This window comes from Lotus japonicus, chromosome 6, assembly GCF_012489685.1.
Source record: "Lotus japonicus ecotype B-129 chromosome 6, LjGifu_v1.2".
In the NCBI taxonomy this organism is placed as follows: domain Eukaryota; kingdom Viridiplantae; phylum Streptophyta; class Magnoliopsida; order Fabales; family Fabaceae; genus Lotus; species Lotus japonicus.
Window position 1 is genome coordinate 57,931,455 of NC_080046.1, and position 118,995 is coordinate 58,050,449.

Below are 118,995 nucleotides of genomic sequence, written 5' to 3' on the forward strand. Positions count from 1 at the left end.
GGTCTATCATAAAGTGCATTCCTTAAGGACGGAATCTCAGAGATCGAAAGAGTTAATTTAACCATTGTAATAGACATTCATTAGTTGAACGATTTGTGTTTTCAAATTGTCTTACGAGGTTCTATAATTTTTTACTTTCTATAAAACTATAAAAATTTATCGAATAATTTAAATTATTATCTAATTCATAATTAAGTTAAAAAATATATGTTCTTACAAATTACAAACTGCATATTAACTAATTAAATACTCATATGCAATAAATAGTATAATTTTTATATGTGTCACTAAGAATATGTTTCGACATTAAATTTTTATTAGCACACTTACCATAGAGTTTCAACTGAAAACACAACTTTCTTGGCCAAAACATGAAAGCAAGATATAAATACCACTTTATAAAAGTCTTTTTACTTTTATAGATGATTTTACACAAACACGGACTAAATTATTCAGCTCTAATTATATATTTTCATCATTTTACTTAATATTGAGAGTGCATTACTATTTAAACATATAATCACCAAATAAATTGAAAATAATTTTTATTAAATAAACATAAAATATTAAATATGTGTTTTAATATACTAAAAAATTAACCCAAGAGGGGTAGCTCAGTTGGCAACGCAGGCTGAGTGTGAATGAAGAGCTCTCGGTTTCAATCCCCACACAGTACACTCTGGGGAAGGGATGATGAGTTGTGACTAAATCTCGAATCTGTGGTATATCCAAATGGTGACAGTACCAAATTCTTATACCAAAAAAAAAAACAAAAAAATTAGTGTACAATAATTTTTTTTTTAGCTTCATTAATGTTATTACATTACATATGTTTATCATATTCTTAATTATCTATTATTCAATAATTTTTCATATTCAAAAATTATTTTTACAAATAATAGACACATAATTTAAAAACAAACTCGTGCAACGCACGAGTTTAATTTCTAGTACCAGAGTAATCTTATATATGTACTTTCAAATCGAATTTAATAGGCAGTTAATTTTAATCAAAATAAATATTTTTTTTGGAAAAATAAATTAGTATTGATATAAGAACTCCAGGAGATGAAAGACTCCAAGGAGAGGAAATATTACTACAAGCTGGGCACAGCCCAGGAAACTAAAATAAAAGAACAGACAAAAGGAACAAAAGATAGAAAAGGATACAGAGCAAAGTTGATGGCACACAAGGCACCGCCAAAAGCCATGAATCCAGCAAGCAATCATAGGAAATTAGCAAAGGCATGAATCTCACAGCACACTAATCAAAATAAATATTTACTCTAAATATATGTATAGAAGTTTATCATACCGTTTCTCAATCTCTATTTTTGTTTTTAGTAAAAGTGCTTGCTATTAGATCTAATTTGCCAACAAAATATGTCATATAAAGTTACTTTAGACACATGATCAATGGTGATGTGATCATTTATTTGCTACATCGTTAGTTAACCGTGGAATATTATAAAGTAGGTTTGAAACGATAGTTATTTATAAAAATAAGGATTAAAAGTTAAAACCATGAAATATGATAATGATCAAAACCGAATTTAATTTGAGTGTGAAATGAGAACTAAAAACTTATTTAAACCTTAATATACATCAAATATGTGTAATATTATATTCTATATTTATAAACAAGTGTTTTTATTTTAAGAAATATGTATTCCTTTGCTTGTCACCCTGACCCCTGTGATCAAAATCACATGGCTAGATGAATAGATGCTTTAACATATAAATTAAAAACAACAAAGGGTACCTTAGAAAAAAACATACAGAGGGTCCTGGCAACTTATACCATAAGAAATACAGAATAAAAAATATTCATTGAAGAATTGGACTCCTCCAATGGATTAAAATAGAGGATCAAATAAATCATTAAAGTAATGATTTGAGTTGTTTTTTTAAGTGGCAAATTTAATTAAGAAGAAATAAGCCAGTGCATTAAATTGGACTAAGTCAACAAAATTCTGAAGAACCTAACTCCTTAATCTACACAAACTCATCCAAACTAAAAGACAAATTAGTTAAAGTGTCAAGTGTAGGAATGACAACATTGCGTCTCGAATCCATTTGGTACTCGCTAAAAATACCTACAATCGGTAAGTAAAAATTCGCTAAATGGGTATGAAGTTGGGGATAAGTAAATACTCGTAAAAATAGTGGGTACGAATGCGGACAAAAGTACTATACTATCCAACCGGCCCATCCTGCAAAAACTGTATTATTATTATTATTATTATTATTATTATTATTATTATTATTATTATTATTATTATTATTATTATTATATATATACACGCACACACTTGGTAGTATTTTAACGAACTTAATTAAAGTTATCTTTCCACTTGTCACAAAAAAAATTAATTAAAGTTGTAATTTTCTAACTTACTGTTTTTTTTAAATATGTGAATGAGTTTTTTTTTTATCAGCAATGTGAAAAATACGAAACGGGGAAACAAAAACACCCATACCAATTTGAAATTGAGATTATGAAGTGTGAAGTTTCATTGTTGATCACCTCAAGTATGATGACACCTCACTTTGTTTGTCAATGATCTATTTATAAAGTTATGGACGAACTGGAATATACAAGGCCTTGATGTTTGGGAACCCAAGTGTGATTGTGACAACCCCTGAAGCATGCAAGAGTGTTCTGACAGATGACACTAAATTTGAACCTGGTTGGCCTCGCTCTGCAATAGAACTCATTGGAAAGAAGTCATTCATTTCAATTGAGTATGAAGAACACAAGCGTCTTCGGCGCTTGACATCATCCTCAATCAATGGCATGGAAGCACTTTCTCTGTACTTGATATAAATTGAAGAAAATGTTAAAAGTTCCTTGGAGAAATGGTCCAACATGGGAGAAATTGAATTCTTAACTCAGATGCGGAAGCTTACTTTTAAAATCATCATGCATATTTTCATTAGCTCAGAGAGTGAACATGTCATGGAGGCTTTGGAAAGAGAATACACACAACTTAACCAAGGAGTTAGAGCCATGCGGATTAATATTCCTGGATTTGCATACCACAAGGCATTCAAGGTAACATCTCAACATCATTTTACGTTGTTAAGCATTTTGTTAGAAGTCTCACTTTGACTAGAGATATGATCAAGATAGTCCTTAGAAAGAGTAAAACAACCCTAAATTTTGTGGTAGAGTTAAGTATCCCAAATTCTAATACTCAATATGAAAACCAAAAAGTTTATTAGAATTTGTTTGCTTCTAATTCTTCTTAAGTTTATTAGAATACAACCTAAAAAACCTTGTTGTTTCTAAGTTACAAAAGTTAATTGTTATGCGCTAGTGAATGTATGATCATGTTAGGATGACGCTATGCTAGCCGTAGGAGATTGAATGTTTTTATTATTATTATTAGTATTGGGCTTAATTTATAATATTAAGGGGAGAGGTTGGGTTATGACACTCTTAACTGTTCATCAGTCATGATCTCATAGCTTGGCGTTAAAAAGCCATGAGACCTTTGTAAAAAAAACAATGAGTCATGGGGAAGTTGGTTAACAGTTGGAGAGACTCTTGCAGATAAAGAAAGTCCGCCCGAAGGCGAGACTCATGTTCACTTGAGTGAAACAAGCTGAGTTTATAATTATCTCTTCGTTGTTCTGAACGTAATCATCTCGGGTTCACTTCATTAACACTTACCATTTATTTTTTCCTTAGTGAACACTTACCATTTATTTATTTATTTGAATTTTAGGCGAGGAAAAAACTACTTGTCATATTCCAATCTATTGTAGACGAGAGAAGAGAGCAAAGGAAGACATTTGTACCAAAAAAAGCCAAAGATATGATGGATGCTCTGATTGATGTCGAAGATGATAAAGGGAGAAAGTTGAGTGATGAGGAAATCATTGATATCATGTTGATGTACTTGAATGCTGGTCATGAATCTTCAGGACATATCACCATGTGGGCAACCTATTTCCTGCAAAAGCACCCAGAATATCTCCAAAAGGCTAAGGTATATATCATCAAGTTATTCAATTATCATTCACAGTCCATCTATATTTACAATTACTCATGAACAAGAAACATGAACTCTAATCACTTCATTAAAATGTCTCTACATCTTACTCTGTAATACAAGAATTTAACGTTAATATTGTTTAACCATTGAATAGGCAGAACAAGAAGAAATAATAAAGAAAAGGCCTCCAACACAGAAAGGGTTGACTCTTAAAGAAATTCGACGGATGGAATTTCTTTATAAGGTATATATACGTTGATCATGTTAGTAACAAATGATATTAGACCAATTATCAACTATGAGTTACATTTGTTTTCAATTTTCTATATTTCCATAGGTGATTGATGAAACATTGCGTGTGATTACATTCTCACTTGTGGTATTTCGAGAGGCAAAGTCTGATGTCAATATAAATGGTTAGTGTTCTGCATCTTTGGTGAATTGAGTTATCTGATGTCTTCTTCTCCTTTCTTCTAAACATAATTTTGTGTAAGATACAAATGATGGCGATTGGCTTGCACAATTGATGTTCATTACATCAATGGTTTGAAAACATCCTAATGTGACAAAATATAGATTTGAAAATGCAATATGCTCTTAATTCATCTTACAAATTACTAGTAGCATGTGTGGATCAAATTTTATATCATCAATTCTAACCTAGAAATCAAAATTTATTTATATTAAGAATCAATTGTAGAAATACTTACAGATATTCACTAAATGTACATGGGTGATACAGGTTACATCATTCCAAAAGGTTGGAAAGTGTTGGTGTGGTTTAGGTTGGTTCATCTTGATCCTGAAATATATCATGATCCAATGCAATTTAATCCTAATAGATGGAACGTAAGTTGCAAGGTTTTATTTTTAAACACGCGCGCGCGTGCGCACACATACACACACACATATATATAACTTATACTTGTGATTTATGATTTAATTTTCAATTTGGTGATGTGCATTTATAGAAGGAACACAAGGCTGGGGAATTCCTTCCCTTTAATTTGGAGCAGGAATTAGATTGTGTCCAGGCAATGATCTAGCCAAGATGGAAATTGCAGTTTTTCTTCACCATTTCATCATGAATTACCAGTGAGTAATTCATCATAAACCTATTCTCCCATTTTTTACCTTTTATTTCATAAAAAAATAATTTATTGGTTGTAATAAGCATTTCTTTAACAACTTTATGTGATTTATTGATTACACAGGCTTGAACAAGTTAATCCTGAATGCCGAGTGAGATACTTACCGCATACAAGGCTCATGGACAATTGCTTGGCAAGGATCAGGAAATGCTCACCTACATCAACCTAAGATGGATGAAAGGGGATTTGCAATATGAAATTCTATCAATAAATGTACAAACCCAAAGCTAGTTTAAGTTATTTTATAATGATCAAATAAAAAGTTTATGAAAAAAAATGTAGGATAACACTGGTGAACTGTCACAATTTATCATTTATATGTCATGATAATATACCATTTTGATTGTTGTGATTTCATGTATTTCATTAAAAAGAGAAAACTATCCCAATATATACTCGCTTTTGAGGATAAGACAATGATCGACAAGTGTCTATTTTTTTTTATAAGCAATAAGAATTATATTGAAATGAAGTATAAGGGGTACTTCAACCCAATACATGTAAGAAAAGAAGGGAGAAAAATAGCTAATTGTAATAGCATTTACAGAGACAATGATCCTTCTACTACCAAAGTTAACCCACTACTTCCTTGGAAAAAGACTTTAGAAAAAAGATCTCATTAAAACTTTACTAGGAAAACCCCTCTTGAGAAAAACCTAGTGAAGGAAAAGAGTACCATTTTCAAAAATCAAAAGGTAATTTCCAAGAAGAACCACATAGTAACTATAAAATCAACCTCATTCCAAATTCTCCAAAGCGGAACCGCAAATAAGTGTCTCCAGCAGAATATACCCATTGAGATATACAATTCAAAGCCTCCCTTCCAATAAATTAGACTCCCTCATCATGCAGTTAGGTGACAAAGCAATTCCTTCCCTCATAAAATCTCTGAAGTCATAGCAAGTAGCATAAATGGAATGCCTTAATTTGGCCCAAAACCACATCAATTCCTTCATTTAAGCGTTGGTGAACTTTGATGCCCACATAATTCCTGCATAAACCACAAAAGAAGAAGCAATACCCCAGAACATAACCAGAAACAGCAGTACTCCACCTTAGCATCACAAAACCAACATAATCTCAACTACATACCCTCTACTTTATTCACATGAATATCATGATGGACTACCACTCATGATCTAAATTAACCAATGTAATTATTTCGAATTTATTTGGTTAATTGGTTTACTTAATATTTCTTAAAGTAATAAGTGTGAATGGAATGAAATAAGTCGCACGTTGGATGGAGAAATAAGAGTTAAACAGTTTATAAGTGAAATGACTCACTCAACGATTACCTTAAGGTTTCGTGGTGAATGTGTGTGGATGATGTCCAAATTACTTATGCTCTTAGATCAATGTGAATGGTGAACTCTCAACTCCCTCATGAGCCATCAGACAATGAGAGTCTCGTATTCATACGGAAAAGAGGGAACAAAAAAAATCAATGTTTTAAAAACCGGACCGATTGAGGCACCAGTTAAAGTTTCAATGGTTCAACTGCGGTCAAACTATGGTTCAACTTATAGTAGTTAAATGATATTTTTAATTTATTTACTATTTTTTTTATTTATAAGCAAATTAAAAATTTGAGTCATCAGACTTCGAATTTCGAATTTATTTGCGGTAATATTTATAAATAATAAATGGTTAAAATATATTTATTTAAAACTAAAAAAATCACAAAAAAAGACCGATTCAACCTAGTTTTAGCTACTTTGAAGATAAAGAAGAAGAGGAAAGGGGGAATTTGAGAAATGAATTGATGCTTGACGGAATCGGTGCGGAGATGACGTGGTGGAAGACTATCCGGCGACGGCGAGCTTGACGGCGCGGCGAGAGAACCTGGTATAGAGTGTTTCCCGTTGCTTCCTTAGGTTTTTTTTTTATAAGCAAATTTTGCATTAATGGGAGTACAAGGGGTACTCAACCCTTAATACATAGAAGAGTCAAGAACAAATAAAAACAAAGAAGCTATCCAAAACAGATAGCTAAAAAAATAACAAAATCCCTTTGAAACCCAACCTCACCACATTAAGCTATTAAATTGTATAACAGTACCCAACCCAACCAAGAAGACGAAACAGCAACACAATGCAGGACCAGCTACAAGTAATTAATCCAGCACCACCACATATCAGATAAAATTCCACAGATGCCAAAAAAAATCAACTTGGACTTCAGACATGTTGAATGCATAGTAAAGGTTCAGCATACCACTCAGCCATGGAATAAGTAAAACTCTGAATAAGTGCCTTCACCCATTGCCAAGACCTCCACTTAATTAGTTCTAATGCTGTCGGAATACAAACGACACCAGCTCTAAAAATTAGCTCATTCCTCAGAAGCCAAATGGTCCATACTGTTGCCAACCATATGGGAAACATTCCCCTGTAGTTAGCATTACTCCAACCTTGCTGAAATTGAAGAATGTGACTCTTAGCATCTTTTGGAAGCACAGTAGAGACTCCAAGCCACTTATACACTTCCTTCCACACATCCATGGAAACCGGGCATGAAAACAAAAGATGAGAACAAGATTCTGCTTCAATGGAACAAAATTTACAGACCGCATCTTCTCGAGAAGTCAGCACCCCCCTCTTAAGCAAATTGTCTGATGTGGCCAATCTATTTAACAAACACCTCCAAGCAAATGCCTTCACATTAGATGGCGCAAGTGCCCGCCAAACAATTGAAAACACAGTATCTGGCTCCGGTAACATTGGTCCCTGCAAAAATAAATAAGCTGAATTAACTGAATAAACACCCTCCGTGTTTGGCAACCACAACCATTTATCAGGTACCCCTTCTGTTAGTTGGGCCAAGGATAGCTCTTGGCGCAACTCCTCTAGCCACCCCATCGCTCTCCCTACCAATGGTCTGCGCCATATGAACTCCCATTGCCATATCCCTTGGTTCCATCGTCCGCAGTCTGAAATACAACAGTGTTTACCTTTGGACAGGTTATACAACCTATAATACTTCTCACGAAAGCTACCTCCCCCCGTCCAATCCTAACTCCAGAACCGTGTTGCATCCCCACACCGGACCTGTTTTGACATGCCATCATGGAACCAACCCAAATCATCATCCCCACAAGCTTCTTTTACCCCTTTCCACCATGGTGAATCCTGCATACTGAATTCAGTAGAATACTTAGCACTCAGCACACGACACCATAAATTATCCTTTTCAGTTCTCATCCTCCACATCCATTTTCCCAACAGTGCCTTATTAAAAACAGATAAATCCTTTATGCCTAACCCACCTATGTCCTTAGGCTTACAAATATCCATCCACTTTACCCAAGCAATTTTGCTGCTGTCATTTTTGTTTTTGGGCCAACAAGCCGAGCCCAATCCTTTTTGTTGTTGTTGTTGTTGTTGTTGTTGTTGTTGTTGTTGTTGTTGTTGATTTTTAGTTAAATTTTTAAATAATAATAATAATAATAATAATAATAATAATAATAATAATAATAATAAATAGTTTGAGTTTTCATCCTAACTTTTTTTTACATGACCGAGAAAAACACTAAGCACCCAACTCAAGAGGTCAGGAGGGACAACTCCCTCCTATATCATCCTAATCAAACGATGACGATCACCAAAGGGAGAAAGGAACACATAAACCCTAAGTAGAAAGTGAAAGATGCGCTCGTGAGCCAGTCGGCGACTAAATTGAAATTCTTGGAGACATTATCAAAATTTGAGAGGTTTAACTCAACCAAAAAACTAGCACAATAGTTGAGGGTTGCTCTCTACCCTTTATAAAGACTATTTATGTTATATCTTTAGTCAATGTGAGACTTCTAATATACGTGCTCAAACACAATTCCTGCATGAATAGCCAGACCTCGTCGAATAGAGCCAACAACCTCTCCATAGGATTGGTCTTGCCCGCAAACTACATAGAATAAAGTTGAATGGCTTCCTTGGAGTCACTTTCGATGATAACTTATAGGAAGTGATAATTCAGAATGATATTCACTATTGTCTCAATCCCACATAACTCAACGAGAAGAGGGTTAGAGGTACCAAGGTTGTTACAAACACTCATAATCCAACAACCATTATCATCCCAAATAACTTCACCGCAATTTATTGTATTATCAGACTTCACCGCCCCATCAGCGTTGCACTTAGGTGAAATCAATAACAACACATAACAGGCTTATTAACAGGGATAGATGATGATTTTAATAGGTTTTCTTTTGATTTGAATTTCATTTAAAATTTTAAAAACTACCACATCTGTGTAGTTTGTTTGTCGTGCATTATCCTAGTCATGTCTAACAGCACTAATGATATACGTTTAGGTGCTCACTAGGGTGGATAACTTTTTTTTTGTCCACTAGTGCACCAGGGATATTACAAACTTTGTACAAGGGATGTTCTAGACTTTGTCCCTTTCTCACCCTCTCCATCCCACTCTCTCATGCCTCTCAACCATGAACATCTGAAGCGAGATCAATCAGTGGTGCATACATATCTCTCTCAAGCTGCAAGATTTCAAACTCATTCCCCCCCTCTCTCTCTCCCCTTATTTCTGCCTATGATGTGTTTGTTGTAATGCCTGAATCAATTTTGGGAACAAGCTTCTCTTAATAGCTTATAAGTTGTTGGTACATGTTGTCTTGCATTTTGTTAAAACAACTGATTGTCGAAGCAGATGCTGTGGCATCTGACTCTGTGAAGCTAGGGCATCAGTCCTCAGCTTGAATTTCTGTTGTGGGCCCTCTGAAGATTAGTTGAAGATATATTTTCGTGTTACTTGAGGAACAAGTAGTTATTCCATAAGGGTTTTATTTATGGGTTGTTATTTGTTGAAACAATCTTTGTTAAAAGATTGATTTCTATCTTTACTTGTGCAATAAGTAAACAAAATCTATCAAGATTGCGTTTTGAATTGCTGTTGCTGCAATCTGTTACTTCAGCCCATGCTAACCCTAGAGCCCATGTTACCGCTGCTGAAGTCTATAAAAGGATGAAGACCTAAAACGTGAAGACTACCGAAGCTATAGAGAGAGATCAAGTGTTTTAGGATTTGTGATTGTGCTTTGTCCTTTGTTAGTTGTGAATCCTCTTTGCTCACTGATTCTATAAAGCAAAGAAGGGTTCTGTGTGTTTGATTGTGTTCAAACTCTGATTGCTTATTGTGTTCACCAATCACTGTGGCAGTGATTGAGAGAAAGTGAGAGGGACTCTCATACTTAGGTTGAGATTCTAAGTAGAAATACACTGGGTAGATTAGGAAGTGAACTATGAACTGTTGCGTTCATGAGTGTCTGTAATTTCTGAATCTTGAGATAGTGAATTTCCTTTCTTTGGGTGCAAACCCTCCTGACGTAGGTGAATTTTTTTCACTGAATTGGGTTAACAATTCTTGTGTTTTGTTGTTTCTGGTTTAAGTTCTGTTTTACTGTTAAGCAATTGTCGAACCTATTGTCCCAGCATCGTGCATGACATTCGTACTACAGGGAACCTGAATTACATAAGTTTTGGAATTGATTCTGACCAAAGAGAAATTGATCCCCTTCTCTGTAATCCGAACCAAACATGCAAGTAATCTGAACCTTCCTTGCTCTTTTATACGATCTCTCTCTATCTCTGTATAGATACATGAAAATGAAATCTTGCCCTATTTTTCAACAATTCTGACTTGGATTAAATTTAAGTACCATTGTTGTTCAATGTTTGCAGAACGAATGTTTTTAACGACGAAGCTGACGACGGATCTCCACCCGCGGAGAGCTTCCCTATACAGATTCTTGTGCTCGAGTTTGAAGTCCTTCAGGAGGCTCTCCATGTCGGAATCGGAAGGTCACATCTTGTGAATCAAACCCATATCTGAAAATTGGTTATGTCAATCGAACCTAGATCTAAAAAATTGCCTTCTTTCTCCTTGCCAGGTGTAGGCTCACCGGAGCTCTGCCATCATGTGAGGACTAAAACCAAAATGATTGCAACTATAGGGAGAGATCGGCAAGTATTTTCCGGGGAGGGACTAAAATCAAAATTCGATACAAACACAAGGACCAATTTGACCATTAACCCTTAAAATAAATATTTTTTCTATACTAATATTGAACCTGTGTCATGCACATATGAAATACGTCGGGTACGACTTTATAATTTAAAGATACAAAAACATTCCAAATTAATTGATCAAATTATAGTAAAAACATATTTGTAAACTAAATTCGTTATTGTTGAACATGTCTTTCTTTCATCATCAACTGCAAGAATCTTTAACCTTTGTTTGCATGTAACTCTTGAAAGCGTCACATACAATTGGTAATGAGTAAATACTGGTTTTCAAAGGTATATGTAAACATGAGAAAGAGATTGTCATTGACTCTTGTTTATAGTCATTGCAAAATAATAATAAATAACTAATTTTTTTTGAAAATGAAAGATATATATAATATAAGGATAGAGTTAAGAAATAACCCCCCTCTCTCAACATGGGTATAGTAACCCGTCAAGAAAAACCGACAACAAGCTCAGCTACCGTGGCTAAAACCTCCCATAAACCTCTAAAAAACCCACCAACATAATCATCAAAACCCTACCAATAACCTCTAAACACCCCCCACACCAACAAAAACCAACCAACGCCACAGAGCTAGAGCTAAGCCCAGATCCTAAGAAACCAAAAAACATACAGTAAAAAGCACAAAGGAAGCACAAATAACACGGATCAAGCGAACAAACTCCAGAACAACGACAACACAACCTCTCGATCACACGCAACATCCTTCAAGTAGAAACCCATCAACACCAGCAAGAAGCAAAAAACGCGAGGCCAGAAGGCGACCGTAGCCTCAACGATCTCGTCAACGCCAATGGAAAATTAGGAGAGGATGCAACAACACCAGCAGGAAGCGATAAACATCGAGGCCGGAAGGCGACCGTAGCCTCAAAGAGCTCGCCAACGCCAAAGAAAGAAAGTTGTGCCCACAAGCCTAGGAAGACACCCACCATCGCTCCAAGAAGCTTCATCATCACAGCCTGGAAAAAACACAACCACCCGCCTCGAACCAACTGAGCCTGGCCGAGGCACCACCTAGCTCGACCGCCACACCCAGCCACCATCAAAAGCTCCCTGACCAAAAACCCAAAACCCTTCATCAAAACAAAAACGACCCCAAAACACCTCAGTCGGGAAAACCCGTATTAAATGATCGACGATGCAGTGAAGTAGGGAGGAGAAGCAACGACGTGGGGAGCCAAGAGCCACACCCACACAGGACCATCACGGCGAGACCTCGACATAAACATCTGAAGCAGGATCACGAACAGAACACCTCAAGGAGAAAAGGGGGAGTGACACTATGACGAAGGGAGATCAGAACAGAGTCAAACCCGCGAACTGGAGGAAGAACACCATCACCGCGAACCAAACACACCTTAAAATTTAAATTAGACTTCATACGTGTGACAATATTGATTAAAATATTTGTTGGTAATCTACCGTAACAAAAATGTTGGTTAAGCAACACCTCATAACTATTATTTTTTTAACTATTTTTTACATTTAATACCAAAGCAAATAAAGCATTATTGTTTTGTTGGTTTTGATTTAAAAAATAAATATTAAAATTCAAATTAGACTCCATACATGTGACATTGATTATAATATAAGTATATAACCTTTGACTTTTTTAGTTTTTTTTTTTCATTTAATTGATATTAAAGTTAATAATTAAAATGCTCAGAAAATTTAATAATTTTCTATAATAGCAAAGATTTAGATCAATTATTTATGGGTTGTAACAATTTGTATCATAATTTAAGGAAAGTAATTTCAAATTTCATTATTAATTATGAGTGTAAATAATATATTTGAAAAGTTATAATTAATTTTATGAGATAAAAATTGAACTTTGAAATTATTAAAAATTCAGAAACATAATATGACATCATCTACCTATTAAGAATAGTATGAGATAAAAAAGAAAAAGTCAAGAAAGACATCATGAGGGGATAACACCTATAAGAGTTACTATTTTTTAGTTTCAAAAATAATATATAATATAAGACAGAGGTTTGTTACCTTGCTCCCACTTGTTTTATATAAGGAGCAAGTTAACAACCTACACCTTTTTGTTTTGGACAAAATTATCCTTTGTATTCTTCTTGAAAACAACTTAAGGGGCTGGGTAATAAGTAATTAAACATTCACTTTAAAAAAGATTCAATTTTTTTTAATATCTCCTTTCTCTTTCCACGACAAATGCTTGCCCTTCCCACTACCCCACTACCCCACTGTGTCTCCAACTTCTTTACCCAAAACCAACCCATTTTCATCAACATCAACCCAGGAAGCCATTTCCTTCAGCCATAGGTTTCATTTTCTTAACAATATATAACAATGTTTGCGTGGAGTAATGTATCTTTTGATGTGGTTAAAAAAATGCATCTTTGATAAATAAAGTGGATGATTCTAACTGAAAATTTTGAAGAAAACGTTCAAAAATTGAGATTTCAAACAAAAACATTGGGAGAAGTTATACAATTGAAGAGCCTGTAATTTTCAAATTTTCTTTGCAAATAGATTGGGTAGAAAGAAACATGAGAGCGGTCATGATCTTTGATGATGATTATGCTGTAGGCATGAGTGCGATTTTCTGTCGCGAACAAATGTTGGTTGGCAGTTGCAAATGAGTTTTTCCATGGTTGTTCCGGCTTGGATTTATTGTCTCAAGGTAGATGCAGATGGGGTTGAACCATAAAGGAGATTAAAGCACAGAGCCAAAGATCGGAGAGATGAGAGAGAAAATAAATTTTAAAATTAAAAATAAAAATAAAAGCCAAATTACATAACTGCCCTTACATTTAAGGTTTTTTTGCCTAAAGGATGTTGGGTTTTATGTCCAAAACAAAAGGTGTGGGTTGTTAACTTGTTCCTTCTAAAAAACAAGTGGGAGCAAGTTAACAAACCCCCGTAAGATATAAGATAAAATATAAGATAAGATAAGATATGGAGAAGTTTATGGTTTCCCAATCTCTAATTTTGTTTTTAGTAAAAGTGACTAGATCTAGATAATTTGCCAACAAAATATGTTATATAAGGTTACACATGATCAATGGTAATGTGATGTGATCATTTTGAAACCATGATTCCATGAAAATTATGACATAATGATCAAAACCGAAATTGAGTGTGAAATGTGAGCTAAAAACTTATTTAAACCTTAATATATAGGCTAAAAAACATTTTTGGCCCCTGATGTTTCAATTTTGTGAAAATTCTATCCCTACTCAATTTTTGTCGACGTTTCTACCCCTCATGTTTTCAAACAGTGCAGCGTCTACCCCTCCGTCAGTCAGGCTTTCTCATGAGAGGTTCCTGAGTGGATTGGAGAGATGAAGAGGAGTATATGAAGTTGATGATGATTAAGGAAATGATATAAATTAAATTTGTTTGATGTATATATCAATTATGTATGTAACTGAACTGGTTAAATGCATGTTTTGCTACTTACAGGTCTTGAGTTTGAATCTCTCATGCCCCATTTTTTCAATTTCACTTGTAATTTCCACGTGATAGGTCCAAAAAATATTTTAAAAAAAGCCAAATCAGTTCTTTCCATTAGTTTTTTAACGTCTGACTGACGGAGGGGTAGACGGTGCACTGTTTGAAAACATAAAGGGTAGAAACATCGACAAAAATAGAGTAGGGGCATAATTTGCACAAACTTGAAACATCAGGGGCCTAAAGTGTTTTTTAGCCTAATATATATCATATATCTATCTATCTATCTATAAACTATATAAAGGGAGAGTTTGAAAAGCTTTGGGGGCAAACCAGTCATTCAACAATTAATTTTAAAAACTATGAAAGTTGGGCATGGGTATTTTAGTAAAAAAGTAATTTATTTTACTTGGATTGAATTTCAGCCGTTGATTCACAAGCATTTGATTTACCAAAATGCCTAATAATGATTTGCAAAAAAAAAGTGCCTAATAGTGGATTATGAGAAGTTAAAAAATTTAAGGCAATTTAGGAGTTACATACATTTAAGAAATTAATTTATAAGAAGTTTAAACCATCTTCTCTCTACAATGGCGTCTTCAAGAGTGGCTGGGTTGGGGGCGGCTGCTGGGGATGGCGTTGATGTCGGTGATGAAGCTGCCGATGAAGAGGATGGATCGATTCCTAATCAAAAGTGCAGTGGAGTTTCTAGGGTTTGTGTATCTCTGTTTGTGGACGGCATTGCCGAGTCGGTGAGCTATCATCAAATCAGAGGGCTTTTCGCTCAATTTGGGAGGTTGGTGAACGTCTTTGTGCAACGTAAGAAAAAGCTTGGTCGACGTTTTCGATTCGGTTTTGTGCGCTTCACTTCATGGAAGGTTGCTGCTGTGGCAATCAAGTCTTTGGATGGCGTTAGGTTGGGTGGCGCATCGCTCTCTGTGGGGTTGGCAAAACCTCCCCAAAAGGTTGTTTCGAGGTCTGATGCTAAGGTTTCTAATGTATGTTCTGTTATAAAGAAGGTGGATGGTTCTTCTGGTCTGACAGGTAAGAGGAAGGAGTCTGTCTCTGGTCCTTTTATCTCTTCTTGGCGCGATGTTGTTGTAGGAAACACGAAGGGTTCGCGATTGGTGTCCTTTGCCGAAGATGTAAAGATGATGGCTTATGTCCCATGGTTAACAAATTTGGAGGGATTTGACGATTGCTGCAAGATGGAGTTGAGAATCCCTGACGAAGTCCGTTTTCCTGAGGTTTTTGGATCAATTCTGCAAGGTGGCTCGACCTTTGTTGGTGGATGCAGGGATGCTTTACTTTTCCCTGAAATTGGTCCTTCTAGAGAGGTAGAAGACGATGTGGTATTTGATGCTTCTCCTTTGGCAGAGTTTTTAGATGAGTCCCATTTTCCTCCTTCGTCAGCTGTGTGCAGGTTGGATGTTGACCCTTCGCAGGCCTTGTCGGTGTTTTCCCCTTGTATTCATCGGCTAGGTATTAGAGGAATCGTTTTTAACGATAACTCTCTGGGTGCTATTTTAGTATCCCTTGTGCGTAGCCTCGTCTTTAGAGATGGGAAGATTGTTTTGGCTTTGTCTGTTGACAGCAGGATCCCTTTGTCTTTTTTGAGATCTTCCCCTGATGTCTTCTTGATGGATGCTTTTCTTGGTCGTTCCCTCTTTGGTTTGCTTCACCTTCGTTCTCTTCCACCTCCCGTGGTTGATGGGGGAGCCTTTGAGTCTAACTCGTTTCCCCCGAGTGTGACTGATGATGTGCTTGGCTTTTTCCCCTCTGAGCCTGAGTGTCTGACCCCGTTTGATGTTGATGAGGTCCCTCGACATCAGCTCTCTGATGTGTCTGTTGGTTTGGTTGCACCGTCTTTGGTACCTTTGGCTTCTCTTCCTCGTAGGAGAGGACGCCCAAAAAAGGTCAAGAGAGGTCGCAAACCTCTCCAGGAGCCTCCGGAGGGTTGTGTGGGTTTGGTTCAGGTTGATGGTGGAGGTCCTTCCTCGAGTGCGTTCTTGCCCTCGGTTTGTTCTACTCCGCTGGTTTCAGAGAGCACTCATCGTGGCCGTTATTGGACGCGGGCCACGAAGGCGTGGATGCTTGGTAAGCTTGTGGGTTGTTCGTTTGACGGTGGGGACGAGGCCGCTATCCGTGGTCTGGCTGAAGAAATGGAGGAGTGGTGGCCGCCTTGAGCAATGTTATGCTCTTGATGTTGGCTTTTGGTTTTGGTTTAGGTCTTCGCTTTCGCATCCATTTGTTTTTCTCTTTTTGTTTAGGGAGGTTCTTGTTGTTTATATTTTTCAGGGATGGTTAAGTGATTGTGTATTCTTGTGGATGATTGAGGACTTTTGTTTTTGTATTCCTCTTTGTCCTATTCTCGAGCTTAGCCTCTCTATTATTATATATATTAATATATTTGAATTTTCAAAAAAAAAAGAAGTTTAAAAATATAAACCTTTAGCACCCCACTTTAAATTACCTAATGATGTTACAACAACCATTCATATTCTACAATCATATTCTCATATGCTTTCTATTATTGCATAGGAAATAAAAAATGTCTTAAATGTGCATATATGCTACATATTTTTATAAGCACAAAAAATTTTACAAAAATATTAATGCAATTTAGAAGTTACATATAAATTAAGAGAATAATTTAGAAGAAGTTTAAAAAAATTTAACCTTCAAAATTGGTTTAAAATCCTACATCAAAGTATCTAATCATGACACAAAAATAAATAATTAAATCTAAGAGAAAAAACCATTCCACTTCTATAACTCAATTCCCATTTGCTTACTATATAAATAACAAAAAAGTCTTCATCTCAACACACAATTTTCCACTCAAAAATCTTTATCTCTGAAACGATTTCTCACCCTTTCGCATTGTTGCATATGCCTCAGTCTCAAAAATAGATAACTTGGTTTGCAAAAGAACCATTGTTTATCGCCCTCTAAATGAGGCTGAAAGATGAAGATCACAAGCATAATTCATCAAATTATGGATCTTCGACCAACGACACAAGTAAGTTTCGTTCATATCAATTTTTTAATTCTTTCTTTTTTCTTATCCAATTTTTCTATAAGTTTAACATTCATGAATCCACGATTATCATATAATTCCTAATTCTAACATAGAATCAAATCAATCGAGCGAAGGAACTTCTGTGAGGTTTCAACAATCTAACATTTCTAATCGTAAAATAACTTTTATTTGATTTATGTTGTGTTGGTGGTTTGTTTATTAAATTATTTTTATATATTCTCTAAAAAATATTTTCAATGTAAATATTTGTATACCACAACAAAACACAACATTGTGAATCCCCCATGTAAAGGGTTTGGCACGAAGCATAAATTCACGGTTCAGATAAACCATGTCAACGACGAAGGAACTTCTGCAAGTATTCAACAACCTAACATTTCAAATGGTATGTTTCCAAAACAATAAAAAATTCAGTTATTTTGTGTCGTTGCTTGATTATCTAAATTGCTTTTATATATTCCCTAAAAAATCTTTTAAATGGAAATATTTGAACAAAACAATGCAGCAAATCAAAGCATAACAATATGTATCTCCCATGTAAAGGCCTCGACACGAAACCGAAATTACATTTAGCGTTGTGTCTCACTAAAACCATCCTAGGAAAAACCCAAATGGGATAAAAGCCTATGGTAGGAAAAAGAGTACACATAATTCAATAGGTGGTCTAACTCAAAATGATATCAGCGAAGATGAAACTCAATTGCATTGTTAAAAAATGGGTGGGGGACATTCCATGCATCTTTTAGATCTCGGTTAGGATATTGATTCTTCAAGTGTCTTGACTTTCCACTGACACGAAAATTTAAATTATAGCATATTTTTAATAAACTCCCCTTATAAATTGCTAAGCAGCTTCACACAATTTTGACCACGATCATGTTTTATCTGATGAAGACGAAGATGTAGACCATGATTGCTCATCAGGTGATTCACTTATGTTAATTTATTTTAATGCATTTTTCATATAATTTATATCGATATTTATTTTACCAAAAAAAAGTAACTTTCACAAACTGACATATTTGTTCAAGTATATTTAATTTAATTAAAAAATGGAATAATAATAATAATCATAATAATAATAATAATAATAACAATAATAATAATAATAAACATAACTCATTATGTTGCTATAAAAGTTTACCTCATTTAGAATTCCATGATATAATATTTTTTAAAGTTTATAAACCAAGCAAATATGTGCCAAAAAAGGATGATGATGATGAAAGATACACTTTTTCATCAGTTTTTTGTTTTTGTCTGTTAGCTCATAGGTTCCAGTTATGAATATCATGTTTTGAATGTGTCTATTCTAACTATTTTAGACTGATACAATCATTCTATATCAGAATGAACTCTTTTTTTTTTTTAAGTTAGTTATTTTGACCAATCCAATCTTCCAAGTTCTATTTCAAAACCTAAGGAAGATTGTGTTAATGAAAGTAGGCACTTCTCTTTGCTCAATTGAAAAATTATAAGGTTGATCTTTTTAATGACAACAACTTCTACTTATTTTTCTTTGGATATTTTGCTATAGACCTTGAATGGATGTTGTTTGTTTTGGTACATGTGTTCTTCTTTTCATTTATCATTTCCTTTATTTATGCACCCACAGACTACCATAATGAGTTCTTTTGGTTTGTTTGTTCATCCTGTTAAAAAACATAGAATTCCATGAAAGGTTATCCCCCAGCCCTCAATGACCCATATTGTATACCTCAGACACGGTGGTGCTTCTACCTGTAGGTTGTAGGAGTCATGCTGTGAAGGTTGTACCCGTGTCAAGTCTCTATAATGGCCAAATGGTATATGATGCTGCAACAGAGGATCTCATATCATAACATTCAATGTAGTAAACAAGAAGTGTTGGACTTCTTTCCTCTGCACCCCACTGGAACTTTGGAAGGAAAAACAACAATAGACAAGGGTTCAGTTTCTAAGAATAGTTCCAAGTATTCTTTATTTTTATTTTTTTTAATTCTTCTACCTTTATGTTAAATTTAATTTTGATGATTTTTGGAGAACATGTAGTGTTCATTTGATTTTTCCATTCTAAAACTCATGAAGGTTGTTAAGTTTTGTTAGGACATCACAAAACAAAACAAAAAACGTTAAATATTGATATAAAAACTAAATTAAATCATTCAATATTTAGAAAACAACCTCAAAGAAATATAAATATTACGCTTCTTAAAAAAGTCAAACGCATTTATTGAAAAACTAAAAAAAATTCAAATTTATATTTTCTTATACTTAAGTAAAATTAATTTTATTATGTTAATTTAGAAACTCTATTTTAATAATCATAACAAAAATAATATAAATTTTAAAAAATTTCATGCTAATACACAGAAAGACACGGGTCAAAAACTTTTCTACAAAATAGTTTTGATACATTAACAAATTAAATAATTTTTTATCCGTTAACTAATATTATATCTAAATTGAATTTTTAATGAATTTTGGTCATTCTTTAGATATAATAAAGAAGAAGTTTTCGCAACTTTGAGGGTAAAATAATAATTTAACAATTTATTATACTACATTGAAAATTTGACTATAATTATTTTGGTAAAAATGCAAATTATTCTTCTATATTCAATATGACCGTTCGTTTCATAACAATCTCATTGTCCTTTTGCATTCCAAATCTATTCACTAAACTTAAATATAAAAATCAATGCATTCACATAGGGGTCCTAAGAACCTTTGAAGAGACCTTCAATATTCTTCAGTTTCTTCAAACCTTCAATATTCTTCAGTTTTTTTAAACCTTCAATCTTCTGTAAAGCTTAAATTATAGGTATAAAAATACCTATTTGTCCATACTTTTTTGCCGGTTTTCGTATATGATTTCATAGATTTGTTGGTTCATTGATTTGTATGTGTTTCACTAAGAATTTTCTTTTTTTGCAATTATTATATGCTTTTGTTCTTTTTGGATTCTGAACCTTTTATACACTTTTAGGTGTTCTAAAACCATACAAATGTAGGTGTCCAATAGTGAATTATATTGTTTTTATGTACACCGATCTTTTTTATTCGGATTCTTTCCTTTCTTTTTGGTACATCGGAAAGATAAATTACACCCTCTCGGGATTGATCTCTAGACTTTCCTCTCCCCTACCCATATGCCCCCCACCTCTTACCACTTGAGCTATCATTAGAGACTCAGTTTCTTTCCTTAAATGTTAATCACTTCACATATTATAAAAAAACTTCACATTTTATTTTGAAACTCTTCACATTTTCAAACGTTAAGTGGATTAATTATATGAAAGACATAAAAAACATGAAAAATAAGATGGTTTTATGTTGTAAATCACCCCAATTTAATTAGTGTGATCAAAACAGTATCATGATTATGGAGTCATAAATATCTAATAAAAGAGTTATCTTTGTAACTTATATCCTACTCTATTTGCCTCATATCTTATAAATGTCCCAATTTCTTCTTCTTCTTTTTTTTTAAATATGCTTCGTGCCAAACCCTTTACATAAGAGATTCACATTGTTGTGTTTTTTTGTGGTATACAAATATTGATGAGGTTCATTTTGACAATAATCAAATATTCATACCGTAAATGAGATATTACTCAACTTACTATTCATATGTTTTTTCGTTGATTTCAAATACTCTAATTGGACACAATACTGTTTGAGCTGACAACATTAATATCATGGTGGCGTTAGGGCAAAAAATATGTTTAAAACTATGAGGGATCATCACATCATCACATTGGGTAAACAGCAAACACAAGTGTGTTGAACACCTCATTTTTCACCTAAAATCTTAAAACATTAGGTGTATGATTCATGTTACTTATAAACAGCTCAAAATTGTCATTTTATTTGTATGTTATACTTACTCACACTTGATAATGCCCTTTATAATTATTTGAATAAACAAAATAAAATTAACACAAGTTTTTTAAAAATTACAGACGACAAACAAAAATGAATATCCCCGTGCATCGCACGGGTAAAAAATACTAGTATATATATATATATATATATATATATATATATATATATATATATAGGGTGTATCAAGTGAGAACAATGTTTATTGTAAAATCGTGACCATACAATTCTAAATGGATGGTTGAGATTTAATGTCACTTAATGATTATGTAACTTTTAAAAAAATTATGTGATATTATGTTTTAATCTTGACCATTCATATTAAATTTAATGGTCACGATTTGACGCTCTCTTCTCTCACAATAAATATTGTTTTCACTTGTGTGTGTAATATTATGTTTTATATTTATACACATGTGTTTAAGAAATATGTAGTAATGCAAAAAGGCAAAGTGATCCTTTTGATTAGTGCAGTTAAGTTATTATTAATGCATTTTTCATTCAAAATGTTCTATTCTGTAATTTCTTAATCAACGCTTTATGAGCATGTATTGGTTAGAATTCTCAAATACTTCATTTGAGGTATAATTCTTACTCCTACTATAAAAACAATTAACAACTAACATTTGTCTATATATAAAAAAAACTAGACTAGAAATAATTTTAGAAAAATTAAAATAAATTAGGCTTAATCATCAAATTAGTCCATATCTTTGTCTCGATGTCTGAACTAACTCCCTCCCCGGAAAAATTTGTGGAAAAGGTCTTCTTCTTTGTAAAACGTCTGGAGCAAGTTCTCGCCAGAGTCCGGGAGCTCTGCAAGTGATGAAGTGGCACGCAAACTGGGTTAAGTGAGCTAACATGGCCTATGGTCGGTGTAAATTGTAAAATTCTTGGGGAGGTGATGACCTCTGCCAGCCCCTCCCTAGATAGATGATGTGATAGAAAAAGAAGAAAGATATAAATCAAAAATAGATGAAAATAAAATGGAACAGAAAATAAATTGTCAAATAATCAAAACTCAAGCATAATGTTTATATCGTTTTTATTTAAATTTATTAATATTATATATTTTCATATATGGATAGGGGACTAAGGTAAACTTAAGTGAAATTATATATTAGAAATAATATATATACGCAAGAGCTCATTTAAAAAAGAATCATTAAAAAGAAAAAATCAAACTAAGAAAATATTTGTGTAGGTAACGGTCTTTGAGTTGCATTTATCCTTGAGAGACAACCAAACCTAGTAACCGAGGGGAGGGATATTGAATCATCTAAATGCGATTAGATCACATAAGTAAAAGGGATTAAATTCATGCGTTTTAAGCCTCATCTTCAGGAAACGGGGTGAAAGAGGATATTAGAGGAGTCACGCTAATCAATGAGTACTCTACTTATTACAATATTAGAACTAACAATATAAAAAAAATGAGATGCCCATAGTCATCATTGTTAAACACAATTACCGTATTGGAGACTCTTGGCTCGGATTGATAGGTACGAGGAAGTTTGCATAATTTCTTGAATGACCTCTTTCTGGCATTCGATCGCCAAAGGGTTTATCACCATCTGCGAATCTGTTAGTGATTACCAACGTATCCACTCCAAGAGATATTTGACCATTTATAATTCTTATTTTCCCAAGTTTGATGACCGAGAACGAGAATGATGGGTGCTATGACACTTTTCGCCTCTTGTGGAACAAACACTGGAATTTACTTGCTCTTTGTGGATCGCATGGTTTGTTTGTTGCCTTCTTGACATATTCATTAGTCATAGTATAGATGAATGAAATACAGTTATTGGTTCCTCACAGCAGCGCCAAGGTTTGGGTAAGTGAATACCGAACATGAGTTTGGAATGTTGTACGCTTGTAATTAGATTGGTGAACAGGGACGTTCCTCCACATAAGAGCTTCCTTCTTCTAGTATCAAGTGATTAGGTGGGCATCAGAGGTGGGTACCTCCCTGACACTCTTACGCTCGAGTTAGAAAGGCGGGAGAGAAATAAGGATTGAGGTTGAACAATTAGTGTGTACCCGAAGCGTGTCTATATACGTAGGGTTACAAAAAACCATAAGAGAATCAAGTTGAAATATTATGTGATAGAAATTATCTCGTAATTAGATATGTTACATAGTAAGGAATATTTATTCTCATAACGCATACAACATCATCAATATTGTGTCAAAGCATTGTATATTGTTTTATTCCTTAACAATGATAATTCTTAATAAATTAAGTGTTAATATTATATAATGGTAGGCATTCAGATTTTTAAACGATCAAATTTATTTTTTATTTAATAAATTTTATTTAATTTTTTATTAAAGAAATTTAATTATGCATTTTCTTCTTTATAATATGTTTCCCATAATATCCTATTTGACTAAACTTAAATCTTAAAATTTTACCAAATGTATTATTCCTACAACGCATACCTCCCCTAATTTATTATAAATACAAAGAAACTGGGGGAGGGTCATTTGTGAGTTGGGAGATTTGGGGTGGAGTGACTTCAAGTTTGAGTGATGATGATGATGGAGATTGAATCCAAGTGGGTGGTCTTCATGGCCATTGCTGTTTTCATGTTGAGATACCTTCTCAAGAATGTAAATTGGTGGTTGTATGAATCTAAATTGGGTAAGAAGCAGTACTCACTTCCCCCTGGTGACATGGGCTGGCCCTTCATTGGCAACATGTGGTCTTTCCTTAGAGCTTTCAAGTCCAGGGACCCTGATTCCTTCATGTCCTCCATTGTCTCTAGGTACAATTCATTCATCACACTCAGTCTATTATATACAATTATACAGGTTCAAATAAGTTTTTAGTTATCTAAATTATTATTATAAGATTTCATTTTGATCACTAACATCTAATTTTTATATGATTTTTGTTTTACTTTTATGTATAATTTTCATATCACTTTATAATATCTCATTAAATAATTATGTGGCTAACAAAGAGTGATGCCGCTAATACCACATGTCAAAAGTAATCTTATGTGAATGACTTGTTTAGTGGTCAGGATAGAGAGTTGGATAAGATAAAAAAAATATAAGGACAAGATAGACTCTTATCTTATGTTGTGTTTATGGTTGACATGGTAATGATATGATATGTATTGAATAGAAAGTACATAATGTTTTTTAAAACTTAATTCTTTTTAAAATGAACTAAAATTAATTTGATTTTTATTAATTAGCTTATTTTAGTTTTCTTGAAGGTAGCCTATTTTAATTAAAATTATATATGTAACAGGCAAATTTTCTTTTGAGTAAAAAATACATAATATTTTTATAAAATAAACTTTCTAAATTAATTTTTTTAAAAAAAGTAATTATTATAATAAAATTAATTTTTAATATTTTTGTAAATGAGCCTATTTTTTAAAAATTAACTAGAATTTAATTAATTTTTATTAATTATCCTATTTAAATTTTTTCTCAAAGGGAGCATATTTTAATTAAAATTAAAATATATATTTAACCAATTGGTTTTAACTTAGTAGTGGCAAGTGATAGAAAATAAAAAAAATAACTAAATTTTTAAAAATATCATTAATTTTTTTCAAAACTACTTTATATTTAAATTATAAATTATTATATAAGTAGAGAAATAATTATACATAATATCAATTCTTTATTATTAATAATTATAAATAATTTTTTTTCACAAATAAATAATTGTTACACCGTACTATAAAAAATTAAAAACTAACATAAAAGTTAGTGTGTTGTTTTTTTAATAAGAATATTCTTATTTAATTGGAGACTCTATCTTTTATAATTCTCCAATGCATAATTGATGGGAAAAAAATCAAGAAAACGGGACTAGAAATAATTTTGGAAAAATAAATATAAATTGAGAATAAATAAAATGCTACCAAGTACCGACCACATACTATGTTTCTTAATTATTTTGATTTTATACATCTACCAAATGAAGAATTAAGTAGGGTTGGTTTGGTTTAAGAAACATTTTTCATTTTCATTTTATGAAATTAGTTTTCATTTGCAAATTGTTAAAATTTAAAAAACATGTTTGTTTTGACTTTTTATTTCCATTTTCACCCTGCCACCGCCTTTTACCAATACCGCCACCATCATCGCTGTCACCACAGCTGCCATTGTTGCCAATTGCCATTACCACTACCACTAACCTTAACAATCATTGTCACTGTTGTCACCACCATCTCCATCACCACCCACCACCCACCTCCACCACCACTGCCACCATTGTTGTCATCCCTAACCACCACCACCAACCATTGCCGTTGCCGCCACCATCAACCTCCACTAACAGTGCTTTTATCTCACTATTTCTATTGTTTTCTTTTATTTTTTGTTTTCAGTATATTTTAGAAAAATATTTCTTAAGAATACATTTTTCTGAATATCAAGGAAACCAAAAGACTCGTACCTATTTGAAATTGAGATTATGAAGTGTGAAGTTTCATTATTGATCATCGCAAGTATGATGACACATGACATTTTTTTAATGATCTAATTAATTATAAAGATATGGACGAACCGGAATATACAAGGCCTTCATGTTTGGAAACCCAAGTGTGATTGTGACAACCCCTGAAGCATGCAAGAGAGTTCTGACAGATGACACTAAATTTGAACCTCGTTGGCCTCGCACTATATTAGAACTCATGGGAAAGAAGTCATTCGTTGCAATTGAGTATGAAGAACACAAGCGCCTCAGGCGCCTGACATCATCTTCAATCAATGGGATGGGAGCATTGTCTCTGTACTTGACATACATTGAAGAAAATGTTATAAGTTCCTTGGAGAAATGGTCCAACATGGGAGAAATTGAGTTCTTAACTCAGATGCGGAAGCTTACTTTTAAAGTCATCATGCATATTTTCCTTAGCTCAGAAAGTGAACCTGTCATGGAGGCTTTGGAAAAAGAATTCACAGAACTTAACCACGGACTTAGAGCCATGCGGATTAATATTCCTGGATTTGCTTACCACAAGGCATTCAAGGTAACATCATTTTACCTTATTAAGCACTCAGTATGTGAAAAGTTACATAGAGTTTATTAGAATTTTGTTTTTTTGCTTCTAATTCTAATAAAATGGATTAGAATACAGCTTATGAAAACTTTGTAGTTTTTAGGTACAAAACTTGCCATTGCCCAACTTGGATTAACCCAATTGAAAACAGGTTATGAGTTTAACTATTATCTCAATGTTGGTTTAGGGTTCGAACCCCTTGTGACCAGTAAAATCTCGATGTATGGGCAACACAACACTCTTCAGAGAGATCATCGGGTGCTCCTAGGGCCATGCTAGTGTAATGTAAACCGGCTTACCGTAGTACCCAGCTATGCATACCTAAGAGTGGGCCTCTGCGGATCTCCTCAGCATGTCATTGGCAACCTGCCTAATAGTCTAGATGTGTTTTCTCTTTGTTCAACCATTTTTTATAAAAAAATTACATCTATTTTAATTTTTTTGGATTTCAGGCAAGGAAAAAACTAGTTGCCATATTCCAATCTATTGTGGATGAGAGAAGAAAGCAAAGGAAGGAATTTGTACCCCAAAAAGTCAAAGATATGATGGATGCTTTGATAGATGTTGAAGATGATAAAGGGAGAAAGTTGGGTGATGAGGAACTAATTGATATAATGTTGATGTACGTGAATGCTGGTCACGAATCTTCAGGACATGCCACCATGTGGGCGACTTATTTCCTGCAAAAGCACCCAGAATATCTCCAAAAGGCTAAGGTATCATGAAGTTATTCAATTATCATTTATAGTCCATATATTCACAATTATGAATGGACAAGAGTTTAATTTCTATGCACCGACGGTGTAAAGTTTTTTTACACCGTCAACCAATCAGATTTCAAGGATGTGAGAAAATATCTCTTTTTATTCAATTTCATTAATTGACGTGGCACATCCTTGAAATCTGATTGGTTGACGGTGTAAAAAAACTTTACACCGTCGGTGCATCATCCTTTTTCTCAATGGACAATAGACATGCACTTTAATCACTTCATTAAAATGTCACCACATCTTACTCTTACACTGTAATACAAGAATTTAACCTTAATATAGTTTAATCATTGAATAGGCAGAACAAGAAGAAATTATAAAGAAAAGACCTCCAACACAGAAAGGATTGACTCTTAAGGAAATTCGACAGATGGATTTTCTTTATAAGGTATATATTTATTTATCTCATGTTAGTGACAATTGATATTGGACCAATTATTAACTTTTCAATTTTCTATATTTCCATAGGTGATTGATGAAACATTGCGTTTGATTACAATCTCACTTATGTCATATCGGGAGGCAAAATCTGATGTCAATATAAATGGTTAGTGTTATGCGTATTTGGTGAATTTAGCTATATGATGTCTTCTTCTCCTTTCTTTTGAACATAGTTTTGTGTAAGGTACAAATGATGGCGATTGACTTGCACGATTGATGTTCATTACATCAATTGTTTGATAATAGCGTCATGTGACAAAATGTCGATTTGAAAATGCAATATACTCTTATACAAATTACAAGTGGTATGATAATATTTTCTATCATTAATTCTAACCTAGAAACCAAAATTCATTTTGAATTGAGAATCAATTGTAGGAATATTTAAAACATTCACTAAATGTACATGGTTGATACAGGTTACCTCATTCCAAAAGCTTGGAAAGTGTTGGTTTGGTATAGGTCAGTTCATCTTGATCCAGAAATATATCTTAATCCAATGGAATTTAATCCTAATAGATGGAATGTAAGTTTCAAAGTTTTTCTTTTTTTAAACACACACATATATGTATATGTATGCTAAACTTCTACATGTGATTTATGATTTAATTTTCAATTTGGTGATGTGCATTTTTAGAAGGAACACAAGGCTGGGGAATTCCTTCCCTTTGGAGCAGGGCGTAGATTGTGTCCAGGCAATGATCTAGCCAAAATTGAAGTTGCAGTTTTTCTTCATCATTTCATCATGAATTACCAGTGAGTAACCATAAACCTATTCTCCCATTTTATACATCTTATTTCATCATAAAAATAATTTATTGGTTGTAACAAGCATTTCTTTAACAATTTTATGTGATTTATTGATTACACAGGCTTGAACAAGTTAATCCTGAATGCCGAGTGAGATACTTACCGCATACAAGGCCCATGGACAATTGCTTGGCAAGGATCAGGAAATGCTCACCTTCATCAACCTAAGATGGAGGACAGGATTGACAAAAAAAAAATGGAGGACAAGGGATGACTTTCTGCAATGTGAATTTCGATCAATAAATCTACAAACCCAAAGCTAGTTTAAGTTATTTTATTATGGTCGAATAAAGTTTATGAAAGAAATGTTGGATATTGGTGAACTGTCACAATTTATTATTTATATCATAATATACTATTTGAATGGTTGTGATTTGAGATATTTCATTAAAAAGATCCCTACATATTTTCAGTTTTTTTAGGAAAAGACAACGCCATTAACATGTCTGATGAACCCGATTATCCAAACCAACCAATGTAATTGGTATGGATTTGTTTGATTAATTGGTTTACTTGATCTTTGTTGAAGTAACAAGTTTGAATGGAATAAAATAAGCATGACATTGGATGGAGAACAACTATTAAATTGTTTATAAGTGAAATGACTCACGCACACATTATCTTAAGGCTTTGTGGTGAATGTATATGGATGATATCCAAATCACTTACGCTCTTAGATCAATATGAATGGTGAACTCTCAACTCCCTCATGACTCACGTTGTGACACTAATACCGAAAGGGGCTGCGGGGAATAAAAGAAATATCAATGTTTTAAAAACTGGATCGGTTGAGGGCTTGAGGCACCGGTTAAAAGGTTCAATGGTTCAATTGTAGTCAAACCATGGTTAAACTTATAGTAGGTAAATAATATTTGAAATTTATTGACTATAATATATTTAGTATATTTTTTCATGTAACTGAACCTTAAAAATACAAAAAAAAGGGGAAATACCTACCATAAAAATAGATAGCTCTCACACAAAATAGAGGAAAGCCCTCATAAATGGGTAGAAACCCATTGGGTTAGGGAAGAGGTGGAGAGTCTCTTTCCTAAAGATATGAATATGCAATCTTACCCCGCCAAACCTGGCAAGGTGGCCCGTGAAGTTCAGCATAATCAGCGCCAAACCTGGCAAGGTGGCCCGTGAAGTTCAGCATAATCAGCTGGAGCACTACTCATAATACAAACACACAAGGATTCGACAAAAAAACAAACAAACACACAAGGATTCGACAGAAAAACAAACAAACACACAAAGACAACCAAAAAGAAAAAAAGCATCAATTATTCAACAATTGGAAAGTAGAATCTGCCATATTGTTTTTATTTTTTGGGTAAAAGACACGTACATTTCATATGTAATGATGGGAGTTCCCATGGCATTCAGTGTTTTCACCTTGTACTAGCCACTGAGGTCTGAGGTGATTACATTTACTTACATTCTACTCCGTTAGTTACTTTAGTGTGGTAGATCATATCCTAATCAATAGTTTCTAAAGTATTATTATTGTGATTTTGTGTTTATTCACAATGAAATTATTAAATAGTATCAATCACTAAATAAACCTTAGGGAGTGGAATAAAATAATTCATGTTTAATAATGACTAATGAGTATTGGTTCTAAATGAGGCAGAGTGGAGTGGACTGGAGTGCTGCAGTGGACAAAAACAAAATTTGGGAAAAGAAGGCCGGCCAACTCTATCTCTATGCATGTCTCTGTTCCATTACTTTTAGCCACCCACAACTGTCAGTCACAACAAACCTCATTTTATATTAGATTAAATGGTCAAATTGGTCCGTCAAATTAAAAGTATGAAATAGCTCATGCAATCCTCCGCGATTGTGTAAAATATCGATCAAGTTGATTTTTGTGCTCTAAAAATTAACCTGACCGATATTTTACACGAGGGCATTGAGACTAATTATTTTTTAAGAATGAACTTATCAGCCTTGAATACTTGCTGGACCAATTGACTTCCTTTTTTGCTGTTGTCGCCTCTTTTTCTCTATCACTCATCACTCTTACAAAGACCATGCTCTTAACTATTACTTATAAATACTAAGAAAGAGACTGAGGGAATGACATGCATGATGATGATGATGGAGATGGAATCATCAAAGTGGGTGGTCTTCATGACCATTGCTTGTGGCTTATTGGTACTGAGATCTATTCTGAAGAGTGTGAACTGGTGGGTGTATGAGTCAAAATTGGGAGTGAAGCAGTACTCACTTCCCCCAGGGGACATGGGGTGGCCCTTCATCGGCAACATGTGGTCCTTCCTCAAAGCTTTCAAGTCCAGGGACCCTGATTCCTTCATCTCCTCCTTTGTCTCCAGGTACTAATAACCAACCTTATCATTCATCACCCTCACTTGCATGTATTTATAACCCAACAATACATGGCTTCATCAATTCACCACCATTTCTGGGAACAACAACACACACAATGACACAGATCTCTCTCTTTCTCTTTCTTTCTCCGGATTCGTAATGGAAGCATAGGAAGCGGAATCATGGCCCGATCCACGGGCCTACCCCAACTTTACTCGGCCCGAGCCTTATCCCCACGTTTCGCGTAGGGATGGGTGTGTCGGGCCGTTGAGTTTCCCCTTCCACCTCACTGTGTGGCCTGAAAACCCCCAACTATCTACAGTTGTTAAAGAGTTCCCATTTTAAAATTTCTTCTTATGGAAAAAAGGAAAAATAGGTGGTAGATTCGTAACTTTATTATAGGTTATTTTTTAGATAAGAGGAAATCTTATTATTATAAGTTACTTAAAAAGACTGCTTACAATCCGTACGGATTTTTCATTAAGCGTTTTTTATAATAAGCATTTATCACATAAACACTTATTCATAAGTTCATAATTTAATTTGAGAATTTTTTTATCGGTCTAATTTGAAAAATCTGAAAATAAGTTATGAATAAGTATAATCTCTTATTCATAAGTTAATCTGAAAATTTTATGAAAAAAAATCTTTAAACAGATTAGATTATAGGTAGAACATAACTTATTAACATTAAACACTTATATAAGTATTTATACTATATAAAATAAGCTTAAGCCTTTTCAAACAAAGTCTTAGTTTGTAAAAGAAATTTGATTCTAATTCTGAAATCTGAATATAAGTTTTGAAGCTTAGGTCATGTATGTATTGTTCAATATGCCTTTCCATTTTTTTGGTTTTAAGCAAGTTATCCCACAATTAGTAGCTATGAGAATAATTATTCATCTTGTCAACGCACTAAGCATATAAGAGTTGGAAATAAATATGCCTTTGCACCTTTATGCACACTTTATCTGAAAAAGAACAAAAAATTGACTGGAAGAAGTTTTATAAATTCTATTTGGGACAAAAAAGCAAAACGTTGTTGGATGGGACAAAAGATGATGCAAACAATTAAAACCCCTTAACAAACTTATGTAGTAGGTTGTGTATTTTGATGAAAAATTGACATTATATATGCATTAATAATTTTAAATGTTTCCTTTTTCTATTCTTTTCTATCTTAACATACGGTTACGCACTTGTTAGCATTTCCCAAATACAATTTAGTAATATGAAATTGAGATTTTGGAGTTTGAAGTTTCACTGTTGATCATACCATGTATGATGTGATTATGCTAACATTTTTTGTTCCATGATCTGGTTATGAAGATATGGACGAACCGGAATGTATAAGGCCTTGATGTTTGGAAAACCAAGTGTAATTGTGACAACACCTGAAGCATGCAAGAGAGTTCTTACTGATGATACTAATTTTGAACCTGGTTGGCCTCGCTCTGCAATAGAACTCATTGGAAAGAAGTCATTCATTTCAATTGAGTATGAAGAACACAAGCGTCTTCGGCGCTTGACATCATCCTCAATCAATGGCATGGAAGCACTTTCTCTGTACTTAACATACATTGAAGAAAATGTTATAAGTTCCTTGGAGAAATGGTCCAACATGGGAGAAATTGAGTTCTTAACTCAGATTCGGAAGCTTACTTTTAAAATCATTATGCATATTTTCCTTAGCTCAGCAAGTGAACCTATCATGGAGGCTTTAGAAAGAGAATACACAACACTTAACTATGGAGTTAGAGCCATGCGGATTAATATTCCTGGTTTTGCATACTACAAGGCATTCAAGGTAACTTCTCAGTATAATCTTATTCTGTTTAGCACTCAATATGTTAAACAGAAAACAGTTTTAATTGGCATTTTATTTGCTTCTGATTTGAATAAAATGTAAAGTAGCTTTACTAACAGCACTAACTATATTAAGTGGTTAACGATAAAACTACCTGACACCTGTCATTACTTGAGGAAAGCTTTTTGACAATCTTATCCTACACTTGTTTGATTGTGACTACATGTTTTGTGGTCCATACAAAGTTGAAACCATTTTAGTTACAACATCTAATCAATTTCTTCCTTTAAAACTAAAGCATATATTGACCAGCTACTTCACTTTTTAGATCTTAGGTGTTTTGTTAAGGTTAGTTATTTAACATAACACTTAAATACTGTAAACATTTCAATATCTTCTGAAATTAGAGAATAAGTTAATAAAGCTAATGTGAAATTGAACCCCATCTAAGTTCTATTGCTGAGTCAGGGTACTTTGCCTATGAAAACCTTATGGTTATTTAAGTACAATACTTACAATTTTTTTGTTTTGATTTCAGGCAAGGAAAAATCTAGTTGCCATATTCCAATCCATTGTAGATGAGAGAAGAAACCAAAGGAAAGGATCTCTAGCCAAAAAAGCCAATGATATGATGGATGCTCTGATAGATGTGGAAGATGATAAAGGGAGAAAGTTGGGTGATGAGGAAATCATTGATATAATGTTGATGTACTTGAATGCTGGTCATGAATCTTCAGGACATATCACCATGTGGGCGACTCATTTCCTGCAAAAGCACCCAGAATATCTCCAAAAGGCTAAGGTGTATATTATCAAGTTATTCGATCATCATTCATAGTCCATCTAAATTTATTGTTATGAGTGGACAATAAACATGCACTTTAATCACTTCACTAAAATATCTCCATATCTTACTCTGCATAACAATGAAATACCAGAATTTAACCTTTACTTCATAATATTTTCTAATTATTGAATAGGCAGAACAAGAAGAAATAGTAAAGAAAAGGCCTTCAACACAGAAAGGGTTGACTCTTAAGGAAATTCGAGAGATGGACTATCTTTATAAGGTATGCATGTGTTGAGCATGTTAATGGCAATTGATATTGGATCAAGTGTGATTTATACTGTTTTCATTTTTTCTACATCTTCCTAGGTGATTGATGAAACAATGCGTATAATTACTTTCTCACTGGTGGTCTTTCGGGCGGCAAAATCTGATGTCAATATCAATGGTTAGTCCTTGTTCTTCATATCTAGTTAGTAAAAATGCAGTCTCCTCTTTTTCATATCACAAAAGTACTAACTTCACATGGAGGATGACACAGGCTACACCATTCCAAAAGGTTGGACAGCGCTGGTTTGGTTTAGGTCGGTTCACCTTGATCCTGAAATATATCCTAATCCAAAGGAATTTAATCCTAATAGATGGAATGTAAGTTTGAAAATATTAAATTTTGGCATGTATTCTACACTTCTACATGTGATTTATGATTTAATTTCCAATTTGGTGATGTCTATTTACAGAAGGAACACAAGGCAGGGGAATTCCTTCCCTTTGGAGCAGGAACTAGATTGTGTCCAGGCAATGATCTAGCCAAGATGGAAATTGCAGTTTTTCTTCATCATTTCATCTTGAATTATCAGTGAGTAGCCATAAACCTGTTCTCCCATTTTATACATCTTATTTCATCACAAAAATAATTTACTGGTTGTAACAAGCATTTGTTTAACAATTTTATGTAATTTATTGATTGCACAGGCTTGAACAAGTTAATTCTAAATGCCCTGTGAGATACTTACCACATACAAGGCCCATGGACAATTGCTTAGGAAGGGTAAAGAAATGTTCACCTGCATTAACCTAAGATGGATGAGAGCTCACAACTATGGCTCTTTGTAGTTGACCAAAACAAAAAACTATGGCTCTTTGTAGTATGAAAATTGATTGTCATGCTAGTCGTCAAATAAGTTTGTGTGTTTGAATGTGTGTTTGTACTTACGTTCAAGTTGGCGAAAAAAAGGTTTAACAAGTTCCATAGCCTACACAAAATCAGAAATAAGTATAATTACCAAAGCTCCATTTACCATACTTTTAAGCACTGGCTACTTGTCAAGCACATGGTCAAAATGTTCTAAAAATTGGGCAAAAGTAACTTTTGCTTAATTAGCTGCTCATTCAAAAGAAAGAATCCAAGTTTCTATTTCATTTGACTAACGACTCAGGATGGTTTACTATGTGGAAATGAGAAACGACTATAATATTTATGAACAATTCAATTCTTAATTTCTTTCTACCTTCATTTCATTTCAGACAAACTGAATGATTATAAGAAGTTAGGAATTACGTCAACGGCTGAAATGAATAATTTTATGAAGAATTTAGTTAAGTAGAATAAAAATGATGAAGAACTTGAGTAACAAGTAAAAATTAAGGGACTAAATCTATCTAAAAAATATAAAGGGATCAAAATCACATACCAACCACAATAAAGGGATTATAAATGCAGCATTAACCTTCATCTCAAAGAGAGATCAGATAGAATCTTTGGGTTGGTAAACAGGTGCAATTTCAAACAACTACTTGCGTCTCATACAAAAAATGACCTTTGTTCGCAAATATGGCCAGTACATAATCCATTCATTTACATGAACAAGGAAAATTTATATTGAACCTATAATCCTTAACACCACAACCAGGGGTGCATCTGAAATCAGGCTTTCATATGAATTTTCTTTTGTAAGGTCGGTGACCTGGCACTAATTGCAATAGAATAAATATTGGAACAAGGAAAATTTATATTGAACCTATAATCCTTAACACCACAACCAGGGGTGCATCTGAAATCAGGCTTTCATATGAATTTTCTTTTGTAAGGTCGGTGACCTGGCACTAATTGCAATAGAATAAATATTGGAACAACTACAACAAAGATTCAAACAATGTTTCTATCTATCTACAAGAAGGATACTTCAAGGATAATCTTCTAACAAAAAGCGAAACCTGCAGAGTCACTACAAAAGTGTCTGCAATATATGCCAGCAAGATATAAATATGTATCTGGCTGTCTGTCCCAGTCAGTGCCATGGTTCATCTTGTCCAATTCATCCGACTATCATCAAGAAGGTATAATCTGCAAATTAAAAAATGCAAAAAAGATCAAAACACTACATTTATCGGAGAGATATACCAGAGAATCACTAGCTGCCAAAATGAATGTCTCCAAAATGATAATTTTTCCCTCCACAACCAAATCACTTGTGGATCAATCTGGATGATTGGTTTTGAGAAAGATATGTGCTACCTAATCTCATGACTGGGTTATATAATAAAAGCAAATAAAATAAGATTCACGTTATCCGAAGTATATGCAAAGACAAAACTCATTCTATGTTGCATACAAAAGAATCTTTCTACGTGTCCTATTGATGTCAAAAGAATAAAGGAAAAACTGAGTTTTACCTTCTTTGGGGTGTTTCTCTCTTTCATGGTCTTCATTGCAGCTTGTGCAAAAGCTTCTGCAGCCTCCGCCTCAGCTTCTGCAGCCTCTGCCTCTCGGGCTGCCTCTTCAGCTTCTGCTATGGCGGCTTCTGCTTCCTCGACTGCTCGAGCAGCAACTGCAGCTGCTTCTTGTGGAGTCATGGACCTTAACCTTGCTATTTCTACATCTATCTGAGACTTTGTCTGGATGTTGGCCTCATCCTTCTCAAGGTTCACAGAGGCTTTCTGCCTCCCAGTTAATAATGACATGGATGAGTTTCTTCTTCTCTCTGGATATGCTGGAGTAGTAGGTGCAATCCTATACCGGCGCTTTACCTAAAAATAACAAACTCAACCGATGAGTAAAATCTCCAATTGAAACAACTAAATATAATAGCAAAAATGAAAAGAGTAGCATCTAGAATATTTGTCAAGCTTACATAAAATAAAATGCATGACCTAAATCCAGACAAACTATTCATTCCTGAAAATTATACAATACATAATTGTCTCCAATTCAAACCAGAAAATACAGATTTTGTGTAAATCTATGTCTGAGTTTGCAGCCAAACAATGTTTAGTTGTATACCACAGTCCTAGCCAATTAATCACCCAATGCCAGCAGATGTATGTTGGCAAACAGAGCATATAAAAACATGAGCAAACCAGTGGCATAACACTATTTCAAATAGATATATTAATCCTGGATAAAAAAGTTGAAGAGGACTGTTTCTCAAAATTTTAACCTTGTCATAAGCCACAAATTTTAACCATTTCACCAACATCTTTCCTTATTCTTTTTTGCTATCTCCCCCAATCCTCTTGTCCTGGCATTCTTAATAGAGCCATCACTTATTTCATATTTGGCTCAACTTCCACCCCACACACTGTCATGCAGTATTATATAGTCAGCAGCTAATCAACCAGAGCTTAGATTGATATTTGTCCATGAAACAGTGAAATCTACAGCAGTGTTCATGTAGAGGAGAGGAGAGCCCCCCTTATAAAAGCCAGGATGTAAAAGACAGGACAGCATCTATTATAAATAGGAGCTCCATGTTTAAATCTCATTCAACAAGTAACGAGCAGTGCATCTAAACTGGTGAGTGGACAAACAAATGCCCTAGTGAAAACAAATGCCCTAACAAGCAACGGCAATTTTATTGCATGTTTGCATCCGATGGATATGTAACATGTTGAAATATACCTTGATCAGTTTTCCACTAGCTGTCAAAAACTTCAATTTTGCGGACAACAACATTTTGAAGTCTGACGGCGCCCAGTATTGGTCCTGCATATTACAAGGCGATGAAACTCAACTGAAGTTGAATGCAAAAACAATATTACATACAAACTAAAAAATAGAGCAGCATCCTATCCAATGGAATATTGAACACTTGGATTTCATCAGTAACAAACCAATATAATGTCATTTCTTAACTATAAAAAAAAGTCAATCGAATGTTTTTTTAAATTACAAGCCAATTGAATGTTGAAACAGCATTACATTTTTAATTTTAAGCATCATCACAATCATATGAAGTTTATGCATTTTTACTGGATGCTAAACCAATAAAAAAGGGAAGGAGAAAAGGGAAAATAACTGACCCACTAAGGGATAGAATGAGCTCACTTCACTAATCGTACTGAACTATAAAGCTTGCACAAATTAAATTTCATAACAGGCCTGATTAATTTATGCACAAGTACCATACATAATCCAGGGGTTTTTATACAGTCTTATATACCAAACAAGCAACTATCATGAAAATGCCAACCTTGTTAAATGGCATCACTGGTACTTAATACATATTAACATTTCACCTTGATAACATAAATTAGAACTCCCAGCATTCAAAGAATGAAGATTTCCTTAATTCATAAGGAGGTACATGGTTCAAGTTGTAAATATTCCGTCATTCTACAACTGATACGATAAGCGCTTCCAATGCCCTAGCCCATAAAAGGGAAACCTCTAATCCTACACTATAAGCTTGCCTTCTGTCTCAAATCTCAATTATATAAGTTGCTCCTATTAACCTTAGGCTTGCTAAAACTCTATCAACGAGAGCAAGGTTGTCAAACTCAAGATCCTAGCTACAATCATAATGTGGAAGTAAGATACTACCAGAAATAATACGGTGTGTGTATCTATAGTCAAAATAACCTTAAAGCCACACATCCCTGTTAGCACACAGAAAAAAGAGCCAAAACAGAACACGAGTACAAATTAAATGCAGCAATGGTAGATCTACACCAGCAGTGGCGTAGGTGAGAGATAAGAGGGAAGATGTGTGAGTGAAAGTACACAGGAGGTAGATTAAGCTATAAATTATCAGGGATGAATTCTATGTGAACGAGACAAATCTGATGAAGTTGTCATTGAATAGAAAGCTTGCCCAAAAAGTCATCCAACTGAAGCAGCCAATGGCAGATAGTGGCTGAAAAAATAGTGTCAGGCTGCAGTAGGACGACATGGCACAGCTGTGTAACAGAGTGTCTAGGTAAGAGGGGCAACAATGCAGAGGGGGGGGTGGGGGTACAGTTTCAGAAAAGGCCACCGACAAATATGAACTGAAAAAAGGAGGTGCCAGAATGAAATCACAGGAGATGGCTAATCAGAAGGAAGAAGAGATAGAATCATGGCAGCCAGTACATTGCATATGCAAAGTGCTGGGCAAGCACTCACAGTAAGATGCCGAGAGGATAGTTCGTCCACCGAGGAAGGAAGTGTCTATGCAGCTGAGCTATGCAGGGATGTTGCATATGCTACAGCAGGGTTGTCTCAGAGAGCATATTCGGCTAAGGTTTTCAATTGCTTATGTTTAGACTCCACTTGTGTAGGGATTTACTCGAGTGACCAAGGAAAAATATTAGAATTGTACCCTTTGGTGAAACACCGCCATTTTGTTATTTTTTAGGGGTTTATTTCAAAAAAAAATGACTCAATCAAATAAGCTGTAGACTCACAATTCAGTCCGAGTTTGCACGGGTCTACTCGACCAAGCATGAAATTACCACAAACAGGTTTTCAGGCGAATTTCCGACCTGAACTTGCAGAGTCGTAAAAGTTTATGAGTCAACTCATGAGTTTGACATCCATGTTTAGCAAATAAATGCAATTAAATATTCAGCATAATCAGCATTCTATCTTTCCTTATTTTTTGTATTAATTAATTTTATTTTTCTATTTCCAATATTTCTCGCTGTACAGCCTTACCACTGTAAATAAGTATAGTCTCTTGTATTCTTGTACAAGCTGCAAATAATATTCATAGATTGATTTCCTAAAACATGAGTTAGAAACTATTCCTCAAAGCGGATCCCGTGACTTTGATAACACATTGAAATTTTAAGGTTTAGCCTTTCAGGTAGAGAGGAAGGAAAAGGAGAGAATAGAATCAATAGATAATAAACATTCTGAAATTGATATTTACTAGAGATAAGATGATGAGCTAGATGTAATAAAAGCCAAAGTACTAATCCTTAATCATACTAAATGACAAATAATTACTTGACTCTTAATCCTAATTAAATAAGAAAACAAACCATGAAATACGTACACAAATCTTGAGAGATTTTTTATCTAAGATATTCTTAATTTATCCCAAGATAGAAAAATTATTTTCTGAGATATTTGTATATATTCTAACCTTGGTAGCCTGAATCGTGGTCTTAAGATCGCATGGTTCTACAGGTTCAATGGCCCAGAGCGATCCAGATCCTGCTCTGAAACACAATCTGGTTGAGATCGCATAGGATAACTGGGCCTACTCATAAGTCATAAAATCGGTGGAATTGTGTGATCTCATTGTGTCGGACCACAAATGGGTTTTAGCCGCTTAACCTGTGACCCGATGGCTGAAACAAACAAAAAACCATGTTTCTCTCAACCCTAATTGATAGTTCCAGCCGGTGTTTTTCTCAATTGAGTCATACTTTATGCATTTCATTCATTTGAAACTCACCTTCTTCACTGTTCCTCTTCCGCGCCTGTGTTTCTCATCAACTCAATAGCTTCAATGTCGCCAATGAGCAGCTATGCTTTTCCTCCTCTGGTTCCTTTATTATTTTGTGCTGTTCTGGTGCTTAGTTTGCCAGGTTTTGGTCTAGATTTTCAGAGCTTGATTTGCAAGTTTAGTTTTGGAGCTTGGTTTGCTGTTTTCCTCTTCCTCCAGTCTCTGTTTGGTGTTTTTTCACCGTTTCACTAGTGTTTGGTTCTCAGGTTGGCTTGGAGGTTTTCTACTTTGCTGCAACACTTAAAATGTCTTCAAAAGGTGCTGGTGTAATTTTAGACTTACAGGTTCTATACAAGCTCCTTATGGATTTTGAATTTAAGTTTAATTATTTGTAGTGAAAACTAGTGATTTAAAGGTTTTCCCTCCTTATGTTTGCTATTTTATATGCACATATACGAATATCTATGCATGAGCTCCTTATAGATTTTGAATTTAAGGTTAATTATTTGTTGTGATTTAAAGGTTCTTTCCCCTTATTGTTGCTGTATTACATGCACCTATGAATATCTACAAACACAGACACACACGTGAATTTTGTAGAATCATGATAGTTTTACGGCTCACGATCTACATTTGCTCTCCCCTTCCCAATTCTAAGTAGGATCTCAATTTTGACTACCTTGATTCTAACATCAGAAACATAAAGTTTGAATACCAACATGCCAACTAATGAACTGAATGCATTAACAGTAGAGCAAACATAAGTAATATTCAAAAATCAAAACCATACCTCTATGTAAGCAGCAATATTTGTCTTGTTAGAACCACCAGGCTCTTTCAAACTAGTTATTGCTTCCAGTATAAGGTTATCCAACCTGTATAATGTAAAATAGTAAACGATACCAGCAATTAAATCACTTTAACACACTTGGTAGTCCATAAGAATTCCCAACGGGAAAACAATTGCAAATAGCACTACCAAAGTACCACTTTTCTCCACAAGCCGGGTAGGTAGAAATATTAAACTAAATTACCACATTAAAACACAATAAGAATCCAACCTTACAATAGACTTTTTTGGACCAGGAACCTGAACCATATCTCTTGAAACTTGAAGAGGCTTAACATCAACAATTTCTTCATCACTTGGAACAACAGTGACAGCCATAGAGTTGTCGTCCTGTTTTGCGTTCTGATGCACCCTTCTGACTGACAACCTAGACTTTTCCCTGGAGGTCCATCCATTTGCCATCACACTCAGATTCCTCCATTTATCCTATCCAAATTCCAAAACCAGAGCACGCAAACAAGTCAAAATGAAGAACGATATCGATGGTCCAACATTAATTCATAACAACATAAGGAAACAAAACAAAGCACCAACATAGCTGCTACCAAGATAACCAAACCTTGAGATCCACATTCGACCGCAGATATAAGACACTGTTATACTCCGGATCCTTGAGTATCGTACGCCATTTACCAACTCCATGCTTGACCACCCCAGCTTTAAGTGCTGCTTCCTCTTCAGCAGTCCATTTTTGCTTGGGAGCACCCATCAGAGTAGCACAAAAAATATTCTCTCAGCTGCAAGCAACAGTATATATATAATCACCAATTTTACAGAATCATAAAATTATATAGAAACTCATACCACCATATTAATACATTTCCTATCTAATATTGAAAAACAATACAGATACAATTAATCATAAGAAAATAAATTTTTCAATTTTATCCTACAATTTTGATTTCAAAGATCACCCATTATTCAATTCACCACAAAAACTAAAAAAATCCATTGTAGAAGCTGAGCGGCAATGAAAATCCTCAATTCAGTTCTTAACTTTGATCAACATAATGGAAGCTACAGAAACATGCAACCCATCATCCAATCAGATGAAAAATTCAGAATTTCAACATCAACATGAAACCCAATCAGCATTATTCATCAGAAAAGGGGGGACAACACTGATCCTAAAAATGGTTCACCAGCGAAACCCTAGAAGAAGAAAATTGTGAAATTGTGGGAGAATTACGAAACAGATGAAGAGACCTTAATGGGAATTGAAGGAAAACGAGGAAATTGGGATTGGAAGGTGAGAAATCGATCGGTGCTTAGAGATTCCCAGTTTTGTTTGCATGCCGCGCCAAGTGCCCTAACCAGACAACAGTTCAGGAAGACCCTAACTTCATGAAATATATATCACCTAATCATATAGATCAAAATAAATAAATATATGGAAATATGCTTAACTCACAAAACAAAAATTGTAAAAAAAAATTGATACTCAATTATAAGAACTTAAAATTATGATACATTGGTCGGGAAAAGAGAGAACTACATGAATTATCATACATTTACGTTAAAAAAAAGTATACTTTACAAAGGAAAAAAAATTAATTTGAATGCTCAAATGTGAAATGATGGTCGGCGTGTGAATGTAAAATGACTTTCGCGGGAGATTGTGTATGTAAACATGCTAATAAAAGTTTATGGTAATAAGGAAAATGTACGGGGTTATGAATGCTAGGGACACGAAAGTAAGTAAGTTGTTATCATTGGTTCGAAATTTTCTTATATTGCGGCATTTCTTTGTGATTTCTGCCAATAACTAACTTTAATTGGTCTAACATAGAATTCTTCCATTTCTTGCTTGATTTCTTTCGTAACAATCAGCACTGCTCTAGTATTAATAATGTACTTTCGATATAGTAATCCTTCGACTTGGATCCGTTGAGACAAATGTCTTGATTTTCCCCAAAGTGGCATTGAGGGTGATTAAAACGTAAAAAGAAATACGCCATAAATCACTTTACAGCTTTTCTCTTATTGTGTTGAATAAAAAAAAAGACGATGCCACGACCCTATCTTGTTTGATTCAAAATTGATCGAGGGTGAGCTCCGACTTCTTTTTGAGTAGATGCGTCTAGATCTTATGAATTAGTCTCTCAAAAATAGATGTAAGTAAAGATTCTCTAAGTAATAAGTCTAGCAAATTTTCAACTTGAATTGGCCTATTGAAAATTGGTGTTGTCATTCTCTTAAAATTCATAAGTGAAATTGTATTTTAGCGAGATATGGTTTATTCTATTTTAGATGACCTACTTTTTTTTTTAAACCAAAGTATCTCATTGCCGATAATGGTGAGACTAATATATCTTCAGACTTCGGTGAGACTAATATATCGTTGTATTGTCAGCATGATTTCATTTACAATAATTGAAAATAGCCTCCTTTATTACTATAGTATTCATACAACATTATATTTGATAGCGTGTGTCGTTATTTGTTTGATATCTTGTCTTGTTATGGGATGGATGAATTAATCTTTTTGAATGAGGAGTTGGTAATTTCTAAATCCCATGTCCTTCAAAATCCTCAGCATTCAAGTGAAGCGGAGAATTTGCGTGAGGCCGTTGCAGCAATTCAATCCCACCCTTACCCTCAGTTTTTCATGCATTTGGCTTATAATCAGGAAATCTTGAAGGTCCAACCCTCAAGGTTTCCTACTCTGATTGAAATCGCAAAGCGGATGGAGCTAGAGAGGTAGGGGTATTATGATGACTCTGATTAAAATTGAAAAGGAGATGGTGTTGGAGATGCAGGAGTTTATAAACCAAATTGGAATGAAATGAAGAATATGACCTGGAGTTGGATTTTGTTGTGGATTGACTATGCACCATTTTATGTAGTTGCTGCTCTTTTGTTATGTTTCATTTTCTGTTCTTCTTTCGTTTATTTGAACATTAATGCTTCACTATGTATTGAGTTTATGGTTGAATATTGAAGAAAAAAAATTAAGCTGCAATGGTTGTTTCCTCATTTTATGAATGAATTTTGTGTCTAAATATAACCTCTTCCCTAAATATAAGGTAGACTAGGAACTACTCCTCCTAACAACTTTCACTACTTCTGCTTACAGTTTGACCCTTTCAAATACTCATTTACTTAGCACTAATTTTTGAGTATTAAGTTTAACAAAATTCCAAAAGCTGAAACGAAATTTTATATAACCCCATAGTTTTCGTCCCCTTTTACTCTTTATGGCAATTCCCTTATATATATACCAGTGTTATGGTGCAACCTCTCAAATGTCTTAGAGGCACAATGAGCCAGTTTAGTGCAAAATAACCAACACCCGAAGAACTGCAGAACAAGCAGATAACAATCTCTGAGATTGGAAAAGATGTTAAATTCAACATCCCAACTCCTGGATTTGAAAAAAGTGGTCTGCCATTTCGTGTGGCATATGAAGCAGCTTCTAAGAAGTATTCAGATCCCAGGGAGTTATGTGCTAATGTGGGATCCATGTTATGTGCAGTATCTAACTATATCAAACATTTTGTGATTGAAGCATTGCACGAAGCAGGCATTGAACCCCGCTTTGTGGATTTACCATCCCAGGCTCGTGAATTCGGTATAGACGAGTCTCATATTCCTCTACTGAATTGGCCTTTCATGCTTCTGCACTTTGCCAGCAAAATTTGTATCCTTCTCATGGTCATGGAGAAAAATACCACGACGACAGACTGCAAGGTATTTATGTCCAGCTGCGTTCGCGAGCTGCTAATGAGAGTTGGAGATTAAACAAGTATCATTTATAAATTGAATGTTCCACTTGATGTATACAGTGCAGTGGTCATTAAGACTATGATTGGTGAATCTTTAACTCTTCGTACATCAGTAATTGAACTAATCATGGGCAACATGAATGAGGAACATCCTACAAGTATTCATAGTGTGTGCCAATACTTGTTTGATAAGTTTTCTTGGTCCGGGATAGATGAATTAAAATTATTGAATGAAGTGTTGGTTGTTCCTCAATCTGATATCCTCAGCATTCAAGTGAAGCGGAGAATTTGCGCGAGGCCGTTGCAACTGTTCATTCCCACCGTTACCCACAGTTTTTCATGCAGCTAGCTTCAAATGAGGAACTGTTGAAGGTTGAAAGTTCAAGATTTCCTACTCTGATTAAAATCGCAAAGGAGATGAAGGAGAGGCATCAGTGAAACCTCACAATCACGTGTACCACAAAACCTAAGTTTATTTTTGGATTGTTGATGTTTGGATTTTGATTTGATTTACTTATTTGGGTCATGAAACTTGGCTTTGAAATGAAACTGGTCTATTCAATACCTTAGTGGTTCAACAATCAAGATCAATGATTTTAGTTAAAACCCAAGGGCAGAGATTTGATTTTAGTCAAGACAAACACAACATTGGATTTAAATTTACTCTACTGATGTGGAGTTTAACTTAAAAGGCATATTTCACAAACAGGAAAATCATACAACTTAAAGAACACATAAAAAGGGCATATTCTATACGAACACGGGTAATACACAAATCAAGTAATAATAACAGTAAAAGTTTTGATTCATGTTACTACAGGGATCCAAATCCTTGTTCCAGAACATACAACCATTATTAGGATTTCTGTTACTGCAGGGATCCAAATCCTTGTTCCAGAACATACAACCATTATTAGGATTTTTGTTACTGCAGGGATCCAAATCCTTGTTCCAGACATAGAACATACAACCATAATTTTATGTTATGTAAAGCATTATTTTGTTGACCTGTAAAAAATCCCCTTGTCTGCTAGAGAACAATGCTCTCCAATGGAAGTTTTCTTTTCCTTTTTATTGAATGATTCAATGACACTGGGAAATAAATTAATCAAAGTATCAAACGTTTAACATTCTTTTGGGTTAAACTTGAAGATGTAAAACTTCTTTTGTGACATAGTCCTACTTCTTCAAACATTTGTCAAGAACAAAATAATAACAAGATTCATAAGGGAAAAGCTATTTGACATTCCTTACAATGCTTGTATCATCCAAGGCTGCTGCTTTTAAGGAGTGTCACCAAATATTTGGAGAGTTCCTCTTTCCTCTTCTCCAGGTCAAGTTTCTGTTCTTGAATCACAACCTTTTTCTTTTCAACCTCAGCCTCTTCGTCACGAATCTTCAGTAACTCAGCTTCAAGAACAGTCATTTTCTTTTCAAGCTCAGTCTCTTGGTCACGAATCTTCAGTAACTCAGCTTGAATTTTTGAAATTGCATCTGTACCACTAAGAACTTTTTCACATATGGCAAGAGGGTCAGCCTGAACAAGATCCACCAAGTGATGTTCCTTAGAAACTGCAACAGATTGTAAATCAGAAACAGCAGAAGAAACTCGTGTTTTCTTCTTTAAGGTGCCCTCACCTCCATTGAGGAATCGCTCATGTTTCCTTTTCCTTGCTGTTTCTTTTGAGGCCTTCTTGTCCTTCTTTTTCTTGGAGCCATCCTTCATTTTCTTGGTAAAAAATGACTCCAATTCAGCAGCAGTGGGTTCCTTGTTAACATTGCAAGTGGGTTCCTTGTTAACAATCCAAGGGGAGTTTTTGTACTGATGCAAGATTCTGGAATAGCGCTTTGAGCATCGAAATGCAGACTTGGTAATTGAGTGATCATCTTGGAGCTTCTTGGCAATATTGTTCCATTTGCCACGAGCTGTTTTTTTGGCATCCTCCCCATCCCCCTCATCCTCCCCCTCCCCCTCTTTTTTGGCATCCTCTTCATCCCCTCATCCTCCCCCTCCCCCTCTTTTTTGGCATTCTCTTCATCAAAACCTCTCTTTACTTGTACTAACCACAAGGATTCCTACCGAGTAAAACCAGGACCTATAAATACAAAGGTGTTGGAGATCAAGATCAAGAATTCGCAGAGATACACATGAACACGGTATTCAGAGAGAGAGAGAGAATAGCATAAGAGTGAATTTTTTTTATTGTATATCTGGTAAACAAACAGTAGCTACATATCCTTTTATAGGACTTATGCTAATCAACAATATTACAACTAATCCTTCTATTAACCCTTGCTAACAGTCAATTAACTAATATACATGACAACTTACTTATCATTGAAAGTAATTGAATTACTAACTCACAACAAAACGACAAAGATGTATGACAAATGTTAAATCGTTACTACCTAGCTTAAATATTATTATTTAATAGTTTTATTAAATAATAAAATTTAATAGTTATATTAATTAATAAATAAATAAATAAAATTGAGTAAATACCTGGAGGTTTCCGGTCGGTAGAACTTTTCATTTTCCCTTTTTTAGTTCTTTAGCAGGGACCGGGTCCTCTTGAACCACAAGTGGAAAAGGGTCAACCGGAAATTGGCCTTCTGGCAGCGTGTCAACAGGTACATCCGTCATTTTATCCATTGACATGTTTGCCTAGTTACTAAATTTACAGCTGTACATATTTATACAGTAAGGAATTCATTTTCTACTCAAATCTAGTCGATGTGAGACTTGTGGGACTTTTAAAAGTTGCAAGTCCCACATCGGTGGACTTATTTTTCCAGAAATTCATCTTGATCTCTCAACTTCTTCCCCATCCTCTGCTTCATGGTTTAAGCTCTGGCCATGTCCACGACAAGATGAACAATAGAATACTCAGACCTTTTGATCGGGGGGAGCCAATCAAACCTACCCAGGAGAGGGGTAGCGAGGAGGGACGGGGAGCGATAGAGGTTTGGCGCGAGGAAGTGGAGGCTAGGAAGTGCGTTCCTTCGATCGGGTGCCGGCGAGTCCCAAAGGGGGTACCTGCAAGGTGCTCCGAAGTTTAAGTTAGTCTTTGTGGAAATTGTTCTAAGTTCTTTTGGAGTTGAAGAGATAGAGAATTAAAGGGTTACCTTGGCCCCTTGAGATGAGGGGCCTTTTATACTGGGAGTTTTGTGATGTGGACACAATCTTAGAGGTCTATGAGAGGCTAGAGACTGGGGCAGATCCAAGGGTTTGGATATGCCTATAACCCAAGTCAACTCCAGCCATCCAACGGTCTGAAGATCCTAGGTGCTGCTGACAAGATCTCGAGCCTTGGTCCAATGTCTCCTTTCCAGCGGCCAAGTGTCAGAGATGTGATAGCTGAGTTGAAACAGGTCTTTTTCTGGGAGGTGCTGATAGGTTATGGGAGGGTAGGTGTCCGGGCTTCGGGCCAATCGTGGCATCCTTCTATTAAGTACTAGGATGGGCCTTGTAATAAACCGGTTCCTCTTGTGGGTTGGTTCACTCGGTTAGTTGACCGTCTTACGAGGTCTAAACGTCCTTGCTTTGGTCTGGAACGCCGACAACCGCCCTTTGGGGTTCAAACGTCCTTGTCTTGATTGGACCGACTAGTTCTCGTCCTTAGGGGTTTAGGTGAACTTGTGTCGGTCGGGCTATCTTGTGACCGTCCTTTAGGGGGTCAATCGTGCTCTCTCGGGTCTGGTATCTTGATGACCGTCCTACGGGGTTTAGGTGCCCTTACTTCGTCGGGTGGACGAGTTGGTAAGTTTTAGTCGCCCTTCGGGCAATCGTGCTAGAGTGGGAGCCCGAGGGTTCGGGTATTTTCCCGATCCCCAGAACAGTAGTCCCCTAGTTCTGGTTCACTATGGTAGTGGAGCGTGAACTATTAATGATTCGACATAATTAGGGGGTTCGATCACTCCGCCCGTGGCGGCTTTGGACGTCCCCTTGTTTTCCTAAGGTGAACATACTCTGGTTGGATGTTTTCCCGTCCCCCAGAACAGTAGTCCCCTAATCCTAGTTCAATGGGTCAGTGGCCCGAGGACTAATTTAGGTCGTCGTCGTTTTTGACCGTAGGGACGGTCAGTGGGTCCTAAGTTGATTTTCCGACTGTAAGTCCCTTAGTCCTGGTGCACTGGGTCAGTGGCCCAAGGACTAATTTAGGTCGTCGTCGTTTTTGACCGTAGGGACGGTTAGTGGGTCCTAAGTCAATTTTCCGACTGTAAGTCCCCTAGTCCTAGTGCACTGGGTCAGTGGCCCGAGGACTAATTTAGGTCGTCGTCATTTTTTACCGTAGGGACGGTCAGTGGGTCCTAAGTCAATTTTTCGACTGTAAGTCCCCTAGTCCTGATGCACTGGGTCAGTGGACCAAGGACTAATTTAGGCCGTCAGTCGTTTTTGACCGTAGGGACGGTCAGCGGGTCCTAAGTTGATTTTTCGACTGTAAGTCCCCTAGTCCTGGTGCACTGGGTCAGTGGACCGAGGACTAATTTAGGTCGTCCGTCATTTTTTACCGTATGGACAGTCAGCGGGTCCTAAGTCGATTTTCCGAATGTAAGTCCCCTAGTCCTAGTGCACTGAGTAAGTGGACCGATGACTAATTTATATTGGTCGTTGTTTTTGACCGTAGGTACGGTCAGTGGGTCCTAAGTCGAGTTTCCGACTGTAAGTCCCCTAGTCCTGGTGCACTGGGTCAGTGGACTGAGGACTAATTTGACCGGTCGTTACCTTTGTGCGCCATACAAATAATATACTTGAAATTGTACTTTCCTGACACAAAACCGATCTATAAACACACTACAACAGAAGGCATCTCACAAATTTGATTCAGCATAAAAGTTTTTCATCAGAGGCAACTGACAACCAACTATAAACGAAAAGCTTTTTCTCAATTTCAAAATGAGATCAAAACTCTTTTCAAGGAAAATCGAGCACTACTACCACATCTACATAATAATACTTTATAAAATAAAACAAATTCATAACCTGATTCCATCTGAAACCCCATCCACAAATGCTATCCAAAAACCCTTCATACGAAAAACAGCGGAAACCTTCATACGAAAAACAGCGGAAACGATTATTGGGTAAATAGACCAAACAGTAAACCTAATTCCCATTGTATTATCCCTTTTACAAAAAAAACATAACCCATTTTTAAAGTTTTTAATTAATTATTATGTATTTTATTGATAATAGAAAACAGAACTGCAAAATTATTTTCCTAATTATAACTAATTACAATTACCAAATTAATCGGTACTATAAATAATAATTAAAATCCATCACGATCATCAAAATTCTAACTACGTTTACTAACTAAGAAATACTACACAAAAATCCGTTAAAATATTAAAATTTTAACTATATTTACTAATATTAATTTTTTTTTAAATAAATTACAATTTAATTCCAACTACGGGCCGCAACAGCTGTTATCACTAACGAAAACTTGCTTTTTCTAACTACAAACAATCAAAAGTAGATTCAAAAGTAAATAGAACACAAAATAAAACCTCAAAAAGTCACAAAAAGGGTAATACATATGACTTACGGTGTACCAGTATACATGCTATAAAATTCTCATGGTGAACAGTAAAGTTTGGTATCTCTATTTGTAGTGTTTATATATTATAGATAAGAATAGAAAAATCAAGTATCAATTATCCCTTGAAGGCAGGGACGGAGGGAGTGGGGTGACTGCCTCATGCTCCAGTCACCCTCAAGTTGGAAAATTTGGAAAATTTTCTAATCAGTACTTAGTGAAAAAATATTTTTTTGCACCCCTCACTTTTAGTTTATCCAATAGGTGAAGTAAAGAATACCTTTTCATGGCATAAATTCCTGATGGCTGATACATGATTGATAAGTTCTAAATTTATAGTCCAATCACTTTTGCTAGTCACACTTATAAATTGAAGTTAATGTGGTGATTGATTAATTGGTGTGTTTCAGTGTTTAGGTACTGCTTGTGCCTTCTCCACTCTGATGTACTCAAAAGAAATTGAAGTAATGTGGTGCTAAATATACTAAAACTGAACTATGATTTTCTACATGATAATGAGAAAAAAATATTTTTTGAAATAGCTTCTTTCTCTGCGATTTTCTGCTATGAGCTTACTGTGGGCTACTTTTTCTACTACCTTTTGAGAGGGTATACCCAACTAATGTCTTTTTGTCAAGTCTCATTTTTTGTTCTTGTCAAAATCCTTATGAGCTAGTTAGTATCTCTTGTACTCAAACTAATTATATATTTCTCATGCTTATAAAAAATTGCTAGTTATATATGATTTTTTTGCACATGCTTTGTGAGAAAAATTAAAATTTTCTTATAAATTACATTCCTTTAAATCTTCGTCACTCCCTTATAAAATTCCTGCCTCCGCCCCTGCTTGAAGGTATCAATCTCGCTGCTTCTGTCTTAGCTAAACAAAATATTCAAAAAAACAAAAGCCACCCAAGATATAATATATGGAAAAGGATAAGCATATTCACTTGATGTATACCTTTACACCTATCACTTTAGCGCCCGGGCGGAGCGGTCGTCGGTGCAGATCTTGGTGGTAGTAGCAAATATTCAAATGAGAACTTTGAAGGCCGAAGAGGGGAAATGTTCCATGTGAACGGCACTTGCACATGGGTTAGTCGATCCTAAGGGACGTTTTAGTGGCGGTCTTTTTTACACATAGTGGCCGTTAAATAACCGCCACTAAACGTTTACGTGGCGGTCACTTGCCCGCCACCTTCCCAGATGCCACAACCAAGTTTGTGGCAGTTTTCACCCGACCGCTGCTTGAAGGTATCAATCTCGCTGCTTCTGTCTTAGCAAAACAAAATATTCAAAAAAACAAAAGCCACCCAAGATATAATATATGGAAAAGGATAAGCATATTCACTTGATGTATACCTTTACACCTATCACTTTAGAATAAAAAAATTTAGCCAACTGATACATCTTACTTTTCCCAGCTGATGCATGAATGCAATGAAATAAACCAGAATCAATCTTTTCAGCATCACATCACTATCTCCTTGAATCACTACTATATGCTTCTAAAAGCTAATATTCTAGTCTTTTCGCTTGGATTTTGTTTTTACATACTCAGGTATGCACGATGACCAGAAAATTGGCAATAAAGTACATGCAGCTTGTATCAAAAGCCCAAGTGGAAGTCCTGAAAAGTCACTTCCTGTTACCTTGATGTATGATGCAAGGGCAACACCAAGGTATCCACTCACAATGAAGGCCAAGGCTACCGCAGACATCAGAAATGCCATAATAGACCCTTCACATCCTGGTGGACACAGCTGCGCAATCAAGACACTGAATGGCAGAATCTTGAAGAAAAACAGAACCTCCAAGAATCCGGAGAAAATCACAACATAGAGCGAGTCTGGCACGCCCATTTGTCGGTAAAAGCCTCGCACAAACAAGAAATCTGAAACCATTAAGACAGCCATCATAGCTTGAATGGTTGATATCAGTTTCCTTGGCGGGACAGATTTCAGGTATTGATTGTAAACGATGCCCCATAGAAGCATTGTTGCCTGGCCAAATACCTTGGAGATGCCCAATACAGATGAGCCAATTTTCAAATACTGTGTCTGGTAAAAGAACATGGTGCCTGTAAGTGCAGGAATAATGGCATAAGAAGCTGCAAACCATGATATCGAATAAGCAATTTCAGGTTTTCTTAGAGCAGCCGATAGCTCTGAAAGCTGTTTCCTTATCCCAACAGATGGACTCTTTGGGAGCCCAAGAGAGCTCTCACGAACTAAAATGGTTATGAAAAATTGGAGAGAAAGGAGAAGGCCGTAAAACAAAAACATGGTCTGCGGGGAGAACCGTCCAATAAAAATTCCGCCGAGAAGGTTTCCAAGGACTCCTCCTAAAGAAGACGCTATCCAAACAAATGATTGGAGGTTGCCTGAGGATGACGATTGAGAGTTCTTGCTTGAGGAAGGAGGCTGTTTACCCATTTCTGCAACAATGGCGTCATTTGCAACCTCACCTATTGAAGCACCAAGATTACTAAGGAGGAGGTATATGGAGATAGTGAAAATAGATATGTTTGATGGAGAGATTGCTACGGCTAGCCATGACAGTGCCTGCAAGAAAGCTGCATAAACAAATCTCTTCAGAATTAGTCATGTGACTCATGTCACTGGTTGACATTAGAAATGCAATAAAGCTACGAACATTGGAATGATTTTAAAATTCATAATAGATTTGATTCTCCTAAAAGTCTTTGGCATATTTTAATGTATTTTCCTCAACACAACTGAAGACTATCAAGATACAAGAATGAGGCTACTTGCACAAAATCAGAAAATGTCATCCAAGTTGCTCTATTAGATGAGAACTAAATGAAAAATCAATGCCAATTCCAAATTAAGCAACCAAGAAACTAGGGATGATATTTCCACAAAAAACAAAAGAGGGGGGAAGATTACTGAAAATCAAGCCAAGCAAAAATGTTCAGAGGGAACTGATTCATGCCAAGTGGTATCCAAGTCAAATAGCCGTTTAACTATTTGCATCTACTTGAGGTAAGCAAACATTATCATTCACTAGTTCCCTAAGTCAACATTTAGACTAGGAGTGGCTTTAAAGGGATTCTCAATAATTAGTGGGGGATTGAACAATTTAAAAGAAGCAACATTTTAGCCCACAGAAGACAGAATAATTTACACAAGTTCCACCATGTTGCACCTGAGATATGCACGATCCCTAAAAGCAATATATATGTTAGGAGTAGGTTTACTTATATCAATCTTTTATGCTAAATTCAATGAATGATATAAAGGTACCAATTAGAGTGTGACAAAAGGATATATAGACACAAAACTTGTTCTCATTCTCTACAATGGTAGAACTTAACCAGGTTTGGTCAAGCTCTAGCATTGAAAGTAGTAAAATCCACTATCAGACTCAAGATTTAGATAAAAATTATAAGTTCATGATTAACAGAAAAAAAAACAGAAAAGAGAGAAGAGAGAGAAAGGAGAGAAGAGAGAGAAAGCTTTCTAACTGAATTTTGTTATTATGATAATTGGTAATTGACACAGTACACAATTGATCTATTTATAACTAAGACTAGCAGCTTACACAATAAGCTACTTCTGCCTAATCCTAATAGTACAATACATCATATATTCCTAACAGAGTGCTATACACTCCATTACTCCCCCCTCAAGCTGCACTGGGTGTGTGTGCAGCATCACACACAGTCAGCTTGTTCCTTAAGGTAAGAAATCTAGTTGTAGGCAGAGGTTTAGTCATGGTATCTGCTATCTGCAGATCTGCTGGCAAATGTTGGACCTGAATTTGCTTTTGGAGCACTTTCTCTCGGACAAAAAACAAATCAAGCTACATATTTTTTTGTAGAACAGATGTATCAGAATTAAACTAACAGTGAGCCCTAGTCAGAAGTTGCTACAGTAAAACAACACTTGAAATATACAAATTCAGAATGAAGAGAATACTTTCAGTATTTCAATCCAAGTGGTGTTTACTTGTGTTATTGGAAACTGTACTAAGCATTGGCTTGAATAAATGTTATTATCAGTTTTGCTTCATCCTCAATAGAAGATAATAAAATATAAGCTCCAGGGTAAACAAATTTTGTATTAAAAAAAGGTAAAACAATAACTAGTTTGCATATGATAGAAGCTACTGGTTAGAGGGAAATGGCTGACAATGCTGATTCACATGTCTCTATTTTGAATACTTGATGTTCAAATCAACGTAAACTCAACAAACAACTTCAATGCCTTAACCCAGTTCACCATACTTCTGGTGCAAAACCGCAGATTTGGTCTTTCTCTAGTGTTCAGGGCATAGTTTACAACTTTACTTCTAAGAGTCTGATAGATCCTGGTATTTACACTTTAGTTATAGCAAAATGTACAGAACAATTCTATAATTATAGGAACAGTAACAAGAACAATAACAGATAAAAGAGGAGAAAATAGAGACTCAAAGAATCCGGAATGCTACTCTGCCCAAACTTGCAGAGGAATAGGAAATCTATTTTGAAATTAGTTTTGCTAGGAGTTAGCTTAGTTTCTGTTTGACCTCTGGCTTTCTTATAAATTTGCCTTAGGATGATTCCTTATCACCACTCTTACTATCCCTTCTTCTATTAAAAATGAAAACAAAGAAATCCATTAAAAAACCATTGACCTGCTAACTACTTCCTAGAAGGATTTGTGATATTCTAAATTTCCTTCACAAGGAAGCCAACAGAGTATCAACTTATCCTATCTCTATGCTCAAGCAACAATGACATTCATTCCTTTATATATGTACACAGAAAAAGAACATAGAAACAAAACCCTTCAAATCCTGGAATCTCAATCCTACTTTTTCCTCATCTCTTTCTCTTTATGCTTTAACAAAGCAGCCCCCAAAGGACCACATTCAAGGAAGGGGCTTCATCCAATTCCTTAAAGAAACAGCATTCCCTACACCTAACCCTATTCCTAAGAATCAAATTCTTCTATTCATATCAGGCTTGTTAATAGCGCGCTATAGTGTAGCGCCCTGGGTTCACACCGCTACTTCACTATTCACCGCCGCTATTTGCCGCAATAAATAGCGTTTTGGACTTGCCGCTACACTACGCTGTCCGTCATTAACAACCTTGATTCACATTCATACACACAACAACAACAACAAAAGACCATTTATTTATCAAAGAAGAAAAAATTAATCCTCAATGCCCATTATCTTGAAGGTAGTTTACTCAATTCTCAAGATGAAAAAGTGTACAACTTGGCTTTCATGTAATCAAATCACCGAGAGAAACCAAAAGGGTCATGAAGAATGCATGTTAGTTCAATTTACCTCCAATGGCGATGTAGGGAACTCGATGCTGACCAGAGATGTAAACAGAATCAGAAACAAGACCATAAAGAGGCTTGCCAACCATAGGAAGATTAGCAGAATTCTGAAGAAGCTGAAGAGTAGAAGGATCCACATTGAGACCATCCTTCAGAAAAAAACTCACTGCAAGCCACGGGAAGCACCTTAAACCTTGCACCCAGTAACCCAAACCCAACACCTTCTTCGTCAATTCACCACCACCCTTTGAAGAAACCATGTTTGATCTTTCCCTCCACAGTTGAGGAAAATAAGGTGGTTTAGATTTGATCTGTGGTTTCTAGTTCTGATTGTGATGACTAAGGTTTCAGACACTTTGAGTAGGCGACACCTGTTTCTGTGATTCCAACCAGAATACCTAGGCTATTGTTTTTATAGGGACACGTACTAGAATTTTTTGTGATGATTGCTTTTCTTTCTGGTGCTGCTTTAACTTTTTGCATGTGCGTACTTTATTTTATATTTTGTATATTAATTAATAATTTATAGTGTCACAATCAGATTCTCTGGGATATTCTTGTAGGTAAGATCAGTAGATCTGATCTGGTTTGCATTCTTTCCTTTTTTTCTGTTTATGGGTATGACTATGACACACCAATAATGGGTATAGTTAATATCGTCGACATCAATCTCGAGTGATTACTTAATCATAATTTCTTATTGTAAATTTGTAACATAATCTGCCTATAAAAAAACATAATCTACTTTAAAAAAACTGTAACCTAATCTCATAAACGTTTTTTTTATAGTGGATACGTAAGAGATTACTGCAAGCAAAAATAATTTTAAAAAAATTATAATAATAGTTTTTTTTTTTATATATCGGAAAGATAAATTGCACGCGCCAGAAATCGATCCCTAGACCTCTCCTTACCCAACCCATATGTCCCCCAGCTCCTACTATTTGAGCTATCATACAAGGACAAATTATAATAATAGTAATAGTGAAGATACACTAGTAACCTTAAAACGTAACCAAATTATCCAATAACAATTAAAATCCTGCATAAATTTATCAAATATCTAGATATAAGGTTCATATCAGAGTGAAGTCACGAGCAAGGGAGGCTGTCATGGAGAAGCGCAATAGAGCTGTAGCGCCAGAACCATGTGGGGAAGGTTGTTGAAGATCACCTTGAAAAACCGCCTAGTTCTCAAGAAAAACCAACCAAAGATGTTGGCTACTTGGCAGAATCGACCGTGGAAGAGTGAATGAAAAGTGAAAACCCCTAATTGGATGCGTAAAAATGTCTAAAATGGCCATTTATTAAAGAGGTTTGAATACTTAAAACCACATTTTATAATCTTGTGATATCGCTCATAATATCACGAAATTGCTCGATAGGCTTAATTGCAACTTTGGTCCCCGACGTTTACCAATGCCACGATTTTGGTTCCTCACCTAATTTAATTACATGAATGGTCCCCGACGTTGTAGGTCGTGTGCAACGTTAGTCCTACCGTTTATTTCTTAATGAAGGAGACTTACGTGGACGTCTAGTTGGAGAGAAAAAGGAGGTATGAGAAGATAGGGAAGCACGTGAGTATCACGTGAACTCACGTGAACCTTATATGAACCCATTATACCCAAATCTGAAACCCTAGGGATCTAAATCGTGTTACCTTCTTCGTTCTAGGGAGGTCAGGGGTTTGGGTATAATGGGTTCAGATAAGGGTCACGTGATACTCACGTGCTTCCCTCTCTCCTCATACCTCCTTTCCATCTCCAATTGGACGTCCACGTAAGCCTCCTCCATTAAGAAATAAACGGTAGGACTAACGTTGCACACGGCCTACAACGTCGAGGACCATCCATGTAATTAAATTAGGTGGGGGACCAAAATCGTGGTATTGGTAAACGTCGGAGACCAAAGTTGCAATTAAGCCTTGCTCGATATCACCCGAAATTGATATAAAACGAGATTACACCTTATAGTAAAAGATTACAAGATATCTCTAAAAATTGACAAGCATGGATATACAAGCAAAATTGGTTTCACCCTGAATTATTTTTTAATTGACCATAACCCTCTAATAAATTTGCATCTTAAATATGTATCATCCATGGCTCCATGCCCTAATACGAACAAAAGAATCATCGTCATCACCGGTCTATGTACCATTTTCTAAATAAAAAAAGGAGATAGTTTCAGTTGTCACTCATTCTACCGCACATTTATCAAATAAGAAAATTAGGAAGTTATGAATATAATAAGCTATGACCAAACTCTGGAACATAATCAGCAGTGGAGACGAGTGGGTGAGTGAGTGACACCCTCAGTGGGAAAACAACACGAATATTGGGCATGCTGATTTAAGAATTTTGTGTAGGAATTACAAAAAACAACTTTGTTTCTTGTATAAAGACTTGAAAAATATAAATAAAGTGCAGGGGTGAAAACAATTTGTTATTTCAAGTACAATTTAAAAAATAAAACGGGGTATCTAAAAAGTAAAAACACATAAATTAATAGACCATATAAAATAAGAGGCATGTGACTTTATATAGGCTTACCAGTTAAACAAAAGACCAGCAAGTTTAGCATATCAAAAAGAATATTAGTGAGGTAAAAGAGAATTCCATACATAAAAAATTTCCAATCATCCCAGAATCATTTCATCTGGAATGAAAAGTATGAGCAAATGATAGCCGAAAAGAGTGTTACCAATGTCAAACCAGAACAGCAGTTAAGAGTGATACAGTAATTAACAAGAAAACTCAGCTAAGAAACAATTGATTCAGATAAATTATTCAACAGCTAGTCCTTGAACCTTAAATCTACTTCATGCCTTTAGAATTGTCTTCTAATCATGCATGCAACTATGCATATGGCATCCCATTGCACATTAAGAAAAAATTGTGATACTGAGTTCTGAACAACAATCCAACATCTCAAAATTCTACTCCATAACTGCAACTCCTCCAGCAGCTTTTATTTTTTCTATAATATCATTTGCCTCCTCTTTTGTGACTCCTTGTTTAAGCACAACCGGTACCTTTTCAACAAGATCTTTGGCCTCTTTCAATCCCAGGCTAGTAAATGTTCTTACCTCCTTAATCACCTTGATCTTTGCGGCAGCATCAAATTTCTCCAGCTTCACATCAAAAGCTGTCTTCTCTGCCTTTTTCTCCTCGACCTTTGGTCCAGCAGCACCACCTTCTGAACCCAAGTCCAACCCTTCTGTTGAAATTAGCTGCAACTTTGGAAGATTTAATCTTTCTGCCAAAGCAGGCATAATTTGAGCTCGTTCTTCTTCCGATAGTGCTCCAATCCGTTCTGCAAGCTGAGTAATTTTTTCCGAGGGTGGAGGTTTGGGGCCATAAGGATCATAGAATTGAGGAATTTTGTACTTAATTAGCTTGCCATTAGGATCTCTATGAACAACATCAGGCTGGAAGGCACGGGATTGAAAATTCCCACGTGTACCAGGCCGAGGGAGATGGCCAATCAATCTGGAAAGTTGGGTAAACCTCATGTCTTCGTTCAACCAAAACAGTGAAACATGAAATCAGGATGATGTTCAGAAAAGATGCTGTTTCAACAAACTAGCAGCATTCCCCTGAAAAAATTCCCCAACATGCTAAGGTTGAGCAGTGAACCATATGAAATGAAACATGTACGATAACGAACACATAACCAGATACTCATCCAAATCCTCACCCAAATCACCTCGCAGTTCACATCATCACGAAAAATCAAAGGATGGCGAGAAATGCTAAAATGTTATGAAACTTCTGAACTTAAAAACTTGCAATTTCAATATAAATCACCAAAACAACGACACGTGAAAAGGTGTTGTTTCAACAAACTAGCAGCACCCCCCTGAAAAATTCCCCAACATGGTAAGGTTGAGCACTGAACCATATGAAATGAAACATGTATGATAAGTTGATAACAAATACATAGCCAGATACTCATCCAAATGCTCACCCAATTCACTTCACATCCTCATGAAAAATCCAATGATGGCGAAAAATGCCAAAAACATATGAAACTTCTCAACTTTTAAACTTGCAATTTCAATATAAATCACCAAACCCATCATCAACACACCAACCAGTGTAACACCGCCTCACGGGGTCCGTAAAATCAGCTCATGAATTTGGAAGTGTTCAAAAGTCTAAACTAGAATACAGAAATTAAAGAATTTTCAAGCTTAATAACAAAAAAAAAAAAGATCTCTATGAGACAAAAACACAAACAGGTGGTGGGCAAATAAAAATGACACAAAAGCGAGCTTGGATTTCACATGATGAGTGAAGAATGTAACATTTCCTGAATTTTTGCGTTGTATTCCTAAAACAGAACCATCTCAACAATAATAAAAGGATGCGTTACCTGAAGAGACGAAGAGAGCTTTCAACTTGGAACTTCGCTTCAAGAAGGAGTGAGTGAAAAAGGAACACTGGACTTTGGGGGTGGCAATGTTGTTGTCAACGATGAAACTAAGTATGGGCCGGGAAATGGGAAACAATGGGGCTGGGCCAGGTTAACCCAAATCCAAGGTGGTTTTCATAAACTTGGTCTCTCTCAATTTTCATATGCATAATGAAGTCATTGAATCTTAATTTTTTAAAAATTATTTCGAGGTTTATGATGAATTTTATATATGATACAATTTAGAATTAAAAAGTAAGAAAAAAATTGCTTAAATTTTGACCAATTTGAAGGATTTTTTATGATTTCGTATTAGGGTCTTAATGTAAACTTAAGCAAAGAAAGCATGTAGAGGAGAAATATTAAGAATTCGTGGTTTTCACATAATAAGAATGGTAGTAGATTATGAACTATTCATGATATGATATTGATAATCTTTGATGTTCATTTAGAATATCTTTCTTCTGTGTAGAAACTATTCTATGTTCTTTACCAAATGAATTTTTTTTTATCTCCTTCCTGTTACTTTTATGATTTTTTCTTTAGTGATGAAAAATACAGAGACAATCTTTTATGGGTGTAACGCCCCGATTTTCGGGTGTCACTTTAGTAACCTATTAAATTAAATATGCAATATTTTCCAAATGAATTTATAAAGCGAGTAATTTTTTTTCCTTTTGTATTGTTTTCAAAACATGTAATGCCTACACCCAACAGTAAATGAAATCTACATCAAGCCTTGACCAAGGCAAGTTCCCGAATGTATGAATGAAAGAACACAACTACAAATCTAACGAATGAAATCAGATCCAACGAGGAATCTGTTATGCCACGACACCCTAATCCGACCTACTCCCTACGATCTCCACACCGAGGAACCGCAAGAAAGCAATGCATCGGAACCTACCCGAATCTCAAATGCAAATTCCTAAAAATTATTAGGCAAGCTTAAACCAATAACGGTAAGCTCTCTAACCCAAGGCTCTAACCTTAAACCCGACTCTACTCTTCATGTCTTCCACTAATCTTCAAGTCTTCAGCTTCGACTCGTGCAAAGGTCAAGTTTCATCGACAGTCTTCCATCGCCTAATAGCGTTAAGCGCCCAAACAACAAGTAGCAAATAGAAAGGGTTAACTCCATGCCATTACCACATATGAAAGAGAAAAGCATGCTATTCAGATATAAGTGCATAACGTGGCACATAAGCTAACAACCTAATTCAAGATAGATGACGACATATATACAACTATATAGATTTAAATCAACTATCAACAACATCAACAATATTTCTACTCAGATATCAGCAACTTAACAACATATATATTAACTCAGATATCAACAACTTAACAATGTAACATTTATTCAGACATCAACTTAACAACATATATACCACAAATAGATAAACTAACAATATAATCCAAGATAGATATCAATAGGAGCAGCAACATAGAATTAGACCAGATATAAACAACTTCAACAACATATCATCAAATCAGTTATCAACCAAAACATCAGAAGCAAATATTATTGCCCTATAATGCAACTATATGCTGCAACCAAAATGGATCGATCAATAATGTCTCGCAAGACGGGACAGAGCGAGGAACGAACTCCACTGAACTATCACCAAATAACGCCCATGAAAGACGGGACAGACGGAGAACGGACTCCCCTGAATGCCACTTAATAACGCCCATGAAAGACGGGACAGTCATGTGAAAATATTCACTCCACTGCCACTTAATAACGCCCATGAAAGACGGGACAGACGGAGAACGGACTCCCCTGAATGTCACTTTATAACGCCTCGAAAGACGGGACAATCTTGTGGGACAAACCCACCTCATCGCCACTTCAAGCAACCCAAAACATCTCATCCAACTCAGTAGTCACTCAAACAACAATCTCAAATCCAATAATCAAATTAACATAATCACATGTTATTCATATTATCAACAAACATAATTCAATTCAATTGCATACCAACTCAGTTCAATGACAGAAACCAGTAAACGGCCGAAGCCTCTCAGAAAACGGAGACACACGTCTCAATAAGTTTACTTGGCCGAAGCCTTCAGAAAACATTTGACACAAGCCTCAGAAACAGTCAATAATAGCAAGCATACAACATTGCAAGCTTAATACTCATAATCCAACGCCAAACAATATAAACATCTTCATCTCAAACACAGGCAGTGCGATAAATACATGCAAGACTCAAAGACGCGCTAAAACTGAGTTACCCTTACCTTAGCCAATTTCTCCACCCAAGCTCAACATCCCAGTCCAATCCAAAATAAAGCTCCCGAACTCAGCAAGTTCCTCGGGCGTCCTCCTCAGTTGTGAAACCTCACCAATTGCTCCAAAGTCTCTTTCCTCAGCTCAACTCGTTCCAAACCTTAAGCAAAGTATAATTGCTTAGTCGCTAAGAAACAATTCAACTAACAACACTATCAAAACCCGAAAAGAAGCTTTTGAAGCTCTAGAGTTCGACATTTAGGCACGAATGGACAATAAGACAGGTTTTCGCTAAAAGGCGCATAACTCGAGCTACAGAACTCGGAATGACACGAAACCAACGCCAAAATTTCGACAATTGAAAGAGCTACGCAATAGCTCAGGTCATAGAGACCCAAAAATTATTTTTGGACACGATACCCTAACAAATAGGTTTCGGCCACTCTCAAAAATAGGGTTTCCGAACTTTTTCTTCGATCTAAATCAATTCCTAGGTATTCTTAGGCGATATCTACGCCAGGGAAACTCTCAGAAAAATTATCGGGCCGAAAACTGTCGCAAGGGTATTTTGGTCAATATTTTTAGCTCGGAAACTCAAAATCAGAATTTCGAAAAACAAATTAGATGGGGTCGACACCAACGATGATTATGACGACTAATCCTACTGACGCTAAGCTCAGTCGAGAGTTTTTTACTCAAAAAGCGGAACCTCAGCATAAAATGGGTTTTTAGTCAGTTTTTTCAGATCTACGGCGACTCGGTGAAAATCCGTACGATCCAACAGTGATTATAGCATGTTGGGTTGCAGTAGAAGATAGTTGGAAAGAAAAATCGAGGAAATCAGACATTTTTACAAAAAGCTCTAAACTTTGAGCACCGAAATAGCTAGAATAAGCCGACAGAAAGCAGAAATAGAAGTAAGATTAAGCATCCTTACCTCTGTGCCTACGCGTAGCTTCTGAAATCAGGACGATCGGGCAAGAATCGGAAAAAGCTCTGCACCCCTCTCTTTCTCTCTCTAGCTCTCGGCCACTTTTTGGTTCCCTTTTTATAGGAGAGGGGAAAATCCGAAAAATCGATATTTCGCGGTTCCGGTCGTTTTGGTACTTTCGTCTGCTGATAAAAATTGAGTATTCGGCGACAAAATGTCGAAACTCAAATCAAGGTTCATCTAATTGAGGAAAACGTCTCAAAGACGGATGAGGAAACTTCCTTCAAGAAAAAGATCACAAACGTCGAAAGAAATGAGGCAATGCGGATGGAAACTTCGTTAGAAGCTCCGAATAGTAAAACTCTTCATTCAGGGTCTTAGTTAAAGTCCCCGAGAAGTTAAAGTCTGGCTTCGACGGACTTCCGGGAAGCGAAACCTAACAAGCGTACAGTCCAGGGTTTTGTATCGGAAAGCTGGTCATGGGAAAAATACTCAGAGGTTCGCATTCTCTCTTTAATTCTAAAATTCTCTTTAACATTGCTCTAGGAGCGGATATATCCTTTTACTAACGCTTTCGCCCCAAGGCGAAAGTGAATAAAGCTCGTGCTATAACCTATAGCGACAATAGTACTATTTTTAGTCGTTTCCTGAACTTTCTCCTTCATAATACTAATCCAAACATCAACCATAAGTCAAGTTTCTCTCACGCTGACACAAAATCCTATGCGTGAGTTGGAAATTAATTATTTATTTAATTCTAAAATCCTGGGTCTTACAATGAGTAGAGAGATTAAGACAATGTTCATTTCCTTCAACATCCTTAAAGGGCTCCCATCAAGCACTATGTATAAATTCTCTTCTAAAAGTCATGTCATTTCATACAAAGAGTTACATTTTTTTATTCAAGAGTTATGTCTCTTCTAATAGTCACGTCTTTTCATACAAAGAGTCACATTCTTTTATTCAAGAGTCACGTCTCTTCACTTAAATTTCAAAACAATATGTTCTTTCATTAAATATTTAATTATTAAATTAGTTACTTAAAACATCACATGAAACATTTCCTACATTTAAGAGAGGAAATATGTGTTTTTTTAATTTTTTGAATAAAATTTAAGGTGACCTCTAATATGCACCACTTTTAGAGTGGTGCAATTTTACACCACTTTTTTACCTGCTATAACAAGTCAACACATCTTTTTTTAAAGAAATTTAATTTATAACAAATTTTTAATGATATTTTTTTAAAAAAAAATGAATGCGTTGACCTGTTATAACCGGTCAAAGTAAGTGGTGTAAAATTGCACCACTCTAGTGGTGCATATTAGGGAGACCCAAAATTTAATATAGTTTTCTTATATTTTTTCATAATTTTCTTATATTTTTTCATTTATCTTTTATTTAATATTTTGATAGTTTTTATGAAAATAATGCATAGAATGATTAAATTAATTAAACCTGTGAAAATATTTCTTTGAAAGCGAGAATTTGAGTGTTATATGTAGAATGATAATGATATTAAAACTTGATTTGCAACAATTAAAATTATGAGGGGCTAGATGTGCTTGGGAAAAATAATAAGGATCAGTTTAATTACATCAATACATTTTTTTGTGTTAACTAAGGTATTTCTGCAGCCAATAATCATGAGACTAATTTCTGACCTGCGCCTTGAGACTAATCTCTCACTTTCATTGTTACCATACTAAGTGGTAAGAGACTAACCAATATGATATACACTAATACATTACACATGCAATCTTAAACCACTCAATAACTTTTTATCGAATTATTAGATTATGAAATCCACTACTGTTCGAGTAAAATCCACTACTCAATAACTTAGTTTGTCATTAAGATACACCAAGATTAATGTCATGCAGGTATTTTAGTATATATGAAAATAAAACTATTTGATTACACACTTCTTTTTAAAATTTTAGGAGATTCAGCACAAATAATACTCTTAATCACCTCAATGCCAATTTGCTTGAAAGATTCATGTTGGTCAGTTTTGTTCACAAAATTCATGGTTTATTGCTGACACAGTTTCATATGCCCCAACTAAAAAACAACATTACAAAAAGAAACCAATCAAAGAGTAATGTCCTTATCAAACAGAACTGCAAACCCATGAAGATCCTATGGAATTCTGCACTCATGAGAATGTGCGCCACTGTGTCTGTTCCTTATGCAAATTTCCAGATTGAGAGGCTCAGGAGAATCCAAATCAAACGGAATCACAAGGTACACTGATGAAAGAAGAGCCAAAGTTCTTCTCAGAACGTTCTTAGTGATAGACTCCAACTTCACTTCACATCCTTGAGACTTAGCCAAGATATCATAAGGATACCCTGACTCAGAACAAGAGTTAAATATTGTAGGACCAATGCAGGTAATGCTGACCACAAATCCCAAACGCCAAATATCCTTGTTGAGAACAAACAATGTGCCATCACTTTGCTCTTGAAAAACAAATGGTTCCCGAACATCATCATCGAAGGACACCAAGAAAGAGTGATCATATGAAAATTGGATTCTAGAAGCCTCATGTTTTTCTCTGACATGAGTGGATAACAATTTGGATGAGGCTACAAAGTTACACTCTGAAATTGGACAGAAACATGGTACATAGATGCATTCCTCTTCATGGTTCTTCTTTTCATTGTAACTCATTGTCTTTTTGCAACCGAAATTTGCATATTGGCATGTTACTTTGATGCACTGCAATACATTCTCAATGGCTCTGCAACGACTGAAGTTAATGGGAGTGAAGCACGTGCCACACAGATTAGCAGAGCATGCAGAGCAAGCAATGTGGCCATTTTTGCACTGAATTGCAACATGAAAAAGAAAATCATCAAATTAGATTTAACATCATGACCTATAGCAAAATCAAAGATTTATGTTACACAATTCAGACAGATTAAAATCTTTTATCTCCAAACCGATCTCTCGTTCTTCAACTCACTAATAAAATTTTGACATATCAATTGAAAATCATTGTAAATTTGTAACTATCGCACCTCTTTTTTCAAATTTTGATTCGTGAGACCTGAAATTGAGACATCATTTGAAGACAGAAGATCTTGATAAAGAGTAAAATCAAGTAGTTTACTTTTTATCATCAAAAGCACAATGTAGATGACAACAACAATTAACCATAGTCAAATTAAATTTCACAAAAATTAAATTAACAACACAACCATTCACAGATAGAGACTGGCTTATTAATAATGATGTGCAAGAAAATAACCTGGAACACTGGAACAGTTAAAGGTTCAGAGCAAATGCTGCAATCAAGCAAGTGAAGGTCGGAAAGTATGCAGTGGTGAATGGACCTTTCCATAACACCAGTTACAGAATCAACAGAGTCTCTACTATCATTTGAAAAAGGTTCATGATGATGATGATGATCAGGGTCTCCATTATTTGGCATCACTTCTCCTACTACTTCATCGTCTGAAGCAAGTTCTTCCATGCTCCTAGCCATGCGTCTTTTGGTGTTGGCTCCACTCCACTCCTTTCATCTCTTTTTAAATATTTTTTTAAGGGACGTCTCTTTTCAAATGTCATCTTTTTTGGTAAAAAAGTAATATAATATAATATAATATTATATTAAAATACAATATAATAACCCAAAAAAATATTAAAATTATATAATGTTACATTATTTCCATAACTACCTTAATTTTTTATGATTTTCAATAAACCTTTCATCACTTTATTATATGTCTTATTAATTAAAAATAGTTATGTAATTAATAGAGAAATAACTATTAATTAGTGTTATTCTAATTTTTAAGATGAGAAAACAATAATATGATTCTAAAAAAATACTTATAAATTAGAGGATTGACTTTTTTTTTTACAGTAAAAGGATTAACTTATATAATGCAAAAGACTAAAGAAAAAAATAAGACTAAAGAAAGATAATAAATAACAAATATATTTAATTTGAAATTACAAAGGTATTCAATTATATTATCATTTATGTGCCAAACAATTATATTATCATTTAACTTTATTTCATCTTTCTTTCAAAAAAAATTATTTCGTTCAAGTTTTTTATTCTATTAAATATATATCATTGAAACTATATAAAATAAAATATATATACCATGCATTAATATTTGTCTAATTTTTTGAATAAAATATGTCTTGAAATAACTTAATTATTTTAAATAAAATTGAAAACTTCATTGTTATTTTGCTTCAAAAGTCAATTCATGTATCGATTTTTTTCCCTCCTTTGACTCTTCATTTCCAAATGCATAATTTTATACTTTTTCATGTATGCTATTTTCTTATATTAATTGACTCTCTTTTCTGGATCCAAAATCAAGGTCGTGTCCAACAAAGTTTTGTGATTTAATACATGTAATTTTTACTTAATCATATTTGAGCCGGAAAAATTCAAAAACTTGACAATCAATTCTTAACCACTTAGCATTTTGTTGCGTCAATCATTTGATTAGAGAAGTGGAGTTTTGTCTTTGGTTGTTCTAACTTACCAACTTAACACTCACATTTTTAAAGAAACTCAGCATTGATCGTCTCCCCAATTGTTAGCTCAAATGATAAGAGTTAGATGACATAAGGGTTGAGGGTATAAAGGGTGTGAAGAGTTCAAGTTTAAATTTTGATGAGAGAATAATTTATTAACATTACTAACAACTAATGTTTGCCTTAAAAAAACATTCACTTGACTGTAAATCTTAATTTTGAGTCTGTCATGACAACAATGAATTATGTGATCATTTAAGCCGAACATGACACTAATTGATTAGTTTTGGTCATTTTATACATCATGTCTATGTAACTTGACTTGCATATAATATAAGTCATGAGTCAACTTTGATTGACACAACTCATTGCAAATTTCAAATTTAACTCTCACATCTCCTAGGTTGAGAGTTTGAACACCAACCAACTAAAATTTTAGTTAGCGAACAACCATTCTAAAAGAAATAAGGAAATCTCATGTGCGCTCATATCTAAGAGTGAGTTCTTACTTTTATGCTTTTTCTCCATTTATATCTAAATATATTATTTTTATATGATACAAAGTTCATAATTTTATGCCTCCACATTAATCTTCTATATGAACACTTGGATGATACTTGTGTATCTTTAGGAAATAATTTAATGAAAAATTGGATAAATAATGAAGCGATAGTTTAATTTGTTTTAAATCATAATTTATTCAATCATGTTTGAGTTGGATACAGCCATTATGAGCAATGAAGATGATTAATTTGAAAAAAATAATTTGTTGGAGCCCTGCTTTTTTTAACCACATACTATCCTAAACAAGGTAATTTGTTCAAGTTCGATAGGACCTCTATAAGCCGCAAAGTTCTTCATACTAAATACTTAAGACAACTACAAAGATACTCGAAATGAGACGCGTGCTTAAGTTATATCAACCTGTGTCGGTTAATCTACATTGCATGTGTTTCGAGACCTAATATAGAAATGAAACTAGAGTGCGAAGAAAACACATGTCAGGTTTTAGAGGCTCGTTTTGTCGTCTTCTCATCCAATCTATTTTCCCTAAGTTGCTTCCAAGAACCCCGAACCTATAGCAACAACATGAGCATCAATGTTAAGAATCAATAAATTAAAAACAATATAAGAGATGTGACTAAAAACTCAAATATTTTAGGTAAAGTTGTGGTGTTTAAATCTCTTAATGATAATTTCTCTTAATCCATTATATAAGATTTCATAGTTTGGGTTGTCTGTCTCTCTTCCCAACAAGTTAGCACTAGTAAATTAATTTAATAAACTTATTAAAATAAATGAATTATCTTCCAAACATTTGGATAAATATTTATGCTGTAAAATCAACTAAAAAAAAAAAACTTTTCAAAACTATAAAACCATAGTGAAAAGAAAATCGAATCAAATTCAAAGCAGAACAAGCAAAACATGTCAGTTTATCAAAGCCTGAGGCTTCATCGTCCTCTCACTCAATCCCTGTTCCCTAAGCTGTTACCCAGAACCAGAACCTATGCAGCAACAACAGCAGTATCAGTGTCACCCCGAAGGATATGCACCGTTTCATGCCATTCAGTAGCACATGCCACCACCACTGTCCCTTCCCCACCAGGTACCTCTTCTTCTCCTCATTTCCCATTTTTCCAACAGTATCACTGGTTTGAATTTTCTGGGTAGCCAGCCAAATGGGTTCATCATATTCATTTTGCTAGTTTTTCTTTTTTCTCACATTATTGTTTGGATTGTTATGTGAAGATGGAGGGGAGCAGATTGTGGATGATGATATCTTTGATGCACCTAGAATGAAAATGTTGAAGCAAAAAATGGACCTTCTTGGCATTAAATTGGACAATACTTGTGTGCCTGCACTCTACCATAACCTGCGTTGTCCAAAGGTATCAATATCATCAACTGTATTCCAATTTGTGCACTATGTATTTGGTTTTCAAGTGGGTTTCTGAATGTTGTTTGTTTTTTATATGCTAGTGCAAAGGTGGGCGTTCGAAGGAGAGGAGTTTGTCTTTTCACATTATCTCTGATTGGTAAGCAAGCATCTTCTATTTGGTTTGAGGGTGTGGTGATTATTGTATGTGTATTTGATTGGAGTTATGTGTTTGGGTAAATGGCTTTTGTAGTGAGTTTGCAATGTGGAGGTGTTTTCGACCTGAATGTGGCTGGGCTGGCCGGGTATGTTTGGTTTCACGTTTGGAATTTACGTTAGACCTCAAAATCATGTTAAACTAGAGGCTACGACATGGAGCTTCTCCATTAACGGGCTTTGGAATGGGATGGCATATTACTTTTACATGACTATGTGGTTGTAGGTTTTTGCAGATGACATGGAGTTGGATGGTAAGGTTTCTGCTAATGCTAAGCCTTATGGACAAACAACTGAGAAGAGCTTAGGATTGGAACCCCTTGGTCCTCAGGTATTCAAATTGTTTTTTTCAATTTTAGTAGGTAGAATTTACTTCCAATTTCTTATAATGAGCTACTTCCTTCTTTTCATAGTTAATTGCCATATGTCTTATTCTAACGAGGTAGAATTAAGAGCACTGAATCACTGATTATTCTCCTAGTACAAAGTACAGAGTAAGCACTCTTATGAGTAGTGAGAGTGGCAAAGCATCATGTTTTCCATTTTAGGTGCTTAGCTTAAGTAAACAAAGGGCTTGTTGTCTAAAGCTTTTAACGTTATTCTTCTATTTCTGAGTGAACATTGTCTCAGTCTCAGTAACAGATGATTGAATTGAAATTTTGAAATAAGGTTCAGCACTATCGGCCTCTCCTTATAGTCAACAGTCAAATTGATTCAATACATACCGCTTTTCTACTTATAGGGCCTATAAACACCTAATAAAAAATAGATGTACCAGTTTACATAACCTGCGGCTTTGTTGATTAATATGTCCTTGTTATAAATTCTATGGAAGTCTAGAAAGCATATGTTGTGACTAATAGTGTGGTCCTAGAATCTCCAATTGCAATCGTGCCACCTAATGAAGCTGGTCAATGACCTTGGTTTTGCCAAGTGTAGCTAGAAAGATAAAGTAATTGTCTTGGATGAATAAATGTATGGCCTTATCAAAGCCAGTTTTGCTCTCTGTCTCCATGTTGTATCAATATATTTCAACTTTTGAGTGTTATTTGGATTATTTGTTTATGATTTTCCTTTTCCCAATTTTAGCTTCTTGCTTACTTTAAGGAGAGGTTGATATCAGAGAAAACTCTAAGCAGAAACGCTGTAAGGCAGCTGTCTGACTCTGATGATAAGGTATTTTTGACAACACTATCATAAAACCTCTAATGAAGATTTTAAGTAAATAGACATGGTTACGAGATGTAGTTTTGGTTTGGATATCAACGTAATGATAGTGGCCTATGAAATAGTTGATGGTGATATAGTGATGGCCAAAGAAATTTATATTGATATTTCATTGATAAATTTTAATTTGGATTGTGCTTTAAAGTTGGTGCTCTGTTGGAAAATTGAATTATTTGCAATTTAACTGGATACTTTCATGAATTAATACTGAAAGAGAAAAGTGGATTATGCCGATTATCATAACTATTGTTGGTTGTTCTCTTAGAAACTAGAGAAAAGTTGCAATGCTTTTTCTTTTTTGAAGTAATCTTTTTCCTTAGTTTTGGTGGATTCAAGATGGTGAAGTGGATGGATTTGGCTCCTCTAAAGTGAGAGAGTCACTTTAGAGGGTAAAGTAAGTCATCTTAACCAATAATAGTGATTAGATACTTTGAAAAGTGAATAAAGCTACTCAATCAATTGTTGTGATGACTTACTTTACCATCTAAAGTGAATTTCTCACTTTAGAGGAGCCGGACCCAAAGTGGATAACGCCAATTATCATAAGTTCATAACTAGTGTTGGTTGTTCTCTTTGCTGCCTTTGTTGTGTTTTACATGGTATATTTTGGAAACATTTTCTATATATGGTTCAGTTTTTGTAACTTAACTAGTTAGTTCTAAAGTTCAGTGTGTATTGCTAAACTTATGCAGAAAGTCATTGCTTTTACTTATAAGCAAAATGGGTTGCTCGTTGGTTGCAAGTACAGAACTGTGGAGAAAAGATTTTGGCAGGTAACGTTTCCAGTTTGAACCATGTTAATATGTGCTTCAAACTTAAGCTACCTCGTAGGATATAATTGTCACTGAAACAACAACAATAGTATATGAATTTGTATAATATAATCTTTGGCGACCATTTCTTTTGGAGGACTACTGTGATAACACCCTAGCTTTGGAGGGCCGAGTAGAGGATTTACTCTAAACAGAAGTGTTTTCATATGAATATAAAATTTTGATAAATAACCTATTGTTCATTCAAATGCTAAATTTTATGTTCAGGGAAAAGGCACAGACAAGGTACTTTATGGAATTGATGACATTAGTCATGCATCTGAAATCATCATTGTAAGTTCTATTGACATATTTTTCCCATCCCTGTTGTATTTTGTTTGGCAATATCCAAATAAAAACTTTAAAAAGAGAATTGAAGATATGTTTACAGTCTGATGATGATAATAGGTTGAGGGAGAAATTGATAAGCTCTCACTTGAGGAGGCTGGCTTTCAAAATTGTGTTAGTGTTCCAGTGGGTGCACCTGGAAAGGTTTCTTTCAAAGATTTGCCACCAAGAGAAAAGGTCTGTGCTATTACTAGAATTTGTTTTCTTTCCCTGTTAATGTTGAGTGGACATTCAGTGTGTCGTGCCGCACTCTCATCTAGAGTACATGTTTCAACCAATCTATTTATCTCTTTAATCGTATTAATTTGTGCATGTTATCTTCATGAAATCAGGACACTGCATATCAATACCTTTGGAACTGCAAAGAGTACTTGGATAAGGTGCATGTATTTGATGTCTTCCCTTTCAGTTCGATCTTTCTAGAGAAGAAGTGACAGCCTAGTAATTTGGTTTCCTCTCTCCGTTCTTCTTTTAGGTAGTTCGCATTATCCTGGCAACTGATAATGATCAACCAGGTCAAGCTTTAGCTGAAGAGCTAGCACGGCGCCTTGGGCATGAAAGGTTAAAAACGTTACACGTTCTGTCATTTGTTTTTCATGCTGTAATGAGGGGGTGCTGAATATAAATGTCGAACTTGAGTGTTGGATGTTCACATTATATGTAGCATGCGCAGCTTGCCCGTAAAACCTATATAGCTTGGTGATTAAGACACAGATATTAATGGTATCTCAACTGCTTAATGCATTAGGCTTAGATTTCATGCCTGCATTGCAGTTTCTGCATGAGATATTAGGTCTGAATAAATCAAGATAGATTCGGAATTTGGAACTCATAATGGTTCTAACTTCTAAGAGTTTATTGGATCTGACATCTGAGGATAGGTTAAACTGTCTGTTTTGTTCACTGGATTTGAGGTTTGTGGATTTGCTCACTTATTTTCACCATTTGTTGATATCATCAGGTGTTGGCGAGTACACTGGCCAAAGAAAGATGAATCCAGCTGTTTCAAAGATGCAAATGAGGTATTACTCAGTTATTATCCTTAACTTTATTCCCTTTGTAGGGCTAGTAAAAACTCAGGCCCCTAGTGGGTTTTGGAGCTTCTTAGACAATGAACTTATCAAGGGCTCTATTAATGACATTTAGCATGTTTGAATCAAGTTCTTTTCCTCATAATCAATTATGACACTTGGAAGTTACTCACATAAGCTTCTCACTAGAATTAATTTTGGCTTTTGAACAATTGTACAAGAATTTCCAAAATGCACGTATAAGGCTTGTATTTTTTGTGCTTCAAATCCAAGCTGTATGCCCTTCATGATATAATACTCAGTTGTGGTTGATGGTTCTAGGTTCTCAAATACATGGGAGCTGATGCTTTGAAGAGAATGGTTGAAAATGCAGAGCCATATACAAGTGCAGACTAGTGAATTCCATTTAAGTGTATGAAAATGGGCATAAACTTAGGAATATGCTTCATCAAGATTGTGTAGTTAGTGTTTATATCTACACGTTTATATCGTAAATTGGTGATTTGTATCAAGTTGATTGTACAGACTGACATTTTTACAACGCATCATTTTTTCATTTATCTGGACAAGTGCGAAAATTTAGTCACGCAGCAAGAGAAAGAAAATTGTAGTTTTTTTTTGAAACCAAGAAAATTGTAGTTGAGTCATCATATTCTTATTATTCTTAATAATCAAATTGGGTATATGCAGCGAGATTTATGCTTGATGAGTGACATGATTTCAATTGTGTTCTTCAAGCTGGAAATCTTTCCACTGAAGCCTTAAGAATACAACTCAGGTTTATTTATAATGGTTGGGTTATGAAATACTAATTTAGTTGTTAGTCTCAAATTTTTATTTGTTGAAAATATTTCACCCCAACTTATTTGAGAAAGAAAATTAAGCAAGTGTTTCTCTAGCCAGAAACTCTCAGTGAATCTTTGTGCTCGGGATTTTCTGCAAGAGGCCTCTTCAACCAGTACTGTGTCATTTGCCAAAACAATAGTAGTTTTTACACTAATATATCCTGGAATGGTATATACCCACAATAGTTTTAGGAGAATGCTGTTTTAGGAGAAAAAAGAAGAGAGATAGCAAATAACAAAGATACTTATCTTTTTGTTTACATGGAGGACAGGCCCTCGACACTACAATGGAATGCAAAATCCGTCTGAGAGGACTGAGCCTTATGGACGTCCTACAACAAGAGACTACGACATTCCACGATAGGGGAATTCAAAACATGAACACCAAAATTAAACACATGAGCATTATTGGCTAAACAATCAGCCACTAACTTGACTTCTATATGGATAACTTGGAATCACACTTCCAAGTGGGGGGAGAAGGCACGATGGATATCCTTCACCAGCTTCAAGTACAAATTCACCAAGATGCAGATAGTTGTCCCAGCCTCCAACGCAATAGTAGAATTACATTTAATGATAACTTTGGAGAAGCCCTTCGCTGAAACTCCACCGTTAGCCTAATGCCCCAAAGCTCGGCCAAAAGCGGAATAAAGGTCCCAAGATTCACCGACTCGTACTGTCGATTCTCCTTTCATATCTCCCATAAGGGTAGTTTTTTTTTTTTTCCAAAAGAATTTAAAATGAGAATAAATAACCTTGGGTGGTAGTGGTAGAGTCACAAGTCACAACTTCTAAGTGGTAGCCTAATCCAGGGTTCGATCCCTCGATGGTGCGTACATAGAAACATTTATTGGAAGAGACCTACTCATTTAACATGATTTCAAATAAGATTATCATTTTGCGCAAGGGAGAGTTTTTTTCCAAGGTAGTTAGTTTTTGGGCCGAAAAAAGCCCAGTATAAAAGCCCACCACCATGTCCTTAATTTGCATTCATTGTTCGAAAACGCATTTATTTTGAAAACTCATCTAACCCCTCTCTCTCTCTCTCTCTCTCTGTCTCGATTCGACCGTTGCAATCTTGTTCCCTCTGATTCCATTGCTTCATCGTTTCACCACTTCAGTTCTTCTGAATTCACATTCCCCATTGATTCCCTCACTCACTCACTCACTCTCCTTCAATTCACGATGCGCAATTCGAAGAACCCAGATCCTTCTTCTTCTTCAGAACGCAAAAACTGGGGCAACATCTTCAACTTACTGGTCCAAATGGTGCGAAACCAGCAAAACCAGCTTCATTCATTCGCCAACCAACACAAGCTCCTCGAAGACCGCTTCAAAATGCAGCACGAAAGATGGCTCTCCGATGTTCGTCTTCACAAGGATCAAATCTCTCAGGTAAATCGCTTTTCTTCAATTTGCCCTAATTTTTCTCCACAGAGAAGAAAAATAAACTTCAATTTTTGATGCTTTCTTTGCGATTTATTTGTAGATGAAGGGGTTTTTGATGTTTGAGGAGAAGAAAGGGTTGCTCGAAGCGGCGAAGGCGGATTTGACGCTGGGTTTCAAGCACAGAGAAGCTTCCATGTTGAAATGGATTTTGGGTCAGTGCCTTTTCTTTGATTAATTGGATAAATGAAAGAAAGTTAGCGCTTTTATGCTTGTAGGATGAACTAGGGTTGTGATTTCTGTTCTTGGTGTTAGGTCCTGAATTTGATGTTATAGTACTTAATGTGTTGTTCTCCCTTGAATGCAGCAGAAAGTTAGGGTTTTTATGCTTGTTGGATGAAATAGGGTTGTGATTTCTGTTCTTGGTGTTGGATCCTGAAGTCGATGTTGTAGTACTTAATGTTCTCCCTGAATGCAGCAGAAAGTTAGGGTTTTTTTTGGCAATTGAACATGGAGGATGCATGGTTCTTTTTGTTATCCTTGTTAGATTGTTTCATAAAATATTGTAGGTTTTTGTTTTGTTACTTCAAAATTCAAATGTTTGGGGTAGGTTTATGTGATCGGTGACTGTAAGACTTGGCTTAGAAGTTGAAATTCTCCTAGTAATCTTGGAAAGGCCCCTGATAATTTTTCTGTTGAAGACGCACAAGACACAACTAACTCCAATAATATATTTCTAGATATTTGCATTTTCTGAATTTGAATAACTTTACACTGTATATTGCTGTAAGAGTTGGCTTTGATGTAGAAATACCTGATTGGCTGATCCCTTTTTTAAAGTTTCTGGATTTTGTACTCTGGATGATGGTGGATGATCATGACACATAGCTTGCTACAGTTTTTTTTTGGGGGGAGGGAGCTGCTTTAAGTTATTTTCAGTTTTTCAAAAGGGAGAGCTTTTAGATTGTTGGAATGTAGGAATTCAAACTATTTGTCTATTTGAAGTTATTCTGACCACATTGTTGGCTTCATAGTTCATATTGGGTTATCTTTTGGTTGCAGAGCATACAGAGGATGAGTTGGTGGATTTTAAAGCTTGTTATGATGAATACCTTTCTCATATATCCTCAGATGAACAAGTATGTTGACTGTCAGAACTCAGAATTGCATATTGCTTGAGTTCTCTGCTACTATTTTTTATGCTTTTCATTATGCTGACCTGTCACTTTATTACAGAACCAAGGAACGGTATTTAAGGATGCTAGTAAGAGGATCAAAGAAACCACAGATAGTGGGAACAAGTCCACTTGCAAAAGTAAAGAAAAGGAGAAATGTTCCAGTGTTATCAAAGATGAGTTGAGCAGGTTAAAAGGTGAATATGAGAAGCTTGCTTTGGAAAAAAATTCTGAGTTATCAGCTCTCTTGGCAGAAAAGAAATTTGTGTGGAATCAATATAATATTATGGAGAAGGACTACAATGATAAATTGAGGAGTAAACAAGCTGAAGTAGAAAAAGCAAATGAGAAGATAAGGGCACTAGTTTCCAGCATGGAGCAACTGCAGTCTGAAAATATTGAAAAGGATAGTGCAATATCACAGCTAGAAAGCAAAGTGGCGGATATGGAGGCTGAAACAAAAAGATTAAACAACCAAATATCAGGACTCTCAGAGGAGTTGGGATCTTTAAGAAAGTGCAGGAACAACCAAGTCGCACCTGTTTTAAAGCGTTGCACAGAAGGAACTAAAACATCTGACTCGGGAACCATTAAGAGCAGCAGGAGAAAAAATGTCACCTTCAACCTTAAAAAAGAAATATGTACTCCTGATGCCGACAGTCCTGCCAAATTATCGGAGAAGGTAAAGCCTGTGCTTTTACTATTTGCTTATCTTCCGAAATTGACTGTTTAATTTTGTTTGCATTATGTTTGGGTGCACTTTTTGCATGTTATGTTTGTACACGTTTGGATACAAACCAAAAAGCACTTATTGGAGCTTGTTTACTGCATTTTTTAGTAGATAAGCCTCAATAAGCCTGTATCCAAACATGCTCCTCCTCTCTTTATTTTTTATAGACAATGATTTAGCGCCAAGGACTTCGTTCTTGGAAACAATGTTTGGGTGGTGGGGGTGGAGAACTGCCTGCTTCTAGAATAGGAAGGGTGTTTGAGATGAAATTTAAGAGAAACATGCTATTGTAGTCTTGAGATAAACCATACTAGCATGCCTTTATTATACTTGTATATTCATTTCTGAAGATTTTTCATTTTCTAATTTAGATAAGAACGCTTTCCTTATTGTTTTTTGAATCTTAATGTCCAGGACAAGAAAAGCCTGAAGAGGAAAGGAGGCTCAGTCCCCGCCTCTGAAACTCCCAAGCTGTTCTCTTCCAGCTTCAAGGTTCCAAAACTAAAGGCCTCTTTAAGGGTAGATGACAGATGACAGCTTCTGTTAATTTTTAGACTGCAGTTAAGAGATGGTTGCCTTGTATATGGTATTTGTATTATGCGCTTTTTATGTAAATTGTGTATTATGTATGAGCTTTCTTTTTGGTGTAGGTTCGTTCATAGTTCTTATGATGAGCTTGTGCGCAAATAGGTTTGAGATTCCACTTTAGGTAAATTATTATGTATCAGCTAGCTAGGGACGAGTTTGGTTGGTAATTCTTCTAACAAAAATAATGGATAGGTTTCTTATTATCATTCTAATGAAGTGGAGCTTGATTTGATGAAGTTGATTTATACTTCTCTCCTGAATGTAACTGGCATTTTACCAAATTTTCCACGAGCTCTCTCTGGCTCTCTCTCTCTCTCACATCAGTAAATAATCTTAGGCATTTGATTCTTAATTCTTTAGACATAAAATTAACTTTTGAACATTCTCTAGATTGTCATGTTTATTTGCACCGCAACCGAAAATCTCAACACCCAAGATTTAACAATTTTTCAAAAACTCAGAATATTGACCTACACCCTTCTCATCTAGAAACTAAAACAAAGAACCCAAAAGAAATCATATCCACATCTTTCCAATGAAGAAGAAGAAAACTCATAAAAACCTAAATGTAATTTTTATACAACATCAAATGAGAAATCAGAAAACCCATGCTCTAAAGCAAAGAGTTTAGCTCATTAAATGTTTTTTTTATAATTTTAATTTTTACTAATCATTTAATTTAATTAACAATTATACACGGGTCAAAAAAAATAAAAAATAATTAATAAATTACACGTGGCGTGCAATGTTATCTATGGTCCCTTGGTTGGTCGAGAATTATCGTGGGAAGAGGCTTTGATGCGTGATATTGGGACTATTCAATTATCCATGGATGTTCCTTATGCTTGAACCTGGTTGCCCGGCACCGATGGTGTTTATTCTGTTCAATCGGCTTATCTTTTATTACAGGAACAGACTATGCTCTCTTCATGAATATTTGGAAGTCTTTTGCACCATCTAATGTGAAAGCCTTTGCTTGGAGGGTACTTTTGGACCGTATTGCATGTAGAGAAAATTTATTGAAGCATCAGGTGATCTCTTCTCCTACTGAGGCTTCTGGTATGCTCGAAGATAGTTGTTGCTTGACAGTGCATCTAAGTATCTGCTTGAATTGCGTCTCTTGCTGAAATGGTTTGGTGGCTTCTCGTGAAGGGTGATTGCTGGTCTTGTGTGACTTTTAAGCCTTCATTTCATACTTGGTGGATTAGGATTCTTGTTGCTGAGGCATCTGATGTTAGAGTTGGAAGTTACTGTTTTGTGTTGGATTTTGTCAATTATGTATTGTTTGGACTTAGTACTTTTGGGGTTAGTACATGGAAGCTACTGCTTTGTGTGGAATTTTTTGTGGGTTTTGGTCCTCTCGAAGTGTCTCCTAGTCTTTATAAATGTGTACTCTTTTTCCTTTACTAGGTTTTTTTAAGGGGGTTTTCCTAGTAAAGTTTAAATGAAGCATTTTTTATAAAGTCTTGCTTTCAGTGGGATCACGTCTTGGGGTTTTCCTAGTGGTTTTTCTTCTTATCTTTCTTGTAGTTATTTTCTCTTGTATTGGATTGAAGTACCCCTTGTACTTCACTTTAATAAAATTTGGCTTATTTAAAAAAAAAATCAATTGAGGACTAATTCCAAAACTTGCTTAAACATAGGGACAATAATTTTTTTTTATGACGAACGGAAATTAAACCAACTTATAAAGGCATACCAATTTGAAAGTTAACCCTTAAATAAGCAATTATAAAAAATCTTATCAACTCGATCATAACCAAAACTTTATTCAAATATTTTATTAATCAGGTCTATCAACTAGTTTGATTTATCATTTAAAATAACAACATGGCGGTGGTAACCCTGGTAGGATAAGTTTGACCACAAGCGCATCGAATATATCATTTAGAAATACAATCTTGGTTGCCGTCTGCGGGTGTTATGCAAAGGCCTAAGCAAATGTTCTCTTCTGTTTATGTAATTTGACATACACAAAAAAAATGTTTAAAATTATCTGCTCATTATTTAATAATTTTGTACATAAAATATAAAGTTAATTATACTATGGTGAACTTACATAGTATAGTATTTCGAATTCTTAAAAGTTAACACAAATCTCAGTTACATAAAACTTATTGACTTTCAAGTAAGATTGTGAATTTTATTTTTCAATTTACATGTGTTTAAAATAGAACGTATAATATGAAAAACGTTATTTTTCTTACCTAAAGATATTATAATAATATTATATAGTATATTACTATAATACATTATTATAAAATATATCTATAATAAATTACAATATAATACATTATATAATATAATATATAATATAATATAATATAATATATTTTAGTATAAAATATAATATAATATATTATATTATATTATATAAACAAATATATTATAATACTATATAATATAATATTCTATAACATATTATATTATAATATTATATTATATTACATTATTACATATTATATTATAAAGTGTTTTTCATATTATACATTCTATTTAAATATATCATCAACCGCTCACTCTCTCAACCTCAAACCTCTCTCAGTAGTAAATCTTAGGGATGTCGGATCTTGAGGCTTCGCTGCGCCCCAAGAGGAAGAAGGTTTGGGTGGACTATTTTGTCAAGTTTAGATGGATCCTAGTCATTTTTGTGGTCCTTCCAATCTCCTTCACCATTTATTTCCTCATATACCTTGGGGATATGAAATCTGAGTGGAAGTCATATAAGACGCGCCAGAAGAAGCATGATGAGAATGTCAAGAAGGTTGTCAAGCGTCTCAAACAGAGGAATCCGTCCAAGGATGGACTTGTCTGCACGGCTCGTAAGCCCTGGGTTGCGGTTGGGATGCGGAATGTGGACTATAAGAGGGCTCGCCATTTTGAAGTGGATCTATCTGCTTTCCGGAACATACTCGAGATCGACCAGGAACGGATGATTGCAAGGGTTGAGCCTCTTGTTAACATGGGGCAGATCACCAGGGTGACTGTGCCGATGAATCTTGCCCTCGCTGTGGTTGGTGACCTGGACGATCTTACTGTTGGTGGCCTCATTAACGGCTACGGGATCGCAGGAAACTCCCACTTGTATGGCATGTTTGCTGATACCGTTGTGGCCTTTGAAGTTGTTCTAGCAAATGGCAGCCTTGTTAGAGCCACCAAGGACAATGAGTACTCTGATCTATTCCATGCTATTCCTTGGTCTCAGGGAACACTTGGGTTTCTTGTTGCTGCTGAGATCAAGCTTATACCCATTAAGGAGTACATGAAGTTGACTTATCAACCTGTTGTTGGTAACCTGCAAGAGATTGCACGAGCATATACTGATTCTTTCTGTCCCAGAGATGGAGACCAGGATAATGAAGAGAAGGTTCCAAACTTTGTTGAAGGAATGGTTTATACACCAACAGAAGCTGTGATGATGACAGGGAGATATGCTTCAAAAGAAGAGGCCAAGAAGAAGGGGAATAAGATTAACAGTGTGGGGTGGTGGTTCAAACCCTGGTTCTATCAACATGCACAGTCAGCACTGAAGAAAGGATTGTTTGTAGAATACATTCCTACTAGAGAATATTATCACAGGCACACAAGGTGTTTGTATTGGGAGGGAAAGCTTATCCTTCCATTTGGTGATCAATTTTGGTTTAGGTTTTTATTTGGCTGGTTGATGCCGCCCAAGATTTCTCTGCTCAAGGCAACTCAAGGTGAAGCTATAAGAAACTATTACCATGACATGCATGTCATCCAGGACATGCTTGTTCCTTTGTATAAGGTGGGAGATGCGATGGAATGGGTTCACCGTGAGATGGAGGTATACCCCATTTGGCTATGCCCACACAAGATGTTCAAGTTGCCAGTCAAGACTATGATCTACCCAGAACCGAGCTTTGAACTGCATCGCAGGCAAGGAGACACACAAACTGCTCAAATGTACACAGATGTTGGAGTTTACTATGCACCAGGTCCAGTTTTAAGGGGTGAGGCATTCGATGGCGCCGAAGCAGTGCGTAGGATGGAGGACTGGTTGATTGAAAATCATGGTTTCCAACCACAGTACGCTGTGTCCGAGCTGTCCGTGAAAAACTTCTGGAAAATGTTTGATGCTTGTTTGTATGAGCATTGTAGGAGGAAGTACAGAGCTGTTGGAACCTTCATGAGTGTGTACTACAAATCTAAGAAAGGCAGGAAGACCGAGAAGGAGGTGCAGGAAGCGGAGCAAGCACACCTTGAAACTGCATATGCAGAAGTTGATCAACCAGTTGATTGATCTTGAATTTGGTTTGTCTGATGGTAGAATTTGTTGCATGTTGTTTTTGAATTTTATCATTTTGCATTTGAATTTTCGGATCTCTGGCTTAGTCCTTAGTTGCTGATTCTGTTTTGGATTCCCTAATGTCTTTCACGAGTTATGTGGACCTAACATGTTGATTTTTACTGGTTGAGACTGAAATTGCTTTGTCGAATCAAGAAATTTCTCTAAAAATAAATATATCATCAACATGTAAATTAAATAATAAAAATTATAATATTACTTCAAAGTTAATCCACGAGTTTTATGTATGTGAGATTTGAGCAATTTTTAAGAATTCACAATACTATATTTTTATTTTTTCATAATACGTTGGTAGATACTATGGAAATTCACCATATTATAATTAACTTTCAATTTTACGTACAAAATAATTAAATCATATGAGCAGATAATTGTAAACATTCTTTTTTGTAGGTCAAGTATGAGAAGCAGAAGATTGTAACACTTGCTTAGGCCCTTGCGTAAACCCCACAGAATGAAAACAAGATTGTATTTCTGCAGGATATACTTGCAGCGCTTGTGGTCAAACTTTACCTATAATACCATGGTTACCACCACCATGTTGTTGTTTTAATTGTTAACTCAAAGAAGTTGATAGAACTGATTAATAAAAGTATTTGAATAAAGTTTTGGTTATAACTTATGATCGAGTTGATAAGATTTTTTATAATTGTTTATTTAAGGGTTAATTGTCGAATTGGTATGCCTTTGTAAGTTGGTTTAATTTATGTTCGTCGTTAAAAAAAGTTGAAGGCTAAAAAGCATTTTTGGCCCCTGATGTTTCAAGTTTGTGCAAATTCTGCCCCTACTTTATTTTCGTCGACGTTTCTACCCCTCATGTTTTCAAACAGTGCACCGTCTACCCCTCCATCAGTCAGGCTTTCTCAGGAGAGGTCCCTGAGTGGATTAGAGACATGAAAATGAGTATATGAAGTTGATGATGATAAAAAAAATGATATAAATTAAATTTGCTTGATGTATATATATTTTATGTATGTAACTGAACTGGTTAAATGCATGTTTTGCTACTTACAGGTCTTGAGTTTGAATCCCCATGTCCCATTTTTTTCCAATTTCACTTGTAATTTCCACGTGGCAGGTCCAAAAAATATTTAAAAAAAAATCAAATAAGCTCATTCCGTTAGTTTTTTAACGTTTGACTGACGGAGGGGTTGACGGTGCACTGTTTGAAAACATGATGGGTAGAAACATTGACAAAAATAAAATAGGGGCAAAATATGCACAAACTTGAAACATCAAGGGACAAAAATGATTTTTAACCAAAGTTTAATTATTGTCCCTATGTTTAAGCAAGTGTTGGAATGAATCCTCAATTGAGGATGGAGCTCTGACAATGTTGCTTGATTGGAGAACATAAATGACATGGCACAACACATGTAATTTATTAATTAATTTTTAAATTACATGTGTATAATTGTTAATTAAATTAAAATGATTAGTGAAAGATAAAATAAAAAAACATTTAATAAGCTAAACTCATGAGTGTTCTTCATCTTTGTGAATGCAGTTCACCTTCATGAGTGTTCTTCATCTCTTTCTCAGTCAAACCAAGCACACAAAGCCAAAATCTCAACACCTAAGATTTAACATTTTTCAAAACCTCATAATATTGACCTACACCCTTCTCATCTAGAAACTAAAACAAAGTAGACCCAAAAGAAATCATATCCACATATTTTCAGTGAAGAAGAAGAAGAAAACTCATATTGAAAATTGAAGAAGAAGAAAACCCAAAAAAAACCTAAGTTTAATTTTTATACAACCTCAAATGAGAAATTTGAAAACACATGCCAAAAATTTAATCTTTTTTTTTCTCTTTCTGACTACTTTCATTAACTTCTATTTTGTATTTGGGTTTAGCACCCCTTGCGCTAAAATTGAATAAAACTCTTTTGCTTATAAAAAAGTAGAACTTTTAAACATTTTTACTATTGATTAATTTTCTAATCTTGACTTCAACTTGTAATAATAAGAATTCAAGATTAGTCAACTGGATTATGTACACAAATATCAATCATGAAAAATAAAACAAAAAAGAAAGTACATCCTAGAAAAAGAATATGATCACTGCAACCTTTTTGCCCGAAGGAGGCTAGCAAAGACCTTCAGGTGTGGTTATCTGCTAGGACTAGGAGAGTGGATGATTGTTTGATGCAAGGTTTGACTGTGAATGGTTCATACTCGGTTAAGTATGGGTATAACTTATTGATGGAAGCAAATTTGGTAAACCAGCCTTCTTCCTCAAATGTGTTGCAAAGTGACTGAATCTAAAGCTGGTCGAGAAGTACTGATCAAATATGTGGTTCAAACAATATCCTCTTATATTTTGAGTTGTTCATGCCATCCAACTCTATATGTTATTGAACTGAACAAATGATCAATAAAGTTCTATGGGCAGGCGATGTCACTTCCTGAAAGTTTCATTGGTAGAAATGGGAGAAGCTAAGATAAAACCTTATGTGTTATGGGAACCCCACACTAGGTCGATCGCCTCCGGGTACGGACGGTCACCCGATAGGACGACAACGGCTGGCCCTACAACCTTGGAGTTGACTTCGGCCAACCACCCTAGGGGACTAGGGGTAGGCACACATCACGAGGAACCCTGGACCTTGAGATCACTGTACCACCGTAGGAATAACAGAGGATCCAACGACTGGGAAAGATTAAGGTACAAGCCATGCATGACGTCACCGGACTAAACCCTAGCTCCAAGGCAAGTATATAAGGGGGGCTACCCCTCCTTGTAAAAGTAAGTTATCTATCCATATTTCACTACTCACTCACCCTTTTTCAACCTCTGACTTTGGCATTGGAGTCCCTTGCAGGAGCCCCTTCCGGGATCGCCCAGCTGCAGCGCGTCACCGCACCTCTCCTTTCACCTACCCCTGTCTCCGGGAAGTTTGGGCGCTCCCCGATCATTATGGGGGCTGATTTTGCCTGGAGGAGGCTAGCCAAATCCTCCAGGTGTGGTTATCTACTAGGACTAAGGAGAGTGGATGATTGTTTGATGCAAGATTTGATTGTGGATGGTTCTCGGTTAAGTATTGGTTTATATTAAATAATAAATATCTTATGTGAAGCTCGTTTGGAGAACCTTGACGATAGTAGTGTGCACATGAAATTTTAGGCTTTGAAGAAGAAGTTGAAGGTTGTTTGAATTGAAACTGAAACATGTTTACCTGGGCAGTACAACCATTTGACTTGTGCAGAGGTTTTTTTTAACTCCCTCATTTTGTTTTTTCAGTTTTCTTCAAAGTTGAATGCTTTTTGGACATTTGAAACTTAACAAATAGAAGCCATCAAGTGTAGTGTCTCTAAGAAATTTGGGTATGATAATCCTGGATAACTTCGAAGAATCGTGTTTGTACACTTTTCGAGCAAAGTATTTCGACCCTATTCTTGCCTGGGTTCACGAAATCCTTGTTGGGATAATTCTTGAAGAACAATATGCTTATGACAATAGAGAACAGATCAGGAATGTAGAGAGAAATATAGGTTTTTATTTTTCTGTATTTAAAATTGAGGCCAAATGACTCCTTATAAAGGAGTTTGTTTCAGAAACCGAAAAACGGTTAATAAAACAAAATTACTTTTCGAAAAATTTCGAACGTGGCTCCGCCCCTTGGAACCCCGCAATCTAATCGCGGTCAATTATGCGTTGGCTCAACAAGCGTGCACTCCGCACTACCCTAACTCGTTTCCGAGCTTAACGCATAATCGCATCGGCCTGCAATAAATCACATTACTACTAAAATCCATTGATGATACTTAAATCACCAACAGTGTTTGTGCATCGGAAAGTACTGCACTTGTGTGAGTCTTTCTCCCCAAACATTGTTTTACTTGACTATCATAACTAAGGCCTCGTTTGGAAGAGCACATAAACACTAGTGCAAATGTTTGGGAGAGTTTAGAAGAGCTTATTTGATAACATCAGGACTCTCAGAGGAGTTGGGAACTTTAAGAAAGTGCAGGAACAACCAAGTCGCACCTGTTTTAGTGCGTTAGAGAAGGAACTAAAACATCTGACTCAGGAACCATTAAGAGCAGCAGGAGATAAAATGTCACCTTCAACATTAAAAAAATATGTACTCCTAATGCTGACTGTCCTGCCAAATTATCGGAGAAGGTAAAGCCTGTGCTTTTACAATTTGCTTATCTTCCTAAATTGTCTGTTTAACTTTGTTTGCATTATGTTTGGGTGCACTTTTTGCTTGTTATGTTTGTACGCGTTTGGATACGAACCAAAAAGCACTTATTGGAGCCTGTTTACTGCATTTTTTAGTAGATAAGCCTCAATAAGCCTGTATCCAAACATGCTCCTCCTCTCTTTATTTTTTATAGACAATGATTTAGCGCCAAGGACTTCGTTCTTGGAAACAATGTTTGGGTGGTGGGGGTGGAGAACTGCCTGCTTCTAAAATAGGAAGGATGTTTGAGATGAAATTTAAGAGTAACATGCTATTGTAGTCTTGAGATAAACCATAATAGCATGCCTTTGTTATACTTGTATATTCATTTCTGAAGATTTTTCATTTTCTAATTTAGATAAGAACGCCTTCCTTATTGTTTTATGAATCTTAATGTCCAGGACAAGAAAAGCCTGAAGAGGAAAGGAGGCTCAGTCCCCGCCTCTGAAACTCCCAAGCTGTTCTCTTCCAGCTTCAAGGTTCCAAAACTAAAGGCCACTTTAAGGGTAGATGACAGATGACAGCTTCTGTTAATTTTTAGCCTGCAGTTAAGAGATGGTTGCCTTGTATATGGTATTTGTATTATGCGCTTTTTATGTAAATTGTGTATTATGTATGAGCTTTCTTTTTGGTTCTTATGCGGAAATAGGTTTGAGATTCCCACTTTAGGTAAATTATTATGTATCAGCTAGCTAGGGACGAGCTTGATTGGTAATTCTTTTAACAAAAATAATGGATAGGTTTCTTATTATCATTCTAATGAAGTGAAGCTTGATTTGATGAAGCTGATTTATACTTCTCTCCTGAATGTAGACGAGCATTTTACCAATTTTCCACGAGCCCTCTCTGGCTCTCTCTCTCTCTCACATCAATAAATAATCTTAAACATTTGATTGTCAATTCTTTAGAAATAAAATTAACTTTTGAACATTCTCTAGATTGTCATGTTTATTTGCACCCCAACCCAAAATCTCAACACCCAAGATTTAACATGTTTTCAAAAACTCAGAATATTTACCTACACCCTTCTCATCTAGAAACTAAAACAAAGCACCCAAAAGAAATCATATCCACATCTTTTCAATGAAGAGGAAGAAAACTCATATTGAAGATTGAAGAATAAGAAAACTCAGAGTAAAACCTAAATGTAATTTTTGTACAGCCTCAAATGAGAAATCAGAAAACTCATGCCAGAGCAAAGAGTTTAGCTTATTAAATGTTTTTTTTTAATTTTAGTTTTTACTAATAATTTTAATTTAATTAACAATTATACACGGGTAAAATAAAAAATAATTAAAAAATTACATGTGGCGTGCAAATGTTATCTATGGTCTACCATCAGGCAACATTGCCAGAGCTCCATCATCAATTGAGGACTAATTCCAACACTTGCTTAAACATAGGGACAATAAATAATTTTTTTGTGTTTGATGACGAACGAAAATTAAACCAACTTACAAAGGCATACCAATTTGACAGTTAACCCTTAAATAAGCAATTATAAAAAATCTTATCAACTCGACCATAACCAAAACTTTATTCAAATATTTTTATTAATCAGTTCTATCAACTAGTTAGAGTTATCATTTAAAATAATAAAATGGTCGTGGTAACCCTGATATTATATGAAAAGTTTGACCACAACTGCTTCGATTCAAATATATCATTTAGAAATACAATTTTAGTTGCAGTCTGCGGGTGTTATGCAAAAGCCTAAGCAAATGTTCTCTTTTGCTTATGTAACTGGACCGACACAAAAAAATGTTTACAATTATCTGCTTATGATTTAATAATTTTGGACATAAAATATAATAAAGTTAATTATACTATGGTGAATTTACATAGTATGAACGAAGATACTATGAAAAAATTAAAAATACAGTATAGTATTGCGAATTCTTAAAAGTTAATACAAATCTCACTTACATAAAACTCATTAATTGACTTTGAAGTAAGATTGTAAATTTCAATTTTCAATTTACAATTTACATGTTGATGATTTATTTTAAATAGAACGTATGATATGAAAAACGCTATTTTTCTTACCTGAAGATATTATAATACTATATAATATAATATATTATTATACTATATAATATAATATTATATTACATTATTATATATTATATTATAAAGTGTTTTTCACTCTCTCAACCTCAAACCTCTCTTAGTAGTAAATCTTGGGGATGTCAGATCTTGAGGCTCCGCTACGCCCCAGGAGGAAGAAGGTTTGGGTGGACTATTTTGTCAAGTTAAGATGGATCCTTGTCATTTTTGTGGTCCTTCCAATCTCCTTCACGATTTATTTCCTCATATACCTTGGGGATATGAAATCTGAGTGGAAGTCATATAAGACGCGCCAGAAAGAGCATGATGAGAATGTTAAGAAGGTTGTCAAGCGTCTCAAACAGAGGAATCCTTCCAAGGATGGTCTTGTCTGCAGTGCTCGTAAGCCCTGGCTTGCGGTCGGGATGCGGAATGTGGACTATAAGAGGGCTCGCCATTTTGAAGTGGATATGTCTGCTTTCCGGAACATACTCGAGGTCGACCAGGAACGGATGATTGCAAGGGTTGAGCCTCTTGTTAACATGGGACAAATCACCAGGGTGACTGTGCCGATGAATCTTGCCCTCGCTGTGGTTGGCGACCTGGACGATCTTACTGTTGGTGGCCTCATTAACGGCTACGGGATCGCAGGAAACTCCCACTTGAATGGCCTGTTTGCTGATACCGTTGTGGCCTTTGAAGTTGTTCTAGCTGATGGCAGCCTTGTTAGAGCCACCAAGGACAATGAGTACTCTGATCTATTCCATGCTATTCCTTGGTCTCAGGGAACACTTGGGTTTCTTGTTGCTGCTGAGATCAAGCTTATACCCATTAAGGAGTACATGAAGCTGACTTATCAACCTGTTGTTGGTAACCTGCAAGAGATTGCACAGGCATATACTGATTCTTTCTGTCCCAGGGATGGAGACCAGGATAATGAAGAGAAGGTTCCAGACTTTGTTGAAGGAATGGTTTATACACCAACAGAAGCTGTGATGATGACGGGGAGATATGCTTCAAAAGAAGAGGCCAAGAAGAAGGGGAATAAGATTAACAGTGTGGGGTGGTGGTTCAAACCCTGGTTCTATCAACATGCACATTCAGCACTGAAGAAAGGATTGTTTGTAGAATACATTCCTACTAGAGAATATTATCACAGGCACACACGGTGTTTGTATTGGGAGGGAAAGCTTATCCTTCCATTTGGTGATCAATTTTGGTTTAGGTCTTTGTTTGGCTGGTTGATGCCGCCCAAGGTTTCTCTGCTCAAGGCAACTCAAGGTGAAGCTATAAGAAACTATTACCATGACATGCATGTCATCCAGGACATTCTTGTTCCTTTGTACAAGGTGGGAGATGCGATGGAATGGGTTCACCGTGAGATAGAGGTATACCCCCTTTGGCTATGCCCCCTCAAGATGTTCAAGCTGCCAGTCAAGACTATGATCTACCCAGAACCGGGCTTTGAACTGCATCGCAGGCAAGGAGACACACAAACTGCTCAAATGTACACAGATGTTGGAGTTTGCTATGCACCAGGTCCTGTTTTAAGGGGTGAGGTATTCGATGGCGCTAAAGCAGTGCGTAGGATAGAGGACTGGTTGATTGAAAATCATGGTTTCCAGGCACAGTACGCTGTGTCCGAGATGTCTGAGAAAAGCTTCTGGAGAATGTTTGATGCTGGTTTGTATGAGCATTGTAGGAGGAAGTACAGAGCTGTTGGAACCTTCATGAGTGTGTACTACAAATCTAAGAAAGGCAGGAAGACCGAGAAGGAGGTGCAGGAAGCGGAGCAAGCACACCTTGAAACTGCATATGCTGAAGTTGATCAACCACTTGACTGATCTTGAATTTGGTTTGTTTGATGGTAGAATTTGTTGCATGTTGTTTGTGAATTTTATCATTTTGCATTTGAATTTTCGGATCTCTTGCTTAGTCCTTAGTTGCTGATTTTGTTTTGGATTCCCTAATGTCTTTCGCGAGTTATGTGGACCTAACATGTTGATTTTTACTGGTTGAGACTGAAATTGCTTTGTCGAATCAAGAAATTTCTCTAAAAATAAATATATCATCAACATGTAAATTAAATAATAGGATTTATAATATTACTTCAAAGTTTTTTTTTGAAAGTAACATAAATCCATTAAATCAAGCCGGCATAGAAGCCAAAGCGTCAGCAGTAACAAAAGCATCTAGACCGGGGGGACCTTCCTCTATCCAAACCAAAAAAGAGGATGCCCTATGGGCTAAGAAGTCAGCGGCACGATTGCCGGAACGAGGAACAAATAAAACATCAAAATTTGCAAAGGATAAAGCTAAAGTACGACAATCTGAAATAATTAAATCAAGATAAGATGAGCCTCTGGTGCGACGTCGCCACCACTGATAGAGCTGCCACGAATCTGTCTCAAAACAAATGGTGAAGAAACCAAGGTCAAGAGCAAGCTGCATAGCCCAGCGTAAGCAAAAAGCCTCTGCAAGGCCGGTGGATTGCATCATAACCGGAGCAAATGTTGTTGCGGCCAATACAGCACCCTCCTCGTCCCTCGCCACCATACCGAAACCAGCCAAAGCTGAACCGAGGCATCCAAGTTTATTTTGATCCAACCCGCAGCTGGACGTTTCCATGAAACAGCTTCAGTCCTTGGACTATGATGCACGCTTGCTGGACGAGGTAAAGCCTCCAAGGATGCCACTCGAGCAAGAATATGGCCAATGGACAGCTCCTGTTGCTGAAAAAGAAATGCATTCCTAGCCTCCCATATTACATAAACTAACGAGATGAATTTTCCAATCACCTCCTCACTCAAAGTTAATCCACGAGTTTTATGTATGTGAGATTTGGGCAATTTTTAATATTTCACAATACTATATTTTTTATTTTTTCATAGTATTTTGGTAGATACTACTATGGAAATTCACCATATTATAATTAACTTTAAATTTTACGTACAAAATAATTAAATCATATGAGCAGATAATTGTAAACAATTTTTTTTGTAGGTCAAGTATGAGAAGCAGAAGATTGTAACACTTGCTTAGGCCCTTGCGTAAACCCCGCATAATGCAAACAAGACTGTATTTCTGCACGATATACTCGCAGCGCTTGTGGTCAAACTTTACCTATAATACCAGGGTTACCACCACCATGTTGTTGTTTTAAATTTCAACTCAAAGTAGTTGATAGAACTGAATGATAAAAATATTTGAATTAAGTGTTGGTTATGATGGAGTTGATAAAAAATTTTATAATTATTTATTCAAGGGTTAACTGTTGAATTGGTATGCCTTTATAAGTTGGTTTAATTTATGTTCGTCGTTGAAAAAAGTTCAATTGTTGTCCCTATGTTTAAGCAAGTGTTGGAATGAATCCTCAATTGAGGATGAAGCTCTTACATTGTTGCCTGATGGTAGAACATAGATGACATGCCACGCCACGCCACGCCACGTGTAATTTATTAATTAATTTTTCATTTACATTTGTATAATTGTTAATTAAATTAAAATGATTAGTGAAAGATAAAATTAAAAAATATATATTTAATAAGCTAAACTCATGAGTGTTCTTCATCTTTGTGAAGGTAGTTCATCTTCATGAGTGTTCTTCATCTTTTTCTCAGTCAAACCAAGCACCCAAGCCAAAATCTCAACACCCAAGATTAAATATTTTTTCAAAAACTCATAATATTGACCTACACCCTTCTCTTCTAGAAACTAAAACAAAGTAGACCCAAAAGAAATCATATCCACATCTCTCCAATGAAGAAGATGAAAAAACTCATATTGAAAGTTGAAGAAGAAAAAAACCCGAAAAAAACCTAAGTTTAATTTTTATACAACCTCAAATGAGAAATCTGAAAACCCATGTCAAAGCTTTTACCGTTTTTTTTCCCTTTCTGACTACTTCCATAAACTTCTCTTTTGTATTTGGGTTTAGCACCCCTTGCGCTAAAGTAGAATACAACTCATTCGCTTATATAAAAAGAACTTTTGAACATTTTTACTATTGATTAATTTTCTAATCTTTACTTCAGCTTGTAATAATAGGAGTTCAAGATTAGCCAAGAGGGTTATGTACACAAATACCAATCATGAAAAATAAATCAAAAAAGAAAGTACATACTAGAAAAAGAATATGATCACTGCTACCTTTTTGCCCGAAGGGGGCTAGCAAAGACCTGCAGGTGTGGTTATCTGCTAGGACTAGGAGAGTGAGTTGATTGTTTGATGCAAGGTTTGACTGTAATGATTCGTACTCAGTTAAGTATTGGTATAACTTATTGATAGAAGCAAATTTGGTAAACCAATCTTCTCCCTCGAATGCGTTGCAAAGTGGCTGAATTTAAAGCTGATCTAGAGGTACCGATCAATCAAATATGTGGTTTAAACAATATGTTCTCAAATTGAACAAATGGTCAATAAAGTTTATGGGGGTGGTGTCACTTCCCGAAGATGACAAAACCTTAAGGGGGTAGATGAGGCACCTTTCTATCACCAAGAACTTGAAACAATATCACACTTGCTGTTATTTCGTGCCACTACTCGCCATGCCTGGTTTGCCGCTCCAATTTCTAACAGAATCTCTGATGACGAGGGACTTTCCTTTGTTAATTGAGTTACAGGTTGGTTGGACATAAATGATGGAGCAGTACTGGATATTGATTCCCCAAATATATGCTCATCACCTGCCTTTGTAGAGACCACATGCTTCAAATGGGCTATGGAGCTAGCTCACGAGTTATGCTTTAAGCATGCTGCCATTGAGATAGATTGTCCCTTGCTATACAAGATCTCTGAACACCCAAGTTGAACAACCTCTCTTACACATCTTCGTTGGTTTAAAGTTTTTCTTCTCGTAGTTTGGTTTATGTGTGCATTATGCTAGAAAAGTTTTTCATTCCAAGTTTTATATTTTGATTGAGGATTTCCCCATACATGTTCCCACTTTTTACTTCTATGTACGTTCCCTTGGATTGGTTTTAAAAAAAAGTATTTACAACTCAAAATAATCAAATATAAAACATTGGTAAAATATTAATTTTAGTAAAGTTGTGAACTTGTGATCGTAATTGAATAAAATGAAATAGAGACCAATAATCCCAAAAATTCAAGTTATTGGGTAAGGTTCAAATGAATGATATTTTATATTATATTCTAACACGTCTCTTCGAGTTTGAAGTGTGAACAATGCATAGACCCTCCTACCTTGTACTTATATTCAACTTTTTTATGAGTAGAATTGAAGGCGGCTGCGATCAAATTCTATACCGTGTGAACATACCCTCCTACCATGCATAGACCCTCCTAACTTAGATATTTTTCATTGTAATAAAAAATTTACGCCTTAATCATTGATAGTCTGATACCATGTCAAATAATTTATTGATTAACATAAACTTGGTAAAGTAATTTTTTTCATGTAACAGTAAAATGTGGCAATTCTGTGAATATACACGTTGCTATTTTTTTTGGTACATAACAACTTAAAGAAAAGCAAAAAGAACCACACACTAGCGCCTCATAAAGAGAGTGCCACGGTACTCAGCCGCAAGCAGAGGAGCTGCTTCTGTCGGAGGAGAATCCAAACAACGCATCTGACAAGTCCCTCGAGCACCATCCTTAGCCAAAAAATCCGCAATCGTGATGCCCTCACGAAGAATTTGATCAAACCTCACGACCCAATCCTTACTCAGCAGCTCGCGAACCAAGCCAAAAACAGCAGCATAAGCATGAAACCTCCCACACCCATGCTCCAAGAGCGATAGGGCATCCCGCGAGTCGGAGAAGACAACAATCCCGACGGAACCCACGCTCCCAACTAAGGCGAATCCCATAACATACACATTGCTATTAAAGATAAAATACACAAAAATAACAAAAAGAGCATTTAAATAAAATATAAAATATAAAATATAAATTCTAAAATCTCTTATAAAAATGTGCCCTGTTTCTGCTAAACCCTGTTTCTCCCTTCAAAGCTCACAGTCGCACCCTCCCATGGAGCCCTTCTAGAGAAACAAGGAAGAAGAAGAAGAAGAAAACCTCCTTCACTCTTTTCATCGTTTCCCATACCATGCTTCTTCGTCATCCTCACACTCTGTTCCCCTTATTCACCTCTTCAAAGCTCGCCACCACCATGACAACCCAAACCCTCTTCCACACCATTCCCTTCTCCAACCTCCGCAACAACCTCTCACTCTTGCCGCTACGCCACTCCCGGAGAGCCTTCTTCACCGTCTTCTGCTCCAAACCCGTCTCAAAGCACCTTCCTTCACCGCTCAGAACCAACGGCTATGCTGGAGCTTCTTATTCCACTGTCCCTAGACCAGGTGAGTGACCCTTTTGTACTGAAGGCGGAATAGCCTTTGATTTTTACCAAGCTGGAATCTTTTTGTGTGACTGGTTTTGTTTTGTGAAGCTCGTTTGGAGAACCCTGAGGATAGTAGTGTGCACATGAAATTTGAGGCTTTGAAGAAGAAGCTGAAGGTTGTTGGAATAGAAACTGAGACATGTTTACCTGGGCAGCACAACCACTTGACTTGTCCAGAGGTTTTTTTTAACTCCCTCATTTTTTTATTTTTTTTAGTTTTCTTCAAAGATGAATGCTTTTTGGACATTTGAAACTTATCAAATTGAAGTTATCAAGTGTAGTTTCTTTGTGCATTGGAAGGTGCTGCACTTGTGTCATCGTGTGTGAGTCTTTCTCCCCAAACCACTGTTTTACCTGACCATCATAACTAAGGCCCCGTTTCGAAGAGCTTATTTGAACTTATCTGATAGCCTAAGCGCTTATGCCAGTGTTTGGGAGATCTTATTTATTTTCATAAGCTACTCAAGATAGCTTTTGAAAAATATCTTATGCTGGTATATAGTTTATTTTCAATTTATTTCAATAACTTTTTTAAAATAGCTTATGAATAAGCGCGCTTAATTAAGCTGTTTTGCCAAAAGGGACCTAAGTTCAGCTGGCTTGGCTTGGCTGCCGGCATTTGGCTTTGGAATGAAATTTTTGATTCATCTCCTATTGTCGCGCTTCAATTATTGTATACTGTATTTTGATTCATACTAAGACCTGAAGAACTGTGTCTTTGTTTGGCCGTGTCTTGGGCTGGGAGTAGTGTGAACTTTTGGTTATAGAAGACTGATATCTTAAGTATGGAATAGATTGGATTTAAAAAATTTGGCTTGATTTGAAGGGGTAACTTTAATTTCAGTTAAGGGAGTAGTTTATGCTCTTATAAATGGCTGTCTTCAAGCTATTGAAGTAAAGAGTGTTTATTATTTATTTCAAACCAATGCCTCACACTTGGATGTTCTATTGGTTGATGAATTTCTTTTTCTTGGTTTTTTTAAATCTCTATTTACTTTGGGCTTGTAGGTCCACGCAATGAGAGTAGTTGTTTCTCTATGCATGGATCCCATTTCATAAATCTCATTGGGATTTGAATGTGTTTTTTGTGAACAGTTTTGTATGCACCCTTTAATATTTCTTTTGTTGTTAGTGCCTAGGTGGTAACTCAGCAGAAAAGAGCTTATCTCTGTACATTGCGCCGGACTGGTATGTTACTTATCTCATTCTATTTTTAGTGGGTAATGCTTGTACAATGATTTAATTATGGCAATTTTTGAGTTTTAGGGATTCTGCTGTATGGGTGTGCTTTCGTGGAACGTGTGGCTGGACAGGAAGCACACAGGTTAGATATTTTTCATTTTGAAGCATGTTATGGTTTGCTTAATACAGTCGGATGTTTTAATCAGTTCATTTTTCTTCCTTCTATTGTAGGGCTTTGCAGGTAGCAGTTCCTATCCTACAAAAAAGGGTCAAGTAATTCCGGTTAAGAAAAAAAGAGCACTTAAAGAGGAGGATTTGGAGCTAGAACCACTTTGTAGTGAGGTCATTAAATTTTACCTTGCCTGTTTTTTCCCAGTGCTTTATGAACTACCAATGTCGTATTTATTGATCCCTGAGGATGCTCACTTCCATTGCTTGATATCCTATTTGTACTGCTTAATGCACATTTCTCTTATTTAAGAAATAAAGGTTGACTTTTCGAGGCAGCTAGCTCTTCCCCCTCCCCCCTTCCCTGCCAGTATGATTTCATGAACAGTTGGCCTTTTATTGAAATTGAAATTTATTTTCCTGCCATTTATTTTCCTTTGGTCTTTTAATCATATTCTTTCCTTGATCAAATTACTTGGTTACTTCCATTACACTGTGTTTGTGTTATGCCTATGAGTGATTTACCAATTTTTCATTATTGAATAACTTCCAAAAGAAACCAAGAATCTTTAACACCTACTTTGCAAATCAAATGCATGAAGTTTTGATTGAAAGATATATTGAGCGTTACCTGTAGTGTAGATAGTGTTATTTGAAATATGGATGCTTCTCCCACCACTTTCTACATTGAGGTTACTTGGCTTCTATTGAATAAGCATTTTTGTATATGAGAAATGAATAAAAAAATTCATTTATTCTCTAGTGCTGGGACATTTTCTCAGAATAAACAAAAATTCAAACAAACATTTAGTGATTAGAATTGATACCTGATATATATCTTGCTTTGTATGTTTTATTGATCGTCATTTAGTTCATGAATTGTATTAATGATAAGTTTGATAATATATTTGTTCATTTGAAAGCAATGTAGTAAATACAATTTTGTTTGCCCTATTTCAGCTGGTCGCATATTTTTCAGAGCGCTTGATAACGAAGGAGACTCTGCAGAGAAATGATGTCAAGCAGAGAAAATATGGTGATCAGGTAAACTTAGCCACTGAATCATAAGCTTAATCGAGTTGCATATAAAATTACATTTTAAGAAAACTATGATCCGTAAACACGGTACATTTGTGTTTGTGGTACTTTTATCAAGACAGGACAGATTGTGTGTATACTTTCTAAATGATAAAAGACATACGAATACAATATTCTGAATGTGGACATGTATCTTCCATGTATTAGTAGTTCCTCTGTATTCCGTCTTTGGATTAGTTGGTTTCTTTCGTTGAAAGAGAGATTAGAGAGCGAAATTCGAGGTCTTTTTGGTTTTATTTACGAGAAAATGTCCCGTGGCATATATGTACTAATCTTGAATTTGTTATATGACTGATATCAGTTACGTCTTCTACAAGCTGAATAGCTGATTGAAAAGGCCATGTTAAATAGTATGAATTTTATTATTTAATATTGACTTAACAGTTTAAGCATCATGTTGTTCAACGCCTTGATCAATAGGCAAGGATTGTCATTACTCATTGTTACTCTTCAACGAAGATGATACTTTGAAAGTTCAACTAGATCTGAATGTAATATTTGAATATTTACTCTCTTAATGTGGCTAGTGCCCCATCCTTGCCCTTTTACTTTACATGTGACTGACTTGTGTTACTAATTATTTCTATAACATGTTTGGTAGATTGTTATTGCATTCCCATATCATCGGAATGGAACGCTTGTTAGTTGCAAGTATCGAGACATCAACAAGATCTTTTGGCAGGTATAAGCAGTTGCTGATTCTATACATATTTAAACTGAGTGTTTGGATTGATATGTTGAGAATTAAATAGTGTAAAAATTCAGTGATCGAAAACATATGCACCTTTTTTTAGAGTATAATAAAATGACAAACATGTTTCGTTACTACTCTAACAAGAACATAGCAGTTTCCTGTTACGAGTGTTATTGTTGTTGCCTTTGAATTATTGGCATGTGGGCTGATCTTACACTGATACTCTCTTGTAACCTCAATTTATACATATAAATCCTGACATCAGGGATTCTAATAATTTGATTAGTGCGTCCATCGTTTTTGTTCTTGTTCACGTCAGTGAACCGGCCAGATACAGAGCTCCCAAAGAGGGATCCTAAACCTCTCCATTTTTCATTAATATGGTGAACATGCTTATTACAATGGGTTACCTTTTCCTTTTATAGAGGTGTCTAACCCCTAAAGAATTCTAAACATAAATATCTAGCCTCATTCAGAAATGGCCATACATACAAAAAGGGCGTGAAAAATACATAAATCACCAAAAGGGGGTGAGGTCACCACGACTCGTCATCCCACTGTCTTCATGTGCTTGCCCATAAGTCTTGGCTTTCGCTGGTCCGCTTAGGTGAATCCAGGCCCATGTCCTCCAACGCATCCACCACTGAAGCCCAAATCGGGTGGCTATTAAACTGGGTTGCCCCATTCCAGTCCAGTACTCATTTTCTTCCTCCTCCAATTCCTTTTTCTGTATAAGAATTTCACAATGGGTGGTAGTCGGGGAAGACACAATACAGGTTCCCAATACTTGATGGGATTGCAATTTTCTGCCCTGTTAATTGTCAAATATTCATTTTTCCTGTAATCCCCTCTACCCCCAAGTGTTTTGCTATTCACATTTGGTTCTATTGGTTTCTCACAAGGTCTAGCTCCCACTGCACGCAAATCAAGGACATACTTACTTTAAGAAAGAAAATGCCCTGAATGACCCAATTATAACATAGTGTTCCTACCTACCAGGTGTGTTGGTTAATTGGATCTGAGTCATCAAACGACCCAATTATAAGATGTCAAATGCCATGTTTTTATAATTTTCATGTAGTTCAGGTCTTTCTTAGTGGTTTCTTATTCTCTCAAAAGTGTTCCTACTTCCTAGGTCTTCTTCTATATTAGGCCGGATTCTGTCATATTTTTGTGTTTTTTAGAAGGTTCTAGTCCTATTTTTTGTCTAATACATAATTCCTTGTCTTAATCATATTTTCACTCATCCAAGACTAATAAAACCTTCCAGCCTGTTTAACCCATGACCTACATGGTTAACGGTTTAGAAATAGGCATTGTGTAGGCTCTTTTAACAGAAATCTGCAACCATGTTTTTTTTGCGGATTGGTCGTTGTTAAGATGTGCATCCGTACAGACAGCATGCCTAGACTGCTTTAAAAAAGGACTGATCTCTTTAATTGCGGAATTAGACCTGCTTTTAATGTCCGCTACGGCTGGCTAGCAAAAACCTATTGAACTAAATCACTCCAATGGCCAAGAATTCTGAAATAGGGTCTAAAACGCTAAATAACTAATTACAAAATAGAAAAAAGTACAAAATGATAATTAGTTGGTAGGCTCAGGTTGGCATTTTGGTCGCCCATTTATAACATCAGCTGGCTCAGTCTGGCTTGTTTATTACCAAACCTGTTGTGTACCAAGCTGGCCTTTAGGCTACAAGCTATTGACCCACTCCTTATTTATCTTCTACTTTCCCAGTTTCCCTATCTCTCTCTCCCACCCTTTTACTTTTAAATACTTTCCTGCTTTATAATTTAACCATGCTGGAAGTTATTTTGTCATATTATCTTAACTCGACATCTCTTCTGTCAGTTGTCAATTTTTTTTTAATGTCCTTATCATATTTTTCTAGTTTTATAACTGTTGCATCTTCTTCCCCTAATATCCTTTTGTTTCAGGAAGCGGACACTGAAAAGATCCTTTATGGAGTGGATGACATAGTGGGACAAAGTGATATTATCATTGTATGCGTTCTGCTGTCTCTATAAATTATGCAAAAATTTAAGTTTTGCTTCATGCTCAGTATATTGAATTTGATTCTACACTGTAGGTTGAAGGAGAAATGGACAAGCTGGCAATGGAAGAAGCTGGCTTCCGCAATTGTGTCAGTGTTCCTGATGGTGCCCCCCCAGCAGTCTCCTCAAAGGAGTTGCCACCAACGGAGAAGGTCCTTTTTTTCTGCTTAACGTGCTGGATCTGTAATATGTCAACATACACACACATACATGTCGATTACATTTTAATTTCTTATGTTTCACATATCCATGATCATGTTTGACTGTGGTCCCTAATGTAGTGTGTTGCAATCTGATGCTCTTGTCATAATTCTATTTCTGTAAAGCTAGGACAGAAAGTATCAGTATCTGTGGAACTGCAAAAATGAGCTAAAGCAGGTCTGTAATTGCTATTATTTCTCTTTTCAGATGTACTTTAAAAAACAACTTTGATCAACTTCCCTCATTTTTTGACATTTATATCAATAGGCATCCCGTATCATACTTGCCACTGATGGGGATCAACCTGGTCAAGCCTTGGCTGAGGAGCTCGCACGCCGCATTGGGAAAGAAAAGTTTGTATACTTTGTCTTTGACTTTACAGCTAATATAAAATATAATTGATCCATTTTAGTCAATCACGAGTAGCTACACTTTCAACTATTAAATGACATTTTTTTGGGCAGTAGTTTCATTTGTGAGTGTAATTTTTTAAGAAAACAAGCGGCTAAGACTTTGTACAGTGAAACTATTTTTGAGTGCTTATGTGTGTTTAGTTGAAAAGAATTCAAGACATAGGTAGTCCCTATAAATTCCTTACATGATGGGGGTTTAATTTTGGCATTCTTTAGATTCTCTATGTATTGTTTCCAAGTCTTCATTGTTACTTAAGAGTTTAGACAGAATGGATGTTTCCACTATTCTATGCCTGTATTTTATACTCTTATTTTTTATTTTTAAACTAATAGGAGGATTTATTTTCCTCTATGTGTTTCTCATTCTCTGTTGATAACACTGTTCTGTAATAATGAAGAATAATCTTTCTTTCTTGTTTGCTTGCAGATGCTGGCGGGTCAGGTGGCCTAAAAAAGGGCGGGATGGTAATTGCAAAGATGCAAATGAGGTTGGATATCAACTTGCATGCAAAAGTCCCACTTTACCTGCTCCTTTCCTCTCAAATCCCCCTCCCACAAATTCCTGAAATATAAAAAAAAAAAATAACACTAGTATAACTTGTCTGTAGACAACTCTTATCTAGATACACTGTCTTTGGTCTTTACCGTCAACTGTTAATGAAGATGCATGTCATTGACAGAACTATGTCTTAACGTAACCTGCTGCATGTTTACATGCATGGTCCGTGAATTTATTATTCATCAACACATGGCTTGTTACTGTTAATGCTTATAGTGGTAGATTAGTCGGAATGTTAGAATTACACATTTTTCCATTCTGGTAGATGCTGCATATTAGTCTTCTTTCGCCCTTTTCTGGTTTGTGTATTTCAACTTATCATGCAGAGCCATTTGAAAATGTTTGTTGTGATTTTACTCTTTGATAACTTTAGCAACCTTATTCACAGGTTCTCATGTATTTGGGCCCTGAGGCACTGAGGGAAGTGATTGAGAATGCAGAACTATTTCCTATACGTGGATTGTTTAACTTCAGAGATTATTTTGATGAGATTGATGCCTATTATCATCGAACTCAAGGATATGATATTGGTCTCTCAACCGGCTGGAATAATCTGAATGAGTTATACAATGTAAGGGCAGTGTTTTACACTTCTATATCCTGTTAACTAACATTTGTTGTACACTTGTTTACTTTTTGATTTAGAGATAAGAATACACCAAAAAACATAAGGAACCACCATGAATGCTGGTTATGCTATTAATATGGCTAGATTAAGAAACATGTAAAATCAATGAAAAGATTGAGTATTTTAAAATTCAAATTATGTATTAAGCTATTAACGAACTATTTCCACAAAAATTAAGTCATTGCTACTTTGACTTGGAGTAAAGCTTCTTTTTCTACGTGAATGGAAATAGATATATTAAAGCTTCCTTTTATCAGGTTGTACCAGGTGAACTGACCATAGTAACTGGAGTTCCTAATTCAGGGAAGAGTGAGTGGATTGATGCTCTTATTTGCAATCTTAATAAATCTGATGGCTGGAAATTTGCGCTCTGTTCCATGGAGAACAAGGTTAGATAGTTTATTGTCGACTTTCAAAACTTTTTGTTATTCACCATAGTTTGTCTTCGGGACTCCCAACTGGAACATTTTTTTTCAAGTGTTTCTGAACTCATCACCAATATGTATTTAGGCACATTATTAAGATGATTCTGAAATGGTAGATTATTTCTAGCTGTTTGAGGGAATAGTACTTGTGATAATTCTTGTGCTTCTCATGTATTTTCATTGTGATTTTAAGTTTTGTCTATGTTAATCAGATAACTTTCTGAGATAAGAAAAATAAAGAAATTGTTCCTTCTGTCCGATGATCTTTTAGTTGCATGAGATGTTGAGTTTTCTAATTTTGTCACACATTTAAGTTAAGTGAATTGGTTTCAGAAAACTTTGATTGCTTAGCTGGTTCTGGATGCCTCCTTTTTGCATAAAAAGTGTTGATGAACAAAACTGCTTTATTTGTTTCCGAGTTCCAACATTATTTTTCTGCATACTAACTGCACAACAAAATGGCGGGTTGGCTACACCAAATGCCCTTTTTCCGTTTCTTGAGGATGGCTACATCAGAATGCTTGGAGTCTAGTCCACAATTATTTCCATCCACATATGCCTCTGAAAAATTATCTGTTACTTTAGTAGGCCGTGTTAAAAGATATAAATATAAAAATAATTCCTACAACTAAGTCTAATTACTTAACCATTTATGTAAAATGGTAACTTATTATGGTGTCAAAGCCTCTTTTGTCAATTGGTCAAGCTTATGTATATCAAATGCTACCTGCACTGTTCTTTTATCAATTGTCCTATGTACCTCTAGAGGTAGACTGAGTAGAGTTCAAAATGAGTACGATGGAGAGCCCAAAATCCAATCACGAACAAAACAATACTATGTGGGTGACCTATACAAAGGAAACAACATGAAAAAAGTTTGTCGCCGTTTAAGCTCCTTGGCGGGGTTGGGGGGATGGGGTGGGGCAAGTGTTAATTTAAGTCAGGTAAAAGACCATTATCGGCCCAAGTAGTCTGCCATGCAGCCATGAAGACTATACGCTCAAACAGGTTTTTGTATCCCCATATAAGCGTTGGATATCATTAGTATAAAACACCTTGGCTCTCAACAGGTTTTGGCAAGCCCCATATAATCATTGGATATCATTAGTATAAAACACCTTGGCTTGCCCCATGAACAGCCTGGTGAGCACGAAAGATTTGCTTTAGGGAAGGATAAATAGTTGATTTTACAACATTAGAGAATTGGTTATCAACCTTCTTACGGTGAGAGCGATCAGTTTCAACCACAAAATCAACTTGATGAGATGGTCTTCATAATGCTTGACACCTAAGCCAAAGTTTGTTTTGGTCAAGAGCAGTTCTGGGACGAGGAAAGAAAGGCAAGTTCGCTGGAGTCTTATCAACTATCCCCCATGGCAGAATCTCGTGGCGGGTTTTTGGCTTTCCACCATGGCCAATATCCCTTCATAATCCTCCATCATTAAATATGGCGGGTTTTTGTCTCTCCCCCATTGGTTGGCGGAAAGCGCATGTATAATCGCACACAAGGAAGATGCGTGTGAGCACGTGCGGCTTCCATTTGACCTCGAACCGCTAGAGATTAACCGATCTAGACGAGGCCAGTCTGATGGTGAGGTTGATGATGACGTACAGTGACAGGCAGTGGCGGTGGTGGCCAGAATATGGGGTCCTATTCTCCAAAAACCAGAGATGGCTTACAATTTCCGCAAATTGTTTTTGCACTGGTGGATGGTGGGACTGAGAAAATGAAAATGCATTGAGTGAGTTCGTGTGTCGCTGGACATTGGTATATATAATAGGTGTCATAAATACAAAGATGAATAGTTACCTTACCCTAATTAATATAAATACGTAATAATATACAACATACGATCAACCTATAATTACCCTATTTACATTATTTCCAACAATGCCTATAGTATATATCTTTTGAATTCAGTAGTTTGGTGTGTAACAATATCTTCTACGGTGTGTCCTGGCCTCCTGGGTGTGGATTACAATATCAGTGTTGTGGCCCCACTTGTATTCTTATTTGATATGTTTCACTGACAAATTGCTTTAGGTTGAACTGTGTCAAATTATCAATAAATTTCTCCTTACTTTTCTACTATGCATCTGGTTGTAACATATTTGTTATGCAAACAATCTACAGTTTTGGTTACAACTATTTTCAAATCATTGCCTCTCACTCTCTGGTTTATTATGTGTTTATTTCTTGCCTGGCCTATAGGTTAGCCAACATGCTCGAAAACTTTTGGAGAAACACTGGAAGAAGCCTTTCATCAACTCACGGTGAGCTTTGCATATTATAAATTGTGGTTTATTGTATTGGTCATCTTTTTTCACGCCTTTGTTATGTTTTTCTTTAATTCCTAAAGTTTTGAGCATTGCATGTGTGAATAGAAACGTTTCACATCCTAACCGGGAGATATTACTAATAAAAATCAGAAAGAAATATCAAAATGTTAGAGCAATGCTCCCAGCCAAGGAAAATCCCCTTGGCCCTCAACTATCAATTGAAAACTGAAAGAAAACCACATAATCCATCTTCCTCTGAAACTTTTATTTAGGTAATTATGAGATCTATTTTCTCTCCCGTGAACTTCCCTATCTATTTGCTTTTTGCATGTAATTCCCCCTAGGTTACAAAAGTAAACCATTGGAGTTTAAGATATATTATTTTTGTTGTATACATTTATTTGATTATCTAAGTTGACTTGTTTAATTAATGATAGTTATGGCGAACATGCTGAACGGATGAGTGTGGAGGAATATGAACAGGGCAAGCTCTGGTTAAGTGATACTTTTTACCTCATAAGGTAAGTCCATTACGAGGAACTCAGATGGTAGTAGTGGCATACCATATTCTGACATTTTCTTAGACTGCACTAAGTGACAACCAAAACATCTATCCGAGATTGTGTTGCTTTTTTTTTCATGCATTTTTTAACTTGACTGCTGGTATCTTTTTTACATTTGTAAATCTGATCCAATTTATTGGTTCCTATATGGCTCTGTACTTGAGAAGTGGTGCATGGTATGATACTGAGATTTTAATCCATGTTTGGTAACAATGCTGATGCAGAAATATGTCTTCTTAATTTTCTTTTAGTTACTAGAGCTGTGTAGCTCTTAGCTTACTATTCTAACTTTTCAATTCTCCTAAATTTGTTCTGCCAAGTTTTTGGAGCGTTTGCATAGTAATCTATGACCAGGGCTAATATCATGAACCTTTTGATCTTGGCTTTATTTTTGAATTCAAGATTGTTGCTTTTAGCAGTTCTTGTTGAGTAGATTGTCCAATACCTATCAGATGTTCATTTGGTTAAACTAGTACTTTTAAATTAGTATTCTCAGTAATGACTTTTGCTACTGGGCTGCTTGGCTTTTAATCCTAGGTGTGAAGATGATGCCCTTCCAAATGTAAAGTGGGTCCTTGAACTTGCAAAAGCGGCTGTTTTAAGGCACGGGGTGCGTGGACTTGTAATTGATCCTTATAATGAGCTTGATCATCAGCGACCTCCAAACCAGTAATTCTCTTAAAAGAGCTCATTTTAGAGTTGGCTTTTATTTTGCTTTTGTTATGCTGTACTTGAACACTCTTTAAAATACTTGGAATTGCCTAACGGAAATGCTTTTTTAGACCTTGATGTCTTTATGATCGTTTCCTATAATAATGATATCATCCAGGTAAACAACAATATAGATACATTTGTTAGAGAATGGATGCTTATAGAACATGGAATTTCCGAATAAAACACGTTTTCATGTTTTGCGTTTGTAGTAAAATCAATTTCTCCCCTAGCACTTGCTGTGTTACCCTGATTATTCATATTGTTGTTAGATGCAGGATAGCTGACTGATGCTTACCTTAAACTTTTTAATGTGCATCTTGTAGGACTGAAACTGAATATGTGAGCCAAATGCTTACCTTAATCAAACGTTTTGCTCAACATCATGGATGCCATGTTTGGTTTGTAGCACATCCTAGGCAGGTTGGTAACAAAAACCTCTAGCTTCATCCATTCCATTTAACATTTTTTTTTCTGATATTTTTTACTCTCATCTAATAGCTGCATAATTGGGTTGGGGGTCCTCCTAATCTCTATGATATAAGCGGAAGTGCACACTTTATAAACAAGTGTGACAATGGAATTGTTATTCATCGTAATCGGGATCCTGAGGCTGGGGCTCTTGATCAAGTGCAGGTGATTATTTGTAGCATCATTATGCGTATTTTGTTATCATTTGTTAACATTATAAACAAAATAATTAAACACTATTGCAGTTTTGCTAACCTGGCTTTGTTTCAGGTCTGTGTTCGTAAGGTACGGAACAAGGTTGCAGGGACTATAGGTGAAGCCTTCTTGGCGTATAACAGGTACTGAGATTCTTGCCCTTGATTTTTTCCTGTTCTAAACTCACTTATTGTTTGGAAAAATTAAATGTAAGTGGGATTAAGGTGTTATCAAATAGCTTGTTGAAAGTAACTGATTCTCTTTTGCAGGGTAACTGGTGAGTACACAGCAGTTGATAACAAGAGATAGCAGTCACACAATTTTGTTAGTAGGCATTATACTGGTCAGCAAGTATGAGCCCGTTTGGATATGCTTATTGGATCTTATCTTTGGAAATGCACTAAATAAGCTCCAATACTTGCTTTTTGGTTTGCATCTGGATACGTCTTGAACTGAAGTTGCCATCTGATACTCTGGTTCCCATCTAAACATGGGCTATGAATGTTCTCGCTTAGGGTGCCAGGTCGATATCAAAAATGGTAAATAACATCTTGACATGGCTTGTGAAATTTGCTTGTATAATATCATTATTTTGGCCTGATTATTTGAAGATCTTGTATCCTTTAGGTTTCCTTCTATAGGTGTTACTGTGTTAGTGTAACAATTTACTTTTGCAGTTCTGCATTTGGATCCTTGTATAGATATAGTAGTTTTTTTTCTTTGTAATGACCCTATGGATCTTAATTGAATGAGCTTTAGTTTTTATTTTTCCTCAAGGCTGTTGACAGTTTTGTCTATCAAGAGTTAGAATGGGTTGCAATTGCCTTTTGTAAGTATTTACTGTCATCATGCCTCGTTTTTTTTTTGTTAGAATATATCTTCTACAATTGACACTGCATGTTAGTGAAAATGTAATATTCAATACATGTTTCAAGTGTAACAAGTTAAGAAATACAATCATTAAAAACATGATAAAATACTAGGCAGCCACCCTATTCAGAAAATAAGGAAATTTAGAAAAAATAATAATATCATCATACGGTTGCACATCAATGCAAAAATAGAGAGAACAATTATACATGTTATCTGTATCAATGTGCTGTCCTAGTATATTTATACACATAATCTTTCCAACCGTCCAAACCCAACTAACTCATGAATATTTTCCTTATGTTTTACAAAGATCCTACAGAAGTCCTATATGATATTCTTTTTTGTTTCTTTTGCCTTTGTTAGCAAATTCCAGCTCTTAAAGCAACCAAAAGGCACAGGTCCTTACCAGCTTGGATGGTTGACTATTTTCCAATAAATCGAGTCTATGACATGAATGAAGATACCATTGTGGAATTAAATAAATGGTCTGCAATAAATTAGAGTGAAATGATATTGAGAAATCTGTCTGAGAATATAAGTAGTTCTCTTAAATAAATCGATTCCATATCTTCTGCACCTTCAGAAAGAACAAGTCTCCCACATGTAATGGTTTGTCGTTAGCCAAAGGGTCTTAGAATTAGAGACCAAGTCAAACAACGGTAACATCTTCCAATATTATAGACGCTGGACAAGTGTATAATGGAACTCGACCATAAAATAGGTACATCGGTAAAAAATACCTTGTTTATTCCTTTAACGAACTTCATCTTGCATTACCAATTCGCACACACAATGTACAAGAAAAGATTAACACAAATTTAAAAAAATATGACACAATAAAACATCCAAAACAACAAAATATCAATAGTATATAGAGTTAAATATAACGGCTAGATTTCCCAAACGGCTAGTTTGACCGTAACAACTAATTTTACCTTTTACCTTCCTTTTTGCTCTTTTAGTTTCTGTTGGGCATAGTAAATGAGATGAAGTCGACTCAAATTGATAGTATATTAATTTGTTTAACTCAAATGATGACGTGTCCGCTCATGAAGTAAAAATCTATATTTCCTTTAAGAATCGTTACCTCATTCTAAATTTCAATAGGATTATTTCAATAAACTTCATGCTTATGTTAAAAAAAAACTTAGATTATCGATACTTCATCTTGATTGAAAAACCCCACCAATACATTAATTAATGTGAGCTAAATGTTTTCTTACTAATGGTAACAAAATCAATTGTAAAATTGCTGCATGAAATTGCTACCCTTCTTTTGTTGTTGTTGGTGGTGGTGGGGTCAAATTTGTCTGAACTTGCTGGCTTCCAGAGCAGCAAAATTCTTGGGAAAAAGAATCTCCCAACGGCTCCTCTCCTCTCCTCTGCGGTGGATCCAGTTATATGACCGTTGGTGGGCCCAATCTCTTTCTCACATTTCAAATATAAACCTTCACAACTCATCACATTGTCCTAAACACAACAACAACATTAACACAAACAAACAACTCATCTGTCTCTCAATTTTGCTACATTTCTCTCCTCAGGTATGTTTTTCTGTAACTATCTATCACATTCATATCCTTGTTCCTTTTAATCTTCTGGGTTTGTCTTGTTTTGTTTTGTAACTCAGTTTGTTCTGTTTTCATTTTCAGTCTGTAACCATGACTGCTGAGGCTATGGCTCAAGAAGAAACCCAGACACCTGAGGTTGTTGTTGCACAAGAGGGGAAGGTTGTTGCTGAAGGAGATATGGCAGTGGAACCAATGGAGTCAGAAACCAAACCCAAGACGGTGGAGAAGAGCTCTTCTTACAAGGAAGAGAGCAACTTCCTTTCTGATCTCAAGGAGTTTGAGAGAAAGGCTTTGAATGAGTTCAAGGCAAAGCTGGAAGAAGCTATCTCTGGTAACACCCTGTTTGAGAAAGAAGAGACAAAGAAGGTTGAAGAATCAACAATAGTTGCTGAGGAAGAAGGTGCTGAAGAGAGTAAGGAAGCTGTGAAAGAAGAAGAGAAAGTTGAGGAAGAAAAGGTTGAAGGTTCAACAACAGTTGCTGAGGAAGAAGGTGCCGAAGAGAGTGAGAAAGCTGTGAAAGAAGAAGAGAAGGTTGAGGAGGAGAAGGAGAAGGATGCTGTGTCCCTTTGGGGGGTACCCCTTTTGCCAAGTGAGGGAGCTGAAGGTGCTGATGTGGTTCTGTTGAAGTTCTTGAGGGCGAGGGAGTTCAAGGTGAATGAAGCTTTTGAGATGCTGAAGAAGACCCTTAAATGGAGGAAGGAATCGAAGATTGATTCGGTTCTGGATGAGGAATTTGACTCTGATTTAGCCTCTGCTGCTTACATGAATGGTGTTGATCGTGAAGGGCACCCTGTGTGCTACAACATTTTTGGTGTGTTTGACAGTGAAGAGATTTACCAGAAGGCTTTTGGCACAGAGGAGAAGAGAAGTGAGTTCTTGAGATGGAGGTGCCAGTTGATGGAGAAAGGTATTCAGAAGCTGAATTTGAAGCCAGGTGGTGTTTCTTCTTTGCTTCAAATCAATGACCTTAAGAATTCCCCTGGTCCTTCCAAGAAGGAGCTGAGAGTTGCTACAAAGCAAACCATTGCAATGTTGCAGGACAATTACCCTGAATTGGTGGCAAAAAATGTAAGTTGGTGCCTTCACCTTTCACCCCTTTTTGAATTGTTTATGTAATTCAATTGTCAATGTGATATATTGTGTATGTTGATATTCAATTGATATTCATTGCAGATTTTCATCAATGTTCCTTTCTGGTATTATGCTTTGAATGCTCTGATATCTCCTTTCTTAACCCAAAGAACAAAGAGCAAATTTGTGATTGGTCGTCCTGCTAAGGTCACTGAGACACTCATCAAGTATGTTCTCTAATCCATTAACCAATTATGTACATTGTTAAAATTCAATTTCTATCTCAATTTTAAAAAGTAGCAATCTCATAAATGACCCTAACTCCTTTGTATCAATCAAACAGGTACATTCCAATTGAGGAAATCCCAGTTCACTATGGTGGTTTCAAGAGGGAAGATGATTCTGAGTTCACTGCCCAAGATGGTGCTGCTTCAGAACTCTTTCTCAAGGCTGGATCAACTGCAACTATTGAGATTCCTGCATTAGAGGTACCAACTAGTGCTTAAAGTTTTATAACTTATGTATATGATTCTTGTAATGCTTTAGAACTATTGGACTAAAAAATGTTAATGCATCTTAACAGGTTGGAAGCAATATATGTTGGGATTTGACAGTTATGGGTTGGGAAGTAAGTTACAAGGAGGAATTTGATCCTGCTGATGAGGGTTCTTACACAGTGATTGTGCAAAAAGGAAAGAAGATTGGTTCACAAGAAGGACCTATTAGGAACACTTTCAGGAACAATGAACCTGGGAAAGTTATCCTGACAATTGAGAACACATCAAACAAGAAGAAGAGGGTTCTGTATCGGTACAAGGCAAGCAAGAGCGCGCTCTGAGGATACAATTCAAATCAGGAGTTCTAGTTTTGTTCAATTGTGTTTAATTTGCTATGATTTGGATTCTATGAGGGTAGGTGAAATGTGTGAAGATTGAAGAAATAGAGGCATTCTTTCATTGTTTAAAATTGGTTTACATTGTGATTTATTCCATACATTTTTTTGTTCAAATGAAATTGATTGAAAGTCCATTCATTTTTTCTAGTACATGATTTTGTTCTGATGTTCATCTTCTACTTCCAGTTTAGCTTTTTTTTTTCGTTGTAATTTATTTAAGTAATTTATAAAATGAAAAGACCATGTAATATAGACCTTCTCACATTAGCTTATTATGTAGCTAATACATGAAGCTAAAACACTAAAAGTCATAAAAAAAACTCCAATATTCATCAATGCAACAAGCTGAAGTTGCAATATGTGCTCCCAGGAAGGCTAACATTGCAGCCAGCTTCAGCAGCAACAAAAAATGTGTAGTCGGCGTGCAAGAGAACACGGAGAGGAGGAATGGCTCTGGTATAAGGCTATACTAACAGTGGAAACAACAAAACATAAGGAGAGGATTGAAAAATGGTAGTGATGAATAAGGGGGGAAAATCATATATAGAGGATTGAAAAATTCTATCTAAATGATAGAAACCTCTCACACAAGAGAGAATAGGGTTCACCCAATGCAATTATTTTCCCCACATTTCAAAATTTATTTTAATTTAATGTATTACATAGAATACTCATCGTTCTAGGCCAGTAAGTCTGTATGGTTTCAAAGGAATTTCATAACGAAGTCCATTCACAACGATTCAAAATTTTATTTGATTCTAATTTTTAGAAAGTATAAAAGTAATGCCGTCATTCATAACTTATATTTAAAAAAGAAAATGAAGTCGGATAAGATTTTAATAAGTAAATCAAAACGTATTATATTCAGAGGATATAAGAGTTATGTTGAATTGAAATTAGAATGTCACGCTTAGGCATGTGTCCAGAGACAACAATAATACAGGTGATTGGTTAACTTGTAAAGTATTTTGAGCGAGCTCACCCCGGCGTATAACGCCCGTCGTTCACTCTGTTATTCTAACTTTGTAAAAAAAATTCAATGTTAACATGCCTTTTTTTATGGTTAACGGGCAAATTAGTCTCTGAGTTTGTAACCGAGTTTGATTTTAGTCTCTTTGAGAAAAAATGACATTTAGTGGCGGTAAAAAACCGCCAATAATTGTAAAAATGACTGTCACTAACCGTCATTTTTCCTCGGAGTGACAAAAATCAAACTTACTTATAAACTAAGGGATTAACTTGACCATTAACCCTTTTACTAACATGCTTTTCACAAGAAAAAAATTGATTTTATGAGGAATAATATAGTTTTCTAAATAAATCTTCATACATCAATTTGTTGTCAACCATGCCTATTTTTTGTCAACAATCTTCACACCTCCTTTTTTTTTGGTCAAAGATAGGTAAGATTCCAATAAAAACGGCCCAACAGCCCAAACCACAAGAAATACAAGAAGAAAGATACATAACTTAATTTGCAATCAACTTGGTTTTTGCTCTGTTTTGAACGTCTGCTAGGGTTTGTCTACTGATCCAGGTCTGGCACTGTTCTTCTCAGATCCAGGTTCTCAGATAATGCTTCAGTGATCTACAAGCTCGATCCGGATGCTTTGGTGTTCTTGGCTTCCCTTTCCCAGTTCTGCAGCTCCTGCTGCTGCATGTATGGAATCTTCAAAAGTTCTCCTCTTTTCCTTATTCTCAGAGTTGTAGAGTTGACCCCTATTTGGTGCCGTTGAAGCATACTGGCTTCGCTTTTCACCACCGCAGTACAACTTCGGCAAAGCCGTTTTGTTGTAAAGAGGGAGCACTGGTTAAAAATGTTGGTTTTTATCTGCTCAGAAGTTAATTGGCTCTCTGTTCATTTGGATTTTAGGGGCTTTTGTTGGGCTCTAGGGTTTTTACATCATGTTTTAGCTGATTAGTTCAGTTGAGTGTGCATGCTTGCGCTTAATTTTCTTATGTATTTGTGCATTGCGAATAGCGCTCTTAGAGAGTTTTCTCGCATGTTGTAAGTGCCGTTTGGCAAACCTCTGAGTTTTAATTCCATACATCTTTGAAAAAAAAAAAAAAAAAGAGCTCCAGACAAGACAGCAAAGGTCCCCCAAAAGCAAATGGAAACCGATACATAACACATGGTGGGACCAAAGCAATTAAAGGAGCCTCAAGAGAAAGGACCTGCAAATTGACCAAAGAAAGTGGTCCAAAAAACTAGAACAGAGCACCCACTAACTTAATAGAGACACAAAATAGTAGAAAACACACGTAGGAGTAATGATATATACGCAGGGCCGGCCCTGGGCATGTGCAAGCAGGCCCACAGCCCAGGGCCTCCAAAATGAAGGGGCCTCCAAAAAAAATTCGAATACTTTTTACAGCGTTTTTCCTTAAAAAAGCGCTGTAAATAGTCCATCTTTTACAGCGCTTCGTACCGCTGTATACTATTTTACAGCGGCTAGAGGTCCAAAGCGCTGTAAAAGGCTTTTTTTGGGTTTAGTGTACCTATTAAACTTTCTTCAAAAAAAAAATTTAGGGGTCCATTTTTGTTATTAACCCAGGGCCTCCAAAATGTCGGGACCGGCCCTGTATATACGTTGAGGTGAAGAGGTGGAATGATGAGAGAGATAGAAAGAAAAGAAAAAGTAAGAGAGAGAAAATATGAGATGTGATAGATGATAAGATGAGAGAGATAAAAATAAAAAAAGTGGAAATAAAGTGTTTAAAAAATGAGGTGTGTATATATCATTACTCCACAAGTAGTGGCAGGCAGAGGGCAGCAATAACTCCAGACCCTTCAACCTTATCTTCACACCTCCTTGAGTCGCGTTCACATTAAGTTATGGGCCTATTTAGTCTTGGCCTGCTTCCATCCTAGCCATATACTAACTGGATTCAAATGTGAAGTCCCCATTTTCCGTAAAGGGGCCCACGTCTAAACTCATCCCTCTTTTGACCAAAAATAAATTCATCCTTCTATATTCGACCAAAAAAGACCAAAAAAACAAAACTCATCTTTTTCTTCATCTTCAGCTGACATCCTTGATCTAAATTACAAATCAGCAACCACTTTGTAGGCGCTATAAAAGTTAGTTAACTACAAACCCAGGGAAAAGTTTGACCAAACTCTCAAATAAGCAATGATAGATGACAAAGCTCTTAATTTCTAAAGTATATATTGTTTTAGTCCATTCATTTATTTTTTTAAGAAAAAATGCATTAACTATTAACTTCTAGTATTACTATTTTTTTTATACGCAAATGTGAGTAGTTGTTAGTAATGTTAGTAAATTAGTGTTTCTCAGAGTTCGAACCCTTCACTCTTCCAAACTATTATGTCTCCTAACTCTTACCACTTGAGCTAACATTTGGGGACTTCTAGTATTACTATAGAATGTTAATATTATATTGGGATTAATTAATGATGATTGTCATCCCCTGCGTTGGGCTACTTAAATGACATCTAGAGGACTCACTGGCAATGTAGACAGACATGCATGATGCATGTGCTTTTGTCACATGAGGATTGTTCTTAATATAGTTAATTTGAAGGACTAAAATTGTATTATTTCTAAGATGTAGAAACCAAATCCACACGTAAACAAAGAGATAATGTTTTAAATTGATCAAAAACATTCAATCAAATACAAAAATAATATAAAAGTCTGATAAAGATTATAATATGACCATGCCAAAATCTTGATCAGAAGCAATTAATCATCTAAAAGATAGCCCCACAGTAGAATTGAAGCATAATAACTAATATAAATATAGAATGACAAATTTAAAGAAAATCATCAATTGCGCACTTCTACTATATATTATCCTATTTAGAGTTGAGACACATTGTTCTTTTTACCAAATTACATGTTTATCCATCCATATGATCTTCTTTTGTTCTTAGCACTATTTTATGAATTTAAAGTGTCGGGATATAAATAATTACTCATAAATAATTGTTATAGATTTCACTTCAACTATAAGTTTTTATTTTACTTTTGATTGATGAATTATATAATACTTATATATTTATTGATGAACAGAGATAAAATAAAAAAATTTAAACTAGGAACTCAAAAAAAAAAGTGTCTTGACACTAAATTCCATATCTAAGAACTAAAGACTCCTCCACATCAACCTTCTCCCGTGGAAGGAAAAATATAAAAACTCATTTTTATCTTAAGAATCTAAAATAAGTACCCACATTAGTCATTAGAGATGCTCGAAGTCATCAATTTCTACGATAAAGGTTGGCTTGAGACCAGTAATATTTTTAAAGAGTCGTTATATGGTGGAGCGTTTTAAAAGTGATCAGTTGGAAAACCATCATATATCTAATCATTATATATAGTATTAAATAAATATTTTATTTGTTTCATGTTATATCAAATGGTTAGATGTGATAGTTTATCGGTAGACCGCTTTTAAAATATCACATTCTAATATCTCATAAATATATTACGTACAAGCCCTCTATTACGTACACATAATTACAATTACAAATAAAACTCAATACGGTACGTACAAATTAATGATATACCAGCTCAGGTCCACAAGGCGCCTTCCAACATACATATATCTAAAAGTTATAGTATTGTTCCAAAGTTCAAACATAATTTGATGCGTAAAATGAATGGATACTTGCTGAGACAAGTGATTTGACCACGACAATAGAAAACAATTTTAGAAATTCCACCTTCTGGATTTCAATAATAAATTAGTATTTGATGATCGACTCAGATTGTGTGACTTGCGTACAACTAAGAATAAGATATATGGTTGAAATTTGAAACGATTACTGAACTTAATCTATTGGATGTGGAGCCCCTATATAGGAGTCAACGAATTTTGGGTATAATATTTTATTGCTTTAACTACAATGTAAAGTATATGGTTATAACTTATAACTACTCCGTTCTAAAATATGATAATTAAGTAGTGCTAGAACCCAGGTACAAGAGGTCTCCAGTTGATGTCCAGTTATAGCCAACTAAAAAGCAAAACATCAAAATCATCGAATGCTTTGGTTATCACAATATGAGCACTATGCCCAACATAAAGAGAGGCAATTGTTTAGCCCAGCACATACGAAGGCAAGGAGCAGAGGGAGAACAGCGAAGACAAAGGGAAAGACATTATTATCCATCTAACTGATGCCAACTCAACCAGAAATCTTAACAATCCAATGTTTCCAACTAGCCATTACATTATAGAGATGATAAATAGACAAGAGGATTAGTGGTCCATTCGAAGATTGAGAAGTTAAAACCCTTCGCCTTGACCCTCAACCAAAGCCAAAGACCTGAATTGAATTTGCTCAATAGCAGTAGCATAAGATAATATTAAATAATGGTATGCATGAATAAATGAGATAAGATGTTTTAAATTTCTAAATCAGTGTAAAACAACAACATTTTATAACGAACTGTTTCAATATCATATTTTAATTTGAGTTTAATGTAAACGAATATTCATCTCAATTAATTTATAAGAATAATTCAATTCACCTTTTTTATTTACGATAACGTTCATTTACGCTTATGCCTATATAAAAAAAAATAAAAAATTTACACTTATGCCAATGCAATTGATATTTATTATATTGTAAATCCATTACTTTAATTGTAGTTTTCTATGTGGAAGAAGGTTGAACTTTTCTGCCTTAAGGAGCAAGTGATCTCTTTGTTTAGGATTCTTCTATTCTATGTTAAAATTATATTAATTTTTTATATTTATTTACTTTTTTATATGTATTAAAAAGTAAGTTCATGTGAATATTTATAAAATAAAATATAAATGTAAAATTTAATATGGCAAATAATATCATAATATTCAAAGAATCAATATTCTTTTAGAAGTTATTTAGAAATTAGAAACACGCACGTTAGGTCACGTTTTCATAAAGACACTTCAATGCCAATAAAATAAAATAAAACAGGTAATCATGTCAATATATAAAAACATGAATTTAACTTCTGAACTAAAAAAAAATGTAATTTCCTGTATTTCGTTTAAGTAAAATGTTAAAAAAGAAAGGTATTATTGTTAATTTTTTTTTACGAAAATTCCAGTCCAAGTAAAGGTTTTATTGTTATTAACATTATCTTTTTATAAGTAAAAACATTGGTCAATTAATCCACGTAGAGTTGTCTTCCACATGAATCATATGGATGATATATGTAATGAGAAACTGCCAAAGATGTATACTTACTTGGATTCACAACCAGAGAAATCAGCTGCTGTAAAAGTCGACCACCAAAGGGATAGGATGACAAGTTTAATTAAATCATGATTATGTGTGCACATCGTCACATCTTGTAAAGAAGATTTAATATCAGAGACAAATCAAAGTATTGACAAATGACAATCATATTTGTCCAGGTCAAAGAATGTCTTTATCTACCATAAAATATTACTACTATAATTTTAAATATAATAAACATTTAATATGCTATTGACTATTTTTGGTTAAAAAAAAAACCCAAAAACGAAATAAAGTTTTTGATTACTTTTGAAAGAAAGTTTTTTTTTGAAAAGTAAAGAAAGTTAATAATAAGTTATAACAATATTTCTTTCCTATTCAACAAAAAAACGTTACAATATTTTTTCAAAAAATATCATTGCAAAGTAAAAATATGCTTACTAATTCTATCGTAAAGAAATATTTTAATTTAAATATTTGTTTCCTGCATTTGAAAATTAAATACTGAATATCTCTATTTTTCATCACAAAATATCTTAACTAATATCAGCGTATTAAGGAAAGAAAAAAATTATTTGATACACCAAAGTATTTATTTCCACGGCAGGCAACCATGACACTACTTTTCAAGACTCTAAGGGCCCGTTTGGTGGTCAGGATAGGATATGATAGGATATGATATGTGAACAGGATATCAACAGGATATGATAAGAGCAGGATAGACTCTTATCATATCCTGTGTTTGAGGTGCACATGATAAGGACAAGATATGATAAGGAAAAATGTATCAGATTTATATTTGAATAAAAATACATTTAAAATTGATCATTCTATTAAATTTAATTTCTTTACATTTTCATGAATGAGTCTATATTTTAAAATAAATAAAATTAATTTAAATTTTATTAATTAGCCTATTTTATTGTTTTGAAGATACCCTATATTTTAAATAAAATTATGCAGTTAACCGATTGGTTTTCACTTAGTTGTGACACGTGATAATTAACAATAAAGGTTAACTAAATTAAGAATATTATTATTTCAAAAGTAATTTATATTTGAATTATAAATTATTATATAAGTAGATAAGTAGTTTTAAATAATAGGAGATGAAAATAAAAAATTAATCTATTACTATTAAAAATCAATATTTGTAATCAATGTTTTTCACTTATTTGTGACACGTGATAAACAATAAAAATTAACTAAATTAAAAATATTATTATTTCAAAAATAATTTATATTTAAATTATTATATAAGTAGATAAATAATTTTTAAATAATAGGAGATGAAAATATTAAATTAGTCTATTATTATTAATAGATCAATATTTGTAAGTGAGTAGTCTATTTTTACTATTTATGAATAATAATTTTATTTATTTTTTATTTTAGTTAAATTAATATTTTTATATTTACTAATTAATATTATTATAAATTATAAATTATATAATATTAAAATAAATTAATTTGGAGTTAGGATACTGAAAGAAAATATATAACTGGTATCCTATCCTGCTCTATCCTAACTCCCCCCTCAGGATAACTTTTACACATGATTGACAGGATAGGATAGAAGACAGGATAGTGTTATCATATCCTGCTGGTGCAACAAACAACAGATAACAACAGGATATGATTATTATCCTGTCCTATCCTATCCTATCCTGGTCACCAAACGGGCCCTAATAATAATAAGTGAGTATGCGTTAACTTGTTAAGGAAAGAAAATATTTATCATTTATTTTACTTCTACATTTGGCACCAATTATGAGATTGATACACTCGAGACTATGGGATCATATAAAGTGATTAAGTGAGTATGTTTCTTTAAATCATTTTTTTCTTTATACACCCCTTAAGAATTGAATCCTCCATTAG

At 35.3% G+C, this 118,995-nt stretch overlaps 14 protein-coding genes, 1 long non-coding RNA gene and 1 pseudogene across 16 annotated transcripts; 10 read left to right on the top strand and 6 right to left on the bottom strand.

Annotated features, from left to right (window-relative positions):
- Positions 1-5,321, top strand: part of LOC130725638 (ent-kaurenoic acid oxidase 2-like) — a 7,547-nt pseudogene extending 2,226 nt beyond the window's left edge.
- Positions 5,322-24,080: 18,759 nt separating this feature from the next.
- On the top strand, positions 24,081-28,803 carry LOC130726038 (ent-kaurenoic acid oxidase 1-like). Its single transcript, XM_057577248.1, has 8 exons — positions 24,081-24,307; positions 26,062-26,539; positions 27,022-27,285; positions 27,638-27,727; positions 27,808-27,886; positions 28,200-28,306; positions 28,421-28,536; positions 28,653-28,803. The coding sequence occupies exons 1-8, from the start codon at positions 24,081-24,083 to the stop codon at positions 28,756-28,758; spliced, it is 1,467 nt and encodes a 488-aa protein (XP_057433231.1). The 3' UTR covers positions 28,759-28,803.
- A 1,747-nt stretch (positions 28,804-30,550) lies between these two features.
- Positions 30,551-34,764, top strand: LOC130724639 (ent-kaurenoic acid oxidase 2-like). Its single transcript, XM_057575918.1, has 8 exons — positions 30,551-30,929; positions 32,254-32,731; positions 33,270-33,533; positions 33,712-33,801; positions 33,888-33,966; positions 34,060-34,166; positions 34,259-34,377; positions 34,494-34,764. Exons 1-8 carry the CDS (start codon positions 30,673-30,675, stop codon positions 34,597-34,599), a joined length of 1,500 nt encoding a protein of 499 aa, XP_057431901.1. The 5' UTR covers positions 30,551-30,672; the 3' UTR covers positions 34,600-34,764.
- Positions 34,765-35,322: 558 nt separating this feature from the next.
- LOC130723664 (telomere repeat-binding factor 1) lies at positions 35,323-42,387 on the bottom strand. Its single transcript, XM_057574774.1, has 7 exons — positions 42,228-42,387; positions 41,581-41,758; positions 41,233-41,447; positions 40,962-41,046; positions 37,420-37,503; positions 36,195-36,548; positions 35,323-35,865 (listed from the first exon to the last, which is right to left on the bottom strand). Exons 2-7 carry the CDS (start codon positions 41,728-41,730, stop codon positions 35,851-35,853), a joined length of 903 nt encoding a protein of 300 aa, XP_057430757.1. The 5' UTR covers positions 41,731-41,758; positions 42,228-42,387; the 3' UTR covers positions 35,323-35,850.
- A 2,056-nt stretch (positions 42,388-44,443) lies between these two features.
- On the bottom strand, positions 44,444-46,736 carry LOC130723798 (uncharacterized). The gene is made up of 2 exons (XM_057574928.1): positions 46,001-46,736; positions 44,444-45,142 (listed from the first exon to the last, which is right to left on the bottom strand). The coding sequence occupies exon 1, from the start codon at positions 46,470-46,472 to the stop codon at positions 46,011-46,013; it is 462 nt and encodes a 153-aa protein (XP_057430911.1). The 5' UTR covers positions 46,473-46,736; the 3' UTR covers positions 44,444-45,142; positions 46,001-46,010.
- Positions 46,737-51,582: 4,846 nt separating this feature from the next.
- On the bottom strand, positions 51,583-56,045 carry LOC130724704 (probable folate-biopterin transporter 7). The gene is made up of 2 exons (XM_057575991.1): positions 55,594-56,045; positions 51,583-52,864 (listed from the first exon to the last, which is right to left on the bottom strand). The coding sequence occupies exons 1-2, from the start codon at positions 55,847-55,849 to the stop codon at positions 51,813-51,815; spliced, it is 1,308 nt and encodes a 435-aa protein (XP_057431974.1). The 5' UTR covers positions 55,850-56,045; the 3' UTR covers positions 51,583-51,812.
- A 2,147-nt stretch (positions 56,046-58,192) lies between these two features.
- Positions 58,193-60,121, bottom strand: LOC130726315 (uncharacterized). Of its 2 annotated transcripts, XM_057577560.1 has the most exons (3): positions 59,970-60,088; positions 59,292-59,453; positions 58,193-59,190 (listed from the first exon to the last, which is right to left on the bottom strand). In XM_057577560.1, exon 3 carries the CDS (start codon positions 59,104-59,106, stop codon positions 58,531-58,533), a length of 576 nt encoding a protein of 191 aa, XP_057433543.1. In that variant the 5' UTR covers positions 59,107-59,190; positions 59,292-59,453; positions 59,970-60,088; the 3' UTR covers positions 58,193-58,530. The 2 variants fall into 2 exon arrangements, with proteins under 2 accessions (XP_057433543.1, XP_057433542.1); XM_057577559.1 differs by lacking the exon at positions 59,292-59,453 and having other exon boundaries at positions 59,970-60,121.
- A 5,199-nt stretch (positions 60,122-65,320) lies between these two features.
- On the bottom strand, positions 65,321-66,671 carry LOC130725639 (E3 ubiquitin-protein ligase SINA-like 7). The gene is made up of 2 exons (XM_057576853.1): positions 66,435-66,671; positions 65,321-66,010 (listed from the first exon to the last, which is right to left on the bottom strand). Exons 1-2 carry the CDS (start codon positions 66,669-66,671, stop codon positions 65,321-65,323), a joined length of 927 nt encoding a protein of 308 aa, XP_057432836.1.
- Positions 66,672-69,093: 2,422 nt separating this feature from the next.
- LOC130723432 (primase homolog protein) lies at positions 69,094-73,758 on the top strand. Its single transcript, XM_057574478.1, has 13 exons — positions 69,094-69,293; positions 69,437-69,576; positions 69,668-69,723; positions 69,817-69,868; positions 70,006-70,110; positions 70,869-70,955; positions 71,699-71,779; positions 72,047-72,112; positions 72,227-72,343; positions 72,499-72,546; positions 72,642-72,727; positions 73,128-73,188; positions 73,519-73,758. Exons 1-13 carry the CDS (start codon positions 69,113-69,115, stop codon positions 73,591-73,593), a joined length of 1,155 nt encoding a protein of 384 aa, XP_057430461.1. The 5' UTR covers positions 69,094-69,112; the 3' UTR covers positions 73,594-73,758.
- Positions 73,759-75,059: 1,301 nt separating this feature from the next.
- Positions 75,060-78,160, top strand: LOC130724642 (uncharacterized). Its single transcript, XM_057575921.1, has 5 exons — positions 75,060-75,440; positions 75,535-75,646; positions 76,494-76,570; positions 76,668-77,288; positions 77,751-78,160. The coding sequence occupies exons 1-5, from the start codon at positions 75,231-75,233 to the stop codon at positions 77,868-77,870; spliced, it is 1,140 nt and encodes a 379-aa protein (XP_057431904.1). The 5' UTR covers positions 75,060-75,230; the 3' UTR covers positions 77,871-78,160.
- Positions 78,161-80,472: 2,312 nt separating this feature from the next.
- On the top strand, positions 80,473-82,337 carry LOC130723637 (delta(24)-sterol reductase-like). The gene has a single exon (XM_057574744.1). It carries the CDS (start codon positions 80,485-80,487, stop codon positions 82,186-82,188), a length of 1,704 nt encoding a protein of 567 aa, XP_057430727.1. The 5' UTR covers positions 80,473-80,484; the 3' UTR covers positions 82,189-82,337.
- A 1,957-nt stretch (positions 82,338-84,294) lies between these two features.
- On the top strand, positions 84,295-87,201 carry LOC130723877 (uncharacterized). Its single transcript, XR_009014386.1, has 2 exons — positions 84,295-86,386; positions 86,849-87,201. It is a non-coding gene; the product is annotated as an uncharacterized LOC130723877 (long non-coding RNA).
- Positions 87,202-88,633: 1,432 nt separating this feature from the next.
- On the top strand, positions 88,634-90,454 carry LOC130723771 (delta(24)-sterol reductase-like). Its single transcript, XM_057574895.1, has one exon. The coding sequence runs from the start codon at positions 88,634-88,636 to the stop codon at positions 90,335-90,337; it is 1,704 nt and encodes a 567-aa protein (XP_057430878.1). The 3' UTR covers positions 90,338-90,454.
- Positions 90,455-94,003: 3,549 nt separating this feature from the next.
- On the bottom strand, positions 94,004-94,553 carry LOC130725640 (uncharacterized). The gene is made up of 2 exons (XM_057576854.1): positions 94,477-94,553; positions 94,004-94,340 (listed from the first exon to the last, which is right to left on the bottom strand). The coding sequence occupies exons 1-2, from the start codon at positions 94,551-94,553 to the stop codon at positions 94,004-94,006; spliced, it is 414 nt and encodes a 137-aa protein (XP_057432837.1).
- On the top strand, positions 94,452-107,284 carry LOC130722066 (twinkle homolog protein, chloroplastic/mitochondrial). The gene is made up of 21 exons (XM_057572657.1): positions 94,452-94,822; positions 94,912-95,042; positions 95,996-96,051; positions 96,130-96,187; positions 96,277-96,387; positions 97,174-97,257; positions 97,913-97,993; positions 99,946-100,011; positions 100,098-100,214; positions 100,393-100,440; positions 100,531-100,616; positions 101,104-101,164; positions 101,624-101,806; positions 102,121-102,252; positions 104,501-104,562; positions 105,006-105,089; positions 105,669-105,800; positions 106,169-106,265; positions 106,344-106,478; positions 106,584-106,651; positions 106,778-107,284. The coding sequence occupies exons 1-21, from the start codon at positions 94,567-94,569 to the stop codon at positions 106,815-106,817; spliced, it is 2,088 nt and encodes a 695-aa protein (XP_057428640.1). The 5' UTR covers positions 94,452-94,566; the 3' UTR covers positions 106,818-107,284.
- Positions 107,285-108,622: 1,338 nt separating this feature from the next.
- LOC130722067 (patellin-4) lies at positions 108,623-111,068 on the top strand. Its single transcript, XM_057572659.1, has 5 exons — positions 108,623-108,925; positions 109,034-110,020; positions 110,126-110,250; positions 110,367-110,511; positions 110,607-111,068. Exons 1-5 carry the CDS (start codon positions 108,638-108,640, stop codon positions 110,859-110,861), a joined length of 1,800 nt encoding a protein of 599 aa, XP_057428642.1. The 5' UTR covers positions 108,623-108,637; the 3' UTR covers positions 110,862-111,068.
- The last annotated feature ends 7,927 nt before the right edge of the window (positions 111,069-118,995 follow it).

Bases quoted from the DNA above. Each gene is read 5' to 3' on its own strand.
- LOC130726038 (XM_057577248.1), top strand. From the start codon at position 24,081: ATGGAGATTGAATCCAAGTGGGTGGTCTTCATGGCCATTGCTGTTTTC. The intron at 27,286-27,637 runs GTATCATGAAGT...ATCATTGAATAG, and splicing joins AATATCTCCAAAAGGCTAAG to GCAGAACAAGAAGAAATTAT. The intron at 27,887-28,199 runs GTTAGTGTTATG...TGGTTGATACAG, and splicing joins ATCTGATGTCAATATAAATG to GTTACCTCATTCCAAAAGCT.
- LOC130724639 (XM_057575918.1), top strand. From the start codon at position 30,673: ATGACATGCATGATGATGATGATGGAGATGGAATCATCAAAGTGGGTG. The intron at 30,930-32,253 runs GTACTAATAACC...CTGGTTATGAAG, and splicing joins ATCTCCTCCTTTGTCTCCAG to ATATGGACGAACCGGAATGT. The intron at 33,967-34,059 runs GTTAGTCCTTGT...AGGATGACACAG, and splicing joins ATCTGATGTCAATATCAATG to GCTACACCATTCCAAAAGGT.
- LOC130723664 (XM_057574774.1), bottom strand. From the start codon at position 41,730: ATGGGTGCTCCCAAGCAAAAATGGACTGCTGAAGAGGAAGCAGCACTT. The intron at 41,047-41,232 runs GTTGGATTCTTA...TACATTATACAG, and splicing joins CCAAAAAAGTCTATTGTAAG to GTTGGATAACCTTATACTGG. The intron at 37,504-40,961 runs GTATGGTTTTGA...TGTAATATGCAG, and splicing joins ATATTGCTGCTTACATAGAG to GACCAATACTGGGCGCCGTC.
- LOC130723798 (XM_057574928.1), bottom strand. From the start codon at position 46,472: ATGAAGGATGGCTCCAAGAAAAAGAAGGACAAGAAGGCCTCAAAAGAA.
- LOC130724704 (XM_057575991.1), bottom strand. From the start codon at position 55,849: ATGGTTTCTTCAAAGGGTGGTGGTGAATTGACGAAGAAGGTGTTGGGT. The intron at 52,865-55,593 runs GTAAATTGAACT...TTGTTTATGCAG, and splicing joins TCCCTACATCGCCATTGGAG to CTTTCTTGCAGGCACTGTCA.
- LOC130726315 (XM_057577559.1), bottom strand. From the start codon at position 59,106: ATGAGGTTTACCCAACTTTCCAGATTGATTGGCCATCTCCCTCGGCCT.
- LOC130725639 (XM_057576853.1), bottom strand. From the start codon at position 66,671: ATGGCTAGGAGCATGGAAGAACTTGCTTCAGACGATGAAGTAGTAGGA. The intron at 66,011-66,434 runs GTTATTTTCTTG...GTTGCAATTCAG, and splicing joins TAACTGTTCCAGTGTTCCAG to TGCAAAAATGGCCACATTGC.
- LOC130723432 (XM_057574478.1), top strand. From the start codon at position 69,113: ATGTCAGTTTATCAAAGCCTGAGGCTTCATCGTCCTCTCACTCAATCC. The intron at 69,724-69,816 runs GTAAGCAAGCAT...TGGCTTTTGTAG, and splicing joins TTTCACATTATCTCTGATTG to TGAGTTTGCAATGTGGAGGT. The intron at 72,344-72,498 runs GTCTGTGCTATT...TCATGAAATCAG, and splicing joins ATTTGCCACCAAGAGAAAAG to GACACTGCATATCAATACCT.
- LOC130724642 (XM_057575921.1), top strand. From the start codon at position 75,231: ATGCGCAATTCGAAGAACCCAGATCCTTCTTCTTCTTCAGAACGCAAA. The intron at 75,647-76,493 runs GTCAGTGCCTTT...TTTTGGTTGCAG, and splicing joins CATGTTGAAATGGATTTTGG to AGCATACAGAGGATGAGTTG. The intron at 77,289-77,750 runs GTAAAGCCTGTG...CTTAATGTCCAG, and splicing joins CTGCCAAATTATCGGAGAAG to GACAAGAAAAGCCTGAAGAG.
- LOC130723637 (XM_057574744.1), top strand. From the start codon at position 80,485: ATGTCGGATCTTGAGGCTTCGCTGCGCCCCAAGAGGAAGAAGGTTTGG.
- LOC130723771 (XM_057574895.1), top strand. From the start codon at position 88,634: ATGTCAGATCTTGAGGCTCCGCTACGCCCCAGGAGGAAGAAGGTTTGG.
- LOC130725640 (XM_057576854.1), bottom strand. From the start codon at position 94,553: ATGAAAAGAGTGAAGGAGGTTTTCTTCTTCTTCTTCTTCCTTGTTTCT. The intron at 94,341-94,476 runs GTGAGCTTTGAA...TATCTTTAATAG, and splicing joins CTCCATGGGAGGGTGCGACT to CAATGTGTATGTTATGGGAT.
- LOC130722066 (XM_057572657.1), top strand. From the start codon at position 94,567: ATGCTTCTTCGTCATCCTCACACTCTGTTCCCCTTATTCACCTCTTCA. The intron at 96,388-97,173 runs GTCATTAAATTT...GCCCTATTTCAG, and splicing joins TAGAACCACTTTGTAGTGAG to CTGGTCGCATATTTTTCAGA. The intron at 105,090-105,668 runs GTAAGTCCATTA...TTTTAATCCTAG, and splicing joins GATACTTTTTACCTCATAAG to GTGTGAAGATGATGCCCTTC.
- LOC130722067 (XM_057572659.1), top strand. From the start codon at position 108,638: ATGAAATTGCTACCCTTCTTTTGTTGTTGTTGGTGGTGGTGGGGTCAA. The intron at 108,926-109,033 runs GTATGTTTTTCT...TTTCATTTTCAG, and splicing joins TGCTACATTTCTCTCCTCAG to TCTGTAACCATGACTGCTGA. The intron at 110,021-110,125 runs GTAAGTTGGTGC...TATTCATTGCAG, and splicing joins CTGAATTGGTGGCAAAAAAT to ATTTTCATCAATGTTCCTTT.